Source organism: Hetaerina americana, unplaced genomic scaffold (genome assembly GCF_022747635.1).
Source record: "Hetaerina americana unplaced genomic scaffold, ioHetAmer1.1.p SCAF_24, whole genome shotgun sequence".
NCBI lineage: Eukaryota > Metazoa > Arthropoda > Insecta > Odonata > Calopterygidae > Hetaerina > Hetaerina americana.
In genome coordinates, this window is record NW_027286808.1 from 1,496,185 (window position 1) to 1,640,363 (window position 144,179).

General features: G+C 36.2%; 5 protein-coding genes, 1 long non-coding RNA gene and 1 pseudogene across 10 annotated transcripts in view; 4 read left to right on the forward strand and 3 right to left on the reverse strand.

The window, feature by feature from the left end:
• Positions 1-4,638: 4,638 nt before the first annotated feature.
• fws (four way stop) lies at positions 4,639-32,311 on the reverse strand. Its single transcript, XM_071586615.1, has 14 exons — positions 32,181-32,311; positions 31,834-32,063; positions 31,516-31,729; positions 30,660-30,802; positions 28,964-29,144; positions 26,641-26,910; positions 22,540-22,729; positions 17,036-17,293; positions 16,147-16,280; positions 15,543-15,837; positions 14,642-14,773; positions 8,240-8,348; positions 7,752-7,994; positions 4,639-4,898 (listed from the first exon to the last, which is right to left on the reverse strand). The coding sequence occupies exons 1-14, from the start codon at positions 32,218-32,220 to the stop codon at positions 4,701-4,703; spliced, it is 2,637 nt and encodes an 878-aa protein (XP_071442716.1). The 5' UTR covers positions 32,221-32,311; the 3' UTR covers positions 4,639-4,700.
• A 4,224-nt stretch (positions 32,312-36,535) lies between these two features.
• LOC139689531 (uncharacterized) lies at positions 36,536-79,203 on the reverse strand. 3 transcript variants are annotated; one of them, XM_071586704.1, is made up of 14 exons: positions 79,112-79,203; positions 78,831-79,016; positions 78,383-78,538; positions 78,093-78,309; positions 69,125-69,447; positions 66,024-66,228; positions 59,420-59,497; positions 56,440-56,644; positions 55,356-55,558; positions 50,414-50,566; positions 48,509-48,571; positions 45,272-45,385; positions 44,553-44,692; positions 36,882-36,898 (listed from the first exon to the last, which is right to left on the reverse strand). In XM_071586704.1, the coding sequence occupies exons 2-13, from the start codon at positions 78,876-78,878 to the stop codon at positions 44,637-44,639; spliced, it is 1,821 nt and encodes a 606-aa protein (XP_071442805.1). In that variant the 5' UTR covers positions 78,879-79,016; positions 79,112-79,203; the 3' UTR covers positions 36,882-36,898; positions 44,553-44,636. The 3 variants fall into 3 exon arrangements, with proteins under 3 accessions (XP_071442806.1, XP_071442805.1, XP_071442808.1); XM_071586705.1 differs by having other exon boundaries at positions 36,536-39,173; positions 78,831-79,170; XM_071586707.1 differs by lacking the exon at positions 36,882-36,898 and adding an exon at positions 41,617-42,021 and having other exon boundaries at positions 78,831-79,170.
• A 1,072-nt stretch (positions 79,204-80,275) lies between these two features.
• Positions 80,276-90,388, forward strand: LOC139689477 (thialysine N-epsilon-acetyltransferase). Of its 3 annotated transcripts, none has more exons than XM_071586617.1 (4): positions 80,276-80,462; positions 80,876-80,927; positions 85,737-85,960; positions 90,131-90,388. In XM_071586617.1, exons 1-4 carry the CDS (start codon positions 80,355-80,357, stop codon positions 90,308-90,310), a joined length of 564 nt encoding a protein of 187 aa, XP_071442718.1. In that variant the 5' UTR covers positions 80,276-80,354; the 3' UTR covers positions 90,311-90,388. The 3 variants fall into 3 exon arrangements, with proteins under 3 accessions (XP_071442718.1, XP_071442719.1, XP_071442720.1); XM_071586618.1 differs by having other exon boundaries at positions 80,276-80,420; XM_071586619.1 differs by having other exon boundaries at positions 80,289-80,334.
• Positions 90,389-96,322: 5,934 nt separating this feature from the next.
• LOC139689511 (CCHC-type zinc finger nucleic acid binding protein-like) lies at positions 96,323-96,664 on the reverse strand (annotated as a pseudogene).
• Positions 96,665-96,669: 5 nt separating this feature from the next.
• Positions 96,670-124,212, forward strand: LOC139689523 (condensin complex subunit 1-like). Its single transcript, XM_071586696.1, has 9 exons — positions 96,670-96,715; positions 97,670-97,804; positions 104,673-104,914; positions 111,966-112,129; positions 114,664-114,814; positions 117,902-118,153; positions 121,495-121,656; positions 123,008-123,178; positions 124,039-124,212. The coding sequence occupies exons 1-9, from the start codon at positions 96,670-96,672 to the stop codon at positions 124,210-124,212; spliced, it is 1,497 nt and encodes a 498-aa protein (XP_071442797.1).
• A 1,967-nt stretch (positions 124,213-126,179) lies between these two features.
• On the forward strand, positions 126,180-128,988 carry LOC139689456 (uncharacterized). Its single transcript, XR_011701331.1, has 3 exons — positions 126,180-126,309; positions 126,896-127,058; positions 128,937-128,988. It is a non-coding gene; the product is annotated as an uncharacterized lncRNA (long non-coding RNA).
• Positions 128,989-129,043: 55 nt separating this feature from the next.
• LOC139689524 (condensin complex subunit 1-like) overlaps positions 129,044-144,179 on the forward strand; it is a 39,339-nt gene continuing 24,203 nt past the window's right edge. Inside the window, exons 1-7 of the mRNA XM_071586697.1 lie at positions 129,044-129,279; positions 130,251-130,579; positions 131,922-132,054; positions 132,174-132,262; positions 135,836-136,036; positions 138,465-138,585; positions 141,172-141,300. Coding sequence (XP_071442798.1) covers positions 129,070-129,279; positions 130,251-130,579; positions 131,922-132,054; positions 132,174-132,262; positions 135,836-136,036; positions 138,465-138,585; positions 141,172-141,300 — 1,212 coding nt within the window. The 5' untranslated portion in view covers positions 129,044-129,069. The remainder of the gene's footprint in view (positions 129,280-130,250; positions 130,580-131,921; positions 132,055-132,173; positions 132,263-135,835; positions 136,037-138,464; positions 138,586-141,171; positions 141,301-144,179) is intronic.

Genomic DNA, 144,179 nt, shown 5'->3' on the forward strand with positions numbered 1-144,179 from the left:
CTCATATATTATTTGGTATAGTATTTGGCCAATGTGGCTCATCTCTTTCTTCTGGCTATGCGTGCCACGAAACGCACTGTTCTTTTCCTGTATGATGTTGTATGAATTCTAACCACTCTCCTTTCCTCTTGTGTATTGTCTATTTCTCCTTTGGTGGGTGAAACAGCCCCTTGACGCCATCTCTTGGCTAAAGAATCGGGGCGCTTGGCGACATATAAGACCCACGGATCTCAGGGTAAATTACATATCCTCGATAGCTCAAGTGGTTAAGAGCATCCGCCCGGCAAGTGGAAAGATCCGGTGTTCGAGTCCCGGTTGAGGAAATATTTTTACTCTTGTGATCCGTTCGATTCCGCCTTCCCCACCTCTATTGTGTTCGTCCTTTATACGTGTTCCTATCCCTTTTCCTTATATATGTTTCTGTATATATGAGTATTTATTCGCCGTTTGGCGGGATTTCGTGTTTGAATGTATATATATATATATATATCTCTGTATGAATAGTGGCTATGGTAATTGCAGTTGGACCTCTACTGAGAAATATTACCCTTCACATGCAGGATGACGTTAAAACAGGAACATGCATCTTGTAACAAACTAAGTCTTAAGAAAAGATTTAAATGGTGCACCACAAGGAGCATTGTTAATGATACGATAATCCTCTTTTGAATTTTGAAGATTATGCCCACATGGGAAGACAAACCCCAGAAGAGGATACTATAAGTAACACGAGAATAAAATTCATCATAATAAATTTGTAAAATACCTCTAAATTTACAGAATGTCTATATTTCCTATGAGAAAGGAGAGGGAACTTAACTTTCGGCATAATTTGAACATGTATTCCTACTGAGACATGTTTTTATATAGGATAAAACTTTTAATCTTGTTATTCAACAAGGGGATTTTCATTTCCCTTAAGTGATATTAAATTTATTAAAATAATTTGAGAATTCATTTTTAAAACTATATTATTCGACATTGGTGCATGGTAACTTGCACTCATTGAAATGGGAAAATCAAGCTGTAAATAAGGTAATGCAATGTAATTCCAAATGTCTACCCTCATGTCAATATTTATAAAATATTATAACTTTCTTACAAAATCATGCAACAAAAATCAAGGGAATGTAAGGTTATGTTGAACCAAGTACATATAATGTGGTAGGCTGTGAATACATCCATTAGAGGTGGTTTATTGAAATCCAAAGAGCTATATTAAATACAATGTTCACACATTTCAGATTCTGGCATTGATTGGTTCAGTGGCCCATTATGTACTCTGTGACTATCAGTATTAGCACCTATACTGCATAACTATGAGAGTTGTGGGGGTGCTAGGAAATACTAATAAAGCACATATAAAGCGTTTGAATGTACAGCAGATTTATTCTGAGTGCTGTGGATAAAAGACCAAGGTCAACACGGTAAGATATATGCCACGGGCGCAACGTGCACAAGATGGATGAACGCTCGGCTGGGGTTCAGAAGTGACTGCTCCCGCGTGGGTCAAAATGCCTCCTCGTGGGTCGTGCATAGGGTGACACCTCGCGGCACACCCCTGAATCGCACAAACAAATGAACTGCTACAACAACAAATGAACCGCCACATCACCCCCCTTGGCAGATGCGGAGCATACTCTTGCAAAGAGAGAGAAATTGTAACTGGCACTTCACAAAGTGATTGTAAAACACACAAAAATTACTTAACAAATGCCAGGTACATAATACCACACAAAAAAAACAAATACTGTTATACAATAACACAGCGGCAAGTACAAAGTAAAATCAGATAACATACAGGAGATGGAAAAAAAAAATTGAAACGCCCCTAAGTCACAAAGTCAGCTAAATGCTTGGGAAAATGTACTCTTCTCTGTGATCGTCTAGGTTGCGATAATATGGGAGGCTGCTGAGGAACGGTAGGATTGGTCGCCCTAGGTATGGTAGCAGCAGGGCAATGTGACACTAACCATGGAGTTTCATCAAACTGGGCACAAGAAATGTCATCATTAACAACATACGCTGGTTTGATGGGGTCAATTGCCACAGATACCTCTCTACCCTGGATTTTCAGTTTGAATGTCTTGGGACCACGCTGGATCACTAGAAATGGCCCATCATAAGGAGGATCCAACGATGGATGAAGCCTATCATTTCTCAAAAATACATGAGAAACAGTTTCCAGATCTTTAAACATGAAAATGTTGCGGGCTCCGTGTCGAGAGACTGGCTGTGGCTGGAGTCGGCAAAGGCTCTGCCGCAGGGTGGTGACATAATCTGCAGTAGCAGCAATGGCACTAGCGGAAGGGGAAAAGAATTCTCCAGGAAGCCGAAGTGTTTGGCCATAAATGACCTCTGCCGGCATTGCCTGAATATCTTCTTTAAATGTGGACCTCAGACCCATGAGAACCACGGGCAGGACATCAGTCCATTGGTTACCACCATGGCAACGGATAGCTGCCTTCAAGAGTCAAGTTAAAAATATATGGCATTAAAGAGTGGGTAGGAGCATTTCTAACTCTGTGGTGTAATAATGTTGAATGCATAAAATAGGATGATATTTACACATGCAAATGAGTCCATGCCCAGCACTGTAAATGAAGAATTAAATTAATGAACAAATCAAACACAACTTAAATTATATCTTTATTTATTAATGCATGATATGAGAAAGCTAAAACACGCAGCATTTGAAAGAATTAAGAAAAATTTTCCAATTCTTTCATTGGCCAACATACCCACACCATTCTGCAACAGGAATGTCAAATTGCAAGATTCACCAGTAACACCACTTGCCTTCAACAACTACATGGGTACCCCCAGCCATGTACAACCCCAGGGGCACCCCCTTGTGGTTTCTCATATGTCCACTCAGGATTTCTTTTCCATGCAAGTCAAACCCTGTAATCCTAGAAGTGCAGGCAGTTGGTTTCCTCCATAAGTGATGATAAATAAGGGTTAAAGATACAAGCAGTGGATACAAATATTAGATACCTAAAAAATATATGAGAGGGATTCCTATCGTCAAACTACCTTTCCCTTCATTCAAGGTTTTTTTCATGGAATGATGTCTTAATGTATCATGTATATCATCATTCTAAGATATCATAAGGGTACATTGGGTATATTAAAAAAGATATCAATTGAAAAAAGTTTTATTTTTTGAAAATCTTGCTTGGGCCATTCTCCCGGGAGATCACCCTCAAATTATGGATGCAGAAAAATGAAGGGAATGGAGTAAGCGCTAAATATTCATGTTTTTGAGTAAAGATTAGTGCATGAAGGCTGTCACAGTTTTATACATTTAGCATTAATCCAAAAACAGACCCTTTGGGCCTTTACATTGGACTATTAACAATGGACATAATTACAACCACCCAAGCCTAGTTTAAGGAAAAAACCTACCTTTGGGTTGGCAGACGAGGATGTTACCCCGCCGCCACTGAGGTCGGCAAAAAAAAGTTCGAGGTCTAATGATACTGTTCAGAAAACAGAGTTATTTTAATGTTTGGGTTTAATTCAATGAAAAAGTAAAATTGATAATTTAACAAGCTCTTTTATTTCTCTTGTGATTAAATTAAAAGCCAAATTACCAACCTGGGCCTGATCGATAGTCACCAGGCATCTAAACAATGACCATATTTAAGCCAGGGATCCAATACATATGAGGATTATGGTTGACCAACAGTCAATTAGCATTTTAAATATATACATTCAATTCCTTTGGATTTCAGTGAAGTGTAGTATAAAAGTATTTGCATATTTTTTACATCTTGGGGCATGGTAGCCATGTGGTTAGAGTGCTGGGTCACTAACTGGAGGATTCACAGTTTCTATTTTGGGTGATGCCTCTTGGTCTATTAAATGTATTTGTACCAGATCTTCCTGGGAAACCACAGGTGGTACAGGAAAAGGAACCCCTCCCTACTATGATGTGTGTATTTCACACACTGTTGACTAACAAGGTGAGCTCTACCCTCAACCTTCTGATTGATTACATTGATTTACATCTTGGAGAATAGATTTAGTTGCTGCTACAATCCTCCAAGTCTGATTCAGTATATGTATATAATACTGCATCCTTCAATGCTGTAAACATTGTATTTAACTGAGAAGAAATCCCAACATAATAAAGGAAATGTATCTTACAACTTATAAAGTCACTTAGCATACTGGAAAATTACTGAATTGAAATAATCCTGCTCTCTATTTTCCAAATGAAAAAATATATATATTGATAAAATGCATGTACATACATGTGCTCTTTGTGATGGCTGATCCTACTGCATGGTGCTTCTTATGAATGGTATTCCCTACATTTGTCAAATAAAGAAGATCCTCAACACGATCCAAATTTTTAGATTATTCAAACCAGGTTATCTAGAATCAACTCATCAGAGCATAAAGCAATTGTGCGTAGTGCCTAACATATTGCGACTAATTTAAAACCTTTAACTATGCCAATTTATTACCTAGTAGCAAGTAAAGTAAAAAAACACATTATGTATTTTCAAAATGTATTTAACACCAATGTAATTTGAATTAAGGGATTTTAATGGGGAAAGAGTTGGATAAAAAGTAAAATAATAAGAATAAATTTTATATGAAATTATTTTTATTTATATACACGTTAAACATTCACATATGCATGAAAACTGATTTGTATAAAGACTTGTAATATTTTACATGTTCATTCACTATATATTACTTTTTGCCACCCCTTCTTGCAAAACAGCCACCATTATGGGATAGACAGGATGAAACTGTTTCTCCCCACGCTGACGCACTTCACTCTCATACCGCTCTAGGGAGCCACGAGCAATTTCCAGCTGCTCCCTCTCTGACACATGTGTATCCAGCCATCTAGACAGCCGCTCAACTGACCAGTTCATGCTCTGTGCAAATAAAAAAACAAAATTATTTTCAATTGACTCCCGAGTAATTATTTATTTGAGGCCCAAGAGATCAGCACAGTAGAGGAAGTGGGAACATCTTAAAATGACATCGTGAAAGACATCAATGAAACAAGAGAGGTATATAGAAGAATTAGCAATTAGAGAGAAAAGTCATGGTTTACAGAAAGCATAATGGGAAGATAGATGAGAGAAGGAAATGGAAGAATGTAAATACAGAATTAGGAGGAAGACAGTACAAAGAGATGATAAACAATGACAAGAAACTAATATGGTGAAAGATATGTGGTCAGAAAGCAGAAGTATATGAACAGTTAACAGAGACAGGTTGAAATGTGTGCCCATTTCATGAAATAGAAAGAATTATCAGGAAGTAATAAAGGAAAATCAAACCACATGAGACAGAGATATAATTAGTTGAAGCAGAAGGGACAAAGGACATTTGGAAAAAATACTTAGAATAACTAAATGGTAAAGATATTAGGTCAGTGAGTATAAATAAAGTAAAAGAAAATGAAGTTGATGTGTATAGCTTAGTTCCAAGTGCACTTCCATTTTTGTAGACCCTGCATACATAATGGACTACAACAAAACAAACTTATCTCACAAATAAAGGAAGCATTGTTCTCATCAAGAGTTCTCAATTCCCATATAATATTCTTTATCCACATATCACACTTTCAAATTTTACACAAATAATGATTATGGCTCTTTTCCCATTGTTTATGAATTTTTGAAGAAGTTTACATTTACATTTACACAATTACGTTGCAATTAGGCAAATTTCCTGGTGGCAACGGTCAGGTTCAGTCAAAGATAACTACTAACAACGAAAATTACATACCAACACATAAAAACCGATAAGAGACAAAATATTTTTACATAATGACACTTCCACATCACATACAAACAAACTTCCACACCACATACAAAATGCCGTCCACATCACACACAAACAATATTTTCAAAACTACAGTGAAGTTTATTACCCAGTGGCTACTTTACATTTCAACTTAAAACTTCTAAAATTGCATGGAAAGGGCTCAAACAAACCTCCAGGCAGCTGGTTCCAATCAATAATGGTTCTATTTAAAAAAGAGTATTTTTTCTTATTGGTTTTTTGAGTCCTTATTTTTATTTTGTGGCTATGGTCGTTTTTTCCCTTAAAGTTAGGCTTTTCTATCCCTTGCCATAAATCTTCCCACGCTTCGTCCTTTTTAACAATTCTATACATCGCGCCTAACCTACTCCTTTTTCTTCTATTTTTCAAACTCTCCCATTTCAGTACATCTAACATATCCATGACACTATCTGTTCTTTTGAACCTTCCGAGTACATATCTTGCTGCCTTTCTTTGAACTTTTTCTATCTTTTTAATATGTCCCACCTCATATGGATCCCATACTATGGAGGAGTATTCTAGGATAGGGATAACCAGTGCCTTATATGCTTTTTCTTTTGTGGCTAAGCTACTTCCTTTTAAATTTCTCATCACCCAATGCAATACTTTAAATGCCTTCCGTGTCAAATTATCTACTTGGACTCCCCACCCAAGATCCCTAGTTAAATAAATGCCTAAATATTTGCATTGACTAGTACATGGGATTCTTTCTCCAAAGAGGGTGTAAATTTCCTTTTCTGCATTCTTTTTATTTGAAAATTTTATATGCTTACTTTTACTTATATTGATGCCCATATTATTATTTGTAACCCAGTCACCAAGGCGATCGATGTCATTTTGTAATATTACGTGGTCATTTACATGTTCTATCCGTCTGTATATAATGCAGTCATCAGCAAAGAGTCTTATTTGGGAATGTAAATTGTTTGGTAGATCGTTTACGTAAATTAGGAAGAGTAATGGCCCAAGAACACTACCTTGTGGAACTCCTGCTAATACGCTCACCTCATTTGAAAATGTATCCCCTAATTTTACTTTTTGAGTTCTGCCTCTGAGAAAATTTTTTATCCATTGTTTTACCCTCAAGTCCAATGGTAACGAATCCAACTTTAACAATAATTTATCGTGAGGCACTCGGTCAAAAGCTGCCGAAAAATCGACAATGACTGCATCCACTTCCTTTCCTTCGTCTATTGCGTCGCCGATGTATTGACTTAATCCCAAAAGCTGCGTTTCACACGAGTATCCCGTTCTAAACCCATGTTGGTGTTTGAATAGCCACTACTACTAAGTTACTACTACTACTGTAATAATACTAATAATAATACTTAATACTAAGTTGAGGAATTAAAACTTTCCAACATAAAAGAGAATTAGATAGCCACTAATTTACAAAGCTTTACGGGTTAGAATGGACTATGTCTGCATTTTGTGTTAACAGGTATTTCATGCTATGTGTTTTCATGTAAGTGGTCATCACTTTACATTATCATTGTTTATCATGTACATATTTAATGGTAAACTCATGTAACTTAACCTAAATAATTGCATACTCATTTTAAATTTATTTTAGTTTCTTTTGAAAATTGTAGTGTCACTACAATATCCTAAACAAATTCAGGTGCAATATACTTCAGTCATCCAGGTTTACCAATAAAATGACATCATATGGAAAAATTTCAGTAACCATTATCAAAGACTCGACCGAAATTTACTTCTGCACACTTTCTTTTCCCCCATTGCAAAATTAATAGATACTCCCGAGTAATGGGTCAAAATTGCTTTCTTTATTGTGCACCATATATTCACTACAAATTAAAAAGTTGAAATATTACCTGGGTTTTCTATGAAATAGCATTTGAGTCAAGTATAAACATGATTTGTAAAAGGAATTGCACTGAAAAGAAGTCACAGGGCATAAATTATTGACTAACCTCATATGGTGAAAGCAATTCAGTAGGGCCTCGAGCAAAAAGTGAGAACATCACCAGACTTGGTGGAACTGGAGAGTCAGGATTTGTAAGTTCCTCAATTTTTGGTATTTCTGCTGACAGTATAATTGGACGCAAAGAACGGAGTGTATGGAATATATGTGGATAGTTTGCCTCAATCGTGGAGAGATCTCTTCTTTGAGGTTCAAAGCCAGAGGTCAGAAGTGGCTCCACAGCAACCTCCACCTTTGAAAATAAATGTAATTACAGGGATTCCAGCATACTTGGTGACACATTTATTAGATAAGTATTGGCAAGTAAGTTGAATGGTCAAGATTATATACATACATGCAAAGGAATACATTCAGGCATTATTCATGAATGTTAGGTTCTATTGGCTCAATGCAAAACAGCTCGTCAACAGTTGTTACAATCAAAGATATCTTCATCAGAACTAGAGCATATAGTTTATATTTTTAACCTGTTTTTACCTGAGTGAAATCAGAAGCCAGCTTTATTCTACCTCCTGCACCCACTGGACGAACAAGACAGGCATGCCTCATGAATAAGTCCAAACATCTTTCAACTACAGGCTGGATACTGAAACAGAAAGTGTCAAGGCATGGTAAAATTTCAGTTTGATTCTTTAAAGAATTAATGCACCTACCAGCAATCATTTTACATAGTACCAAGAACTTTCCAGTACATTTATGGTTATGACAGCATGATTGGATTTAGTAGTACATCAACTTCATTAAGTTGTATCAATATGTTAATTGTTATAGGCACGTTAAATTCTCAAATAGGCAAAATCTTTTTGGTGCACAAATAGTATGGCACCATTCAGTACCTTTTTTAGTTATAGAGAGAGGGAATGTTGAAAAGAAAAATGAGAGAAATTGGCACTGCATTGGCCTTTAATGTATCTGTCATCTCAGAAGTGCCTTTGCAAAATCAATTCATGGTGATATGAAATATAAACACTTGGCTATTCCACAAACAATATTTATTAATTCACAGCGAATGTTTAAAAGTAAATCATGATAATACGATAGGTTAATTTTTGCTGACACCTAGGCTATGAATAAATAAATTTTACAAGAAATAACTAAGTGTCTGTGTTGAAAATCACTATGAATAAGCACTTTACTGAAAGAAATTTCCAAGGACTAGTACTGCACAACCCATTCAACAGACAGAAAACTCAAGCTTGAGAATTATTTACATGTCTCAAAAATGAAACTATACACTCAAGAATTGAAATACATATATGTGGCTAGAGCATATTTAAAAAACATGCCCTCAGCAACAATATTAGGAGGTTGGTTGGAGGACAGCATTACTATTCCTTTAACTTTTGTTAACGAGGTATGTTGAGCCTTTGAGATAGTTCAGAAAATAATAACTTTTGCCTCTCTGACTACCTTTTTAATTACTATTTGCATTAGCAACAGTTAATAATATTGCAGGTCAAGGCACCTTTTTAACAAGCTTTTCTTACAGGAAGCTATCCTAAATTGTAATAATGAACCCTGATATTTACCAGTTAGCTTTGCACTGTGGTTACCCAAATTTTAGGGATCTTTGTGTGAGGTAAATTTTCAATATATCTTTAATGAGATGATTAGCAGTTACCTTGGGCCTTCAGAATAGAAGATTAAAAAAATATCTTTTACTAGGGTAATTAGTCTTGAACTGAGACAACTGACCCTGATATTTGAGAGCTGATACTATTTTTTGTGACCTGGCACTTATTTTTGGCTTGCAGCTTGATCTTGATTGTGATTTTTGGTGACTGATCGATTATAGCAACACCTATAGGTTTGCAAAGTAGGCAAAAGGATGCAGATTTGTTTTGGCAAAATTTTAATGAACCCTATGCCATTCCTGAGGGTCTTTGTTTATTAACATTGAAGAAGAAACAAATTTTTCAGTACATTCAACGCAACATCACTAACCTACCTGGTAGCTTCGTAAACCATCAATTTGACCACACAGAACAATTTATATGGTCAATTAACTGCAATTGAAATATGGCATCATTATTCAAAGTTAACTTAAATAAGTTCATTTGATTTATATTAGGAACAAGACGAAATATAAATTGAGGTTATTACACATAGTTGACATTAAATAACAAATGAAATATGCTTACAATATATGCAAACACATAGAAAATTTGGGTAAAAATTAGGTTATACCACTTTTTATCTTTTCTAGAAATAAAATTTTATTTCCTGCATAGGTTGAATATTCAATAATGTTCAATCTTCATATTAGGTAACTTAAAGTCATATAGTGCTCAAAAAAGTAGGTTTTATGAGCTTAAAGATATCACTAATCGAGAAAATCACACTCTCAACCCTAGAGACATATTTAGTCCCCTCTCAGCTGGGCTCATAGCAGTGTTACCTTCAACATTTCATTTTCAATGCAATCAACCTACAACTGAATCAGGTAGTACTTTCGGACAACAAAGGAGTGATGCAGGTGAAACTAACGGGATTCCACAGCTGTTTCATGGAGAAGAACCCTCAAAGACTTATGGCCACATCCAAGTAAAGAGGAGAGCTATTGAAGAGGAAGCATACCATATTTCTCAGCCCATAAGATGCACCGTGATTTTTTCATGTTAGATTTTACAAAAAAATCCTTGGATCAGACCAAAGGGGATCAAAGTATTGTGATGTTAACACATTAAACAAAGAAATGGATTTTTTGTATTTTAAATATTAGCGACTATATAAAAGTTTATTCATCATAGAATCCAAAAAAAATCATCATCACTGCTGCTTAAATTGTAAACACAATTATTTTCACCGGAGTTGTCACTTTCTTTATACACAATGTTATATTCATATACATCTAGCCCATTGCTAATTCTATATCAGTTAAAAGACTTTATAATAGTCTCACTTTTGACTTTCACCCACTCATAAACACTAGAAAGCAACAGCTGTTTCATTCTTCCAGTTTTTGGGACATCAGGAGTTGATGTCTCAATCTCCTTGATCCACTCTTGCATATATCCCTAGAATGGTTTATTGGATGAAACGTCCAGAGGTTGCACTTGAGAAGTCAATCCACCAGGAATCACAGCTAGATGCATCTTCTGATAAGTGGCACAGCTTTTTTATGACTTTGTATTCTGGACCTTAAATTGATTGCACACTAACAAAGACAATTTCTTCAGAAGACCACCTATATTCGTGGAATTCTATTCCATTTCTTTCGTATTCAAGGGGCAGTTTTTGTTCTTTTGATGTTACGTTTCTTTTTTTTACAGATTATCCCATTATTTCTATAATTTAGTCCCCAGTTCTCAACATGGTCCTCAAGCTTTGGCCATTTAGGAGCACATTAACATCATTTTTAATCTCCTGTCTGCATTCACTAAATTTTACACTTCCTCCATTTTCATATTATCTCCTCAGTCAGTGTCCCAAAATGCCTTTCAGCTGCCCTGTGTCAATGTCCTGAAGCATAATTCATGGCTTCAAGTTTATATGTAATACCGCATGACAATCTTCTCTCTTTAAATCTCATGAGATTATTCTAATTTTAACTCTTTATGCAACACTTAGTTTCTGTGTATAAAAGCAGATTTGCACACTGAATAGAAAGGAACGTATTACACATTGAATGGCACAACCATAGTACGAGTCCTTACAGTCAAGTACCAATATATTCCAAGTTTACCACAAGAGATAGATGCTTGCGCAGTGGGCTACAACCCCATTAGCCCAATGTCTCTAAGTTTTGCAGTAGCACCACATGCAAGATGAAAATAAATGCTCTACGCTGTATGTAATCACAGTTTATATAGGAATTGTTTAGGAAGTATTCAAGCTTCACTGATTATTACTGGCTCAAAACACTAATCAACACAATTTGCAACCAAAACAACTATTTCCTATGCCTGAGGAGGGAAAAAATACTTAACAGTAAATATTTTTCACAGCGAATCTCCTCTAGTGACTGAGAAGGAAGAAGTCATACCTGCATGCCCTGGCCCATAAGATGCAGGCCGGGTTTACTGAATATTTTGGAGTAAAGAATGTACCTTATGGACCAGGAAATACGATATATGAAGGTCGGTATAAAAAAACCATAAACACAGTAATTAACCTGAAGGTCAGTTTGGTAGTGATGGTTCACCCAATACTAAGCCCAATGGCAGGTGAAATTGACACATCAGGGTAGCAGGGCTAGTTCCTTTCCCTGTGCCAGGTATGGTTTCCCAGGAAGATCTGGTAACTGAAAAATTGTCCAGCTTAGGTGGAACTGAGGTGCCAAGAGAGGCATGTCCCGAAATCAAACTTGGACCCTCTGGTGAGTAGTCCAACTCTCTATCTCTGGACTACAGGTCCCCCATTAAAATAAGGCAATATATATTAGAATCTTAAACTTCATAGCACAATGAACCAAAAATAATTGGTGTAGATGAAACTACAGTGGAACCTCATTATACAAGCATAATACGGTCCGCATATTTCTTCTAAAGCATGAGGCTTGTTTAGTGAAACAGCATTTTGGATATAAATTAATTTAAAATAGGATAATGTAATCCATGCTGAAAAAAATAAATTATACACAACATTTATTTAAAAAAATTATACATACAATATTTATGATCGTGGATCATATTAACCTTTTCTTCTATCGCGGAAAGAAGTAATTAGGAATGTGAATTAAATTTGTAACAGCAAAAAAGAATTAAAATGGATAGTTAATTATTTATGAAACATACATCATTCCTTTTTCCTAGATAGCTGTCTAGATACTTTTGCTTTTGCCGACACTTCAAAATTGTGTAAAAATGCCACTCAGAATTATCATTAAATAAATTTCTAGCAAACATGACCACTTCCTTATTAAGACATTGACTCTGTAGCATGGTACGATGTAATAGTTTCCCGTGGTCCACCCCTTACATTTATCCTGTTGTTTTGAACTTAGCAGTTCTTGAAGGCTCGTGGACTTTCTGGATGGTAAGCAAGCAGGGATTAAATCTCCAATTCGCCCCTTGCATTTGCACAGTAAGAGATGGCCTTTCATTGGCTTGTAGCTGGGCAATGCATTCTCTTCTCTTGCTACGTGTAGAAATATAGGTTTGCTTTGGAATCTTCTTCCAGAAGAGACCCATGTTGTCAGAATTAAAAACCTTTTGGGGATGGTAACCTTCAGAATCACTGAGTTTCTTGAAATCACTGAAGAAGTTCTCTGCTGCCTTCAACTCACAGTTTGCTGCTTCACCATGCCTCACAACACTGTGGATACTGGTACTTCTCGTAAACTTCTCACACCAAAAACGGCTCCCTTTGAACACTACTTCAGCTGTTACCGTAAACTTCTCAAACCACGCATGGCTCCCATTTAAATACTTCTTCAGCTGTTAATGATCCAGACATCTTCCAACAAGGCCAGTGAAAATCACTTTCCACTTCTCACAAATGATTTTATAATTAATATTGTAAATTTGCAATTACTTTTCCTTTATCCATATGGGAAGTAACCTTTCATCATCTTTAAGAATACGTGCCCATTACATAGATATTCTAATCACTCCCTGTGAAGCATCTATCTCCTTAATTTTGTCCTTGTGCTTGAAGAAAATGGAAATTGTTGATGTGTGACTAGATCAGCCATGTTCATACTTTGTTCCCAAATTTCAATTACTTCACTTTTCACTTCTACTTTTATTTTTATTCTTTAGAGGCTTTCCTCCACCAAATTTTTCTTCTGGGTCATTTTTAAAACTATACACAAAATATTAATTAACTTCGCACAAGAGAATGACTGATAATTAGTCTGAACACACATTTGGAAAATTGTGTGATCACTAGCAACACTAAGATGCTAGCCCAACGAGTGCTAAACACAAACTGAAGTAGCAGGCACGCAATCATTCCAAAAATTCCCTCTCCTCATCACTCGTTATGAGATAAGTCACTGGTTAATGGAGTATTTTTGGTATCACCAATTTTGCTTGTAATGCAAATTACTTGCTATGTGAAGTGCTCATTAGGCAACATTCCATTGTATACCATAAAGAGTCAATGGATGAATACTCAGAGAAAATTACAAAGACTGAAGGCTTGATGCCATGTCTTTGTCTTCAAAATACAACTTTATACCACTAGACTTAGCTTAAGGGAAGGATAAGCATATTTTCCTAATAATCTTTCCATTGATTACTAATATTATTAATACCCAGCACTTATCTCATTATCCTAGTTGTTTATCAGCGGAAAATTAATAACTTTTTTTTTACTGAGTGCAACATCACAGCTATAGTTGCTCTCTCAAGTGAACTGCCATTAGTTGTGAACTGTTTATGGCTGTATTATTATCAGTTGTTGCATTCAAAAAGAGCAAACAATTACTAGAAATAAACTACACTAACAAAATAATGTTTTTGCACTTTTTAATACCTTTAAGCAAATGGAACCTAATCTTTAAAATTACTTGATGGCTTAAGGCTAATATGCAGATTAATCATAGTGGTGATTCCCACACATCATGGAATACACAATCTATGGGAGGGTAAAAATTTGATTTCTAGAAAGGGTAAAAGAGCCACGACATTTTTTGCAAGACATTTGCAAGTGAATACATTCTTCACATAATGTGCTATCATACCATAAGGTGAATATGACTTTAAAATGGGTTGAAAAGACAAAAAATAAACCATACTGTATTCAAATATTTATGACATGCATGAATTTGGCAAAAGAAAGCAGCAGAAAAAAGGAACTACAAATAATTATTTTTTCTCCCTATCAATCCTTAATGAAAATGAATACGAAGAATAGATAAATAATTTTGACATTAATATTAATGACAATATACAAATAAGAATTATAGTTATAATGATGGAACAAAGACCCTACCATTCCAAAATCAGCTCCTGACAGCTATATTTAGATAGATAATCCGAAGCCACACGAGACAAAAATCTCTGAAGTTCTTTCATATAAGGAGATGCTCCATGACTATTTCTTTTTTTGTCTGGTACAGTTTCTCTGTGTAAAGGAAACAAATGTTTAACATTTAAAAATATCTAGAAATAACTCGGAATTTAGGATAATTTAGGTTCATCTCAATGCATCCAGAAAAACAAACTGTTTGGTGTCTAAAAAATGCAATCATGTACACTGGATATACTCTACACTATTGATATTATCTTTAAAAAGTTCCATTTTCATGTAAAAATCACATTCACAGCATTTTTAGAATATTAAACAAAATGAAATGCACTCATCAAATGATATTAAAGTCAATAGAAAAATAACTAAGGTCTCATCTATAGTCTGGATGAAGATTAAATCAACATCCTTATCAATAACTGTTTTAAAAATTACCGATGATCAGAAAAGATAAAAAATAATATCAATACTTTTTTATTCTTAGAATAACATGGTTTTGCTGTTATAAAACCATAAACACAGTAATCAACACAAGGGTCGGTTTGGAAGGTGATGGTAGATTTCACCCAATATTAAGCCCCAAGGCATGTGAAATTCACATGCCTTGCGGCTTCACACATCAGGGTTAGGGGGACAGTTCCTTTCCCTGTGACAGTTATAGTTTCCCAAAAAGATCTGGCACCCGAAAAATCACACAGCTTGGGTGGAGCTGAGGGTGCTCAGAGAGGCATGCCAGGTAATCAAAACCTGGCCCTCCGGTCGGTAGTCCTATGCTCTACCCCTCGACTACCATGACCCACTTCACTGATATAAATGTTTGGAAATAAAGACAAGCCAATTTCTGACTGCTACGGACATAACTTACCCAGAAAAGTCTTCATTATGCATGGTGCATAATATGGCCTTGATTGCTTCTGAGACTGAGTCAAGAAGGGGTTGAATAATATTGGCAGCCAGAGATTTGGAATCTGAGAGGGCACCAAGAACCAATGAAGATGCCTCCTCTAAAAGTCCCGATGAGGAGGAAGGAACAGTCATAGCAGCACTTGTAGCTATTGGCGGTCCTCCAATGTTGGCAATTGCTCTGTACACTTCACCATTGAGGTAACATAACAGGTTTACCAGTGTAGCATTTAAGTTCTGAGCAGGTGTAAAAGCCTCTGCAAATTAACATGAAATGCATTCATCAACAATGAATAAATAAACTGTATTAGTTAAAATTTAATGCAGCATTTTCCTGTTACTTTATTTTTTGGACAAAGATGTGATGAATCCATTCACAAGAGCATGCTAACTTACAAAAAAAAGAGGGAAAAATTAATAAATAGACTCAAGGAGGGAATATCCAGATAATGGCAAAAATGCCAATGTCTTGTAGGACAGTTTCCAGAGAACAGGGAAAGCAGCAGAACACAATAAATTGCCCCTATTAATGGCGTATGACAAGACTTAAGAATAATTTTTCCTACCTATGACTTGAGTGGCTGAAGCTCCATGAGCAGCAGTTTGTTCACATTTCACACAAAACAACTTCAATGCATTTTTCACATTTTTTGATACCTTTCGGCTCAGAACAACATCCACTAAGGAAACACTGAGTTCTCTAGAAAAATAAGAAAAATCATTTAATTGCATCAAAGGAAATTCAATTGATATTAGCCATGCACCACTTGAATTCACAACTTATAAAACATTTAGGTATATGGTTTAATTCTAAGATTTGAGATCATGAAAATGCAATTAAAATATGAACTTAAATTGCAGAAGGAGAAATATGGAATACAGAGAAACACTCATAGTCTTGGCTTTAACTGAATATTAAAGTACAATGAATAAAATTCACATAAAAGTATTTTTTCAATGAATTTGTAGCCTTATATCATTATTGAGATCACCATTATTTCTGAATGGCATTATATATAATCCAAAACTTTGACAATAAACAATTTACAGAGGGAGAACCAGGTTGAGGAATGATAGATTTAGTTGAAACTGGGCTAACTTGAATTATAAAATTCCTGATGATTTAATTACCACCCCTTGGAGCATAAACAACTTATAGTTAATGAAAAAAACTCTGATCCTTGTGGTCTTGATATTTGAATTATATACATCATAATTAAATAAATCGATGATTCACTGTAGAAGTGTGTATTAAAGTTTAAAAAGGTGATTTGTAGTGGCTATGGAAGGCTCATCTTTTTTTATTTTATTGCTACAATGTGAGACCACTCAAACATTTCTTTGAGCTGTTAAAATTTAACTGTGAAACATTAATGGTTTTTACTATACTTAAATACCAATGGAATTCATGTGATGCAAGGGTAACGTTTAAAAGGAAATTATTTTTATATTCACCTGGTGATGGTGCGAACAAACAAATCCAACTTATCTTGGGCAGGTACATTTGCTGCCTCTCCAGTTAGAGACTCAGATGCTGGTCCACTTCCTCCAACTCCATTGCCACCAGGGGGAACACTTCCACTTCGAAGGACAACTCCACTTCCCTTGCTACTCCCAGCACCATCACCAACAAACATACCCTCTACTGGGTCATAGAGACGGGACATTGATGATGTGAGGTAAGCTGTTTCAAAAGGTTCAACTACCTCTCTCCTGAAGACAAAGGAAGTTTTTGGAAGGTGAGGCACAAGTGTCCAAAATATATGACATGCATTTCACCATAGACACATATACAAAAGCATCAACCTCCCAGAAGATGTGTTATCAAATTGTCTAAATTTATCAAATTAAAATCTTACACAGTATAACATCATTTTCAGAGTGAAAGTTCACCAAAAAATGAGACTGTACCATGATTTAGATTCACAATAAAAGAAATGTAAGAAAATAAAAATTTTCTTGACACCATATGCATTAAAAATTTACTTTAATAAATCTAAAACTTAACAACCAATGATGATTTATTGTGTTAAAAGAAGACCATTTTTCACCCATAATAAATGAATGAAGCTATCAGGTACAGCTGTATATGTAAAACCATAAACACAGTAATTAACTTGAAGGTCAGTTTGGTAGGTGATGGTGGAGTTCACCCAGTATTAAGCCTGACGGCGAGTGAAATTCACACATCAGGGTAGGGGGGCCAGTTCCTTTCCCTGTACCGGTTATGATTTCCCAGGAAAATCAGGTACCCAAAAAATCACAAAGCTTGGGTGGAGCTGAGGGTGCCCATAGTATGCATAAATATTTTCATCCATAAAGAATATCTTATCCAGACACAGATATTAATTTCATACACATATGCACTAATTTCAAATGAAATTATATTTATGACCTTATCTGGCCCTTTTCTTCACCAAGTTACACAAATTACAAGTTGTCACAGATTTCCACCTCTCCCTCCCTAAAATTAGCATCACACCATTGACATTACTTTTTTTTAATAAACTAATGTACACTGACCCAATTACAATTGACGAAATGTGACTCAATACCACTGCTAATAAGGTGTACTTACACGTTTTTTTGCTAAACCATTCTTGTGCCTCAAGAGATTTTTTCCTTAAGTGACATCTCAAAAACCCCAACATCATATTTAGTGCCATCTTAAATTTTAGTAAATATTGTTCACTATATTGGTGCCAAATTCAAAATTTCAAGTTAATAGGACCCTTGATTTTCATTGGAAATGCATGCCAAAACAAGTGATATAAATAAAAAATGATTTCTTTTACTACTATAATTCATAAATCTAGCAAAGCCTAGGTTGGCATCTTAACTTAGACTAACATAAATTAGGGAATTCTTGTCCTGAAGATCAAAGTTTTCTGGAAAATACTCTATGTTGATCTATATTGCTGGGTCAACAGTTTCTCTGGCATTGCAGTCAGTGTCTTCAGGTCAGAAGTGATGCTTACTGCAATGCCAGCAAAACTGTCGCCCTAGCAATATTGCCTGAAGTGGAGTAAATCTCAGAAGACTTGATAAACATATGAGTTTCAGGCTTAACTTTGTGACATTCCTTCATGATGAGGGTGAAAAAATAAACTTTGCACTTCCACATAAAGATTTACTACTTCACACGACCATGGTTTCGATGCTGCGCAACAACTAATGACAATGCGCAGCATTGAAACCATGGTTGTGAGGAGTACTAAATCTCTATGTGGAAGTTCAAAGTTTCTTTTTTTACCCTCATCAGAAGACTTGGATCTTCCATAGCTGCTCACCACAGGAGTTACCACACAGAATCCTTGTGAGGCAAGAATTCCAAAGTTTGGTTTTTTGCTTGAATAAAAAAAAACCGGAAATACTCTCTTTAAGTAGCTTGCACACTCAAAATTCATAGTATTTAAAATTATGATAACATTTCTAATATTTGTATTGGTGGAGGGGATAGTAATTTAAATTCTAGCAACAAAGAAAGAGGATAGCAGGAAAAGGTTATCATGCAGTTGTCAGTGAAAGACCTGACAGACCTAATTTTCATGTCAACTCTCCCATTCAATCTTCCACTCCATTACCATTCTCCCCCATGCTCTGGGTTACTACTATAATTGCTGGTTAAAAAGAAATCAACTTTAAATATCTTCGAACAAAGTTAACAAGGTCTATGAACTCCATTTTGAAATATAGAGGAAAAGGAAATTGACTTGATTATTGCCTCAGCAATATTTTCTATAATGGCTCCGGAGCAACGACCCCTGAAATGCTACCACATGGGAACTACATAGGATATTTTCTTATTCGAATATCACTCCCTTCCTCTCTGACCTGGCTTAACTTTGCCTCTTCCACTTAACACCATATAACTTGAATAAAAAAGCACTTTATACACATGGAAACAGTTCCAAATGGCAGGTCACAAATCTCTTGTAGATTCAACTTGGGAAATTTTTCCTAAGGGGAGTATTGTATAATAGTGCTAGACTGCATTTACACAGCCCAGCCCTATTTTGCTTAATTTCTATAATACGAGGGTCATCCGGAAAGTAGTACCCGTTCGTGCCGCATGAAGTGCTGACGACGCGAGTAGCCGCTGGACGAGGTCAGATAGCTTCAGTGGCTTGTCTGCCTTCTCTGAGCCAAGTTGCGTGACGCTAGCATTGCCTGTGTTGTTTCTGTGATTGTTTACAATGTTTAAAAAAATTGAGAACGCCGCCAGTTGTGAAGTGAGGGCAGTGATTAAATTCCTCAATGCAAGAAACGTTCGCCCATGTGATATTCATCGCCAATTAAAGGAGGTGTATGGAGACAATGTAATGGACGAGTCGTCTGTTCGGCGGTGGTGTCGCAACTTCAACATGGGGAGGGGGAACACACACGACGATGAGCGTTCGGGGAGACCGTCTGTCATTACAGACCAACTGGTGAGCTCAGTTGACGAATTCGTGAGGAACGATCGGCGCGTCACAATTGATGACATCTGTGAGCATTTTCCCAATGTTTCTCGAACAATTGTTCATGAAATTGTTAAACACCATCTGCATTATGCAAAAATTTGTGCAAGATGGGTCCCTCGCGTATCTCAATGAGCTGGCGGCGAAGGACTATGCAGCAGGAATACAGAAACTTGTCACACGTTATGACAAATGCCTTAATATGCTTGGAGATTATGTTGAGAAGTAGTTTAAAGTATCCTCTTTCAAATAAAATTTTTTATGTTTGTTAATATTTACTTTTGTGTCTTTATTTCACGAACGGGTAGTACTTTCCGGATGACCCTCGTATATAGTTACTACAGTAAAAAACAGTACAAATGAATTGTAGTGAGACTAACTAACATCATACATATATAAAAATAAATGGCCACAATATTTTAATAATAATTTTTATGCACACTTTTTTATAAAATAAATCAGTAAATCAATGATAGAAATGTTTACACATAATTTCTGGTAGCATAGTGAAAATTGTATTCCACAACCTGATCTTTTAAATGAGTCTTTTTTTTAAGATTTCATTTCTTCAATTTTTATTATGCTACGAGGTCCGTTGAAAAAGTTTCCGAACTTTATTTATTACAAACAATACTTCACTGAGAAATTATTGGTCACGGTCCCCTTCAAAGTAGACTCCTCCCCCGCATATGCACTTATCTCAATGGTGTTTCCACTTTTTGAAACAGTCCTGGAATGCTTCTTCCGGAATGCTCATAAGCTCCTCCATCAGATTTTTCTCAATCTCTGTAATGGGGTCAAATCTTTTTCCTCAGGGTGGGGTACTGGTAAAAGTGACATGGGGCCAGGTCTGGTGAATAGGATGCATGGGGAAGCACAGAAGTCTTGTTTGGCGAAAAATTCATGAGTTCTGAGAGATGAATGAGACGACACGTTGCCGTGGTGAAAAAACAACTTGCCACTTCTCCAAAGTTTGGACCGTTTTTGCCTCACTCTATCTCTTAGGCCTCTTCCTAAGCTCATCCATTGAATTTTTTTCTATCTCTGGAATGGTGGCAAATCTTTTTCATTTCAGCAGGGTATTTAGTTTGGGGAACAGGGAAAGCTCTCATGGGATGATTCTGATGTGTAGGGTGGGTGGGGAAGTGCAGCAGTCTTGTTTTTGGTTAAAAACTCATAAGTTCTGAGAGACAAATTGGCCAGTGCATTGTCATGGTGAAAAAACATTTTGCGGCTCATCTGAAGTTTGCGCTGTTTTTACCTGATTCTCTCTCCTAGGCCTTTCATAACCCCTGGGAGTACTCTGCGTTGATTGTCTGGTCTTAAGGTAGGTAATCATGATGCATAACCACCTTGCATAAAAAAAATAGTCAACATCACCTTCACATTCAAGCAAACTTGTTGAGCTTTTTTGGAGTGGGGGAATGTTTCATCCATTCATTGTGAAGATTGCACTTTTATTTTGATGTCATATCAAGAAACCCATGATTTATAGCTGGCTTTCATCCTTGTAAGAAGGTTTTGTCCTCTTTAGCTCGATCAAACAGTTCCTGACAGACTTGAACTTGATGTTGTTTCTGGTCAGCTGCCATCAGGTGAGGAACAAATTTGGCGGTGTTCTATAAATCCTCAATTTTTCAGTCAGGATTTCATAGCACAAATCAATCAATATGCCACACTTTTCTGCAAGTTCCCTGAGAGTCAAATGTCGATTTTCGCAAACAAGATCATTCACTTTCCTAATGTGGGGGTCATCAGTCAATGCTGTGATCTTCCGGCATACTCGTGGTCTCCCAATGATTGCCACCTCTTTTTGAACAGGGTAAACTACTCATAATATGCAGCATAACATCAATAACATTAGCCTTGGTAATCAACTCAAAAATTTCCATTAAGGATTTGTAGTGTTTCATATAGAATTTCACAGAACAATGCTGCTCCTTCAAAGAGCTTATTTTTCAGATCTAATTTTTTTGTTGCACTCCACAAACATCCCTCCACATAAACGATCATATCTTAACAACAAAATAAGACATCAACAAAGTGGTTGAAGGTGGTTGTTTGGGAAGGTTCCATGGATACCATGGCTCCAAGCAGATTAAAAAAAACCAACTGGCGGCGCACTATTCAAAAAGTTCAGCAACCTTTTGAATATACCTCATACTTGTTCACAAAAATGCGCGAGTATGAACTGAAGGGAAAGAGCACATTATTCCAAGTCAAAATGAAAAAAACATTCTTTTTAACATGGAAAATTGGAAAATTAAATTTTCAGATGAATATTAAAAATGTATATAGTAAATCAAAAAACTTTAAATTTCATGTAAAAAATCCCAACACTTGGAAATGCTGTCTTTTCATATTGAAACAGCATTTGCAAATTCTACACACTTCTAAAGTTTATACACAGAATGCATGCATCACAGGCAGATGAAATCAATAAAAAATATTTGCATGCTTGAAATATATATTTTATCCAATGATTTGCAATTCACTCACTTTAACTCAATTCCATTTGCTGTTAACTCTGATGCTCCTGAAGGATGACCAGAAGTGAATATAGTTGGGTGGAAATCCTGAGCAGGATCATTTGTTTGTTGTAAAAGGCAGAGCCGTCTCCATAAATCCAAATACAGGCGTAGAAATTTTGGGTATTCATTTTCCAGGGCTTGCTTAACAAAGGCTGAACCTAAACAGATTTTATTTATTTTTATTAACCATGCATACAACTTAATTTATGCTATTTTAAATAAATATGGAAGCATCATGAAATGAATATGTTCAAAATGAGTGGCACATGGAATTTCACCCAGATCCAAGTGTCACCAATAGATGCTAGGGAACTAATATCCACTACATCATCCTTGAAAACAGCCTACCTTTTTTACATGCATATATACAAACTTGTAGGATTGTTTTAGTCATCTCATTTGCACACATTTTCTCACATAGTGCGGTCAGGTTTAACTTGTGCATTATTATGGTTGTGAGACTTATTTATATTCTGATTACATTATCAGTTGTTTTATTTTTCCAAGTTATAACACTTTTGTAATGTGTTCTAATATAAAAAATATATTGTTAATTTTAACGGATTTCTCTTCAGAATACAGTAAATTTTTTCCCCTTTCTTGACTTGGAATTAATTACCCATTTTGTTCAAAGGAACTAGCTTCTGGTTAAATTTTTCTGTTTCCACTATAATCACACATTTGGTGGTATCCTAAATATATAATTACATTATGTATTTCACTTTTTTATTTGCTTCGAGAAAATGTGGGTGTTAATTTCTACTGCTAGAGTAGCTTCACGCTGTAGTCTTAGTTTGTTCTCTATTAATTAGGACAATTTTCAATAATATCTTTTTACTTCCTTGCTTACATTTTTGCATGAAGTGTTCAGATTCTCCTCATCCTTTGAACTCCATGCAGAGAAGCATGACTCAATAATATTCAGATATTTTAAACATCGTCATAAACATACACGCATATAATGACCATATTTTTGATTTTTCATTGGAATTATTTCATGAAGACATTTTTGAGAAACCAGCCTAGACAAAGAATGAAGGCAAAAATATATCACCTTGTTTTCATTAACTGAGGGACTTTTCTGATGAATTCATCCAATTAGTAACAGAAAATATGAACAAATAATATGTGGTGGATCAATTTCTTAATCCAGTGAGTCAGGTTTAACCATAAACGGTCATGTGGGTGGTTCAATAATTCTTTAGAAAATCAAAGGATGGCACTCATAGTATCGGAAGAGGTTTGCTTTTAATTAGCCCCCTATCTCAACAGACTGCGGTTAAAGCTTCAGCCAATTCCACCCCATGTTTACATATTTATAGTCGACTGAAACAGCAAACTTTAGTTTACTAAAAGAATTGAGAAAAGGTGCATTTCATGCTGTGATTACAACACTTCTATATAAAGGCTTAACATCAAAATAGATCAAAGCTGAGTCAGATGAAGTTCATGACACATCTGCTCCTGTTCGCAACTACTTTCCAATAGGTACATAAGTTTCAACATGGCCCTAAATCCACAAATGATATTGTTTGGGACATTCAGCGAAGTGACTTCCTCTGAAATGATTGAAAAATCCATCATGTGGTTTTGAGTAATTGATGAGTGAAAGTTTGCTAAATATTTGAGACCAAAGGCATATCACAAAGCACAGTGCTCTCAATTTTTTTGGTTCCAAAGAAGGGGAAATCAGCTGACAAGATGATGGCCACGGTTTTTTAGGATTCATATAAAATCATCTATTACAAAAAGGACAAACAATAACTGGAGAGTATTGTATGTTGATATTGACCTGGTTGAGCAAAGAAATCGAGAAAAAAATGTCCTCATTTGGAAAAGAAAAACTTTTTCTCCCATTGAGACCTGTGCACTTTTGATGGTGAAAAATATGGAATGAACATTCGAATTATTACAACATTCACTGCATTCACTAGATTTGACCTAAAGTGACTTTATCAAATCTCAATCTTGAAAACATGGCTCGGCAGAAATCTATTCATGTCAAACAAGAAGGTCATGGCCAACACAGATGCCTATTTTGAGGACCTCCTGAAATGCTGCCTTTGGACATATTAAAAAAGTCGGGGGAACCCAGAGGAAAGGGTATTGAGCTAAAAGTGATTATGTAGAAAAATAACAAAAATATATCCAAAATAATGTTTTTCTATTGTTTCAAAGGAATTATTGAACAACCAACACGCCAATAAAAATGAAATTACTAGAGAGGAATTGGAAGTGTTTTAGAATTGTTTTTCCAGAACAGGCATGATAAGAATGACCATAATAAGGGGTTGTTAAAAAAGGGATTTTGAATTTGATAAGAATTTTTCCACTAGGTAAAAATAACTTCAAGTAATTCTTTTCCACAATAAATACTTTATTCTCGAGACTCAGATTTGAATATAGAATTGTTGCCTTCATGTGAACAATTGTAGGCTGAAGTAAAAGTTGTGAGCATATAAAAATGCAATGGAAATGAATACTACAAAGTTATTTTCACCCACTAACTTCCACAAAGTTATGGTCAAATCTTTTGGTTTTCAAATGATATTTTTACACTGATCAGTGGCTTGAAATAAATTACTCGCTACATATTTTGAAAACTCCCCATTTTATATAGAATAAAAATTCGTGCACCTATAACCCAATAGATTCTTTGTATTAAATTAGACCTCTTCAATAGCTTTTTCCACAGTGTTTTGGAAAAAAATACTCTGAATACTGAAATTATGCACTCATAAATCTATGATGTTATTGAGGGATGTAGTTCAGGATACACACCAAAGTGAAATAGCAAAAGTTTGTTCTAAAACCTTACATGCTGACTGACCCAATATTCATGTCCTGAGGCTAACTATAAACATGGGCAAAAACAATCTCAAGTTGTAGGGAAAGTGAATTCAAGTACAGCTGTTCATAAATTGATGCAAGTAAAATCCAGTCAGGGGGACTCCCTACTAATGGAGTTTTTGAATGATGTCACTTTGGTTCAGGAGCTACTTAACTATGAGTGCCGTTACACAGGGATGTCACCATGAATAAGGGTTGAACACAGTTGAAAAAAATCAAATGCTGCAGCAGAATAAAGCAGGACGATGCCATTACATTGATTGGGTTGATCATATCGCAGTAAATTATCCCTAATCCAAATGAATTATTATCTCCTGTATCATAAATACAGAGCCAATTAAATGAGCTTGAACACATACAGATTGTCCATTATAGAGGCACTTATAAAAGCAACAATAGAAAATTTGCTTGTATCATGAAACCTTGCTAGAGTACTCCTTGATTCTAATTTTCTGAGATAATGCGAAGAAAGGAATGATAGGAGGGTCCAAAATAATGCATGCAAGGGCACCATGGTAACCAAGAAGTCAATGGTGATAACTTTTATCCCCACCAACCTATCCTATATTTGAAAAATTATTTCCCAAATCACCATCAGTAATTTATACTTTCCAATCCATCCAACGGCATTAATTAAGTAAACAGTGAACTTTTTAAAACTTTTAAGTAATGTCATAATTTGTGTACTTTTAATATATCAACAATTAAAATAATATAAACCAGGTTCAAATTGAAATGGTAAGTCATTGAAAGGCCCCAGCAGATAAATGAAAATAGTGAAAAAATAAAAAGGTTTTATAGTATTTTTTCAGTTGAAAATCTTTCATTCATCTTTTGATGAATTATTTGCTTATTCTTCATAATATCTTTACAGTAAAAGTTCATTCACCCTTCCAAAAAAATTACAACGTTAAAATTACTGCCAGCTGATTAAATATTAGTTGCTTCCCAACCTAATAATAATGCTGTAAAAAATCAACATTCATGATCTATGCATGCATAATATTGTCTGTCTCAAGATCCATGCCAGTTAAGCCGGTCAGTAATTATTTTCAATTTATCATATATTGCAGAGCTTATTACATAAAGTTGATAGATATGTCAATCTGAAAACAACTTTACTGATTAGGATTTAGGGCAAGTTTAAATTAAAATACTAAAAATAAAATAAACACCAGGTACCAATATTAAACTCATAAACTTTTTAAAAAATGCTTACTATTGGCTGCACTGGTAAGCTCTCGGGACAAAAGGGATGCAGTGTAGTTCCAAAACTCCTCCAAAGTGCAAGGATTAGGAGGTTTTTCTTTAAGTCGCCCAGAACGACATAAGGAAGTTGATGCAGCAGTTCCACATCGATGAAGAAGAGTGATTTGGCAGCACTGACTATGAATCGATTCCAGAAGCATCTTCTCCAAAGAGGACCAAAGGGATGCTCTAAAAATAGTAACATTCCCTGCAGCTGGAATTACAGCTCTTCCAGGACCACCTTTGTAAAAGAATGATGAATTTTATAAGATCAGGAGATTACAAAATAGTAGTAGTAGAATATAGGGGAGGCGACCGACAGCTGAGGTCATTTGTGCCATTAGGAATGGACAGGAAAGGATGAGGGGAGGGGAGAAACCCGGCATCGGCATTTGCCTACTCTTTACAAAAGGTGCCAAGGGGTCCGCAGTTTAACGTCCCATCCGACGGATGACATACTCACTCAAAGTGCCCTCCACAAAGCACCTCAAGTAGGGATCGAGATACCACTGAAAAATATTCAACACCGCCGGGAATTGAACCCGGACACTCTGGGTGGGAAGCCAGTTTGATAGCCACTGCACCATCTCGACCCCTACAAAATTCATGAACACTAGTAAACAATTATGCTTCATCACTATGATAAGTAGATAACATCTGAAATGAGCAAATTCAACATTAATGACTACATAAAAAAATGAAACAGCATCCACAGCTCATTACATTTCAAATGCGAGTTAAAACTCCTTCCTGCTCTAAGAAGCACTTGTCATTACAAACCAAGACACCCTCGAATTCGACACTTGCCCTAAGGGTAGGCACACTGAAATGTACATCATTTCATTAAAGTCCATCATTTTCACTTCTTCATTCCCTGAGGTGAATTGCAAATAAAAATTACAAAAATTCAAAGCTATCTAAAATTGCATTTTGTATTTTGAACTGTATTTCCTTTTTGTCCATTTTCAATGCATGAACATTACCATTATAATATATCAGTACCAATATTTTTGGTGATGGGAAGAGGGGAGAAATTATTGAAAACATATCACTAGGATTCCTGGAAGAAAAGACTATTGCCATCAACAATATTCCCAAATTTTCCTGAAAACCCTTTCTTTTTGAAGTTTTAATGATTGTATCAAACTAATTTTGAATGCACAGCTAAAAATTTACAACAAAACAGAAATTTTCTTTTTATATGTTTCACTCTATCACAAGTTACATAAAATTTTAGACTGCATTGTTTTTCATTTCTGCCCTGCTACTTCAAATACTTTTGAGAATTTACTTCATGAGAATTTATAATATAAAAATGACCATTTTCAATCAAAAATGGAAGAAAACAACACAAATGATGGATCTATTTTTGCCTTTAACAACCTCATCCACATCATTGCAAATTTTTCAATTGTGGTGATTTTGAAAAACGCGATACAATTTCAGCCTTATTTTTTCAATTATTCTACTGTTTCACTCCTGAAAACATTTTTATTTTATTACCTTATTGCCCCTATATTTCATCTATTCGCCTATTTTATTATTAAACTTTATAATAAACTACACTTTCTATGGATTTCTCATGCCATTTTATTGATCCTCATTAACATTTACTTTAACCTCTCTTTATTTTTAAGTCTCCAGCAAGTAAAAAAATTCCATTATAATCATTTTCTTCTGGGATTGTAATAAAAAATTAACATTTCCATCACATTAATTATGACTTTTTTTCAAGGAATTATCAGGCATATAACCTCTGCTTACATTCAGACATTGCAACACAAATTCTTAGATAATGAAACTCAGGAGAAAGGTACCATGGTTTGCCTTCCATGTCATTTTACAAAGCCGGGCTAAAAACATTTAAATTAAGTCTGTATGAGGTAATTATTTACTAGATCTTGGAACTTGGTGAATTGACTAGTAGCTTTGAAAAATAGGCCCATGAGGCTCAAAAAGAAATTAATCCAGAGTTGATGGGAAAAATTATCATATTTACAAAAAAAATCTGGTAATTATGTACTGTCATTCTAGAAATTTAATATCTGAATGGATCATAGAGGCATTAACTGTGCGTAGAAAAACTAGAAGAAAAAAATAACTTTTCTATTTGTCCCAAGTTATTTCCAAAAGAAAAACTGAAATATCTTACAGCATAGAAGACATTTTAGAAATGCAGAAAATAATATACAAGGATAAGAAGTGTCCTTTTTCAATGAAATATTCCGCTCCAAAAAATTCCAAATTGACACCTTTCTCAATGTTCACTTCCCTAGCACAAAAAATAGGTATACCTTTAGATACCCGTGATGCAGAATCACTTTGTGATGAGGAAATGGAAGGTTGCGTAAAATTTCGTACATCCAGACTGTCTCTTACTACTGCTGCTATCTTTTGCTTCGCACCCTCGGCTGCTTGCTGCAGTGCAGGCCCAAGTTGCCCAAGATGAGCATACACTTCCAATGCTGTGCAAACCTAATTTTTAAAAAAAAAGGTATTAAAGGAAGCAAACCTCTCTTAAGAGGATTTTTTACCATGAAAGTGATGGATAAGGTTAACTAGTGTTCAGCCAGTGTGCATCATTCTTTGGATACAATTTTGTATCGATTTTATTTTTTACCTATCTTCAGGTACTACCATTATTATACAGATCTCCCCTCCTGCGGTAGTTATGGAAATGTATGGTTTAGATAATGGTTGAAATGAGAAGGTGTTCGGAGGAAGGAGAGAAAGATAAGGCAAGGAATACAGGTAGGGTGTGTCTTAAAATCTGATAACAAAAGGATAGAGTGAGTAAACAAAAACAAATATATAGAAGATCACTTTCCAAATCCCAATGATGAGGTTGGAGGTAGGAATTTAGGAGAGCTTGGGGGGAGAATACACGGTCACTAAAAAGTAAATTCTGCCTATTTAAATTTATCTAATTGTAGAACATGTACTGTGATAGAGAGAATACTTACAAGAAAATATGTATTTCCCTTTTGCCTTACCCTAAGGTATAAACAAGAATGCACAAGAAATAATACTTCATAAATTTAAACACCTACATAATAAGGAAATATGGTAAAACAGTGGGTTGAGTGCTGGGCTGTGTACCAAATGGTCCTGGTTCGATTTCAGATAATGTCACTGGCCACCCTTATTAAATGTGCTCGCTCCAGAAGGCAAGAAGAAGGGTAAGTCATCAAGTTTGTGCAAAAATGATGTTAAAACACACCATGCCAACCAATGAAAAACCATTTTCATCACAGCTCATAACAGGAGAGAGTAATTCATATTATTGCACAATATGTTGGTCTAAGTTGAGGTATTCCAGCAAGTAACATAAAAATTGAAAAGTGCCTACTCAGCTGTCCGATGAATGTGAATGAATGATTGAAATTGCTCAATTGGGCCATTATGTAAACAAAATCATAGCAGTATAACAAATTGAAATAAATGAACAATCATTCCTTTCACCAATCTGCAATGATTAAACATTAGCCGCATGAAAGGCGACTTTAAAATTTTTTCCACACACCTTCAACATACAATTAAAAAGATTCCTTTGGATGGTATAAATTCACCAAGTATTAATTACATTGAATATATGATAAGGGAAGGTGGTAGTTCATTGGGTAGAGCGCTGACGAGAAGACCTACATATAATTTCAAATAGTGCATCTGGACACCTTCACCTTTACCCAAGCTGAGATTTTTTGGACCCTAGAACTTCTTGGGAAAATGGTCACGAGAGTCATTGCAAAGTACACTTAAGTACAAGAGGAGTTTATTCATTAATTCTTAACATCCAGAGCAAATGCAAATGAATTAAAATCCCTTTTAAGCAGACAATGACATTACCCACATTTCTCTGCACACAGGTATGCGGGAGCACATGTTGCCGAGCAGCACCATTCCAAATGAGGCACTTCAGCATTAATTTTCATAATGTCAGTTTACAAAAATAGTTAATGCATAATTTGGAAAATACGAATAAATGTTTACCTGTGATTCATTCTGAGACTTAAGTCCTTGCCCAAGCATAAATTTTGCTTGCCGCTCAACATCTGATTTCTGTATTCGTGCGGCCCTTTGCTGTTTATCCACAATATCTATTCCAGAAAGATCTGACTCTCCCCAAACTTGTTCTGCAATTAATTACGGACACTTATAAGATATCATAATTTTATACGCCGAAACCAATGTCGGACATTACCTACTGAATATATACTAAGCCTATTATAGAACTATTAATATTGTCACAACTTTTAATTCTTAAAGCTCATGAGCTCCATTAATTTAATGGAATACAGGCACAAACATGTAGTTGTAGAAATATAATGGAATTCTAGAAAAGCAGAGGTATCAATGAGTAGTATTTGCGTTGAATTTCACATTCAAGTGGTCTTCTTAATGGACTCAAGTTCAAAGGTTTCATAATGATAAAAGAAATGATAAGCAAGGTACCTGAAATTTATTGTTGAATGAATTACACCAAGGCAGGGAAAGACATATAAGTATTATATCATTTTAAAAGGGGTAATCTTCAGGGGGTGAAAAACATTTGTTAAAGATAAACCAAGGACAAGGTACTGGCTTCTAACAAAATAATCAAGTAGTTGTAAACACAGATTTTGTGTTCATAATTCAGGGATGGTATATTTATCCATTAAAATTATTATCCTTACTTTGTAACTAAAGATTTCATATTAATTTTGCTTAAGAATTCAAATGCGTAACACATAGTAGGTTCTATTGAAGCATTGCTAACAGTACCGCTTAACGCTACCGAAATCTTTGCAAGGATCTTCATGACTTTTAAAATGTATAATATTGATAAAATATATGATTAACTACTAACCAATTTCTCCAATGCATTGGGCAGCCCGTATCAATTCGGGAGTACCGCCAGCAATATGGGATTGCAATCGTTTAGATAGTAACAGAGCCCTAAAAATACGGCGTAATGTGTCGCAGGTTTCCTGTAATCTACCAAGAACTAAAGTCTGAATCTCCACACGACGATAGGGCTCCACCACTTGGGCACGAAGGCGCTCTATTGAAGACATTAGGTTCTGCAAATAGAAACGTTCCAGTCAATAAATGGAAACGCTAGCATACAGAATCGAGGCTCATATATCAATTTTCTTGTGGCAGTCAATTAGGGGACATTTTTCACCTGCATGTGGGATTGCATAATATTTAATACGCTTTCCAATTTTTCCACCCAAGTTGCATGGGAAAGCAGGTCCTCATAATGGTTCATTATCTGGAACCTCAATTCTTGATCTAGGAGAGCTATTCCCTCAGATAATTTCGATATTTGGTCAGGGACAGCAATACCTTTAGTTAAATGTTGCGCATTGTTTTTTACATCAAATTCACCATCTATAAATACTCGAAGAAAGTCTACAGAAAGAGAGGAATTGAGAAAATCTCACGATTAAAAGTGAACTACTTCATGAAAACTGGTAATATCGCTATTTAAACGAATACGAGACAAGATTATATTTCAGTTTTACTAACCATCCTCTTCTAATCTCTGCCAAACATTGATTTCACCCATTTTTTAAAAAAATTAAGCCACACAGCAGACGAACGGGATATTCATACCATCCAACAACAACACTTAACTGCCACTTGTACAAATTTACCGCCAGTCTGGCCAACACTTCAAACTGATTTCTGCATTGTCTGACAATTGACTGCCCGAATAAAAAACAGTGATTCTTCCAATATTCCTATCGTTGATATAATGAAAGGAAAATGGAAGATTTTAGCTTGCTCTTTTCAAATGATTAAATCAATATCTTTATCTTACAGAATATTAAATGCGTCACTTGAGTGTGCACATTCTGATATACCTCAATGTGGCAGGTATTTCATTTGAGGAATAAATGCGGCTAATTCGAAAATTAATACGGAACCATAGTTAAATAACTTACAAAAGGGCATTGGTTAACATATAAATGTAAAAATTGTTGAGATTATTTTACACAAGAAAAAAACCCGCGGCCTCTATTTAATGTAGTTGAACAAAGGATGTTTTTCAATTTTCCTTCTCAATTGTAAGATGATTACCACCACCTTAATGTCTTTTAATTGATGTTTTCTCTTGAAATCCGTTTTAATCAAATATTTCCGTGCAGCATTCATATTTAATTTAGCAATTATTTGAAATTTGTCTTTTTTCTCAACAAACTTAAGTCAATAAAATCATTGGGTATTAAAGATGGTAAGATACTTAAAAAAACAATTTGTACACTCCACCATGTCATCCTCAACTTTTACTCGAATGAAATGTTAAAAATTTGCCCAAAAATTTCAAGATATTACTAATATTTCTTCAACAAGACATTATGAAAACACAGTGCTTCTCTAAGAATCCTTATAAAATATTGTATTTGATGAATTTATCATGTCGTCAGTAAAAGCAGCTTAAGCACAAATAATGGAATTCAACAGGTGAGAAATGAGTTTTCTTACATTGGAACAGTTTCATTTATTTATGAAGCTTAAGAACAAACGGTGTGGGCTCACACCGACAAAACCGATTTAGCCTATGATTTTGTTTGGTTTGGTACTATTCGTTTCAAGTATCATTTATTTTTCTGTGTATTAAAAGGTAGTAAGCAGCACTACCTATGTCCAAGTAAAGTTATTTGAAAGAGGAGGGTCCAGGAAAAATATGGCTTATTTATTATACTAAAGAAAATAAATAAGTGCAAAAGAGATGGCAAGGGGCAATTCTTAAAATATATATCAAGGCCATTTTTGGTTTTTATTTCCCCCCCCCCCTCATTATGGGTCCTTAATGTATGAAAATCCGCTCTAACATACTTCTTTCATAGTTACCGGTGTCATAATTAATATAGGTATTAAAAGTCACCTTTTTATGACAAAAGTTAAGAAAAACTTTTGTACATTTAACTTTACCCAAGGCAGTTTTTTTATTGTTATTAACTCCTTATCACTTGAGATAAGTGCTTACCCTGAAACAAAATGACCTTTGTATTCCTATGATATTAAGTGAAATGAAATAAAAACATTTTCAAACTCATCTAATAAGTTGATGAATGCTTTTATAATTTTTAAGAAAGTTTCAATTGTGATTGTTTCAAAAAAAATCCTTGGTGATAAGGGATAATAAAAATTCTTTTTTCACAACCTATGGATGTAAAAATATGGTAATAACTTTTACTTCAGATTTTTCCTGGACCCTCCTCATTCAAATAAAGAAGTTTAATCAGATGAGAAAGGAATTAGCAGGATTATATACTAAACCACTTGACTCTAAAGCTGTGGAAAACATACGTGTATGTGAGCATAAGCAAATGCAAGAGAAAAATTCTCATGTTTGTCCACATCCTGGTCTAAAGAGCCGAGAGCCTCTTCTCTCCTTTAAAACCCAAACCCTGTCTTAACAAGTCCCCCATACTTGTTCCTCCCTTTCTCATTAAGGTTTGCATTGCAGTCAAGGGATATGCCGTTTGCCACTTTCATTGCCTAAACATTACATGGTTGAAAGATGGTTTGGAGTCAAAATAATCATATTAACACAAGGAAAATAAATATTTTTATAAAAATGATGAAAATTTGAGAAGTTAATTTGTACATTTTAAAGCTTTACTGATGAGTCAACTAAGTGCTACTACAGTGGCCACCTGAGGCCATCTGGGTACCACAGCTGAGGGCTAAATTGCATAGTAAATACAATTCCATTTCTTTGTTTCACTTATGGAATTAGAACTGTAACTACATTAATAAAACTTTTACTTGTAATGTAATTGCCCCCACTTACCTTCACGGCAATGCCAATAAATGTAGACTTCCCAATATACAAGATGGCATGATTCAGGAATGCCATTTTCTATGGTGGGCCTATTTTCATAGGTCCACTAGTATCAAGTAATAAAAAATATACTTTATTTTCAGGTGATCCATTCCTTTCTCCTTTACTGACCCATTGGGGAGACTTCCTTCCATAGGATTGTATATTTTTATCTGCCATAATGATGACACAAGGTCATGACAATAAAAAACACCCTCAGGCAATACTAAAAAAATATAATTGGCCCACAGATGATTTTTTTTAATTCTCTGAAAAATCATCCACAAAATAATGCTGGAAATAATATATTTTTTGGCAAAAACTGATGACAGAAAAATTAAATATTTTGGGTATCTCAAATAAGTTTATGTAAAACTACATATTAGCATTGGCAATCATAAATAGCATAGTGAAAAGCATATTACAAGGGTGGTTTGAAAAGTTTTAAGAAATATATAAAATAGAAATAAATGAATTACGTCAGGGAAACTTTTATTTTTCAATGTAGTCTCCCTGTACACTAATACAGTCGGTCCAGTGATGTTCCAATGTCTTGGTCCCATCTTGAAAATTAGATTCCTACAGGCCTGTAAAATACCACTCTATTTTGGCTGTTAGTTCTTTGTTCGAAGACAATTTCCATCTACTGAGGAAGCTTTTGAGCATGGGGTAGGGTTGAAAATCTGATGGAGTCAAATCAGGCAGGTTTGGTATCAATTTATACCCTAGGCGATGTATTTTTGCCATGGTAACAACACATATGCAGGTGTCCATTGTCTTGATGAAAGATGACCATTTTCCTAGCCAAACCTGGCCTTCTTTCATGTATGTTTTGTGGTGTTTGATCCAGGTTAGCATAGCATTGCCCAGTGGGAAGATAATGTATTAGCAGAATCACTTTCACATCCCAGTAAACTAAAGCCATCACGTTTCCGGCTGACTGTATTGTCTTAGCTTTATTCAGTGGTGTTGAATCAACATGTTTCCACTGTTTTGACAAAATTTATGTCTCTGGGGTAAAATGGTGGACCCAAGTTTCATCTGTGATCACAAACTGGTGCAGAAAATCTTGTTGTTTGCTCTTTAAACAGGTGAAATATTTTATGGAAATTTCCAATCTGATGCATTTGTGATCCTGCATGCAGCACCCATCTAGCAGATAATTTTCTCATATCCAATTCCACTGTTAAATTATGATATGCCCATTCAGATAACATTCCTTACAGCTTGAATGAGATCTTGCACTTTCAGTCAGCAATCCTCCATGACCATTTAATGCACTTTTTCAATAATTTCTGGGGTAGTGGCACATTTTTTCCGACCACTGCGTGGATCATCATCTAAGCTGTCCTGACCAAACTTACACTTGTTTGTCCACTATGCAAAAGTTGAATTCAAGGATCAGAGTCCTCTGGAGTGTTCTGAAAGTTGGCATGAATTTCCTTTGCTTTCATACCATTCTTTGTGAAGTACTTGATAACTGCTTGAACCTCTATTTTTTCCATCTTTGCTGTTCAATACATGCAAACAACAGAGAGGCATTCACACTACAGATCTCTTTCCAGAGTAATGACGCATTACATGTTAACTCATTAAGGATTACCTTTTACTATGCAGGAAGCTCATTGTGCTAGCACTGATATCTGGTGACGATTCTGAGAACCTTTCAAACCACCCACGCATAATATATGGATTTTCCAAATCGTTTATGGATGACAATTGTTAATAGGAAAATGAGAACATAAAGTAACCCTATTTTTGTGCCTATTTCTGCACTCCTACCTTAAAACATCATAATTTTAAGTGAGTTCTCACATTTATTATTTTATTAATCCATTACAAGACACCTTTGATCTTATTAGGGTAAATTTTAAACTGCATCTTCTTATTACTAAATACCTACTGGCTCAAATATTTGTGCCATATTCAGAGAACAAAGATAACTTTGGATATTGTTTCAGGGTTTAAATGATGGAAAGAAAAATCATAATGTAAAGTTTATATTTTCTTCAATCATGAATAAAATATATTATAAAATGCTTTTGGTGGTAAAAGACTTGACAATTATTAGTCATCATCAACAAATATTATCACAGAAATGTGTACAGTCACCCGTAGTGTTACAACAGCACTTCACACTTTCACTTTAAAATATTGCAACATTCACACAGAACAAAGAGATTAATCAATGTCACAAGTTATTCCAAATAAAATTTGCACAAAAGTTGTAATTTGATAGCCTCCAATTCTTTTGCAAGTTTCTTGTAATATTTCAGTGAATCATTAGTTCATCAGATAATTCACAATGAAGGAATTATGATTATGGCCACTATTTTTCATCATAGATGAAAAAAGGTTAATACTGATATGGCCATAAAATACATTCTTTTGTGCTTGAAAAACGGACACTGCCCTGTAATGAAAACAGAATCCACACTCATTTATCAACATATCTAAAAATTAGAATCAATATACCAAGTAATATTAAAATTCATGGTTCCTGCCAACATTGCGTAATATTTAAGGGAAAATATTAAGGTCAGTTTTTGTGATTTTTTTTCTTTGCTACAATGGTGTTGGTAACCCAATCCATGAAGTAAGAGTAAAAAATACATGAGTTAGGTTCATTTACTTTACAACACACAAACACTTTGAAGTAAAAGCTAATGGATGACATAAAAACTTATGCATTTGAGAGGATAGGGAGATTTAAACAATGGGAAGAACTAGCATTTGCTTTTTATATGTCATAATTAGGTAATTTCAGAAGAAAAATTAGTGTAAAATGGTTAAACAGCTCTAAAACTGAACCCATTTCCAACTTGTTAAAGCTTTTCCAAGGCTGAATATCTCACATTAACATCACATCAGGCAGACACCCAATTGATCACCACATTTGATCAGATATAAGCCAAGACATTTCTTACTTTGTCATCCCATTGAAAATCGACGTGGCTTTTAGCTGGTTAGGCTAAATTTTTAGACAAACAGTCAACTTCCATATTCATTAGCTGTGAGTAGAACAAAACAGTAAATGCATGTCTTTACTTCATCAATTCAACTTTTTTGATATTCTTCACAGATCACATTGATTTTCATTCTTTTCTAATCATCATTGTTCATATTACTGTATATTAATTTTTTCATCCCTCTTTAGGATTTCATTTTCACAGTAAATTAAAAATGTAACATGAGGTTGTTTTCTTGTCTCCAGTTCATTTACACTTGAGTGAAGCAGTTAATTGATGTATTATGATGAAAAGTACATTTTAATTTCTTCTAACTACATAATCCTAAAAACATGTGGTGCATTCCACTAAAGAGTGTTACTTAAAAAATGAAACACATTAAATGCTATTAATTCACTGTAACACAAATGGGTGTACTGTTGTTGCTGGTTTGTGGGATTTGACTTGGTTTCTTTTTAGCAAAGTAAGAATACTTGGATGAGTCAAATTGATGGAGAGATCTTCCACAAAAGAACTTAGTGTATAAATAGCAATAAGGTGAGCTATCAGTGGTCAGTAGCATTTGACTCAATAACCATCAAATTGGACTTACTACTGTATAAACAAAATTATAATATATTAGAACAGAAATTCTTCTATTCTTAAATTTGAATAAATCCTATTCCCAAGTAACCTACTGGTTTTTGTTTGGCAAATTATCCACATTTAATATTAATTTGGTTCCAAAAAAAGCAGCTGTCACTCCACAGATTCACTTGTTCGTTCATGTTTTTCAGATAAATTATCAGGGTTAATTTGAATACTTAATGGTCAGGACAATACAGGAATCGATGGCATTAACTATCCCTTATTTTAATAAATAAATTTTCTTATTCCAAAAATTGTAAAAATAGCATTTTTTACCATAGTAATAAAAAACCAAACTTGTTGGCTTTTTATGTTTACAATATGATTGGTCACCTTTTAAAACCCTGGTAAAACGGTTTTCCTAATAATGTAAAGAAGAAAATTATTAGCCAATTCTGAGAGGCAATGGAATCTGTCACTCTGCTTTTATAGGACTGAGTACAGAAGAACATGTATTTGACATATCAAATGGAAAGGACAAACAAATTTCAATGCTTAAACCGATAAAAAGCTTATCTAAACTTACAAATCATTAACTCAATGAACTAGATATTAGTTGCTGTGCAGAGAAATACATATTACAGAAAAAATAACAATTCCAATACATACAATGTATCCATACTATGTTAAACAATCAATTTTGCAGCCAATTCCTGCACATTTTCAACATTGTTGAACATGCAAGAACATTTTCAATCTTGTACTTTCAGTCACAGAAGAACACAATTGGGCAAGAACTTACAGCAATGTAAGTATACAAACGTACACATTAGGCCAATGGTGTTCAATATTATTGTTCTGCAGGACATACGAATGCTTAAGAATTGCTGGATATGTTCCAAATTTCAGCCTTATAATAATATCTACCAAGGCATTCCTAGACTCATACCGTATAAAATATCATCCCCTTTCTAATTGAGCATTTTATTCGTTGGCTATGTATACAGAAGACACTCCCAAGAATAAAATGCTATCAAAGCATTTATAGCCACCTATTCATGGGCTAGATTCATGTACCTGCCAAGATGGGTCGCATTCATAGGCATCACTGCTGTTGGTCTTAGGTCTGAATAGCTCTTGTCCACTGAATATCTGTTCCAAATGGAATCATTGTTAACTAATAACAATCTGTAACTCAAAACACAGGCCACATACAACAAAATAGACACGGAAGAACAGTGTATTTTCCTTTCCGATTTGAATCGCTTCCACAAAGTGACAATTCAGACTTTTCTCATTAGTGAACAATGTTGAGACCCGGATGTTAATAGGCCATGCACAGCCATATACAGGCATAGCACAGCCAGTATATGCTAGTTCTAGAGTTTTCAATTCTACAGGGTTATCAGATGGGGGAAGGGACACTAGAATGGAAACATTGTAGCACTGGTTGAAGTGGGTGTTATGATGCAAGGCATGTTTAGGGATGGGGAGACCCACAGACGGGGAGGAGGGATTGCACGAGGCATGATGATTATTAATCCTGAGGTTCAGGGGTGTGGAACATTGGCCTATGTAAAAGGCCGGGCAGAGTTTACAGGCCAGAAGATAGACAACATTCTTGGAAGTGCAGGAGAAGTGGGAGAAGGGCGAGAGAGAGTTAAAAGGTGGGATGAATAGGGTTGGAGTGGTGAAAATAGGGCAAGTTTTGCATCTCCCTCGATGACATGGAGTGGGTTTGGCTCTGGGGGTGGGAGGGGATTTTGAGAGCAGCTTGGTGGATTTGAGGATATCTGCTAGGTTGGCGGGCGGTTTGAAGGTGACAGAAGGGCATTTGGGAAGAAGGTCGGAGGAAGTGTTTTGATTTTTAAGGATAGGGTAGAGGTCTTTGAGGATGCATTTGAGGGACTGAATGCCAGGGAAGTAGGTAGTACAGATTGAGAGAGAAGGGATTCTGTGGTTGAGGGGGGCTTGGGGGTGTATGAATGTTTGAGTATTTTTTAGTGAGGAGAGAATCTGGGTTTCCTCGTTTGAGGAGGGAGTGGTGAAGGTTGTTAAGGTATTTTAGGGATTCGAGATGGTTGCAAATATGGTGCCCGTGGATAGAGAGGGAGTAAGGGAGGAAGCGCTTGGTATGGAAGGGGTGGCAACTATTATGATGGAGATATCGTTATTAGTTGGTTAAGTGTGGACAGAGTTCAGGAATTTGTCATCGATAAGGGAAATATTGACATCGAGGAAGGCAACCAGCGAGGATGAAATGGTGGAGGTGAAGGAAAGAGATGAAGAAGCATTGAGTTGTGAGATGAAGGAATTGAGGGAATCCATACTATGTGGCCAAAGTAGAAATATATCATCAATGTATCAGAGCCACAGGAGGGGTTTCAGATGATAAATATATATATATATATATATATATATATATATATATATATATATATATATATATATAGTATATATATATATATATATATATATATTATATATATATATATATATATATATATATATATATATATATATATATATATATATAATTGGCTGACACAACATAACACAAATAGAAAAGAATAGACACATATAAAAGAACACTTACACGGTAAATTGTTCGAGCTTTCGGCCCTCTCAGGGGCCTTCTTCAAGAGAGACCAGAGATGAGTCTCTCTTGAAGAAGGCCCCTGAGAGGGCCGAAAGCTCGAACAATTTACCGTGTAAGTGTTCTTTTATATGTGTCTATTCTTTTCTATTTGTGTTATGTTGTGTCAGCCAATTATTGTGCCGCTCGTATGAGTTTTTCCGTACAATCGTGGTATATATATATATATATATATATATATATGTGTGTGTGTGGGTCGCAGTAAGCCAGGGGGTAGAGCGTTGGACTACTGACCAGAAGGTCCCGGATTCGATTCCCGGTCAAGTCTCTGGGCACCTGCAGCTCCACCCAAGCTATATGGTTTTTTGGGTATCAGATCTTCCTGGGAAACCATAATGGCACAGGGAAAGGAACTGGCCCCCCTACCCTGATTTGTGAATGTTGGCTTAGTACTGGGTGAATTCAGCCAACATCTACCAAACCGACCTTCGGATTGATTACTGCGTTTATGGTTCATATGTATATATATATATATATATATATATATATATATATATATATATATATATATATATATATATATATATATATATATATAATCGTCAATGTTTTTTGTATACATACATACATACATACATATATATATATATATATATATATATGTATACAAAAAACATTGACTATCATTTATTTTATTTTGGAATGGAGTGTAATAGCGTATTTGACATTACTTTATATTTTCAATTAATCTCGTTTTATGAGAAAGATTCCAGAAATAATTATGCTCGTTAAGAGAAGTTTTTAGAAAGAGTCATAGTATATTTTATGTTCAATCAATTCTTACTCTTTACTCTCAGTTCCAAGAAAAAATTGGGTGACCTTAGATTTTTGAATGCACCTCGTATGATCTATAAAACTGAGGAAAATACTTAACTTCTCTGAATATCCACAACTATCACATAAATTTGTCAATAACTACCAAAGTAATGGTTGTCTCTCCTTAAATATTGTTAGCATTGAAATAAAATGTGGCACCTAATAAAATACTGAAGTTCAGTATAAAATACAAATAGGCTTTGGCAATGAGGTATGTTTTCAACCTACAAAGATTACGACCTTTGATTGGCGATAAATTTCTGATGATTTCATTAAATGCAAAGTAAGATGTCTCATCATGGTAGATGGAGCAGATTTGAGTCATTTTCATGTTGTTTTCAGATCCATCAGGGGAGGAAGAAACTTTGCTCATCCTAAGTCTATGATGAGGCATACCATGAAACTTCTTATGCACAGTTAAGTCAGATGTAGTGCAATGTAGTGCTTCACAATATGAGTACCCAAGTTCAAGATATCTACCCTTCTGTAGGCAGAGATGTGGATATAGTGCAGATTCTTTCATTGCTCCTGGAAACAGATAAGAGGCTTCAATTGAGAATTATGGAATCTACTAGGATTAAATTTCATTTCATGAAGTTACTGACAACAATTAACCATATGGAAATGAATACATTGATTTTTACCAAAATAGCATCCACTCCAAGACAGGAATTTGGCTTTGGCCAGAGCCATCATTTAGTTGCTCCAACAAAACAATTTTCTAGACAGAACTCCAATTATTTCAATTAGCATTTATACATTTTTGGGAAAATCACTCTTTTACATAAGAGAGGTTATATTTTGAGATTTTTCACTTAATATGCAAAAATAGAAATATAATAATTTAAAAAAATTTGATGATGCTAACCAAAACTTCCTTTTTTTGGGCTTGCAGCTCAACTTGCGCCATCAGTATGGTCTTTCCTCTAGTCCATCATTTTGACTAACCATGAAAAATGTCTCCCTTAATGGATTCTACAATGTAGAAAATGCTTTTCAATTCTTGATCGAACCATTTGTTTTTCAGGTTTTCTAATTCATGGACTGTAAGATTGAGGATACCTTAAAATGCAACCCCTGCTTCCAGGTGCCTCTACCTTAAGCCTCACTATTTCAGACTTAAAAGTATCTTAAGATCAATGCTTCAGTAATTATGAGAGTAAATGAAACCAAAACATGGCTCAACTATTTTATATAATTTAGACATTTAAAAAATTGAATTATTGTATTTAAGAATATGCAACAGCTAAGTTATTAAAGCATTGATTGATAACTTACCAATAATAAAGGTGTTGAGGAAGTACTTACTCAAAATGCATTATTAATGCTCTATAATATTGGCAAAAATTTTTTTGGCATTTTTTATCATTATGAACTACAGAATGAACAATAATAAGCTACTACCTAAAGTTGATGGTTTCCGGGATAACTTTATGGAACTAGCTACTATTCATTTTGAATAATACTGCGTACCTTGTATATTTCCACGATAATTTTTTGCATTTTTACATGACCATGGTTTCGACAATTAATGTCATCTTCGAGTACAAATACAATTTTGTGAGGCACTTATATACAAAAATAAGCTACGGGAGGGGGGAATGGGCTGTACTGGATCGGTGGGAAGGATGGGAGGGAGGAGTAGAATTGTCGTGGTTACCTGAAGGGGGTGAGCCATGGGACTGGGTTGTGGGTGGCAGAAGCGGGAGGTCAGTAGGGTCTTCAGAGCTGACGGCTTGTGGTGGTGGAGGGTGGGAGAGGGAGTGTCAGTGAAAAAGAGAGGGTATGAAGGCAGGGGGGTTAAAGGAAGAGAAAGAGGCTGAGGAGGGGAAAGCAAAAAGCATACAAAAGGTTGTCAACAATTTCAAAATCTGCGTGCACACAATTTAAAATCTCAAGGGAAAAATTATTCAAGAAAAGAAATTTCCTCCATTCATCTTGACAATCATATTGGGTGGAGTTTCCATACATGGAATTGATAACCATTTTTTCCCTCTTTTTCCGATAGAGTCCATCAATCATTTGGGCTTGGTAGCCATTACTAATAGCAATTTGCTTTATAACAGTTAGGTCTTTTAGAAAATTAGCATTGGACATGGAAATTGTTATTAAACAATGGAGCAAGAATCAAAGGCAGACAGTTTTTCAGAGAAAAAATGTCTGGATGTTGCATGAATGACTCAGTCAGTGAAGGCATCTTTTCTAAAATGGAGAAGTTGAACTTTTCATATTCCCTGGATATTGTAAAATCCAGAAAGTTGAGGGATCACTTGATTTCTTTTTCTATTGTGAATATTATAAAATTGTCCAATGAATTCAAAAGGTGCAAGAAAGTATCAAGTTGTTCACAGAACCTGACTACACACACAAAATATCATCAACACAGCAGTACCAAGCACAGCCTTTTTTAACAAAGGGCTCCAAGATGCAAAGAGTTCCTTTTCCAAATTGTCCATGAAGAAGTCCGCGGGTAATGGGGAAAAGGGAGAGCCTATAGCCAACCCTTATGGTTGCTCAAAAAAGTGATAATTGAATTTAAAATAGTTTTGAGAGACACATATTTCAGAGCTGAGTTTAGGTTGAGCACTATTGGGGCAGGGACACATTTCTGCATGAGGATGTCTTCGGCTAACTGGGTGGCTTTTTTGGTGGGAACACTGGCAAACAATTTGGCCACGTCAAAGCGAACAGGTGTCCACTGGGGGAAAACACTTTTTGGGAAAGATGAACTGTCAGATTGACAGAGCATTTCTAGATAACCAAAAGGGTTAGCTATGGGCTCTTCTTTATCCTCATTACTTATGGACAAGTGAATGGAAATACATGAAGTTTTATTCAAAATGATAAGCTACTACCTCATAAATTTCCTACTTTTAAGATGTGCCACTAGCATTTCCAATGACACTTTCCATAGTAGGTCAAACTTAGTTTGCATGCTTCACTGGTTAGTAAATCCAGAATACCAGGTCCCTATAACAACATGCTAACAGGGGTTCACTTCTTATGTCATATAAAAACAGCTGAAACTGCAATGGCAGTAACTGAAATTCCATTCTTACCTCTTTGGAAAATATGAAGTGGTATCACATAACCTTCCAAGGATTAAGATGTCTTCTAATGAAAAAACTACTTGGATTATGGAACTATTTGGAAGCACAGTTTTCTTTGGAAAATCTATTGCTCTTGCTTAGTGGCATATCTGCGAGAGAGAAACATACACAGAATAAGTAAAAACCATATGTAAGAAAAAAATAGAGAAAATTGAAAAAAACTGAGGATCAAGGTCATAAAAACAAAGATTGATTTAAAATTTTACAATATCAAATAAACTTCTAAAAAGAAGCACGACTCGCTTCAATGAATAGCATCATCTGAATGATATTCATCTAAACCAGTAGAGTCCCTTATAAAAGCTTAATAAGTTATTGTGAAAATAAAAAATGTTCATATGCCAATCTATTTTTTTATAATACTGAATTCCATCAAGCCATGGGAACTTTCAGGCGAAGGTCATAGACATTTCCAGAAAAGGGATGGAGATCTCCATTATTGGAAATTAATAAGAACTAAGTCAATGAATTAGATACATTAAATTACCACTTTGTCTTTAGGAAGTTTCAACTATTAGATAAAATTGTACCCTGAATTTCTTCTCACATATTTTTGTACTTCATAATGTAAACTATGATAAAATTCCTAGTTTCCATTCAATTTTGAATTAAAAAAGAGCTCATCTCCAAAGAAACTGTATATTGATATAATTGTTGGAACAACTTGCCATTGTCTTGATTCAGACCTTCCATGCCTTTTTCTTTTCTATTTACTTTTTCTGATTCATCCCCTGGGGGATCATCTGGATCATCATCTGCATGCTCTCCAGTCTTTTCCGATCCTTTAAAAATGACAATTAAATATCCACATAAGAATCACAAGGGATGCAATTCAATGAATGAAATTCAATGGAAAAAAATTGAATCCAATTGCTGCTGAACAAGGCCAAACTTTTTTGGGCTTATATTAATTTTATTTAAAAACTACAATATTTAAAACATATTCTTGGAACAACTATTAGTGAAACACTGAGGTGATTTTTAAATGCAACATTCATGATAAATAATAATAGTCAAAAGAGAGAAGAAATTCTTAGCACATTTAAAAAAAATGTATAAGATTATTAAAAAAAATCAAAATAAGTAGGCAGCAAATAAAAAAAATAATTTTTATTTTCAGTCCATGGGTCATTTATAATAGATACCATACTGCTTGGTAGGTGAAGCAGCTTGCAAAATACACTGATTTATCACATTAACATGGCTGAACTAAGATTACTCATACTTAATAGGATGTGCTAAGTCAAATATTAACTGGGTAAAAAAAATTTCTATGAATAATACTCCTGCAAAAATACAAGCAAATAAATTTTGGATTCAGTCAAATAAAAATCAATTTGATACTATCCAAAGAGCACTATACTGAATTAAAGCAGGAAATACATCTGGTCAGACAATAATTGAAGCAGAAAAGATCCAAGAGAGATGGACGGAATATATAGAAGAATTGTATAGTAAAGAACTTAGGACAAAAAGGTTAGACATAGAAAAGGAACATAACGTAGAGGAAGAGAGCTTAGGTCCAGGCATACTCAACGATGAGATAGAAAGGGCATTTAGGGAGATGAAATCAAATAAGGGCATGGGAGTTAAGAACATTCCTGCAAAACTACTTAAAGGTTTAGAAAAATAAGAGAGGAAGAGCCTATATGAACTGATTCATAGAATCTAAGAGGAAGGAATCAGGCCGGAAGACTTTGTTAGATCAGTGTTAGTTCCTATTCCGAAAAAGGTAAAGCCTATATCATGTGAGGACTAGAGGACAATAAGTTTGATATCACACCCAGCTCAAGTTGTTCTCTGGATCATAGTAGGGCAAATGATTACTTAGGGGATGACCAGTTTGGGTTAAGGAAGGCGAGAGGTACGCGTGATGCCATTGCAGTAATGAGATTATTAATCGACAGGAATATAGAATACAATCAGGACATATTTGTCTGTTGCGTATATTTCAAAAAGGCATTTGATAGAGTGAATTGGGAAAAACTAACAAGTATATTTCAGAATACAGGAATAAATTGGAGGAATAGGAGGCTAATCTGCAACCTGTACATGTCTCAGACTGCTCAGGTGCGAGTAGGGAGCAGGGAGTCCGGATGGGCAGTGTAACGAAGAGGTGCAAGACACAGTTGCCCATTATCACCATTGTTGTTCAATGTATATGTGGAGGAAATGATTAAAGAGGCATGAGAAGAACTGGAGGTAGGAATGAAAGTTGGCGGGGAATTCGTAAAATCAGTTAGGTTTGCTGATGACCAAGCTCTAGTTTGTCAGCCAGTCAAGGGGTTGCAAGCATTGCTGACTGAATTGGAAACTCAGCGCGATAGATATGGGATGAGAATCAATATAAATAAATCAAAAATTATGCAATTTTCCGGAAAGAAAAAGGCTAAGCTGAACATTAAAATAGGATGGCAAAAACTAGAGCAGTGGGTATCTCGGTAGTGTTTTGGACCAACACGGGCAAAGTAGTAGGGACGTAAGGAGAAGAATTGCACTAGGCAAAGAGGCTTTCACAAGGAAGAGGGAGTTGATGACAGGGGCGTTGAGTAACGATATTAAGAAAAGGCTCGTAAAAACTTTGATATGGAGCGTAGCTATGTACGGCGCGGAAACGTAGTCATTGAAGCAGGAGGATAGACGTAGACTGGAGGCTTTTGAAATGTGGGTGTGGAGAAGAATGGAGAAGGTGGATTAGACCGATAAGAAAACAAATGAGGAAGTGCTAGGTATGGTGGGCGAGGAGAGGGGATAGATGGGAGATATCATTAGGAGGCAGGAAAATGGAGGAAGGGCATATTGAACAGCAGTGAGATGTTGAAGACTGTAATGGATGGGAGATTGTTAGGTAAACAAGGAAAGGGCAGGAATAGGATAGGGATGTTGGACGGGATGAAGGGAGGGAGGTAGTATACAGAGATGAAAAGGGGTACACAGAGGGAATAGAATAAGATGTTGGGTTGTATTTTGTAATGAGAGACAAAATATTAATTTGGAAGTTGTGTCTATCCAAAACCAACCTTTACCGCTAGATTACCTAATAATTATTATCCCCCATAAAATCTCCAATATCCTTCCTAATTCACTCAAAGTTGCCTTTTACCCAGCCCTTACTCTAACTCAAAGCTATTAGCAAAGAAAAACAGGAAATACTTTTGTGATCAGGCATCTATAATCTAAAATGCAATAATTGCCACACCTCTAATTTTGGTCAAACTGGGAGGAATTTCAAGACATGAGCTAGAGAACACACAAGAAGTCACAAAAATCAAAGCTCCCATGCCCTTTTCACAAAACACTTCATAGATTTTAAACACAACAGTAATTTTGTCCCCAAAATACAGCATAGCCTCCCTAAAAGATTAAAAATGGATGATCTTGAGCAAGTTGAGATTAGAAGGCACTTGGCAGACCCCAAAACGATTCTTTGTAATGAGCAATTACACTCTCATCCCTCCCCTCTCCTTTTCAAGAAACTGATGGGGAGGGATAACAAATCCAACCGTTCAACATACCCATTCTACCGCTCCCATTCTCCTGATCCCACCCCATGCCACATTAAAACCAAGGCACCATCACCTTTTCCTTTCTGTTACCCAAATAACCCCGACTACCATCTTCAACTTCCGACCCTCCCTCATCTTCCTACACAGCCACCTTCTCTCATCTGTCCTAAGCATTTATAATCAACTGTTGCTTGTGAATGAAATTTGTACCTCATGATGCACAAGTCAGCGAAACGTGTTGCATCTTAAAATAAAGTCTGTGGAAAAGTACAAAAACTTTCAATATGGACCTCACATAGTATTATTTCTGTTAGTCAAGAAGCAACTGTGTAATTAACGGGGCTAGGTCAGACTGATTAATGCTGCTACTTCAACAAGGCTGTTAAGATGCACACTAACCTTGAAGACAGGATTGTTCATGGCTTTTGATATGCTTATAGCATGCTGACATCTCTGCAAAGCCTGTAGAAAAAACAATTTGTTGAGATAAGTTTCATACCATTAATATAAGTCAGCTTCATTCCCGACTGTTGATTGTGGCATTACACCGATGTTTTGGCGCATTTATGCAGGTATTTATAAGGCAAAAGAAGAGCTAAGAATACCTTAGCAGTGCAGTTGGTGTAGCTGAGACCACCCATTATAACTGCTAATAATTTATTTCCTCTTCTCAAGAGACTATCTAGATAGCCAGCATACATTTACACATACCGAAACTCCATGACCCTCAGGTACTAAGAGATATGTACCACATTGTGGCTAGGAATCTTCCACATTTTCATGGGGCAAAAAATACTTAAAATCAAATGCCCTACCACACCCTGAAGTTACCCACTATCTTCGTAAATCATCTTGTACATGCAGGTTACTTGTACAACCAAAAGCCATGCCTGGCTTTTTCCTGAAGAACATGCCGTCCTTTTCTCTGATTCTTCTCTTAATATTTGGAATCTGATTTGGTAACTTTTGTGGATTACCTCTGACTACTTTGTATGCCAAGTTATATCAAACTGCAGAGCTCATTTTTGCAAGGACCTGCACATGAGACAACATACCACATACATAAACCGATACCAGATTTAAAAGGAACATTGTTCTCACTACAAATTATGAATTCCCTATTCCCATATAATAAATCCCAATCCACTAATTCCTTACTTTTAAAATATTAAGCTTTTTTTCATTCACATGCTGTTGAAGATGTTGAATATTTCCAGGAATCTCCTGATTTTCCCAAACTGTAACAATGTTCCTGACTTTTTTCTAACTAAGTGGCAACCTTAATCAGAGGTTATTACATGCCCTCATTCTTGAATAGCTGTATGTTCAGCACCAGATATATTCAAAACAATCCTGTTAAATCTATTTCAATGGTGAATTCCAGTCACTGAAAACAAATAAGGGACATAACCTAACATATCATGATGTATAATAGGGCCACTTAAAGAGTTTTTCAATGCACTTCTGTCCTCTGGAAAGTATAAACTCTTATTTACTTTTCTTCATAATGCAATGTCCCAGTACATAGTTATTAAGTCCTGAAATATAGTAGGATTAAAGAAATGCTTCAAAAAACAATTGGCAGGGAATTTAATACAACACAATGGGTCATGACTGAATTTCTTTAGGTGGAAGGAGTGTGTGGTCAACACAATAACATATGTACAGAAAATATCAGACATGGTAGGGTTGTTAATCACTGTGTATAAACATCAATAGCATCAGAGAAAAGTTAAGTTTAGCTCTGTATTTTCTCTCTCTGCATCCATCAAACATTAAATATTTGAATTCAGTAATTTCCCAAAACTTAAATGACCAACACAGGAATGTGACTAGATACGATGACACTTTTCTATGAAATTGATGCGGAATTCTTTTCTCCAAAATTGCCTTGGAATATGAAGCTGCAATGCAAATTATAACAGGAAAATTAAGAGGTAATCGGTAGGATAAAACCACACAACATATTTTCATTACATATCATCAGAAGTATCAATTGAGTAGCTTCAGGCGTGATGTGGTGGAAGTCGAACATAATGAATAACTGATCGTAGCACTTTTCCACTTGATAAAAATATTTTTATTTACAACCGGGTTTCGATGTATTACATCATCATCAGGTCCGGTCGTAAATAAAAATATTTTCATCAAGTGGAAAAGTGCTACGATCTGTTATTCATCAGAAGTATACATTTGTTTTCAGGTAAGAAAGATAAAACTTCTTATTGAGAGACACTCCAAAAGCTTGTCTTAACTAACCATACAAAGGATTGAATATTTCAGCAGCAAAATGATGGTACCCACCTTTACTGCAGTATTTACACTTGTATGGCTTGTAGCCATAGTGACGATTCTTGTGTTCATTGAGTGACTGCTGCCGTGTGAATGTTTTTCCACAGAGGGAACACTCAAAAGGTCTCTCGCCAGTATGGGTGCGCTTGTGCCTCATCATATCACCTGTTTCAAAAGGAGATATGAGTAAGATACGTATCAATTCCATGAATTTGAACAAATACCAAAGTATGCTTATCAGGAAAACTTTTTTACTGGTACACCAATAGCACTTTCATGCAAAAACATATTTTTTTAAAATTCTAAATCATTCTTTAGAAAAGTTGATATCATCATTACTAAAGTAAATGGATTGCGCTATGTAATTGATGCATAAAAAGGACAACTTAAGCTGCCAGCCAGCAAAATATACCTCCAGAAGGAAAGAAAAGGATGACAAATGATCAAATTTATGAATAAAAAAATTTGGCTTGCTTAAGCTTGGTATTCATGATTACAAATGAGGCCAAGAAAAAAATGAGAATTTAAATCTGTCAGTCAGATTCTACTTTCCAATAAATTCTTCTTGGGTTTCCCACCAAGTCAAGTTATCCATCTCTACCATTGTTTCAATGACTGACTCACTCATCATCAACATCAGGACTTAGGAATTTATACAGAAAGAGTAACTTGGTTATTGAAGAGGTGGCAGCAATGGAGGACAGGGAAGACCTGGTGGAAGACTGTAGAGGAATTCTCTCAGCAGATATACCCCAGAGGGAACACCCAAAAGGTCTCTTAGATAGTTCAGATTCTACTTCATTTATTTTGTTTGTTTGGATGAATGTTACACTTGCCCTCACTATTTCTGAAAGTCTTGATCTGGCAACAATCTAGCCAAAACTTTGTTTTCCATAAAGTTCAGCACTTATGAGCTGTATTTTAAAAAACCTTCAAATGAGGTTACACCATCAACTGCATAAAAACTGTAGTGCTGGAGAGGATGGACTCACAAGTTCTGTAATTCTGCTATCCTTTCACGACCCCTACTTTATTAAATTAATGATTCTCTCTCCCAAGGTATTTTCCTAAAACCTCTCAAAGTCTTACCATAATAAAAATACCTCAAGTTCTTCCTGTTATTAAAATAAAGGAAGCAAGAACAGCTCTAATAACTACCGACCAATTGCTACACTGTCAATTTTTGCTAAAATATTTGAGAAAATATTTCTAAGTAGACTTAAATACCATTTCATTAAAAATTATTTATTATCAAGTCACAAAAATGGGATTACAAAAAATGGGTCCACTATTTCAGCCACAAGTCAGACCATAAACTTCATTTTGACCTTTCTTGTCAATAAGAATGAGGTAACCCACCTTTCTTAGATCCAACCAAAGCCTTGGGCCCAATAGATCATCGTATTCTAGCTAAATAAATTGCAGTGCTATGGAATAAGAAGGATACCAAGTCATGGGATCCAGTAATATTTTAAATACCGTAAGGATACAGTCACTATAACAGTCAGTGGTTTGGAATACATTACCAAAGGTGAATCCAAATCCATAGGAGTGCCTCAGGGCTCTATTCTTGGTCCAGTACTTTTCTTAATTAACATTAATGATTTGCCCACAGTTTTAACAAGAATAAGTGGGATTAAACCAATTTTTACGCAGAAGTTACCAATGCATTAGTTTCTGCTACCTCCATTAATGGATGAACTTCAAAGACTACATCAGGATGCAGCTGACAATACACTGGTGCAAAGAAAATAGTCTGAAACTGAACAATGAAAAATCCCAGGCAATATATTTCTCTCTAAATCCATCAAAACCTAGTCCTCCAACAATAGTGAATAGCCAAATATAGAATTAATGACATTCATATTATTTCTTGGCATCCATTACAACTGTACCTTGACATGGGAAATCCCTATTAATGGCCTTTCAGGAAAAACAAGTTTGGCATGTTTCCTCCTAAGAACTTGGAAGAAAACAATGAGCAAAGATGTACTCATTGTTAATTAATGCTTTACTAGGGCCGTATCTACTCCAAAATTACATATGGTATCATTCTTTAGTGCTTATCTCCTTTCTCCCAAGTCATATTTAAACTGCAAAAGGAGGCTATTCACATCATTGCATCTAAACCTCCGATTCCATTGGGCCGTCCAAACTTTCAAGATCTTGGGTTCCTCCCTTTCCCATCCATGTACAATTTATTCATAGCAGCATACATGAAACAACATCTTCTAAGAGTTAACTGGAAATTCTCACTATCACAATCACAATACCATAACACAGCCATACCTGCATATAGAATATAATGGCACCAAAGCTGTAAGAGTAGGACCAAATTCAATAAGAATAAACCTATACAATAAATTTACACAGAAATAGAAAGATATAAGAGACGTAACACAGTTAAAAAGACAAATAAAAAAATTCTTCCCAGACAAAATTATCACAGTGAGCCTAAATTTATCAATGATCAAATTTCAGATTGAAGGCTTTTGAAATACGAGTGTGGAGAAGGATGTAGTAGGTGAAGTGGACAGAAAGGAAAGCAAATGAGGAAGTGCTAGGCATGGTGGACAAGGAGAGAGGATGGATGGGAGATATCATAAGGAGGCAGGAAAAATGGATGAAGGGCATATTAGATAGCAGTGGGATGTTGAAGACTGTAATAGAGGGGAGAATGTTAGGAAAACAAGGAAAGGGCAGCAACAGGATAGGGATGTTGGACAGGATGAAGGGAGGAAGGAAATAATCACAGATGAATTGGTACCTGATGTAAAGCAGGTTGCTGTATCGTGTTTTGTTTTGTGTCACAAAATATTTATTTGGTAGTTATGTCCATCCAAAAACCTACCTTATCCGGTAGATTACCTTATAATAATATATATATGTAATTCATATATATATAATAAATTGGACAGCAACAAACAATATAGAAACACATAAAAAGATCACTCACGCATTATTTCTTGATCATTTCGACGGAATTCTGCTTCGTCTTCATCGGAAGATATAGAAGTAATGTGTTTACTTCTATATCTTCCGATGAAGACAGAGCAGAATTCCATTGAAATGATCAAGAAATAACGCGTGAGTGATCTTTTTATGTGTTTCTATATTGTTTGTTGCTGTCCATTTATTATTAAACACTTCTGTGTTACGTCGACGAAATCATCTATATATGTATGTGTGTATATATATATGTATGTGTATATATATTTATATATATATATATATGTATGTGTGTATATATATATATATATATATATATATATATGTATATATATATATATATGTATATATATATATATGTATATATATATATATATATATATATATATATATATATATATATATATATATATATATATATATATATATATATATATAAAATATCTTCGAAATGGAACGCTCTTCTCCTCTTACTTCTCCTAGTAAAGAAGTTACATTAGGTGTACCCCAAGGCTCAGTCTTGGGCCCTATCCTATTTTTACTTTACATTAATGACTTACCAAAAGTTCTGCAGTCAGTTCCAGGAGCCGAGCCAATTTTATATGCTGATGACACTAACGTAATTGTATCAGCACCATCGTTAAACAACTTGACCTTGACAGCAGCTAGAGTTTCCGAACTTCTTTGTGAATGGTGTTCACAAAATTCTCTGAAACTCAACCCTGACAAGTCTGGACTCATATACTTCTCTAATAAAAATAAAGCCCCTGCTTCATTGGCCATTGACCTAGGGGGAACGTGTGTACCTCAAATTTCTAGATCCAAGTTTTTGGGAGTTGTTATGAATAAAAATTTATCATGGGATGAACACATATGCAATCTTCGTAGCAGGTTAAATTCCATTTGCTTTCTTATTAGAAGTATTAGGAAATCTGTAAGCCTTGATATCTTACTTTCAATTTATTACGGAGAATTTTATTCTTTAATTATCTATAGTATTCTGTTCTGGGGTTCTTCCCCTCATTCTGATTCAATTTTTAAAGCTCAAAAATGTTTAATACGATTAATATGCAATGCTCCCTACAATGCACCTTGTCTTTCCTTCTTCAAAAGGTTAAATATTCTGACTGTTCCATGTATTTACATTTATGTCGTATGCATTTTCGCTAAAAGTAATATATCCAATTATATGACAAATGACAACGTTCATTGCCACCAAACCAGAGCCTGCAGAGACCTGCATCAAACTTATTGCAGGACTTTAAATACATCCCTGGGGCCTAAATCAATGGGCCTCCTTGCACTGAACAGGCTCCCTTACGATTTTAAGTACGGAAAGGATCCAGTCCTGTTCAAAAAGAAATTAATATCATTTTTAAGGAAAGAACAGTTTTATTCTGTAATGGAATTCATGGAGAAAAAATAACCATACTGAATATGGAATATATTTTATGCAAAAAATTTATTATTGTGTCATGCTTTTCTGAATTTCATCATTGTTTAACATCTATATGTACATATGACGTGTCCTATACACTTATCTGATGTATCTATTACACTGTGTCAGTGTCTTCTGGGAAAATAAAGATTATTATTATTATTATCTTCGGCGACGCACAAATATATAAAAACACAGATGTAGATTTTTAGAATATAGAGACACAAAGAAAGGACACTCACAATTTGTTATTTGACGTTTCGACAGCACGGCTGTCGCCTTCAGAAACGATGTGATTCTAAAGTCTGTGAGTCTTCAGTGATTCTGAAGACGACAGCCGTGCTGTCGAAACGTCAAATAACAAATTGTGAGTGTCCTTTCTTTGTGTCTCTATATTCTAAAAATCTACATCTGTGTTTATATATATATATATATATGAATATGTGTGTCTGTGTGTATATATTTATCTTCTCTGCACATAAATGCTTTGAATTTTTTACGATTTGTCCTATGCTGTAATTGTATACCTATCCTTGGGAAAATAAAATAATTATTATTATCATTTACCTTTGGTTAGGAACTTTGCAGGGCAGTGGGGGCAATCAAACTTGCGCACACCTTGGTGACGCTGAGTATGCAAACGTAGTTGAGATTTCTGGCGGAACGATTTGCCACACAGCTCACACAAATGTGCTTTTTGGTTAAGATGCATAGCCATGTGTGACTGCAGAATGCCACTCTGAGAAAACTTCTTTGAGCATACTTTACACCTTTAAAACAAATAATGTTATTGATAATACTAAGACATTAACACCCATTAAAAATCTGCATATTAAGGAATTTATAATGACATTAGAGCAATTTACTTTTTATTTTTTACAAAATATAATTGGAAGAGTAGTACGTGCAAATAAATCTGATGCAGTTGGCACATTACTTTCATCACACAATTTTCTTTTTTATCATGAGAGTGAGTGACAGCATTCAATAATAACTAATTGTAACATACTGCATTAGTAGGTTAAATTAAGTTTTATTTGTTCCTTTTCCAGAAGAGATGAAGATACGGTTTAGAAATTATTTCCTTTTACAATTTACTCTAAAAATGTAGTTTCTTAAAAATCTTTTTCATTCTGGGGTGGAATGAAGTTGGTAATAAAGGGGCACATGGGGTCACCAAAAGAAAAAATATTTACTAATGAACAGCTTTTCAAGAATATTTTGTGAGAGACATGAGGAATGGTGAATGGAATTAGAATATTTTATTCTTTATCAGAGTTCACAAAAGCAGCTGCAACCAGAATAAGTGCAGGTCTCAGATACATGTACGATGAGAGAGAGCTGGTTATACATATGATTATACCTCTTCTCTAAGGCAATATTTTAGTCATATCATGCTTCTTTCATATTTTTAGCAGACAACATGTATTGGTTTGTTATAAAATTATATATATATATATATATATATATATATATATATATATATATATATATATATATATTCCCCCCCCCCCCTAGGTGTCCTATACTTGTGCGTACTAAAAAATTGCTGGACAAATAAATGATTATTATGTTTATTATTATTCCCTGATTTCAACCCCTTTTGACGAAGGGCATGTCACAAGGAATGAAAGCAATTACTAATGCTTACTGGTATGGCTTCTCCCCAGTATGCCTTCGCATGTGCACTTTTAGAGACTTCTTCTCAGTAAACCGCCCACCACAAGTTGTACATTCCCATGGCTTGATTCCCATATGTGCTTTCACATGCCGCTTCAGGTTCCCCTTAGTACTGAAGCGGGACTCACAATTAACACAAACATATGGTTTCTCTCCTGTATGCCGACGGATGTGAACTGTGGGAAAGAAATAATTTTTCATAATGTTAGAATACACAATTCCTCTCCGGTCTTCCGCCGGGTCAATGTCTCCATAGCTGCCGACGTTTCGATTCCTGGCTCAGTCATCGTCATCAGGGCTTCTCGATGACCGAGTTGGGAATCGAAATGTCGGCAGCTATGGAGACATTGACCCGGTGGAAGACCCGAGAAGAATTCACCCAACTCATACACCGGGAAAGCACCAGATCTTTCATTAGAATACACAAGTTAAGAAGGAAGAAAAGATATAAATTTAATGGGGTATTAAAAGCATATGCATAATGGAGTAAAAATCTAAACCTTAAGAGTGAAATAAATCTGGTAAGTGTTGTAGCATATTAGTATTTATTAATGAGAGGCAGTGGGACATGGTATTCTAGGGGTAAAGGGTTGGACTGCTGACCGGAGTGCCTGGGTCGGTTCCCAGGCAAGCCTCTCGGGGCACTTGCAGCTCCACCCAAGCTGTATGATTTTTCGGGTACCAGATCTTCCTGGGAAACCATAACCAGCACAGGGAAAGGAACTGGCCCCCCTAACCTATTGTGTGAATTTCACATGCCATCGAGCTTACTACTGGGTGAACTCCACCATCGCCTACCAAACCGACCTTGAGGGTGATTACTGTGATTATGGTAATCAGTTTATTATTTATAATTTCCAATTCTTTATCACACAAAATCTGTCTATAGACATTTGTTTTTACCGATGCTTCAACATTTTCTTCACAAATCACTTTTTAGAAAACGGTCTCATAACAATTAAACACCTGTTGTGTCAGGTAACCCTCATAATCTATGAGCTTCTTGAAGTTGTCGATGAAGTTCTCTTGGGCCTCTGAGAGCCACAGCTTCCCTTAAAACTTCTTTATCATTGATGATCTTGGTATCCTAAATGAGGTCAGCAAAAATAACACATGGCTTCTCACAAATGAAGTTTTTGTTAATAGTGTCCCCCTTCAATTACTTTTCGTTTTTCCATATAAGAAGCTACCTTTCAACACCATTTGAGAATACGTAATTGTAGCATTGATATTCTTATCACTCCCTTTGAAGCATTTATCTCCTTAATCTTTTCCTAGAGGATAGTGCAAATGAATGATGCTGACTATTTTTACATCTCTCTATTAACATATATAATACTCACTCCGACACTGAGAGATCTGGGTTTGAATCCCAGTAAAGACTAATGATTTTTACACTTTGAAATTGTTGCATCCAAAAAATTACTTCTTGCTAAAATATTTTAGTGACTTTTGTGGGATCAGCTTAAATCCAGCTTTTCTTTGGGCATATACAGTAAGCACTAGTCAGGACTTGGTAGCTTTTCAGTAATCATACATAATATGAAATCCATAACAGCCAAATCCTATTTAACATGTAGTCCCTAATTTAACTTTACTAAGACAGAAGAGTAAAAATTATGTTTAAGAGCAAGTTCAATGAACTAGATGCATATTTCAAACAACGATTTCTGAACTCATTCAATTCGGGCTAAAAATATACCTTTACCATAAAAATGTGTGTAACTGTTTCTGTCTCAAATCAGGCGGATACCACCAATATGTCTAATTATACCTTCTTGCATTCCAGAAAGTTTATATTACTCTTCTCTTGGCTCTTCTATTCTAATTTTCCCCTCAAATGCCCTGTGGAGAAAGGATATCAGCTATGTTACACATTCCATGGAATCCCCTACAATGGAGACAACTAGCCAGAGATTCCTGATGAAATGGGGAAAGTCAACCTCGGCCACCCTTGGGAGCATTCCATTCAATCGGGGACAGGAGGAGGGAGAGGCTTATGGTTCATGGAGCAAGTAAAGGGATTTAACATTTGCCCTGTTCACAAGAAAAATCTTGGGGATAGCTGCTAGTCTCCCATGATGGGAGGATAAGTCAGGGCACACGCTACTAATGAAGTCAACAAAATGGACAATGACCCTAGGAACAAGCCAATGTGACTCAGGACTCAAACTGGACCAAAACCTCAAGAAGGCCCACTTATATGGATACTATCCTAAGGTTCTTATGTCACAAGAATGGCAGGCCATACATAAATATTTAAAATATACTGGATTAAGGGTAATTTTCACTAATTTTTTCAACTAAAAGAGAAATTTTCAGGTTTACAATGTCAACAGCAAGGTATGACTTTAGGACGATATCACAAGGATAGTTCAACAGCTGACAAAATATTTTTTACAAAGTAAGTCACTTCAGACCATTTCAGATGAAAAACTTGCTACTGATGAAAACTTGCTTCAGATGAAAAACTGTGCTACAAGAAGAGTAAGACTACTCTTATAAAAGTCATATTCTCAAGATTGGCATTTCTGTGCAGGAAGTTGGTTATGATGAAATTATTTGCACTGAGTACACTATCATGAACTTCCCCAGAAAGATATTTTCTTATATGTATTCAACTCAGAAATATTAGCTGAACACAAATGATCATTATTTTACCGGTGATTGCCTTCAATGAAAATCATTAATACTTTAAGATTAAAATTTGATACCACAACCATACCTTAATGAAGCATACCATAAACTTGATTGAAATGCAAGTTAGAATGTAAGTACTCTAAGCTGCACATAGCCCTCAAAAAAGTTTGCGCACAAACTTCAAATAAATCAGAACAAATGAATGCCTAAACAATACATTAAATACAGATAATAATATAGCTTAAAGGTAAAAAAGTGTCATAATAATTATACAAAAAAGTACTGAACTAAAGTAACTTATGCATTCCCACCTATTAAATTTCCTTTTGAAGAGAAACTGGATTTACAATCATGACAATTGTACTGCTTGTTGTCATTTTTCCCCAGAGCTGTAAAATAAAAGTTCATAAAAGTCATTCATTTTCATTAATGTAAGACGTCTAGTCTCATATCATACATTAATATCATCCCTTCCTTTTGTAGAACAAGTCCCTTCATCTATTTTTTGTTTATATTCTTCAAAGTTTCTTTATATTCTCAGGCAATTACTCATTTCATATTCTTCTATGAAATTTCATTATCTCATAAGTGCCCCATTATGATTATCATGTCACCATATATGAAATGCAAACTTCAAAACAAGGTAACCTTAATTATAATTGAATTTACGAATCAAAATTAATCTAAATTACACAATTCATTGAATTGGTGGGTATGTACATTAGAGCCCAGGAATCCATGAAGAATACTGATTGATAAATAAAAAGTATAACATTTAATAAGTAAGAAATTTTGGTAATTTAGGGTAAAAATGTTTGTTATTAATATTATTGGTGTTTACTATGTCATAGAACGATATAGATGAAAAATAAATAAAATAATTCAGTGACAAACCTAAAGTATGCTTGATAGGGAGGGGTACACTTTACAGGGTACCTACCAAGATCTAAAGCAAAGGCATACGTAATTCAGATTGGCAAGGTATGGGAAGGGAAGCAGTGATTTTCCATGCCAGACATAATGAACATTATTCAAAACAACAATGCATTTGATGCATAAAGCAAAAAAATCTAACATGCCATGTGCATGATTCTAAAGATATAAATTCCAAATGGAAAACTGACATACTTCACTCCACAATGGGGTCTGGGCCCTTGGGTATTATCAAATGAAATTATATCAAAGAGTGATCATGTTGTACTTATTCTAATGACAAAATGATTGCTACATTACAACATCTAAATACAACAATTTTTATACATGTATTTCAAGATCTCTCCAGAACATAATAACAGTTTGCAACTGATTCCAATTCTATAAATGAATTTATTCTTGGTGGTGCTGACTAAAGAAATCTCATTTCACACACACATTCCAAAGCATATCTTCATGCCATCTTTCTCAGATGCATAGCTGTACACCTTAAGACAAACATCATGACATAAGGGCATGTAAGGTGAGAAAAAATGAGACAAAAGCATGAAATATGTAAAAGTGTTAAAAGTTTCTAATATTGCTTTGTTAATGCAACTACAAGGTGGTACCCAAAAACAACCGGAATTATTTTTTTTAAGCTAGGCATATAATTTTTTTACAAAACAACCTTATCAACTTCAAAGTACTCTCCATCACACTGAATGAATTTGTCCAATCTGTGATTCCACTCCTGTAAACAGTTTTAAAACTCATCTGTTTTTATGCACGACAGCTCCGGCCTTGTTTCTTTTTCTTTACCACTTAAACACCATCAGAACCTTGTCCTTTCATGTCCCTCTTCATTTGAGGAAACAAGAAGAGATTGCACAGAATGAGGTCAGGTGAGTAAGGGGCATGGGGCATGGGAGTCATGCTGTTTTTGGCTAAAAACTGACACATTGAAATGGCTGCATGAGCCGGTACATTATAATGGTGGAAACACCAGTCCTTTGACTCCCAAAAGTTGGGCCTTTTTTGTCACGGACTGTTATGTACTCTTTTTAAAACCTCCCAAATAGAAAACCTGATTAACAGTCTGCCCTGGTGGGATGAATTCAGAATGCACTATCCTTTCCACATCAAAAAAATATAAGGGCATCATCTAGAGGTTTGATTTTGCTTGTTGAGCTCTTTTTGGGCAAGGCGACAATGAAGTTTTCCACTGGCTTGATTGTTATTGATGGACGTCCTGATCAAGGTTTGTCATCAAGTGACTTTTCACCTTCTTTGAAATGAGAAAACAATTGGTACACTTGAGTTTTTCCCATAGCACAATCCTTATAAGCTGTTTTCATCTCAACAGTTTCTGCAGCATTTTTCTCAATCAGGAGGCAAAATTTCACAGCGGTGTGCTGATCACATAAATATGTGCCAAGATGAAAAACGACGAGCAAGCAGAACAGCTTTTACAAAACGAATTATTGTCACTCAATACAACCTTCCCAGACGACAATGCCTACGCAGAACAAGGAACAATTTGCACAATTCTCACCAAGCGGAAGGAATGCATACTATATAAACTCCATCAACCGCAGCACTATTCCCGTTATTTTTGGGTACTCCCTCATATTTACCATTGACTTTGATGGGTTTACCAAAATAATGAATGAGAGGACTGATGACTTACTACTTTGCTTTGCATGGATGGGATCATACTGCCACAATGCACATTATGCTGTTAAAAGGAATGATTTAATGAAAGCCTACAACTCCCATCCCCTTTCTACTGTGATATTATCATTATGATTTTGACTTATTCATTTTTGTAGTTTTTTTGCATTTGTATGATTGATGCAGCAATTAAAAAGTATGACTCATTTGTTAAATAAATGAAAGTTGAGGTTAGTGATGGTGAAAGTAATAGGTTTTTGATATCAAGAAACCAGTGATCTATGCAGTGAATGGCCAATGCTGTGATTTGTCCAAAACATTACTGAGGTGTGCCAAATTCAGAATTATTACAAATCACTAGAGATGTACATTTTTTTAAAGTAATCTACCGGTTAAGGTAGGTTTTTGGACTGACACAACTACCAAACAAATATTTTATTACTCCTAACAAAACACAAAATCAATCATCCTACTCTATATCAGGTCCCTCTTCATCTCTGAGTACTTCCTTCCTCCCTTCATCCCGTCCAACAACCCTATCCTGTTCCTTCCCTTTCCTCTTTTGCCCAACATTCTACCCTCTATCACAGTCTTCAACATCCCACTGCCGGTCAACACCCCCTTCATCCACTTTTCCTGCCTCCATAGGATTGCTCCCAACAAACCCCTCTCTTCGCCCACCATACCAAGTACTTCCTCATTTGTTTTCTTCTCTGTCCATTTCACCTTCTCCATTCTTCTCCACACCCACATTTCAAAAGCCTCCAATCTACGTCTATCCTCCTGCTTCAATGACCACGTTTCCGCTCCGTACATAGCTACGCTCCATATCAAAGTTTTTACGAGTCTTTTCTTAACATCCTTACTCAAATTCCCTGTCATCAACTCCCTCCTCCTTGTGAAAGCCTCTTTGCCTAGCGCAATTCTTCTCCTTACGTCCCTACTACTTTGACCGTGTTGGTCCAAAACACTACCGAGATACGTAAACTGTTCTACCTGCTCTAGCTTTTGCCCTCCTATTTTAATGTTAAGCTTGGCCTTTTTCTTTCTAGAAAATCGCATAACCTTTGTTTTATTAATATTGATTCTCATCCCATACCTGTCGCACTGAATTTCCAATTCACTAAGCAATGCTTGCAGCCCCTTGGCTGACTGACAAACTAAAGCTTGGTCATCAGCAAACCTAACTGATTTTACGAATTCCCCGCCCACTTTCATTCCTACCTCGAGTTCTTCCCATGCCTCTTTGATCATTTCTTCTGCGTACAGGTTGAACAGCAACGGTGATAATGGGCAACCCTGCCTTACACCCCTTCCTAACACTGCACATCCTGACTCCCCGTTTCCCACCCTCACCTGAGCAGTCTGAGACATGTACAGGTTGCGGATTAGCCTCCTTTCCCTCCAATCTATTCCTATTTTCTGCAATATACTCATTAGTTTTTCCCAATTTACTCTATCAAACGCTTTTTCGAAATCTACGAAACAGGCAAATACCTCCTGGTTGTGTTCTATATTCCTCTCGATTAATAATCTCATTACTGCAATGGCATTACGCGTACCTCTCCCCTTCCTAAACCCAAACTGATCATCCCCTAAGTAATCATTTGCCCTACTCTCTATCCTTTTGTTTATGATCCTGAGAACAACCTTAGCTGCGTGGGATATCAAACTAATTGTCCTATAGTCCTCACATGACGTGGCCTTTACCTTTTTCGGAATAGGAACTAAAACTGATCTCACAAAGTCTTCCGGCCAGATTCCCTCCTCATAAATACTACGGATCAGCCCATATAGCCTCTTCCTCCCACATTTTCCCAAGCAATTCAAAAGTTCCACGGGAATGTTTTCTACCCCCACGGCCTTATTTAGTTTCATCTCCCTTAATGCCCTTTCTATCTCATTGTCTAGTATGCCTGGACCTAAGCTATCTTCCTCTACGTCATGTTCCTTTTCAATGTCTAACTTTGTTGGTCTAAGCTCTTTACTATACAGGTCTTCTACATATTCCTTCCATCTCTCTTGGATCTTTCCTGCGTCAACTATTACCTTACCGGCCTTATCTCTAACTGCTATCGTTGATCTCCCTTTCTTACTTCCCGATAAAGATTTAACTATGCTGTAAAGCGCACCGATTTCCCCCTTCCTCTGCAGACTTTCCATATTCTCGCACTGCGTCTTCCACCATGCTTCCTTTGCTTTATTTGTTGCCCGCCTCAATTTATTGTTCAATTCTTTGTACTTCATTTTGCCTAATTCTGTATTTATATTCTTCCATTTTCGCCGCTCATCCATTTTTGTAATCATCTCATCCGTGATCCATGGTTTACGAGTCCTTTTAGCGTTAACGGTTCCAATAGTGTCTTTTGCCGCTTTAGACAACCCTTTTTTGATACATTCCCATTTTTCTTCAATAGTACTTAGCTCTTTACCGTCCTCCATGATTTTCTCTACCGCCTGTTTGTATTCCTTTCTTTTCAACCCATTTAATGCTTCTACATTCCATTTTCTAACTCGCCGCCCCTGCCTTATCTTTTTAAAACGTACGCTACATTTCATAACAACTAAATTGTGGTCTGAGTCCGCATCCGCTCCCGGGAAGCTGTGGGAATTTATCACACTGTTCCTAAACCTGTGTCTAACCAGGATATAATCTAGCTGATATCTTCCCGAGTCACCTGGCATTTTCCATGTATACCTGCGTCTTTTGTGGTGTCTGAACCAAGTGTTGGTGATAACTAACCCCTGTCTCCTGCAGAACTCAACTGCTTTCTCCCCGCGGTCATTCCTCGTGCCTAAACCGTAGTCCCCCACCTCATCACCATCTCTTCCTTCGCCTAGTGTCGCATTCCAATCCCCCATCACTATCAAATGTTTCCCTGCAGGAACACATGCAATCATGTCCTCTAACTGATCGTATATCCTATCGACCTCTTCTTCCTTATGGTTGCTCGGTGGCATGTATACCTGGATAATAACTAAGTTCGTCGGTTCTGCTTTTATCTCCACTAGTAGTATTCTATCCGTTACCTGCTCTATGTTGACTACGCTTCTTCCTACCTCTTCATTTAATACTATGGCGACCCCTCGTTGGCTCTCGTCCCCACCGCTGTATATTATTCTATACTTATCACTCCAGTAATCCCCGCTATCTTTCCATCTCACCTCGCATAGACCTAAAATATCTATATTTCCCCTTTCCATCTCTCGCTTAACATTCTCCAATTTCCCCGTCCTCATCATTGTCCTAACATTCCACGTTCCTATTCTAACTAATTTGGTCTTCTTCTCCTGCGTCTTCTGTCCTGCTGCTGCTGGTTTTCCCTTGCAAGGGTTTCGTGGGATGACGACCGCGGAAGCCTTGCCTCCCCCGCTGCCGGGCACGACACACGGCCGATTGGGCCGAGCCCCGTGGTTGCCAGGACTCAAAATATCTCTATTGTCCATCACATTGTTCTTGGGAATGATAATTGAGGTGGTTTCCCGTTGCCTTCCTCAATAGTGTTTTTAACGTGACACCATCACTTACTGGCCGCCCCACTGGGGTCAGACGCCATTGCAGCCGCCTCACTGAGGAACAGACGCTGCGTGGACTACCTTTCGTCTGGCTCCTAACCTTCGACCTATCTGGCATGGGTGACCCTACCAGGAGCAATTTTTATTACTCCCGCCAGTACAGCTCTAGGGGTCATCGGAACGCACAAGCCCTTCCACCACGTCAAGGTTGTAGTCCGGGGAGGGAGATGTACATTATCCAATGGTTTAACGTGTTCAAATTTTTACAATACCACATAAAAGAACATTCCAAGTGCTTTTAGAATGTCATTAAAACAAATGGCCATTTGGTGAATTGCCATTAATTAAGGTACTATACATGTAATCACAACATTTATGGATTTTAGACTGGTGGGCAGGTACTTTGTCAGTTTTTTTAAACAAAATGAAAAATACTACCACTTTCTAATATAAAAAAATGATGGAATTGCTCTTACAGTTTTTCAAATTTATTTCCTCAGTTTCTCGTATTGCAGTAATCTAAAAAAGCTATTCTATTATACTTTAAACCTACAGGCTTCCAATTTGAAAAGTAGAATTATTGTTTAACCTTCCTCTAAAAAGCAATTTTAAATATATATAAATGAAGTAATGAAGTTACATCATGAAAGTTAGCATGTAGATTGAAATTATGTCCTCTGATAATGCATGCAAATATAAAATTTGAGTGTCAGAAAAATTTCTTAAACAGTACAATGAATAGGCTACATTTTACAAGCTGGTCTTAGCCAAAGCATATGAGTATATTGACAGAAGGATAAAGTGAACACTTACCCTCAGCATTACCATCAGAAGGTTGAATGTTCCTATCAGAATTAATTTTTATTTCTTTCTGAGCTAAACTTCTATCACTTGACGGCTCACTGTCAGTCATCATAAAACTCGTTGAATTTGATATTGACGAATCATTAGATGCAGATTCAATTGGATCAGCAGCAATCATTAAATGAACCATGCTTCCATCAGGACCCCTGGATTGCTAAAAGGAAAAGGTTGTAGTTCTGGATTCAAACTCTAGAGAATTTTGCATTAACTTTCTATTTTTCAAGCTAATAATACCCTAGAAAATTAAATGATCACAGAAAGAAAAAAATGACAGAATGCAAAAAGTTACGGAAAAAGGTGTGTAAACTTAACATATGAAGGGGAAATATCTGGTATTAATCAAGTTCTTCATATTGGTAGAGAGACAAAAATATTGAGTATAGAACCTTGAACATTAACCAAAACAATGTTAGGAAAAGAAAAAAAATCTTAATCTGACTGTGAAAAATGCAAGATTAGGTCCCATTTATAAATTAGGTTAGACTCATTCCACCACAGTTTTAAATGTTATTTTACTGCTTTAGTAAGCAATTAAAAAATCCTGCGTAGGTCCCCAAATCAACAACAAATGGAAGACCTTGGATTATGATGCATCTTGAACCATGGAGACTCTTACTTGCCTGGTCGCAATGAGATCCAAGGTCAATTATTAGCAACATATTCCCAAGCAATAACCTTCTTACACTGCGATGCAATAAAATAACTCAAATCGTTAATGAATCTCTGAATCATGGAATTTTTCCTCCAAAATTAAAAATAAATGCCAAAATAATTTCTATCCACAAGAAAAATTCTTTGCAACTTTACAACTCCTGTTTTCAGTCTCACATGCATATATATGGGCCCCATTATAATTCAATAATCAGGGATGAATGGAAGTGAGAACTTTTGCTATGACTCAGGAATACAATATATGTATACATTACCAAAGCTAATCAATAATATTAAAAGTTCTTTCCCACAGAGTGATTATGGTGAAATGAGAAATAATATAACAATCTATTGACATATCTACATTTGTGCTGATACAATAGAGACCTTGATAATAACTCACTAAAAATTTTGGGTTTTATGGATGTACCTGTTACATATTTTGTAGTACCATAAATTCTACTTTCTTTTCTACTTCTACCACTGGGGGATTTAAAAGATTAGCTCGTTATATTTTGTTGTCATACCACAACCAAATTGATATAGGAATGCTGTCAAATGAAAACTGGAAGCAATTTTTAATTATAGCAATAACAAAATGATGCCATCAAGTAAGTACTATAGTCCAGGACTATATTTTTTCCTGCATAAACTCGGTTGAAGAATTAAATTGTTACCTTATGATTCTCAAGCTAAATATTTAGAGGAGAGAAGGCGCAGTGAAAATACACATGATCTATTGGCTGATGATGATAAAAGAGTATGTAATGACAAGAAAAACTTCTCATTACAATACATCAACGATTCAGAAGAAGAACATAACTCATTGGCATCATGCATCTAAAACAAGAGTGAAATTTTGGAAGTGTTTTGAAAGAAGTGAAAGAAGAGAAAGTTTTGTAATGATGATTCTGATGAATACAATAAAACTATAAATACAGAAATGGTCGGTTTGGTAGGTGATGGTAGAGTTCACCCAGCACTAAGTGCGATGGCACATGAAATTCACACAATCAGGGTAGGGGGGCCAGTTCCTTTCCCTATGCTGTTTATTGTCTCCCAGGAAGATCTGGTACCCGAAAAATCACACAGCTTGGGTGGAGCTGAGGGTGCCCACCAGAGAGGCTTGCCTGGGATTTGAACCTGGGCTCTCCGGTCAGTAGCCCAATGCTCTACCCTTGGACTAATACAATATGTACTCAATTATATATTAGCAAAGATGGGTAAGGCAGTTGAAAAAGTGTACCTCATACTCCCAGTGTGGTGAAACTTGAAGGAAAAGCAAAAAAGAATCTTTTCCCAGTCTGGAGGGGTGGTTGGTAATGGACCACGTGGAAGGAAACATTCAAACAAATTTATGAAAGAAAAATCATCAAATGATGTTTGTTTTCCTTTAAACATTACAATTAACCTTTCAGGCCTGGTTTTATAATGTCTCCTTATATCCAATCATTAGTTCATGTGAACATTGACCTGGAGATTAACAACAAATCCAGTTTTATAAAAAAATAAAGAGTTCTCATAAGCGAATGTGAACATTGTGACCATAGTAACGCCATCTTCAGTAATTAAGCTTTTAACAGTCAGGACTGAACTTAACTAGGGATGTGACACTGAATTTTGGCCTTAACTGGAGGTTAATGTTAATCTTCAGTGTAATGAGATATAAAACCTGGTTTCAAAGACTCTATGTCACAGCGCTGCTGTGAATCCATAAACATCACAAAAATCGGGAACATATAACAGGGTGAAATATATATTTTACTACCATTGGTAACATAAGAGCAAAAAACATTAGCAGCCAATGCGTCAACAACATTATAGAAAATCATGCTACTAAAATTCATGATAAACTTAAATTATTAGTTCCCATCATCATATCTATTGTGTGTACCTATTTACATGCAAGCAAATCTCCATAATGACAAGCATGATTTGATTGTTTGAGCAAAAGAAAAACTTGTAGATACACTCTGTCAGGATTTCCAAATATATGTTCACCTTTGACTTCTTGCCCTCTTTCTCTGCTTATCCCTCCCTCAAGGTATAAATAGACTACGAAGAGAAAGTTGCCCAATAGCAATATTGCTTACGGGATATAGGAATTAATTGCAGGAGTCAGGAACCCATGAAGCATTTAGCCACAATGCACTTGAGGATACAACACAAATATAATAGACAGAAATTGGGCTGCCAAAGATCAAGCAACACACTAGCCCAATGCTAATGGTTCCCATTGAATCACATGGGTGAAAGCTCTCTTATTTGATCTCTCTCTAAAACAAAGTGTATTTTGAACAGGATATAACAGCATCAATATTTTCATCAAAAAAAGCTAAGAGAAAAAGCTAACTCAGAAAGAATTTAACAGGTAGAATTTTATAATAATCTTTACGTACCTCTGCCACTTGGTCTGATTGCATGGTACTTGCATCAGAAACATGATTTAACAACTGCTGACCATTCTTTTCTTTTGTACTCACTTCACTGTTGCATTCTTTTCCTTCTCCAATAGCAAATTCAACTACTGAGTTGATCCCAAGCCCATTTCCTCCCCTATTCTCATCCTCACCTACACCCTTGACTATAAGACCCATGCCCACAGAAAAAGGCGAGTCAATGGATAGAGATGGAGAGGTGCAACTTGCAGGAGTAGAGAGCAGTATTGCAGATGAATGGCCAGAGGTTAGAGGCCCTGATGCTGTAAAACTTGTGCGACAACCTAAAAAAGTAAAACAGTACATAATTAAAAATAATTAAAACTCTAGGGACAATTTATACTAATGAAGATGTATATGCAGATTGAAAACACAAAAATGACAATTACCACAACTCAAACCATACACCTTCCTCTTTTTATTACTTTCTCTAGGAGCCTTTCCTATCTCACAAACTAAAAAACCTCTTCACTCATCACCTAATTCATCCATTTCATTCCTTCTATGCCCAGGTTTTGAATGACTCAATAATTTTCTTGCTTGTGTTTTGAATTCCTCAATAATTTTCCTAACATTGCCTGTATTTGTTTCTGTTTCATACAAAAATAAACTCCAAACTCCTCCAAACATAGACTTCCTGACTATCTTCTGCAGGAACTATCCATCTTGTTCATAAAAAATCTTTTCATCATATTGAACGCCAACTTTGGCATTCCTATTCTTTCCCCAATCTCTCTTTCCACCTACTACTCCTTCTATTTCAACCTGACGCTCTTAATACTATTGATTAACATAGTTTTAGTTGTTCTTTTGTTCATTCTCATCCCATATCTCTTGCACCCCCATTAAACTTTGCTATCATCCACTTCAGTTTTTGGTATCTTTTGCAATCACTGCAATATCATCCACACCCTTAATATATATCTTATTTTCCTGCCTCACATTTTCAATCTTGTATTTTCCTCCTCCCACAGGTTCTCCTATCGCTTCCAGATGCATTACAAACAGTTTTGGAATATACAACACCACTCCACTCACCCACTTTGTGAGCCCTCATTCTCTAACTCTAATCCATGGATATCCAATCAGCGTTCTATTCTTCCTGTCCACTTCCTTTTTTTCACAATCTTCTTAAGCTTCATCCAATCCAGTCCATCAAAGGCTCTTCAGTCTACATACAATACACAGACAACTCTTTTTCTCTCTCAGAATACTATCCTCCAAAATATTTCTTAACAACTCTACCTCATTTTATTCCCCTTTTTAAAATCAAATTGTACCTCTCCTACACTCTCTTCCCTATTGTTTATCAACATCCTACTCAACACACTTTAACTCTACTGGCAGAGTGTTTGTGGAGGCTTATCAACTTGTTCTTGTACTTCATTGTATACATTTTCTTCTATTTTATAAATACTACTTACTGCTAATCCCGATTTTTCACATCTTCAACATACCAGCTTTTTAGAGATTTCTCTGGTATGTCATCCACTCCCTTTGTTCCTCTTTTTCATTTCTGCCATTTTATTTCTTTATTCACTTCCTATTATTCAGTAACCAAATTTACTTCTTCCACAAGCCTACCAAGGAAAGTGGATGATTTTTCAGAGGTACTAAGCACTACATTTCAATTTGTTTACTGATTATAATTTTGTCATAATATTCTTAAGTTTCTGAATTAGTGAGAGGAATTTCAGACAATGATCTGAAGGCAGCCATTAACATGGCAGTGGAGCATTTATAAGGAAGCTATATCCTATGAAATCATAACACAATCTTGAGGCTAAAATGAATATTGTATACATTTTATTTTTTTGCGTGTATACAGGGTGCAGCACAAAAATCCAGACAAATTAAATAATTTTTTCAAACATTGTTTTATTACAAACATGACAATGTTTACAACATTTTTTGTACTAAATTGTTTGCATGATCACAAACAACAAATTTATTTAATGTATACCCCACTTGATTGAATGACGGTCGCTATTCTTGGTCTGAAGTGTTTGCAGGTCCATTTTAACACGGCACCTTCAACATACAAGCTTTTTAGAGATTTCTCAGGTCAATATCAGTGAATATCATTTCAATAATGGCTCTCAACGATACAACATTTGGATCTCTAGACTTGCTAGTGACCTTTCTGACCATGCTCCACACATAGCAGTTCAACAGATTTAAATATGGGCTGTTGGAAGGTGAGAATTCTACCAAAACATATCCACGTTGTTGGACAACCGATTTTGAACCAAATGACTCGTATGGGCCAGCAAGCCATCCTGCTGGAAAACATATGGCCTTCCAGAAGACACAGTTTCCATCCATGGCTTCACTACATTTGTCAGAACATGCAAGAAACCTTTTTTTTATACGAGGGTCATCCGGAAAGTAGTACCCGTTCGTGCCGCATGAAGTGCTGACGACGCGAGTAGCCGCTGGACGAGGTCAGATAGCTTCAGTGGCTTGTCTGCCTTCTCTGAGCCAAGTTGCGTGACGCTAGCATTGCCTGTGTTGTTTCTGTGATTGTTTACAATGTTTAAAAAAATTGAGAACGCCGCCAGTTGTGAAGTGAGGGCAGTGATTAAATTCCTCAATGCAAGAAACGTTCGCCCATGTGATATTCATCGCCAATTAAAGGAGGTGTATGGAGACAATGTAATGGACGAGTCGTCTGTTCGGCGGTGGTGTCGCAACTTCAACATGGGGAGGGGGAACACACACGACGATGAGCGTTCGGAGAGACCGGCTGTCATTACAGACCAACTGGTGAGCTCAGTTGACGAATTCGTGAGGAACGATCGGCGCGTCACAATTGATGACATCTGTGAGCATTTTCCCAATGTTTCTCGAACAATTGTTCATGAAATTGTTAAACACCATCTGCATTATGCAAAAATTTGTGCAAGATGGGTCCCTCGCGTATCTCAATGAGCTGGCGGCGAAGGACTATGCAGCAGGAATACAGAAACTTGTCACACGTTATGACAAATGCCTTAATTTGCTTGGAGATTATGTTGAGAAGTAGTTTAAAGTATCCTCTTTCAAATAAAATTTTTTATGTTTGTAAATATTTACTTTTGTGTCTTTATTTCACGAACGGGTACTACTTTCCGGATGACCCTCGTATTTTCCCTTTTTTTCAAAGAAATGCGGTGGCATGATGTCACCCTCACTGGACACAACTCCTAGCACATGAACTTTCACTGGAAATTTCATTCTGGAAACAATGGGAACATTCTTCAGGGTCATTGGTGGGCCAGTGGTTGTTCTTACAATTGGTTTTAGCATCCACAGTAAAAAAATTTTCATCAGAAAAAAATCTGATTCGTCGAAGCATCATTGTTTTTTGAGGAATATCAGAGAGCTCCTGGCCAGCCAGCGTCTCCTATATATAGCGGCCAAAACGCAACGCACATCACTTCGACCTGAAGACGCCTCCAGGACTGGGGGCGAAACAGTTGTCATCCGACTAACCTACGCGACGGTAATTCCCGGAAACCAGCATGGATTCAATACAAAAGCAGGTTGCAGCTTTCAACTTGCTTTGCCCGGGCGGCTTCGGAAAGTATTTGCCCTATTTTAATGGTGCAAGACTTGCAGTAGAGGTTCTCCCCCATTCGATGGAAAGACTTTTCACTCACACTGAAAACCAACAACAATTTTTGGATTGATGGCCCTGGATCTTCAAAAATGCAATGGATGATGTTGGGAGTCCTGACAATGCGCTCCTTTGAGTGAGTTTTCCTCGCCACCTGGGTGAGTTTTCCTCGCCAGTTACAAAACTGTAGTTGGACTTCAACCACTCATTATACTTCGCAACGACATCATACCTGTATACTGTAGATCTCGAATACCGAACCAAATAATTTCGGTCACCGAGTGACCAGCACATACAATTTCAATAATCACAAGTCTTCGGTTATACTTTGTACTCGTTCTCAGGATTGTCACTGTTCAGTACATGCATCAAGCTTATTTGGGCACCAATGGCGACCTCTACATGTAGTATACAACAGTGGGAATAACAAATTTAATTTTGTCTGGCTGCACCCTGTGCAAATATCAGCTGCTATTGTAATCCCATAAATTCATCTCGCCTTTTAATATATGCAGGTGTATTCCAAAGACACCTACTGATGATAAAGGGCCTGCAGGGCAGCAGGAAGGCCTTATCAGTAGATTGGCTGACGAGGCCTTCTAGTAGCCATAAACCACCACTTTGTACATTTTCATTTATTGTGATTGATAGGACACTTCTTTGGGTTCACTTAAGGATCTCAGTGACACTGCTGCCAATTTTTTTTGTATTGGCACCATATTAGTCTTCAGGAAGTCTGCTGACCACTCTCCTATGTTATAATAATTACTGTATAGTTCCAAAAGATTTTTCACACCTTTAAACAAACAATAATAACAAGCTGCAGATCTCTTTGCCATTGCCAGAGGTTAGGATAGAGGAAGGTGTCTCAACTCAAATATAATAAGACATCAGTAGCAGACTGATATCAGCTAAAATTAGTCCACTCGGATTAATACCAAGGGAATTAATACCTTCAAGTTTACTTTTGTTTACTATATGAAGCCAAAGGGTCTGCTTTGAAATTAATCAACTGATGGGAAGCATGGTTTTTTTTATCCTGGGTATTGGTTTTTTCCTGTTCCATAGGTGGAAAAAAGGAATGGATGGCATGTCCTTTGTGGTGGATAATACCATCCATACCACCCACATATGTTATCTTTGTCTCCCTAAGTTTGACCTGTGTTTTTTTTCGATTTAACTACCATTGACCAAATAAATAATTTTACAAGATGCAGAATATTAATTATAAATATTAATTATAAATATTAATCAATATGAAAGAATGTATGTAGATCTCATAAAAAAGGTTCATATAAATTGTCAATCCCCAGTTTAGAAGTAAATTTGGATAAACATAATTACCCAAACAACCTACCATGAGGTAGCCCTTATCATAGATACTCTATGAGTACCATGGTATAAAAAGCAGGCAATGAGAACAAATCACTATGTGTAGTTTACCAGTTTTACTGGGCCTCCATTCACAACATTATTATTGGTATTCTACAGGTGAAGATAGGTTTTGTATGGACACAGGGTACACACCAGTACAACATATTTCCCTTGCCTCTCCCACAAAACCAATCCTGACATCCAACAATAGATTAATCCCATCTTTAATTCAGCATAATTAATCCCTTCATTCCATCGAACATGCCTATCCTATTCCTACCCTTTCCTCACTTGCCTAAATTTCTCCCCTTAATCACAGTTTTCAATATCCTCACTTGCCTAAATTTCTCCCTTTAATCACAGTTTTCAACATCCTATTGCCAATCAAAATTCTTTGAAACCCCAGCTTTCCTGCCTCCTTTGAATTTCTCCCAACAGTTATCTGTCCTTCCCCCCCATGCCTAGCACTTCCTTACTTGTTTTCATTTCTGTCAATTACACCTTTTTCACCCTTCACCACCCCCACATTTCAAAAAACTCCAATTATGCCAGCCACCTTGCTTCAATGGCCATGATTTCACTCAGCAAAAAAATCATGCTCCGTAAAGTTTTGATCAGGTTTTCTTAACACCTTTAATCAATGTCCCAGCCACCAAATTCCTTTTTCTCGTGAAATCTCTTTACCTAATGCAATTCTTCTTCTTATGTCCCTATTAATTTTGCCATTTTGATAAAAAATACTTCCGATATTGACAAATATTTCCACTGGCTCTATTTTATAATTTAACTTCACTATGCTATTTCTCAAAAACCACATAACCTTTGTTTTGTTTGCCAAGATTCACATCCCATATACATCAAACTGACTTTCCATTGCACCCAGCAATGTTTAAGCCCTTTGGCTGACTGGCAAACTAATGCTTGATCATCCACAAACCTGATTTTAATTCCTATCTCATGCTCTTCCCATGCCTCTTTAACCATTTCCTCCACATGTTTGTTGGAAAGCACAGGCAGAAATGGACACCCCTGGCTTACCCCTCTTCCCAACACTGGCCATCTTAACTCTCCATCCGCCACTCACAATTGAGTAGTATGAGATTTGTACACGTTGTGGATAAGTCTCCATTCCCATCGACTTTTACTTCCACCGATACATTCATTAATTATGCCCAATTCACAACATTGAATTCCTTCTCAAAATTACATCCTGATTGTATTCAATATTCCTCACAATTGGTGACCTCATCACTGCTATGGCATCATGTATGCCTTTCCCCTTTCTGAACCCTAAGTATCCATTTGCCCTGTTGCTACTGTTCTGCAGTCCTCAATTATGGATGCCTTTCCCTTTTTTGCTGTGAAACTAACATATATTAGATGAAATCTTCCGGCCAAGTTCCTCTTTCATAAATGCCACAAACTAGATCATAAAAACACTTTCCTTCCACATTTTCCTAAACCCTTAAGATGCTAAAACTACAAATGAAATCAAACGTATTGTTCTGTAGTCCTCACATACTGCTGAATTTCCCTTTTTGGAAATAGGAACTAACACATTTGACAATATCTTCCAGGAGCTTGGAAGTAGTTCCATTGGATTGTTATCCACCCACATTAACTTATTTGATTTCAATTCCCTTAATGTTCTTTCTATCTCAACATCAAGTATGTCTGGACTTAGCTCTATCCTCATATTCTCTGTCTACATCAAACTTTCCTGGCTAAATGCCTGTACCATTTATTTCCTTGATGTATTCCTCCCACCTCTGTTCAATCTTCCCTGGTTCAATGAATATTTTTCCAGACTTATCTTTGACTGGATTTTATCTTTTTCCTCCTGATAGTGGTTTCACTTTCCTACACAGTGCACTAATTTCACCCTTCCTTTGCAAACTTTCCATATCTTCACAGAGCATCTTCCATCGTGCTCATTTTGACTTAAAGTTTCCTGCCTCAGTTCATTAATCAACTCTTTATACCTCTTTCTACATAACTCAGTGTTTAAATTCTTCCATTTCCTTCTCTCATCTACCGTGTTAGTCACCTCATTGATAAACCAAGGTTTCTTAGTGTTTTCCCTTTTAACTGTTCCCACACTTTTTTCGTGGCTTACAATTTACGTTCTTTGATATGCTCCCCTTTTCCTTCTATTATATCTATCTCCTTTCCTCACTAATAAATTTCCCTGTAGCTGCACTACCTATCAACCCCCTGCTGATACCCTTTATCTTATCATACTATCAAATGCTTCTACAGTGCATTTCATACACCATCTTCCCTGTTTTATCTTTTTGAATTGGATGAATTACTAAATTATGATATGAATCCGCATCCGTCACCAACAAACCAAGTGATTCAATCATGCTGTTCCTAAATCTACACCAGCCATATTATAATCATACTGGTAACTTTCTGGAACCTCTGGCATTTTCCATATATACCTTGGCCTACTAAGCTGCTTCAACCAAGTGTTCTTATGATTTAGCCCCGTCTCCATTAGGACTCCATAGCTTTCTCTCTGCCGACATTCCTTGTTCCTAAACCATACTTCTCTACCTTACTACCATTTCTTCCTTTGCCTATACCTCATTCCAATCCCCCATTACATGTTTCCTTCCAGGGACATCAACAATTATGTCCTCTAACTGATTGTACACCAGTTCTTCCTCCCTATGATTGCCTAGTGGCATGCAGACCTGAACAATTCACTAAGTGTATGAGGTAATTACTGGGGCAGATGGCCCATGTTTTTATGGGGAGTGTGAATACACATGATCATTACTGGAAATGCCTGAAGAGCAGGGAAAAGGACATTTTTTCCCAAAGGCTACGTGGGAAGAGTGTCCAACACAAGGTGAGTTAATATACGACATACTCTGAAATGCCGGAGATATTATTTGTGAATGTGAAAGGAGAATTCACAAATTCATTAAAAACTACTTAATTTAGCATATCACTGAGTCTGCACTTTCAACAGACATTACTTCTCACACCTGTTTGCATTTCATCTGATGTCCAGTGCCTTTGCATTCTAGGTTATTTTATCTTTTCTCACCCCTGCAATGTTTATTAATTCTAAACAATACAGCTGTATTTCAGAATAATGGCTTCAGAATTTTATAAATTATTCAATAAAGACAAACATTTTTAATAAACTATTAAGTTTCTGAGAAGTTGACATTTATAATTTTTGGCAAGGAATGCTGCCACATTTCCTTGTCAACATGTGATAACAGCTAATGGAATTAATGGTGCAAATTAACCATTTTGAGGATATACATGTATGTACTAATCACAAGTAGCGGTGGTTAACAATATTGCTTGGCTGCCTGACTCAGTTTTAAAGTTCCTAAAATATGGAGAATCAAAAAAAACATGAGAATTCCTGGATTGTGTTGCTGCATGTAGGTAATTGAATGGTAAACAAATTATTTTTTGATGAGTGACACATTTTTCAAAGGGAAGACCAGAAAAGGCACACCAAAGATCAACTGTAGCGTTCAGTATGTTCCTTGATCTTTATCAACTTTATATTCATTGAGTGGCCAGATGGCCGTTGGGAGCATATTAACAAAGCAAATCCGGAAAAGATCATCAATATAGTTTACAGACCAATGTCGCATGTAATAATGCATGCAATGAATTATGACTTGGAGTGCAGCATTCTTGTAGGTTAGTTACATAAGTCACACCATGCACATAAGGACTTATGCAGGGCATGCCTCCCATACAATAGCTATCCTTATATTCCATGATCATAAAGACCACAGAATTAAGTATTTGTGTCAAGCCTGAATCTATTTCTAACCAAAATCGCAATAATCGCAGGGTATGCAAATTTACATACATGCATATTATGAACCTGGCAGTCATGAACCATCAATTGTTACAGTAAATTATTATTTTATCAATAAGAATCATCAGAATTCACAAAATAAATACAACAACATTAACCTCTCGTCCTAGACCTTTGGAGTCCAAGCATTGGTGTAGGTATGAGGGCAGATCGGGCTTCACCACCAATATATTTCTTCATTAGGGCTGGAGAAACAAAGGTTCCACCTCCACCAGTAATAAGCTGACTAGCCATACCTCCACATGTATTAAACCCAGACACGATACCCGAGGATACTCCCAATCCAGTAAGTGACCCATCAAGGTATTCAGGAAACTGAAAAAAATGGTCACATACAATTGTAAACAGGGAAACTACAAAAAAATCGAATTCATCTTCATTTTATTACCTTATCCTTTTCCAGCTGAAATGCTAACGCCGTAATGTCAGCTGCAGAATTATTTACTATTTCTTGAAGCCTCTCAGACACTACATTCCAGAACTGCACAGCCCTTAGCTTTTCTTCCGCTATCATGTCAGGAACCATCGACACCGCATCTTCGATCTAGAGAAATAAAATGTCGCTGTGTCAATTACGTTAAAAATTACAATAATATACATTTATAATCGCATCTAATCGTTCGCTCCTGTTTTAACAAGTGTCCACGCGAAATAAAGTGTTTACACTTGCTTGAGTGAACGTCAGACATTTTTCTCATTTTGAATTTCGAACACATGGGAATTACCTGGAAGAACTATTTGATAAAGCTTATTGATAAATATGCCTGGTAGCACTGGCACAACTGATTAATGTTTCAGAATTCCTTAAATTAAATTACTTATAAAACAAAACACACCTTTTCTTTAAAAACCCCTAGCATGTTAGAAATCGACATTACTCGCATTCAATCACTCAGTCTTAAATCGGCAGCCGTCTTAAAGAACATTAATATTCAGAATTTTCCTTCGATTTCTGAAGTACGCCAGGAAACGCTTGTGGCCATGTTGCAAGATTCTAATTGTTTTATTCTTGTTCTCGTCTTCTAGAAGTACGTCAAAAAACAGAATACAGCCATCCAATTAAATTGCGGAAAAACGTATAGCACTTTCCTTTAACATTACTAATTGGCATAAATACCTCAACTTTAGTTCATTATCACATACGTTTAGAGATTGAAGTCTTTCCTATTGCAATATATTCTGGCTTTTATATGTATATCAATGATTTAATTTTGAAAACGTAAAACTATTATCAATGATATATTGTTACTTTTTACTGAGTAAGAGTCTTTGTTGGGGAGACATCTTTCTTTATATGTTCGCTGAAGTTCGTGCTGTAGACCTGATATGAAAAGCGGCTACCATTTCTTTCCTTGGCAATTAAATTTACATTTTCTAAGAGCATTTCGTGTTCTTACACTGTACCACTTATGATTGAGTAAGTGTACATAATTCTTATTCTTCGCTGCAAGCAGACGTAATCTATCCCCGCCCGGTCATCCTTGAACTGAAACTGGCCGAAATCTCCCTAGTGAGCGGCAGTTTAAAGAATGTCAGAGATACCAACAATCCACAGAAACAAAAATTGACACTTTTAGTGCAATGTATACATATTATCACAGCGGTAAAAACGAAGTAAACGGATAAAATAAAATAATTTCCGTAAAAAAAGATGAAATCTGTTAAATTTCATGATTCAGGGACATCCACGGAAGATAACAGCCCGCTTTTTTGGTACTTTCCGAAAAGTACTCATTTCCGATTCGAGAGCTTTTATCTTCCTGAAATGTATACACTACTCTTATTGCTAAACATATAATGCTCTATATAAACAAACATTCCTTCTAAGAAATCATAGGACTCAGGCTCCATCGTGATTATGGTCCAATTTTTTATCGATTATCACATTTTGCTCAACAGGGAGATGGATGATCTTGTTTTGGAGATACACGAGAGTACTTTTTGAAGCGCGATAAAGGTATGCGGATATCACAAACGGACGTCCTTGGATTATATACTAACTTATATGGTCTGACTATGCTACGCATTTGAGGGAGAACTTAGTATTTTCCGTGAATTTAAAAATGACGTTTGATATCATTTGGAGAGAGTGACAGGAGTTTTTGAAATACGCGAAATAAGTGGACTGTTGTCTTAAATTGATGAAGATATTTAACGGCATATATCTGTTTTAACCTAGGATATGGTTAATTTTTTATTTGTTTACTTTGTATCATTGTTGTTATCATCTTTTTATCAGTGGAAATTTTTCTCTTTTAAATTTGTTGGTACCACTGAAAAGTTAAATTGTCTGTACGTGAGGGAGTCGTGGGTGAAGTTTAGTTAATTGCAGAACTTTAGGTAATTAGGAACGTGTTGCGATGAGTAAAATTATCGTAAGAGAAGCAACAAAGGATGACTGTGTAGGAATACGCAGTCTTATTCAGGTAGTGTTATCAATGCAAACTCGGAAGCAATTAATAAACCAGGTCTATATATTCCAAAAAATTACCTTATTAACTTCTCATGGTATTCATAACATTAGTGTACATTTTCCTTCAATCATTTTTGTTAATGTCAGCATTTTAGGACGATTAGTGTAATCTCATAATATCTCAGGTGTATACTTCCAGTGCGGATTGATTTATTTTTCGCCTTGTTTAATACATAATTTCACTGACGTGAGATTCCCATGTATTTAATAATTAATAAATCACATCCGAAGATTTACCTTAATTTCTTTACTGTCTGCTAGCCTTAGCGCGTAATTTTTCTGCTATATATTTAGTACTTTGGTTACACTTGCGGGCCATGTTGACGTAGAAGATACTGTTAAAATATATCATTAGCGATTGTACTTAATCTGTACTCGATCTGAAGATTATCATGGCAAATTTTTCAGGAATTGGCTGATTTTGAAAAGATGCCTGATGGACCTCAAATTGATGCCTCAGGTTAGGAATTTCTTTTAAATATTAATGGACCTCTAATTAGTAATGGACATCAGTAACCACCTTGGATTAAAATTATTTGTTTTTGGAGAATTAAATTTAAAAATGAGTACTAAGTATGATGAAAACGAATTAAAGGAAACATGGGTTGCATGTCCCTTAAAGTAGTTGAAAAGTTTTTCATCAATTTTTTATCAATTTATTACGCTTATCAATGGCTAGATTTCACATTTCATTGAAAACCTAGTATTATGTTAATGTTTCAGACAGATGGATAAGTACAAAGTTTGACTTGTTGCGTATTATCCCAATTAAGTTCGCACAGTAGATATATAAAGCAGACTAAACATTTGAAGAAATAAAGACAATTATTTCTTGAAATGCAACAAAAAATCCATTGAAAGTATTGATATGAAAACTTAGGTATCTCTGTTAGATAGCATAGAATGCAGCTTATTTCGTAATTAATTGCTCTTTTATTTTGATTGCCTTGGTGCTTGATATATAGGAGTTAAAATGTAATAAACATTTAATACTTTCTATATTCAGTATGTTATAATGCATAAGCAGATGTGCAGTATTAGTGAAAGTCTACCAAATTATTTTCCTGATACCCTTAAAAAGAGTCACCAAATGATGTGACAATTTTGGATTTTCTTAATTTTAACCTTTACAATAGCAGAGAAATTTATTAGTAGACATTAACATTTTAAATCGAATACATTTTAGTAGACTTTAACCCATGGGATAATATGCCAAAAATATGGGATATATTCTCTTATAGGGTTTAATAATCATTTAAGTATACCCTTTGTTTAGGAATAAATATATCAATATTTCCTTAAGGATAAATTAGCATAGAATGATTAGCATTGGTGTAGCACTCATTGAGGAAGGATTTTTTCAATTCTTATTTAGCACTAATGGAATAGAACTAACCTTTGAGCAATAACCATCAGAGTGGATGTTGATATCTTGAATGAAAGCGTAGATAACATCATGAAAATGGGTCAAATGTACAGTGAACATTAGTAGTCTAGATGAATGCATATGCTGCTAAGGGAGAGGCGCCTTTCAGTGATGAGGCTAAAGACCTCTGATAAAAGTGCTTCCCTGAAGGAACTCATTTTGTTTTATAATATCAACAGTTTCTGTCTTGCATTTAAATACACCTCTACTTTTTGGATACCACTTCTCTCAATGTAATGCCCTCAAGCCTACACTATTTCAAAAGTGTAAGACTTATACCTTTCTCCTGTGAAAAATATTCTAGGCATATCTCATAGGTACACAAAAATAACGTGCTTATTCAGCATGCTAAATTTCACAATTTGTGGAAAAAATGGCTGTCTAGAGACTGTATGTGGCATGTTGACAGGTCATTGTTAATGAACAACAGCCCCGTCAAGAGATGGCTGAGTATGATCCATTGATGACCTCTTGTGTTGTTGGGGGTGAAAAATCTTTGATTGTTCACTTGGAAAAGTGGATTGTTTATATGGAATGCTTGATTTCATCATTTTAATGCATGATTATATTATGTGGAGCAGTCCACTATTTCTTCATTTCAAAGTTATATTTGGTGAGAAAATGGGTATTAAGGAAGATTAAAGTACAAAAGTAGTCTTTAGTGTAAGTTAAAAGGCTGCAAGATACAAATGTCAAAAAACAGTATGTATGAGTGCCCACTTGAGGATCAGATGCCCACAAATGAGGTAGAATGGGAAAATCCATTCATAATAGGAGTCTTGAATAATGCTTGGGAGAGTTTGGCATTAACAATTGTTGAATGTACCTGAAAGTGCATGTGTTAAAAGTGTGGTTGAGATAATGGAAGGATGTGGTGATGGAATTAGGCAGTGGAAAATACTGAAAGTGCAAAGGATGTGGCATACGTATGAGATGATGATCTGAATGTGAAGAATAATGGAAGGTATAATATGGTTTTTACAAAGGTGAAAAGACTTGACGAAAACATGCCATCATAGAAAGTAAGGAAAAGATATGAATTGCTGAATCAGAGCATTTATGAGATCATATCATGCAAGTGGAAAACAAAATACCAAAAAGCTTGTCTGCCCCTGTTGAAGTTTTAACCATGAACCTCGGCATGGAATGTCACTTGTAATCATGCTACTTTGACCCCCAGTCTTATCACTTTTTTCCATGAAACCAGTTTTGAAATATGATATCCTTGTTTGTGATTGGCCCGGACGAACCCTCTTTCTTCTACTTGGACATTAGCTAAAACCAAATGAGTACTTCTTTAATGAAAATCCATGCCATTTTTTCACAATTTGAGATCATTAGATCTTGATAATATTGCGACGCATAACACACGATGTTACATTCTGTTATTGTGAGCAAAATGTGTATTAAATTTTGCGCAAAACTGCCAGATTACCAATAGAATGTGAATGAGTTTGAATAGTTGTAGTCTGACAAACTCTTCTGCTTAATATATTTTCATATTGCTTCGAACTTAAGACACTTTACATGTAATCAGTTGGATGGAGGATGTACTGTGGCAGTATGACTGTAATATTGGACTGGATGGTAGCATATCTGTAAAAATTGATTCTTTAACATAGTTTTTCATTCTAAAATGTGGCTCCTTTGTGGTGTTGTTCCTCAGTGCTAGGGATTTGTGTCCAGTTGAAAATTTGGGGGCATGTCATACTTTAAATTATATGTAGTTTTTTTGTAAGAAATGGTAACCGTGTTTCCACGCAACACATAACTACACTCCATTTCAAAGTTTTGCCAAGCCTTTCTTAACATCTCTACTCAACGTCTCTGTCATCAACCCTCCCCCTTGGGAAAGCTCCTTTGCCTAACACAATTCTCCTCCTCATCTTACGACTACTTTGACCATTCTGGTCCAAAACAATTTCGAGATACATGAGCTGTTCCACCTGCTCTGCTCTTTGCCCTCCTATTTTAATGTTTAACTTAGCCTTTCTCTTTCTGGAAAACCGACTTAGACTGAAATTGATTTTCACCAAAGATGAAACTATGGGAAGCACAAGAGGTTACCTTAAGGATGAAAATAAGAATATTTTCTAAGCACGTACAGATCACTTTGAATTTGGTGGAGAAATACAGAAATAATGTTTTGGTTAAATATAGTAAAAGTATTTAAATTAATATCACTATCACGGGAGTAGTAGAAAATTGTCATCTTCTAAAATTTTCTTGTGTATCTTGTTTCTTCATGTTCATGGGATAGGGTGGTGTTATAATTTGGTCAAAAGATGACCGACATGTATGTATAATCAGCTGCTGGGAAAGAAAATTTTTTTCAGAAGCTCTTCACAGTCCTTTTGTTTAATATATGAAAAATCAACGGCATATGCTACCATCCCGTATGTTGCCGGAATGGCCAAAAAGATAAGTAAGCTACTACGAAAGCATAATATAACTAATAGGTTCTCCACGTCAAGAAGAATCAGCAGCATAATACCTAAGCCGAAGGACCGCATCCCCCATCTCATGCACGAAGGTGTATATGAGATAAAGTGCACGTGTGGGAAGTCCTATATCGGCCAAACAGGACGGTCCATCAGATGCAGGACCAAAGAGCACCCAATGGCCACAGATAAAAAACAGTTCCAACTCTTGGCAATTGCCGAACATGCATGGTCGGAACCCGGGCACACAATCAAGTTCAATCAAGCAAGAGTTCTGGCAAAAGAAGGGCATTATTTCCCGAGACTGATAAGAGAAGTAGTTGAAATAATGAAGAATCCAAACAATTTCAACTGTGAGGATGGCTACACCCTGCCTCCCACATGGAAAAGGTTGATTCCCATTAGCTGCCAAGAAAGAGCCAATCAGAGAGCTCCCAGCCAGCCAGCATCTTCTATATATAGGGGCCAAATTGCAATGCAAACCTATATTCCGCAACCGCTACCCTCTTTGTAGCCTTTCCTATTCTCTTGTTTCCACCCCGAAGAGGAGTTAAATCCTAAAACGGGGTTTCTGTATTGTTGTTGTTATGTTTCAACTATATATTTTATATGCATTTATATCTTGTAAGCTTTACTTTATGGAAATAAAGACCTTTAAAACTAAAAGAAAAAACTACAATGCAAATCACACTAACCTGAAGACGTGTCCAAGACTGGGGGTGAAACAGTTGTCCATCAACTCACCTACGCAACAGTAATTCCTGGAAGCAGCATGAATTCATCAAATAGATGTCGCGGAAGCCTAAGGATTAATTGCTAATGTCAGTATTATAAAGAAAATTTCATCTTTCTAAAAATGTTTTCTCAATAAGTCGCTTCAGAGCACCCACCTAAAGATAAAGACACACAAACACCCAATACACCCGCATACCGATTTTGTGGAAGAGCCGCACTCAAGGGGCCAAAGAGCCACATGTGGCTTGCCAGCCATGGTGTGCCAACCACTGGCATAACACAAACACCCACTCCTTAAAGGCGGGGTTCTTCTTCAGAAGATCAGGACATAGATTGCCAAATTCTTGTGTCTGACATAAATGTCCATCCAATTCTATTCCCCAAAGTCAGTTCTTATTGTTTAACTCATCTTACAGGAACTCATTGCACAAGCCAACCACAATGTACAGGCCAAAACCAAAAGCTACATTAAAGCCAAACTCTTGAAGCCAAAACAACCAAATCAAAGTACAATATACATATACCCACCCTGTACTAAATGTTGAGTATTTTAATATAGGGTGTACATTCTGATGATCAAGAAGTTTAGTTAGAAATAGATGGCTCCATCATATCAAGTGTTTTTGATTTCATTTACTTAAACCCTGACTCTGCTTCCATTTCACAGTTCTTGAAGAGGATGGATTTGGCAATGATAATCCCAGATTTGGATGTTTCGTCTTAGAAGAGGTTGAGGAGAATAAGGAGAAAAGGAAACTGTTTGGTTATGCCTTGTACTTCATCGCGTATTCCACTTGGCTGGGGAAATCAATGTATCTTGAAGATATTTATGTGTCGCCAAAGTACCGTGGACAGGGAATGGGTTCCAAACTTTTTGATACAGTTGCCAAGGTATGTTTTATGTTCAGTTGTTTGTTGTTACTTTTTAGTGGGTGCTTAACTGCCCTCTATGTTTATTTTATGTAGCATACATGTAGTCAGTGTTTGGAAAAGGTATGGTTTTATATTAATCTAAAATAACTTCCTAGGGCTTAGGTTTATTTTTATAATATGTATGATGCTGTGAACCTTCATGTTATTTTGGACTTTTGTTCAAACCAAATCCACTAAGAAAATGTTTTAGGGAAATTTATACTGGAGGATTTAAATCATTGAATTTTTTCAACCATAGCTCGAGTCAACTTGTTGAAAAGTTTTTAATTTAGTTATTCCTAATATTAAATCTTTGACTAAATTTATGTTACAATTTACTTAGGAATCAACTTGAAAATGAGGTTTAACTTTTTAAGATATAGTAAATATGTATTTTAGATTTGTGGCAAGTCTTCACTTTCAGTAATGCAATATACAGAATTAGGCAGGTCTATGGGTTTCCTCCACATTGGCATTGGTGGCATTTTACTTACATTACTGTAGGGATCTTCAAGCTTGGCTGAAGATGAGATTGCTTTGAAGGTGCAGCTATTTTTTACAGTTGCTGAGGTATCTGCTGCTCTCTGACTGGTTAATGTCATTTGCAGCCATTGCCTGCTAATAGAAGCAGAGTATCTTGTGTGGGGTTGAGATACACATTTCCAAGTATTCAGAAGGATGTAGCCATCCTCAGTGTTCATATTGTTTAGTCTTTTTATCATTTCCATGATGTATCTGATGATACTCAGGAAATACATCTTTACTTTGTTCAAGATTTTGGGGCTCCATGAAGTTTACTGTGAGACTTGGCTTTGCCAAGACATGTTCTGCAATGGCTGATTTCTCTTCTTGCCCATTCTATATTGCCTGTATATGTTTGTTCATCATGCTCTCTAAAATTGTCTCGGTTTGTCATACATAGGCTTTCCACAGCTGCACTGGACCTTGTATATACCATGAAACAATTTCAATTGTGAAAATCATTTGCCTTGACGAGGATATGGGTTTGAATCCCAGTCAAGGCGCTTTTCCACACTCTGAAATTGTTTCATAGCAATGCATATTTAGTGGATAACTCATTAAAAGTTACTCTTGTGGCATCTCCTGCAGTTTCTTGGAACTTGTACATACCTCTGTTGATCACAGGTGAGAGAAGGTCCATTGCTCTGATGAGGAGACTGGCTATTCTGTTTTCACATGCCAATCTAGTTTGGACATGATGCTTTGTGAGGTTGTGAGATATCCTGTCTGTAATTCGACCAATTGAAATGATAAAGGCCCATGCAACTGGGCCTGGATCCTTGGGTTTTTTTCCCCGGTTTTCCATTTGAATGGCACATTTAAGGAGCATCGATTTGGTTTATCCATTATTTGCTAAAACAATGAGTTCCTAAGGCAATTCTCCTCTCAGTCAGCAATTATTTGTCGAAGAAGGGTCGAGTCAGGTGTATGTGGCTGGCTATTACAGAACTCCTCTGTTGTTAGTGGTGATGATACCTCACAATGAGGTAAAGGTTTTCTGGGTCACCTTCTGATAATCTGAATTACCTAAGTTCCGTCTTCCCATTTGGTTGCTAGAACTTCCAGGAAAGGGATTTGGTTGTTGATTCCTAATCCATGGTGAACTTTATGGAGGTATGCTGGGAGTTGAGATGCTGTAGAAAGACAATTTGTTTTTCTTCCCTTGTGACTGTATGACAAATTTATTGTCCACTTAGTGGAGCCATCTCTTAGGCTTCTTGTCAGAAGTTTCTCTGACCTACTCCAATTCCTCCATTAAAAGGTTTAAAATCACTGGTGAAAGCTGAGAACCCATGGCATCTCCCCTTTTTGTTCATAGAACTCGCCATTATATTGGAAATAGGAATTTATTGGGCACAATTCCACCAAGTCAGGGCAGTATTTGGGAAGGGTTTCCTTTGTCAATAAGATAATGTTGACTTCCTGTGATGGGAACATTAGTAAAAAAGCACCCAACAATATGAACTGGAAGGATGGCTTCACCCTTTTAAATACTGGGAAGTATGTATTCCAATCCCAGCCACAAAACTTGGCTTCTGTATGGCAGGCAGTGGCTTCAAATGACAACCAATCAGAGAGCATCTGCTGCATGGACTTCTCCATGGCAATATACCAAATTTTGGCATTGTTTAAGCACTCAGCACAGTGAGAATGTTTGAAAAATGTAAGCTTATGACATTCTTAGGGAGATCAAAGGCAGGGGTCAGACTGCCAATCCTTTTTGGATTAGCTGTTATACCTAGGGGAAATGAGCTGAAGTACTTAGCTTAGTGTCACCTTGGACAAGGGCCTCAGATGGGCTCAGCACATCTAAAATACTACCTTGATCAAAAAGTTCCCGGAATAACCACCGTGTGCCGCTCCCATCGTTCCGATTTGAGTTCTGTTTTTTTTTGTTAAATTGGTACATCTGTTGTTGATATTCCCTTTAAATCTTAGTGTCATAACTTGACATTTGCAAAAGTTACGTAGCCAAGAGTACATCTATCTCTTGGCGATTTTTTACAATTTCAGAAATGGATTTAAATTTGCAACAACGAACTTGTATTAAATTTTGCGTAAAAAACGGATTTAGTGGCGCACGGACGTTGGAAATGTTGGAAAAGTGTTTCGGCAACGATTCTTTAAAAAAAACGGTCGTTTACCAGTGGCACGAGCGGTTCAGAAGTGGTCGTGAGTCAATCGAAGATGATGAACGCAGTGGCAGACCATCGACATCGAAATTCGGTGAAAAAATTGATAAAGTAAAAGAAATGTTGGTCAATAACCGCAAATTAACCATCAGAGAAATAGCGGAGGACTTGAACATTGCCTATGGATCCGCCCAAGACATTGTGGTTAATGATTTGGGTTTCCGTCGTGTAGCAGCAAAGTTGGTTCCAAAAGACCTCAATTTCATGCAAAAAAGAGACCGTGTTGACGTCGCAAAAGACATGATTTGCGAGGCTGAATCCGATCCCACATTCATCAAAAGGATCATTACTGGAGACGAGACGTGGGTTTATGAGTACGACACGCAATCCAGACATCAGGCAAGTGAATGGCGTTCACCAAATGAGCCGAGACCAAAAAAACCACGTCGTTTTCAGTCAAAAAAGAAGGCAATGCTGACGGTTTTCATGGATTACCACGGTGTAGTGCATCATGAATTTTTGCCAGAAGGCCAGACAGTAAACAAAGAGTATTATTTGGGCGTTATGAGACGTTTGCGTGAAGCAATTCGCCGAAAGAGACCAGAAATGTAGGCAGAAAACTCGTGGATTTTGCACCATGATAACGCACCGTCGCACAGTGCTATCATTATTCGTAATTTTTTGACGAAAAATGCAACAAATACCATCCAACAGCCACCGAATTCACCTGATTTGGCTCCCTGTGACTTCTTTCTGTTCAATCGAGTTAAAAAACCATTACGGGGAACGCGTTTTAGCAGCCGAGAGGAAGTAATGGAAAAATCGCAGGAAGCACTGATGGACATACCGAAAACCGAATATAAAAAATGTTTCGAGGATTGGATCAAGCGCTGGCATAAGTGTGTTGCAGTCGATGGGGATTACTTTGAAGGGGACAATATAGATTTAGATGAATAAACTTGTATTTTTAATTTTCTGAATAAATTCCGGGAAATTTTTGATCAAGGTAGTATATCGTGCTAAGCCTCAGCAATTTGAGGGTAATTGAATCCTCTCACTTGTGTAGCTGCTTCAGTAGCAAATCACAACAAAAAGCTACTATACACTACAATGATATGTACTTTGTTTACTTTTGCTGCTCCAGTTGGGCTGCAAAATCATGCCTCCAAAACGTTCAGGCTATTGAAGACAATTACAGAAAAATGCTAGGGGTTCCTTGATTCATTCATTAGACATCAAGATGTTAAAAGTGACCTTAAATTAAAAGTTATACTCAGAAGTGTTGAAACTTCAAATTAAAGGACTACTTAAGGTATATATATTCCTTACAATCTTCACCTTCAAAGCAGGTCTCACTTGTCTTTAGCCAATGCTCATTCGTTGAAATTGAAGAGAGCAACTTGGATTGCTTACCAATAAGGTAAACATGACCCACTTTTTCCTGTATTCCTTATGTAAAACTTTGTGTAATGTGACATTTTGTTGGTATTTTTAGAAAGGCCTGGAGCTTGGATGCCAGAGAATGGATTTGCGTGTCCTCAGTTGGAATCCAGCTGTTGAATTTTATGCACGCAAAGGTGCTGTTGACCTTACTGCAAGAGAAGGATGGCATAACTATAGCCTTGATGTAGCTAGTATGGCAAAACTAGTTTCTAAAGCCAACTTTGACAGTTAATGCAATGTTCATTTGTAATATAATACGTAATAAATTATTTCTTCCTTTTCAATAAATGTTGAAACAAAAAGCAGTAAACCTGTGAGTTTTTACTCTTAACTTCCCCTTTCTATATGTCAACGCACAAAAATTGCCTCTATTACGTATTTGAATGCACAAGCAAACTTTTCAATGAACCTAATTGGGAGTGGAGAGTTCAGGAAGCAGTACTTAGCTGGAGAAATTCTTCAAAAAGTCAATCCATGTGAAATCATATAGAGATGGTTGCTGGACAATATATTTAATATTTTATATTTCTACCATTGATATCCTCAAAAAACAAAGGGACAGCTTGCACGACACAAAGTTACATGATAGCACTGCAGAGTTGTGTAGAAAATCCATTCAGAGATTATAGAAATTTAGGAGAAAAATGCCATGAAATTTCGGCCTGTAACACCATGCATGCAATCTTTTGATTATTTCACTAGTTTTTGATGGTTATGCAGCACAATAAGAAGTGTATTACCTTGTCAGTTAATAATTTTTCAAAATTTATTTAGACATGTATACTGTAGCTTTCACTAAAAAGGTATAAAAGCTTATGCAATTAATATTTTATTTATTTATTCAGTATAAGTCCGAAAACAGCGCATTCTGGCCTTTACATCGAACTATTAACAATGATAACAATGGTCACATTTACAAACACCCAAGCCCTAGATGGAGGGAAACTCACCTAGGCAGGAATCGAACCCGCGACCCTTGGAATGGCAGACGAGGACGTTACCCCGCCGCCACCGGGGTCGGCCAATATAAGACAGTACACATGTCCCTATTCGCATATTTCCATTAAAACAACACATGCAGGACTAGGAAACTAAATAATAATTATTACCCTAATTCATTACAACTATATCTTCTTTGTATGTGCCTGTGAATTATCGTCAAGGCACTAAGTGCATTTCCAAAATTCTTAGCACATCTCTAATACAATTTAAATGCAGACCACTTAAATTTCCTAACCGATATAACTGTGAACATATTGGGTAGAATCAATCAGCTCTACTTGTGTTAAATCTACTTGTATACAGTAACTAAAGCTACTTGTATTCAGTAATAATGAAAAAGATAACAAATTAATGGCACAGTCCAAAATTAATAAGTTCAAAAGGATATATCATATAGAACATATGAATAAATGATGGATATAAGAATATATCCAAATTAACTACACCTATGCTATGGAGTTATACTACATGTACGTTCATCAACCTCATGAATCTACAATCATTATACTCGACTACTAGTGGAGAATGTTAAACATATACTAACTGTACTGTACAGCAGTTGTCAACTTTGTTCCCCATGGTTTTCCTAGTATGACCAAAGGAAAAAAATATTTTTGATTTCAATGAACACCTCTGTTATCTTAATCCTAAATAATGATCGTGTTGGTCGACCCTGGCATTAACGAGATGCATAGATTTTGAGCAAAAACTGGAAGAACACTAACCCTTTTTCTCAATTGAATTCCTGTTTGAAACCAAGGAACATATCAGACACTATTTTTTAAAAAGACTTCCGTACATTTGGACAAGACATTTTTTGTTAAAATCGTCGCTGTATTTCGCATAAAATTTTTGGCTGCTCCTTCTAGGGATGCTATTCGTGCAATCGATGAGTTTATTTATAAATTCAGCTTTTAAAGTAGCACTACCATCCAATAGACCCAATTCCACAAAAACAGATGATGGAAAACTCATAGTTTTGCTAAAATCTTGAGTGCCTAACTTCATCCTCAGTTTCTTAAAGGGTCCTATATTTACATGAAGGTCTTTCATGTTGGGAATAATTTTAACTCTTAATGGATGTTAAACATCATTCAGTTCTCTGAAATGGCTTAACTTAACAATTTTCCGATCAAAATTGAAGTCATATTTATGGAGGTTATTCCTTGAGAATTTGAGCTGGTGAGGAGGAATTTAAAAGAATTTTTTCTCATTTACTATTTAAAAAATTTTACTTATAAGATACCCTGCAAAAGCCTTGGTTAAGAGGCCATTGGTCATAAATCTAAGCACAGATTTGAACCCCTTTTCAAACACTCTCTTTATAATAAGCGGCACTAATCTTATCGGTAATTGACTATAGATTTTTCATGGCAGTCCTAAAACTCAAGACATTGCTTCCGTTTTTTGGATATGCCCTTCAACATTACCGCCAGGCAATGTGTTTGTAGCTTTGGCTCAGCGAGACCATCAAACTACAGCCAATTACCTCATCTATACTGTGATCATGGAAGAGATTTTCAAAAATAGACATCCTGTGAATTAACTGCTGGTGGATCTTTTTGAGCAAGATCCTAAGCTCTCTCCTTTGTGGTCGACAGCACATTATTGCCAATTCCTGGTTTGACAGAGGCCCTACTCTGCCATCACCTTAGAGTACATTCAGCAGGAAGGTGAAAAGGATCCCGCAGACAGTGATAGGCTTTCAGCCCATTGTAAAACAGTGCAATTGCAAAATTTTTCAGGGAGGGTGACTATCTCCTACTTTGCTACCTCATATGACCTGATCACATTTGAGCCTTAAGTGACTTCAGCCTCAAAGTATTAAGGTGTTTGGCAGATATTTCATGCTCTCCTTTGTCTTCTTGTCTTGAAACTTGATGCCTAGCAGTTGTCCAGAAAGTTTTGCAATGGAGTGCTGAAGTTTGACCTTAGTAACTAGAAATAATTTTTTTGCTGGGAGTATATCGACTTGCTGCCATGAGGCTTCTTCGTAGACTAGATACAGCAATGGTTCCAAAGCGATGTGCAGGAAACATGGATGCAAAATGGAACAATTATATATTGTGTTATAGCATTTTAATAAACTCTCACAATTTAAAGAAATATATTTCATTCAATTGAATGTGAATGACAAAAGGTCACTCATAAATGGCTCTAATAATGTTAATCTATAAATGACTTGTGTTTAATGAATGTATAGATGCAGTATATACATATTTCAATATAATTGACCTGATATGGAAGTCAATCCATAATGCTGGAACATTCAAAATCACTCAGTTCATCAATATCATGATTTCCTCTGTATTCCAATTGGGACCATCATGAAATAAAATATCATTTTAAAATATTTCAGGGGTTTTCTAACTTTAGCTAAGCAATTATGGTTATCATCACAAGAGGTAGTATGGCTGCTATGCATATGCTGAACAAATTGGGGAAGTATTCCAACTGAAAGTATGTAGTAGTTAATGGACACATGATCATGAACATTTTTTATAGTGATATAGTTTAATACATTTTCCTCACAATGCGGATATTTAACCACTTTTGGAGTGGCCATTTGCTTCAAGTATGGTCTTGGGGATGATATGATTTTGGGGATGAAATCAGACCCTTTAAAATGATCTCCTTATAACCACTCATTCTGAAGGATTATAACACCCGTAACAATTAATTCTTCCTTTAGAGAGAACTTTGCCCACTTCTCTCCCCTAGAAAATTAATACCTTTTGATAAAAAATATCTACTTACTGTTGGATGGATTTCATTCCAACAATTGAATAAGTACTTTTAATAGTAATTTGGGAACTTGATAGCTTCTCAGTTATTCATTAAAAAAGCTTAGACCAAAAAAATGCCTGATTCCACGCAAAAGGGGTTGTGGCGAAAATAATTGAAAGAATGCCTACAGAATAATGTAAATCATTAGCCAGAGTGGCAGAATCATCGTGTCCTTACACTTGTTACCCAGAACACGATTATGATTGGTAGCAATAAGTGAATTATCTAAAAATATAGATACTTAATTCTACCTCAAATGATTTGAAGAATAAAAATAATAATTAATTCTGAAACAAATTTTCTGAATCTTAAATACGCGCGAAACCAAAAATGACCTCTTTGCCGTAAGAGGCGCAGTGAGAAAAGACAAGGCGTGACACCTAACGGCATTCGGTAGCATGTCTAGCGTAGAAACCCTGCTGCGTGAGACGAGCTTAAATGTTGACTATCGATGCGCTGTACGATATATCGACATTTTAGCGCCAAAATAACTGCTTCATTATGCAAAATGTTGGTGTTTTGATTTGATGCAGCTGGTGTGGAAATTGTTTGTTTTTAGTCCCACTTATCAGTTGTGAAAAAGTGATTTATAAGTGCATGTATATACCAAGAGGAAGACATGTATGTTACAAACTTTGTTATACCATTGAACAAAGACGAGTTGCTCGAGATCAGTGGTGATCAGTATGTTGTTAGAAATGTTGTACCAGTCAACGCGCTATCAAGTTGTCTTGCAGGTAAATTTGGCCATGGTGATTACACAAATATATATTTCCGAGGCGATTTCGATCCCAAAATATTTCCTGCTAGTCCTACGAAAGTTATAACTCGTTTATTTTCCCGAAGTTCTTGAATGAAAGTGTCAACAACGAGTGCCCTGGTTTTGCCAACACCTCTTACCAGTTTTTGATTTCTCTTGACATTTTTAGTATTTATTAAAATGCAATAAAATTAGTATTTTAGACACCTCTAATAGGTGGCCTCATGTCTTATCTTTATTCATGTTATGTTCGCTGCAAAAAATAATGTATATTGATAAATGACATGTTGCCCTCATTACTCGACATGATAAGGTGAATTTATTAATCTTGAATTATTTGATTAATTTTTATTACGTTTTAGTGATTTTTTTCATTGTTACTGGATCCAAGTATGTATAGCTTTAAAATGAAGGCCTCAGTAATAGGATTGATTGATTTTACTCAAAATGTACCCGTCCAGATGTAGTCGGTTTAGAAAATTAAATGGGCCGTATTAGAGATTTGCTAAGTGTTTTGGAATTATGCAGTATCATGACAATAATTCACAGGTACATAAAAATAAGATTTAGTCCATTAATTCATTTGATGAATAGTTACTATTTGGTTTCATAGTCCTTTGACTTTGTTGCTTGGAAGTGTTTGAACACGGACATACTCTCTCTAATTAATTACAATAGCTATCATAGGGACGTTAGGAGTTCAAATCTCTATTTCCAATCACAATCTGCTCACTTTAACCCTTTCTTAATAAAAGTTATTGTAGATAACTCTTAATAAATCTCAGGGATTTTCGAAAATTCAACAAAGAAGATAATTGCCTTCTCACTTTCTGGTCAGCACTGATCAGACTATAAGAGCAATAATGAAATTTTTTGTAGTTTTTTATTATCTATGTATGCATTTTTTCAAGCCTCTGCAATGTAGGGAAAGCGTGTCATAATGAAATATTGTCTCACGAGTTGATCCATTTTTGTTTTTAGTTGTAATAATAGTGGCATTTCACCTCAACATTGTGAGCCGAGCCGTAGTAATGATTCTTTTTAACAAATGTCTGTTTTGTCTGCGTACAAAAGTGATGGTGGTTGAACTGTATTAATGTATATGTTAGCTGCAGTGTTTGTTGGCTTTGACTTGCCAACTTGTGCTCTCAGAGGTATAATCTCTCTCAATATAATTTGTTCTTAAAATTAGTTAAATGTGCCATTTTCGATTTGTTTAAACTATTTTCGCAGAATATTTTGCTCTGGGTGGATATTCTCTACATCCCTAGTTTATCTTTAAGTTAGAATTTCCCAGGCGTGCCAAGCGTGACCTTTACTTAAATTGAAATCAGGGCAATTTTTTCATGACTGGGTGGATAAAACCTTAAATTTTGGTGGAAAAAATCTTAGGATGTATTCACATTAGCACTAAATTAGTTTTGTTCCTAGGTTAAAACCACTCTTAGGCAAAAATAATCAGAATACAAAATACTATGTCAGTGGGCTTCCAAAAATTGGTTAAGTTTATGTGAAATGACCCATAGTATTATTATAAGTTTTTTATTCAATATTACACATTTCCATACTGATACTTATCAGTCATTTTTTTACACTTTTGCAAGGACCTTTAGTCAAGGAGTCAGTCAAAAGACAAAGGCTCAGAACTTAAAATTGAACTCTGACCACATTTTGCAGTCATTGAGTACAATGTGGTTACTTGCGGTCATTTCTCTCACAATCACGGCGTATGTAACCACGTTTACTGCACTGATAGCAGGTCTTGGAATTATCTGGACAGTCTCAGGCAATATGACCAGTCTTGTTGCAGTTGTAACAGGATGGCTCGTCCGGACTCTGCTGACAATCACAGGCGATGTGTCCCATGCCATTGCTGCGGTAGCACCTCTCTTGATCTGCCTTGCACTTGTGTGCACAGTACCCAAAGCAGTTGCATTTTTAACACTTTTCACGACCACGTCCATACTCACCGCCCTGAGGGTACTTGCGAGCAAAGTGGCCTGTGCGGTTGCACTTATAGAAAACACTTGAACTCATTGCAAATGAGTATCCCGCAACCACAGACTGTATTCAGCAAGGAAGAATACTGTCTGTGGTTGATTTTCTTTTGCTTAAGCTATCAGTTAAATGTATTGGTGATTAATGTATTATATTGAGACATACTTTAATTTCCCTAGTTTCAGTGAAAATTATCAGCTGTAGGTATTGCATTAGCACCTCTACATTAATTAGCTGCTCTTTCTTCGCACTTTTTGGAACTTATTATTTTGAAGTGGTTTAAAAAATGTTGAACTTTTTAGAAATACATTAATTTTACTATAATAACCAATAATTTCTTTTTTTTTCACCTCTCTTAAAATGCCATATATACTTCATGGAATTCAGTTAACTCCTTTCCAATCCCCAGGCTGTTTGGAGGTATTGGTGATTTTTCTCATTGAATGAGCAATCTCGTTTTTAGTTTATCATTATTCTTTATATATTTCAACTGAATTTCTCTCTATACCAGAGTATTGAGAAATCTTTTGCAGCTGTTGTTATATATTTTCATTTTAAAAATGATGAGCACCATTTCCAAAATACCCAGATTGAATCCTTACTGAGGATTCCTCCCTTGAGGATTCTAATTTGACTTTAGACTATAGTCAATGATTACCTGAGGACTAACAAATGATTTTATTGAAACAATATGAAGATGAAACTGGAGCTTGCCAGCTAATTGCTATTGCCAAAATTTGAGTCTCTAAGCTTAATTTAGTGGTAAAATACATTTTCAGAAAAATTTTCATAAGTGATTATAAAAAATACATATAGTTATCATCACTTAAACTTCATGGAATTGTTAAAATGCAATATTTAAAGAACGTGGGCATTTTTTTGCTTTAAAAAACTCATTTAAAAGTCCATTTTTTTAAATAAAGATAAATCTTTCTCGGATATTATAATTTTATTGACTTTTGTTTAGCCTTCACTTTTTGTTATTCTTCAATTTTTTTATCTTTCTGCTGCAGAACTAAATATTATTTTGTATTTCTCTTTCAGATTGTCGAGACGCCTTAAAAGAGCAAGGGTCAGAATTTATATTGCAAAATTTTGATACCCTATTCAGTTTCCTTGTACATTTTAAAGATTTGGAATGGTCTCTCATTGGGAGAAGTTGGGATTTAGTTGCCAGTGGTAAGTGCTGACTTAAAGATCTTTAATGTACCCTTTGCTATTATAAAACAGGAAAAGTAGTAATGCAATGATTCCCATAGATATCCATATTTATGTACATATATCAAATGGGAGTAGTACTAGTTTTCATTTTGCATTGATATTTTGTTGAACTTCAAGCAATAGCAGTGGGGCATATAATGTGGTAGCTCATCATAATCATTAACTTTGAAAATGATCATCATTTAAGTAGATCTTCAGAAAATTTCTGAGTTGTTTCATTTCATTACTTCTTGATTAAAGGTGGTTAATCCAATTTCATTTTGAAAATTGTAATGATATAGGATTAGAAAATTCTTATGGCTACATAGGGGGGTATGTTAGTCAAGTGGTTAAGCACTGGGCTTCTGACCAGGGGGCCTGGGCTGAATTCCTGGGATACCTCTGAGCATCCTCGGCTTCACACAAGCCGTGTGATTTGTAAGGTACCAGATCTTCCTGGGAAACCACTACCATCATGGGTAAAGGAACTTGCTCCAATTCTCTGATCTGTGACTTTCACATGCTGTTGGGCTTGGCACTGGTTGAGTTGTGAATTTACTTATCAAATCAATCTTTCAGTTGATTATTTGCTGAAATTGCTTTGATTTTTTTGGGTTGCTTTTTTTAAATTTTTATTGTTGTGTTTATCTATTGTGCTTGTGATGGACTCACTTAAAAACACTATTGGAAGGCAATGAGAAACAACCTCAATTATTTATGCCATGCATTTATGATGGTCACAAATATGAATATGAGTAGTTCAATAGTTTCAGCCTCAACTTTGTGGAAGTTCATTTTAATAAATGAAAAAGAAACACTTTGTTCCAATCCACCAATTTATAATAAATGAAAAAGAAACACTTTGTTCCAATCCACCAATTTATTACAGGTACGACTAGTTTCGACGCTACGGCGTCATCCTCAGGTACAAAGTTTAAAGTCACAATCATTGTATATATACTCTCTTCTGGAAAGGGTGGGGGAGTTGTGGGAAGAGGGGGCGGGGAGGGGAGTACGGGGGTAGGTACGAAAGTATGTGGGAGAGGGTAGGAAACACCAGGAAAAGCGTTAGTGAGTGGGGGGGATTGGAAGGTGGGTTAAGAAAGGGGAAATTAGGGGAAAGGGGAGGGGATTAGTAAGCTAGGGATTTCATTGGTCAGTATAATTTGAGTCAATGGCTAATGGGGATAAAGGTACGGGTTAGGAGTCAATGGGAGTTGGGGGGAAGGGGTTATCAATAACCCCTTCCCCCCAACTCCCATTGACTCCTAACCCGTACCTTTATCCCCATTAGCCATTGACTCAAATTATACTGACCAATGAAATCCCTAGCTTACTAATCCCCTCCCCTTTCCCCTAATTTCCCCTTTCTTAACCCACCTTCCAATCCCCCCCACTCACTAACGCTTTTCCTGGTGTTTCCTACCCTCTCCCACATACTTTCGTACCTACCCCCGTACTCCCCTCCCCGCCCCCTCTTCCCACAACTCCCCCACCCTTTCCAGAAGAGAGTATATATACAATGATTGTGACTTTAAACTTTGTACCTGAGGATGACGCCGTAGCGTCGAAACTAGTCGTACCTGTAATAAATTGGTGGATTGGAACAAAGTGTTTCTTTTTCATTTATTATAAATTGGTGGATTGGAACAAAGTGTTTCTTTTTCATTTATTATTATGAATATGAGTTATGGCAGCTACAGAACTTGGCCCGCTGGTCCCTGTGTCCCACCCAGCAGTGAGGTAAGCAAGGCTTCTGTGGTTGCCATCCCACAATACTCTTTCAAAGCAGATCTGGCAGCAGCTGCAGAGGAGGAGACACAGAAGAGGACTCTATGAGTTGGAGTGGGAACTTAAAATGCTTGGACCATGTTCAGGCCTGGAAAATTAGAATGTATAAAGCAGGAGATTTAGAGAGGAAATATGGATATGTTTGGGATGTTTGAAGTGATGTGGAAGGACATCTGGGTTTTTCTAGTGATAAATATGGAGCAATATATAATGGAGAGAAAGAGGTGGCAGTAATATTGAGTGAAGAGGTAGGAAGAAGCATAGCAAACATTAGAGAAGGTGGGTGTATATCATTAGTAAAATTAAAAGCTGAACCATTGAACATGGTAATTCAGGTTTACATACCAGCAAGAAAGCAAATAGAGGAAGAAATAGAAGGTATGCATCCAATTAGAGGAAATAATTTTGGGGGTTCTTGGAAGGCAAAATTTGATAGTGATGGTGTGGATTGGAATGCAAAGGGAGATGTTGGGAGTGAAGTAGGGGCTAGGTTTAAGAACAAGGTATGACTGTGAGGAGAAAGCGATAGAGTTCTGCGGGAGACATGATTTAATCATATTGAACACACAGTTTAAACCTCTCCGAAGACATAGATATATGTGAGAAATGTCCGGAGATTTGAAGGGATACCAGACTAGACTCCATTGGTAGAGGGTTAGACTACGAGTATATTGTGCTTAGGCACAGATTTAGGAATCTGTACTCAGGTCAGCTTCCCAGGAGTGCATGTGGATTCGTGTCATAAATTAGTGCTAGTGAAGAGTAATACCTGATTAGAGAGGATGAAACTGGGAAGAAGAAAGAGGAAATGGAATGTAGAAGCATTAACAAGAATGAAAAGAAGGAAGTACCAGGTACAGTAGAAGAAAATTGGTAGCATATTAAGAAAGGCCTATCAAAAATAGCAAATGAAACTATTAGAAAAGTCAAGAGAAAAAGGACAAGGAAACCAAGGGTTACAGACAAGGCGATTAGGAAGATAGATGATAGAATGAAATGAAAGGATGTAAACACAGAATTACGTAGAAGAAGGTATGAGGAGATAATTAACAGGAGAAAAATTAATGGGGCGAAAGAAGTTTGGTGGAGGACACAAGTGTGCAAACAAGGAGAGATTACAAAGGAAGGACAAAATGGGTTTGTAAAGTAAGGGGAAATGGGTGCACTGTACAGTGAGGTAAACAATCCCTCAAAAGTAAGAAAGAAAGTCCATGCACATTTTAATAGTTACAGCAGGAAAATACTTCCTAGTTCAGGAAAGATTCAAGTGAGAGGGAAAGAGAGAATAGAGTATCTATGTGGTAAAGATATTAGGTAGAAAGAGAGTATGATGTAGATGAGGATAGTTTATCATCAGGTAAGATATAAAGGCCATATCATTGCAAGATACAAAGGCCATTAAGGGAATTGAAATCAAGATAGGCCATGGGGATAGATAACATTTCTGTGGAACAATTTAAGGGCATTAAAGGAATTGAACTTAAATTAGGAGGTAGGGGTGGACAGCTTTCTCCTGAGCTACTTTAAAGGTTTAGGAAAAAATGGGGAAGGAGTTTGATGGGCTAATTCATGGCATGGCATAACAACAAGTTTGATTCCACATACAGCTAAAGTATACTTAGTATCATCAATAAAAGGATAGAGAGAAGAGCTAATGATTGCTTGGATGATCAGTTTGGGTTTAGGAAGGGTAGAAGTACATGTGATGCCATAGCAGTAATGAGATCACTCATAGAAGGGAGCATAGACTACAATTAGGATATATTAGTTTGTTTAGTACATTTCGAGCAGGTAGTTGAAAGAGTAAATTGGGTAGAATAAGTGAGTGTATTACAGAAGATAGGAGTAGATTGGAGGTGTAGGCAACTATCAAAAACCTGTTCATTTTTGAAACTGCTCACTTGTGTGGTGAAAGGGCTGCCAGGATGGGTAGTGTTAAAAATTGGAGTAATGCAGATATTATTACCCATGCTTTTTAGCTTAAACATAGAGGAAATGGTAAAAAATGTCTCAGGAAGAACTGGATTAAGAAATGAAAGTTGGTGGGGAAATCAGGTGTGTGGTTTGATCAAACTTTAGTCAGGCAATCAGCCAAGGTGTTTCAATTATTGCTGTAGCTATTGCATATCAGAAAATCAGTGTTATTGGTATGGAATAAGAATAAATGTAAGCAAAACATAGGTTACATGAATTTTGAGAGAGAGGAAAACTAAATTATTGAACCTTAAAATAGGTGGGCCAAAACTAGAGCAAGTAGAACATTTGCCCATGCCTAGGAAGTATCTTGGGCCAAGATGTTCACCATGGCTGGGATTTAATAAGAGGAATGGTTTGCCTTTTCACGAGGAAGGAAATGATACAATCCTACCATTGATACCTACAGTAGACTATCAAATAATAAATAATAATAGTTATAGGTTTCAAGGGTGAGCATTGTGAATATATTCCATGTATTTTCTGAATTCTTATACCCCTGTGAGGAACCACTGCAAGTTTGTGGGAATGAGAATTTATGCATGATCCATCTGAGGAATTAGTTTTCAGGGAAATCATAACAGGGCATCTCTGGTGAAAGAAGACACTTGGCTTTCTCACCTGAAATAGTTGTATTACATTCGTGGTTTTTTTACTGCATAAAATCTTCAGGGAAATAGTTACAATCGTTGGACAACACATACTATATATCCCATGCTGGGAAAGCAAGGAGGGGAGGAAAGAACAAACCAATGGCTTACTGGGGAATAGGGGAGCTGGAGACGGGAAGCTGGATTAGGGGAGGGAAAGAAAAGGGGAAAAGAAGGAAGGTCGGAGGAGTGAAAAAGGATGATTCTATCTGTAAATGACATGGTGATTTGGTGGAGGACCAGGAGAAAACATGAATGGCCTGGTGGAGGAGGGTGGGTTGGTGAAAACCAAAATATAACAATATCAAATGTTTAGAGATTTATTAATAAGTAAAACAAATTAAGTTTTTAAGTGGGTAAATACATTTGTTTTCAGTGCTTTAACAATATTGAGTATTAAGCTCAACAGGAAGTTTCTTTTTTCGTTTGGAAATCCATGAATTGTGTACCCCTACCTGCATTCTTTGTGTATACATAAGGGATCAACTCTGCATTGTTGAGTGGTGATGGGAATCAAGAAATTATTCTATGATCAGAGAGATATCTTTTAGTGTAGACAAAGGCATTATGTATATAAATATGTAAAAACAAGGCACTGACATCGATTCCAACTTTTTAAACGAAGAATGGCCAGGGGCTTCAGATTTGGCAAAAGTCATGAACAAATGGTCTTACGTGATGAACCACAAAAGAGATTACTGTATGCTAAGTAAGTAGAATAGTGCAATAGGGACATCTTAAGACCTAATAAGAAAACATGCTGAGTTAATTTATTAGCTAGCATGTTAATGTGTAGCCCCAGAGATCTGAGAATCAATATTGAATCCCACAACTTTGCAGTTTTATACCTGCTGGTTAGCCTTCTCATCAACCTCAAAAGAGACTTCTGCTTGTTTTATATTTATTAGGTAAGCCTATCAGGTGAAAATTTTCAATGGTTAGGTCAAAAAAAGTTTTATAACACCAGGTAGTGTCTGACCTTTGCATTTGCAATCTTTGAACAGTCTGTCCATTAGAAGTGGGTGATGTAAGGGATATTAGTATCATTTGCTTAGAGGAAGGGGGTAGCACTGTTTATAAAGTGGAAGCTATTTTAAAGCTCACTTATATAGGAAATTATACCAAGAAAATTAAATATCCATGCTTAAAAGGATGTTGAAAAGGTGAAAGAAGATTGGAAGCCTCCAAGTAAGAATTTTAAGTTTTTTACTTAATTGGTATAGCAAAGAAATTGGTCATTAGGTAATTTCATGGATATCATACTTGTTTTCATAAAGGGGGATTACTTTAGAAACCTTAAGATGAGATGGAAACACAGCTAAGCTAAATGATTTGTTTACCGGTAAATTGTCTCCTTAATGAGATCAAAGAATGCTAAACAATGCAACTGGGAATGGCATTAATGCCATAGCTCTGTTTACTACCTAGTTTAAGAAATACATATTTTAACTCAGCTTCCAATTGGGGATAAAGTGATAAGGACTGTGGGTAGGAATGGAAACTGCTGGATTAGGAGAGCAGTTGTGTTTTGAAGTAGAATTGGGCTGAAAGTGATCAGCAAAATTAGCAAGTAGGGAGAAATCCGATATACTGCTTCTTAATGCAACCTTAATCTGGAATTGAGACTTAAGCCGTGGTTTATTTTTGAAAGAATGAATAATGTTCTAAATTATTCTAGATTTTCTGAAGGCACATTGTTTTGTTGATTCTAATTCTTTTTAACTTTGCAATTTTTCTCTTTATTGAGGTATTAACATTCTATGCCAAGTGGTATGTTTATAAATTATTCATACAATTTTTTTTTTGTATCCCTTCCCTCAACCATCATGCTTCACATATTTTACTTGACGGCATAAGTTAAGTGTTGGCTCGCAACAGCTGTAAGATTTCTAAATGTGTGAATTGAATTTATTGTTACATCCACTATAGTGGTCTGATTATAATAGCCTAGTTTGAAGGCATCTATGGAACATTGTGAGGGACAGGCTTAGCAGCAATATTAACGTCCCTGCTCAAATAGAAAACCTTTTGAATAGCTTACCAAAAGTACTGAAGTTACTCTTTGTCGAGACCTCTTCATTGAAAAGAGTGTAAATTATGTGCAAGGGTGGGGCTAGTGGAAAATAGGAATAAAAATGGTTTGTACTGAGTAATCTGCATTACACAATGGTGAGGTAGAAAAGGGAGGAACATGGATGTCAAAATGTGTTTATGTATTTATTTCGTATTTGGTAATAACTAACACATTTATAATATATGTGGTTGTTGCAGATGCATCAGAAATATGTGAAAGGATTTTTGCTGGCCCCAAAATTTATTTTATTTGGGCCTTTAAAAGCTTATTGCACACAGGGAATACGTACTTTCAGACATTATTAGTGGCCATGCATTATTAGTGGTCATATGTAAAGTATTTTCTAATTTGATTTCAGGCTTCTCCCAGTTGATTAGCACCCTATCCGTTCTCCTGGAAGATGTATCTAATGCAGATGGTGGTGACGGTGGCCAAAAGGATGCAGCTGATAAGGGAGGCTCCTCTGCATTGGATTCTGAGTCTAGAATCCGTACTTTGAATACATTGCGCATGATGACTTATATTTATTCACAAATGCTCATCCATTTTGAGGATCGAGTTGCAAAGAAAAATTTAATGGCCCTACCAGAAGCTAAGAAGGTATATAATTAATTTAGACGTAAAGTAATTTAAATTTTATGTAGTTGCCTGGAAATTTGGATATTATATTGGATTTTCCTTTTTTTTGAAATGGAATCAATAACTAATCTTTGAAAAATCCCTTCTCATTTAGACTATAATGGTCCACATATCACAGGGATGTGTGCAATATACCTTGAATGAATTTGAATTGAAATTTAGCATGGTTATTGCATGTTGCAATATTACTCATAGAAAACCATAATCCAATGCATTGGATTAGTGTTGATGTAACGTTGTCTCGGAGAGGCTTGATCTGCCATCGGCCAATGAGCATTACGCTTCATCCAATGTTAACGATCTGAAATTGGTTTTCACATTTTTTATTTTTATAAATTAAAAGGTGGAATTCATAAAGTTAGTCTTATGTCAACTGGACTCTGATTAAATAATCAAGTGCATCTTTATTCTTTTAGTTTGTTTAATTTCCAAATATATATGTATGTTCTATTATATTAGGTAGTCATTTTTTCACTTGCATGAAATGCATGCAAGTAGGGAGTGATTTGATTGTTTCATTTGACATTCTCATCAAATAACTACTGATTACTTTTTTGTTGTGTATTAGTAAAATTGTTATTAAATGATTCCATATAATTTCTGGACTGTTGTAGGCTGCATATCATTATGCTTTCCCGACACAGGACTGAGCAGTGATCGCAAGTATAGGTCAAGTCAAAGAAAAAAATGTGTCTAAGCAACAAAAAATTCATTTGATGGCTAAACTATTACATTGTATTTTGTTGCAATATGTAGATTAACTGTAGAGCACAGTTTGGGGTATAAAAAGCCTTCTAGAGTTTGCAAAGGAAACACTTGGTTTTTCCACATAAAATATTTATTCACAGTGAATAAATATTTTATGTGGAAAAACCAAGTGTTTCCTTTGCAATATGTATCGTTTCCACAAAGTGACGCCTGAAGCTATCTCCTTTATCAAGTGCGCTTGTAACGCGAAAAAGGCATTTCTCTACAGGAAATTATCGATCAAATGTGAATAAATATTTTATGTGGAAAAACCAAGTGTTTCCTTTGCAATATGTATCGTTTCCACAAAGTGACGCCTGAAGCTATCTCCTTCTAGAGTTTATTATTTTAATTAGGTAATCTACCGGTTAAGGTAGGTTTTTGGATGGACATAATTAATAATTAAATAATTTGTGACCCCTAGCAAAACACAACATCCTACTTTACATCAGGTCCCTCTTCAGCTCTGAGTACTTTCTTCTTCCCTTCATCCCGTCCAACATCCCTATCCTGTTCCTTCCCTTTCCTCGTTTGCCTAACATTCTCCTCTCAATTACAGTCTTCAACATCCCACTGCTGGTCAATACCCCCTTCAGCCACTTTTCCTGCCACCATAGGATTGCTCCCAACAAACCCTTCTCTTCGCCCACCTTACCAAGTACTTCCTCGTATGTTTTCTTCTCTGTCCATTTCACCTTCTTCATTCTTCTCCACTCTCACATTTCAAAAGCCTCCAGTCTACGTCTATCCTCCTGCTTCAATGACCACGTTTCCGCACCGTACATAGCTATGCTCCATATCAAAGTTTTTACGAGTCTTTTCTTAACATCCTTACTCAACAACCCTGTCATCAACTCCCTCCTTGTGAAAGCCTCTTTGTCTAGCGCAATTCTTCTCCTTACATCCCTAATACTTTGACCGTGTTGGTCCAAAACACTACCGAGATACGTAAAATGTTCTACCTGCTCTAGTTTTTGCCCTCCTACTTTAATGTTAAGCTTAGCCTTTTTCTTTCTAGAAAATCGCATAACCTTTGTTTTATTAATATTGATTCTCATCCCATACCTGTCGCACTGAATTTCCAATTCACTAAACAATGCTTGCAGCCCCTTGGCTGACTGACAAACCAAAGCTTGGTCATCAGCAAACCTAACTGATTTTACGAATTCCCCACCCACTTTCATTCCTACCTCGAGTTCTTCCCATGCCTCTTTAATCATTTCCTCTGAATACAGGTTGAACAGCAATGGCGATAATGGGCAACCCTGCCTTACACCTCTTCCTAATACTGCCCAACTGGAACTCCCCGTTCCCCACTTGTACCTGAGCAGTCTGAGACATGTACAGGTTGCGGATTAGCCTCCTTTCCCTCCAATCTATTCCTATTTTCTGCAATTTACTAATTAATTTTTCCCAATTCACTCTATCAAATGCTTTTTCGAAATCTACGAAACAGGCAAATACCTCCTGGTTGTGTTCTATATTCCTCTCGATTAATAATGTCATTACTGCAATGGCATCACGCGTACCTCTCCCCTTCCTAAACCCAAACTGATCATCCCCTAAGTAATCATTTGTCCTACTCTCTATCCTTTTGTTTATGATCCTGAGAACAACTGTAGCTGCGTGGGATATCAAACTTATTGTCCTGTAGTCCTCACATGATGTAGCCTTTACCTTTTTCGGAATAGGAACTAAAACTGATCTCACAAAGTCTTCTGGCCAGATTCCTTCCTCATGAACACTACGGATCAGCCCATATAGCCTTTTCCTCCCACATTTTCCTAAACATTTCAATAATTCCGCGGGAATGTTATCCACCCCCACGGCCTTATTTAGTTTCATCTCCAGTAATGCCCTTTCTATCTCATTGTCTAGTACACCTCGACCTGAGCTGTCTTTCTCTACGTCATATTCTTTTTCAATGTCTAACTTTGTTGGTTGAAGTTCTTTACTATACAGTTCTTCTATATACTCCTTCCATCTCTCTTGGATCTTTCCTGCGTCAACTATTACCTTACCCATCTTATCTCTAACTGTTAGCATAGATCTCCCTTTCTTATTTCCTGATAAAGATTTAACTTTGCTGTACAGCGCACCGATTTCACCCTTCCTCTGCAGACTTTCCATATCCTCGCACTGCGTCTTCCACCATGCTTCTTTTGCTTTATTTGTTGCCCGCCTCAATTTGTTGTTTAATTCTTTGTACTTCATTTTGCCTAATTCTGTATTTACATTCTTCCATTTTCGCCGCTCATCCATCTTTGTAATCATCTCATCCGTGAGCCATGGTTTCCTAGTCCTTTTATTGTTAACGGTTTCAATAGTGTCTTTTGGGGCTTTAGACAACCCTTTCTTGAAACTTTGCCATTTTTCTTTGATAGTAGTTAGCTCTTTACCATCCTCCATGATTTCCTCTACCGCCTGCTTGTATTCCTTCCTTTTCAAACCATTTAATGCTTCTACATTCCATTTTCTAACTGGCCACCCCTGCCTTATCTTTTGAAACGGACGCTACATTTCATAACAACTAAGATGTGGTCAGAGTCCGCATCCGCTCCCGGGAAGCTGTGTGAATTTATCACACTGTTCCTAAACCTGTGCCTAATCAGGATATAATCTAGCTGATACCTTTCTGAGTCACCTGGCATTTTCCATGTATACCTGCGTCTTTTGTGGTGTCTAAACCAAGTGTTGGTGATGATTAACCCCTGTCTCCTGCAGAACTCAACTGCTTTCTCCTCGCGGTCATTCCTTGTGCCTAAACCGTAGTCCCTGACCTCGTCACCATCTCTTCCTTGGCCTACCGTTGCATTCCAATCCCCCATCACTATCAAATGTTTCCCTGCAGGAACACACGCGATTATGTTCTCTAACTGATCGTGTATCACATCGACCTCTTCTTCCTTATGGTTGCTCGGTGGCATGTATACCTGAATAATAACCAAGTTCGTCGGTTCTGCTTTTATCTCTACTAGTAGTATTCTATCCGTTACCTGCTCTATGTTGACTACGCTTCTTCATACCTCTTTATTTAATACTATGGCAACCCCACGTTGGCTCTCGTCCCCACCGCTGTATATTATTCTCTACTTATCACTCCAGTAATCCCCGCTTTCTTTCCATCTCACCTCGCATAGACCTAAAATATCTATATTTCCCCTTTCCATCTCTCGCTTAACATTCTCCAATTTCCCTGTCCTCATCATTGTCCTAACATTCCACTTTCCTATTCTAACTAATGTGGTCTTCTTCTCCTGCATATTCTGTCCTGCTGCTGCTGGTTTTCCCTTGCAAGGGTTTCGTGGGATGACGACCGCGGAAGCCTTGCCTCCCCCACTGCTGGGCACGACACACGGCCGATTGGGATGAGCCCTGTAGTTGCCAGGATTCAAAATCTCTGTATAGTCCATCATGTTAATCTTGGGAATGATAAATGAGGTGGTTTCCCGTTGCCTTCCTCAATAGTGTTTTTAACGTGACACCATCATTTACTGGCCGCTCCACTGGGGTCAGACGCCATTGCAGCCGCCTCACTGAGGAACAGACGCTGCGTGGACTACCTTTCGTCTGGCTCCTTACCTTCGACCTATTTGGCATGGGTGACCCTACCAGGAGCAATTATTATTACTCCCGCCAGTACAGCTCTAGGGGTCATCGGAACGCACAAACCCTTCCACCATGTCAAGGTTGTAGTCCCTAGAGTATATGTATACCTAGAATGCAATAAATGTTTTCAAAAGTTCTTATTGTAATTATACGGCAAATAAAAAGGAGAAGATTCTCTCGAGCTTGTTAATCATGTCAGACAAAATTAGTCTCTCTGATAGAGAATAGGAAGAAATATTTTTACACATTTTATCTTGAATATATACCTATTTTGCATGTGCAGCTGTGTAACTGTTACTTATGGGTGTGTGAATAGCTCTGAGAGCTCACTTTAACTTATTTCTTGTGAGTTAGACTCAAGAGAAGCACCCACTGTGGGATACATGACCATGATAGATACTGACCAGGAAAACTCAATGATGACAATAATTAAAATTGGGCCCCATTGTCTCCTCCCTCTTCCAATGATACTATTGGATTTAATCCATCCCTTATTCCTCCTTCCCCTCCCTTGACCCCCTAATTTCTAAAGGAATTGCTGCACGCCAAGATTTCAATATAAATATTATATGTGAATTTAGCTTCCCATTTTTTAGCAATGGTGTTTTGGTTATGATTGGTTACTTGAGAAGGCTTAAGGCATATCACAATTTTAACTCATTCTACAATAAGCCATATCACTTCGGCAAAACTTCCATCCATATGTGAGATACCAGATGATTACCAATTTGCAGTTAAATACTTGTGCTGAAGTTGTGACTTATAACCAACTTGCTTATTATGACTGTGTGGTTCGACTTTACCCACTTTTAGGGTTTTGAAAGAAATTCGAAGACTGATGCTGTTTCAATTTTTACTCCAAAATAATGAATTATGCTGTGGACATTCATCCAAGAGCCTGAACCATTGTATGAAAGTCCATAGTTTGCCATTTCTTGTCTATGAATTAGCATTCATTATCATTTTTTTATACCAAAATCTCCCAGTAGTGAACATGTTTTCAAAATTAAATTGCAAACTTGTTGGATGCATTTCCTTGTGGTGGACAGATAAAATTGTGTTTTGATTTTTCTGGCAATTTATGGAACTTGGAGATCTTGTTTTAAAGATAATTTATTTTGAACCTGGGTAATTCTATGCACAATTACTGTGATATTTTGATCCCTTGGATTTTGAAAAAACAAGGTTTTATTGTGCACAGCATTTTTGCCAATATATGTGATGATTCCCTCCCATGGACTACAACCTTGACGTGGTGGGTAGGCATGTGCATTCCAATGGCCCCTAGAGCTGTGTTGGCAGGAGCATTGATAATTGCTGCTTGTGGGGTCACCCATGTCAGATAGGTCGAAGATTAGGAACCAGACGAAAGGTAGTCCACGCAGTGTTTGTTCCTCAGTGAGTTGGCTGCAAAGGCATCTGATGGCCATTGAGTGATTGTGTCACAAAATAAACACTATTGAGAACGGCAACAGGAAACCATCTCAATTACCATTCCCAAGACTTTTATGATGCACAGTAGAGTGAATATCAGCCATGACAACTATGGGATTCGGCCCAATCGGCTGTGTGTCGTACCCGTTTGCAGGGGAGGCAAGGCTTCTGTGGTCTTCATCTCAGGAAAACCTTGCAAAGCAAAACCAACAGCAGCAGGACAGAAGATGCAGAAGAAGAACACCGATTTAGTTAGAATAGGATCTTGAAATGTTAGACAATGTTGAGGTGTGGAAAATTGGAGAATATAAAGAGAGAGATAAGAAGAGGATATACAGATATTTTAGGTCTATGTGGGGTGGATGGAAGGGTAGCAGGGATTACTGGAGAGATAGTTATAGAGTAACATAAAGTGGAGGGGGCGAGAGCCAATGAAGGATTGACATGTTGAATAAAAAGGTAGGAAGAAGCATTGTCAATATAGAGCAAGCAATGGTTAGAATATTACTAGTAGAGATAAAAGCAGAACTGACGAACTTGGTCATTGTTCAGGTATAAATGCCTCCGAGCAATCATAAGGGGGAAGAGAAGTCTATAATATACATGATCAGTTAGAGGACATAATTACATGTGTTCCCACAGGAAAACATTTTACAGTGATGTTAGATTGGAATGTGACTCAAGGCAAAAGAAGAGATGGTGATGTGGTGGGGGACTATGGTTTAGGTACAAGGGATGACTGTGGGGAGGAATAAATTGAATTCTGCAGGAGATGGGTTAGTCATCACCAACACTTGGTTTAGGCACCACAAAAGGCATAGGTATGCATGGAAAATGCCAGGTGACTTCGAAAAGGATCAGTTAGATTTTATGATGGTTAAGCATTTATTTAGGAACAGCATGATCAATTTGCACAGTTCCTTGGGAGCAGATGCAGACTCTGATCACAATTTAGTACTCATGAAGTGTAGCATTTGATTCAATCCGATTCATTGTTGTTTTTTGTCTGGAGAAACAAAATATTTATTAGGTAGTTCTTTCCATCCAAAACTTACCTTAACTGGTAGATTACCTAATAAATATTGTGATGAATGAATTCAGTAGGGTAGGTATTTTCTAAATGTGTACTGTTATATTAATGAGCAAAATATTAATATTACTTCTCCAAAGGGATGACAGTACATCCCAGGCCAAATAAACCATTTCAAATCTTTTCTTTCAGGGTCGAAAAAAGGGCAAGAATGCGGGTGGTGGCTTTGATGATGAGGAAGATCAGTTTAATTGTGATGACAAGAGGCAGACAATTTTGGCTCATTTTTATTCTATTCTCCAACTGCCATTGAACCGATTGTGGGACCCTCCTCTAGCAGAGGAAGAATTTATTCAGTAAGGAGCATTTATCACTTATACAAGAAAATGTTTTTTTCATCTGTTTTGACCCAGGTTCTCAATTCGTTCTGTTGGGATATGTATTATGTATAGTTGGACCACATCTAGAATCTCTCCACTACACGCCCTAGAGGTTGCTGACAAGGTATAATAGATGAATGCATTTGCAGAAATTTTTTGGCTTTTGCAATTTGTCTAAATTCTGGAAGCTCAGTTATTACTTATTCTCTTAATGTGCAATTCAAATTGTTTCCTTTTGTTTTTTCATGCACAATAAAATGAAAGGAATAATTCTGTTCATATTTTTAGATCTCCTAGGATAAGCAAGTTTATTAAAACAAACCTTTATTACTGATATTCCAGGTCATTTGCAAGCACTAATATTGATAATTTTGCTTTGTTTTAATGTTGATTCTTCATTTGTCCCTTTTATGTCTTACATTTCAATTATTATTATGGTCTTTGGAAATAACAGATTTGATTTTTTTTGTGCATTATGAGGTCATTGCACAAGGTACAGGATTCAGATTATTCATAGGAAATGCAAAAGAAAACAATAAATGAAATGAAAATGGTTTTCTCAAGAAATGGGAAGGCTAAGTTATAAAGTAAAATAGGAGGTAAGAAGGTAGATTTGTGTGTGGATTTTGGTAGTATGACGTTTGTTCATAAGGTTCCCGAACTATTTTATTTGAAAAATACTTCATTAACAAATTATTGGTCAGGCTCTCCTTCAAAGTGGTGTCTTCTCAACTTGTACACAATTCCCGATGGTGTTTCCACTTTTTGAAACAGTTCTGGAATGCATTTTCCGGAATGCTCATAAGCTCATCCATTGAATTTTTTTCTATCTCTGGAATGGTGGCAAATCTTTTTCATTTCAGCAGGGTATTTAGTTAGGGGGACAGGGAAAGCTCTCATGGGATGATTCTGATGTGTAGGGTAGGTGAGGAAGTGCAGCAGTCTTGTTTTTGGCTAAAAACTCATCGGTTCTGAGAGAGGAATGGGCCAGTGCATTGTTGTGGTGAAAAAACAACTTGCTGCTCATCCAAAGTTTGGGCTGTTTTTACCTAATTCTCTCTCTTAGGCCTTTCATAACCCCTGGTAGTACTCAGTGTTGACGGTCTGGCCTTAAGGTAGGTAATCAAGATGCACAAGCACCTTGCTTCGAAAAAAAGTCAACATCACCTTGACCTGTAAGCGAACTTGTTCTTTTGAACAAAGGTTTTTCGGGTGGGAGGTTGTTTCATCAATCAATTGTGAAGATTCCACTTTTGTTTTGATGTCATATCCAGAAACCCATGAATTAAAGCTAGCTTTCATCCTTGTAAGAAGGTTTCATCCTCTTCAGCTCGATCAAATAGCTCCTTACAGACTTGAACTTGATGTTGTTTCCGGTCAGCTGTCATCAGGTGAGGTAGAAATTTGGCGGCGTTCTATTATCATAAATTTTTCAGTCAGGATTTCATAGCACAAATCAATCAAGATGCCACACTCTTCTGCCAGTTCCCTGACAGTCAAATGTCAATTTGGTCGATCAAGATCATTTGTTTTCACGATGTGGGGGTCATTAGTTGATGCAGGTGGTCTTCTGGCATGCTCGTTGCCTTCCACTGGTTGCCATCCTATTTTGAACGGGGTAAACCGCTCATAACACACAGTATTTTTCATAGCATCCTCACCATAACCCTCGGTAATCAACTCTTAAAGTTTCCGTGAAGATTTGTAGTTTCACACAGAATTTCACGGAAAACGCTGCTCCTTCAAAGAGCTTATTTCCATGAATCCAATTTTTTGCCCCACTCCATGAACATCCCTTTACATAAATGGCTGTAACTAAACAACAAATTAAGATATCAGGAAAGTGGTTGAAGGTGGTTATTTTGTAAGTTTTCACAGATAAAACATCTCCAAGCAGATGAAATAATAACCAACTTGAAATGGGCTCTTCAAAAAGTTTTGGAACCTTTTGAATAAACTTCATACTTGGAGAAATGAGTGAAAGTGAGTCAAAAAAATTGGTATGGAGAAGAATGGAGAGGATGAATTGCAGAAAGGAAGGCTATTAATATAATTTATTATGGACTGTAGGAATAGAGAAAGCTGCTGGGTAAAATTCAAAGAAGGCAGAAAAATATAAGAGGAGATTTTGATAAGTGGGTGCTGAACACCCAGGTTTATGGGAAGGCCAAACTATCAGAATAAAGTATGTAGGGAAAACATGGGAATTAGACTTTATGGATGACATGAAAGTTGTTAGAAAGAAAGAAGAACCGAAGAATGATATAATTTAGGTCCAGCAAGTGTGTAAGGTTTAGAAAAATTTCTCAGAAGTTCATGGTTATGAACTGGTCAAAACATGCCCCTAATTTATGGTCTACAAATAGTGATGATAGGTCACCAAATATATGGTATTTTACTGTATTTTGAGAAGTCATTAATGAAATTGTTAACATTTATTCATATTTTAAATATTTGGATGGTGCATAGAACATATATAATAATTATTCACATCAGTTATTATTTTACAGCCTAATAGCTAATTGCTGCTATAAAATTCTGGAAGATTCTACGACTGCCAATGTACGGTTGCGGCATGTACGTGAAAGTATTTTTCAAGTTCTTGGGACCCTGATCAAACGGTATAACCATGGCCTCAGCTGTAGCCTTAAAATTGTTCAGGTATGTGAGTCAAAATGGTTATGAGATTTAATGGAGAATAAATTGCATAATTCATACCTTATTAGATGCAATTTACTGCAGAAACATTTTCATTTATTGCTACACATTCCTCATTAGGCTCACCCTAATTATCAAGCATGATAAATAGATTGTCATACAATAATGAGACAACTTATTTAATAATGGTATTTCCTACAAATATAATAATGATGAATTCATAGAAACTGTGCTAGATACCGTTACAGTAACTTTTGATGGAGTCATCAACTAATATGCATTACCATTCAACAATTTCAAAGTGTAAAAATCATTCAGTTTTGCCAGGATTTAAAGTTAGATATTCTTTTATTGGGGAAGTGCTTTAGCCAGTTCAGCTACTAAGGCATCCTTTTAAACTCTGAAATTTTGGGGGCTTTAAAGAAAGATGATGCTATGACAAAATACCATGCATACAATGTGACAGGTATACATAGCTGTGCATAAAGCCAACCTTTTAGTAGCAATTGAGTTTTACACTTTAAAATTGTTGTCGCAATAACGATGAATTTTAAAATTTTTAAGCATTCATTTGTTTTTATTTATACATTAGGAGATGATTAAAGATGAGGAATGCTCCTCAAATAGAAACATTTGCGTAGAATATGGTGATTTTTTAAAATGCATCTCTAGATTTGAATGGCCGTGGTTGACTTTTCTGTATGCTGTTGGCACTTTGTGATACAAGGGCTGTCCTGAAAGTAACTTATTAGATCTGTTCAAAAAGTATCACGACTTTTGTGTTTTTTCAAAAATTATTTATTTATTCATGAATATCTATTTTGTCCCCTTCAAAGTAATCCCCAATAGATATTATACACTTGTGCCAAAGTTTTTTTTCAAAAAATCATTTTTTGTGATCTTGTTCAGCTCATCCTTTGATGCAGTCTTTTTCTCGCCAATCGGAGCATAGCGTTGTCCTTTCATGGGCCTCTTCCATTTCGGAAACAAGAAAAAGTCACTGGGGGCCAGATCTGGGAAATACGGTGGCTGCAGCATTATTGGTATGTTGTTTTTGGCCAAAAATTCGCTCACAAATAACTATGTGTGAGCAGGGGCTTTGTCATAGTGCAAAAGCCTTGTTCTTCCACAAATCCGGGTGTTTGTGGCAGATTGCTTCGCACAAATTGCGCATAACTTGCAGGTAATATTCCTTATTTACCGTTCTACCCTGTGACAAGAGCTCATGATGCACCACGCCCCTGCAATCGAAGGAAACTGTAAGAAAAACTTTCACATTCGACTGAACTTGAAGTGCTTTTTTTGGTCTTGGCTTGTGCTGCAGCTTCGATTGGGATGATTGAACTTTAGTTTCCATGTCATAACCATAAACCCATGACTCATCACCAGTTATGACCCTTTGGAGCAAATTTGGGTCTTCACGGACAGAGTCATTAGTTATGTTAATGCATTGCTGTTTTTCGTTGAAATTGGGCAAAATTGGTACGAATTTTGTGGTGACCCATGTCATGCTCAAATCATTTGTAAAAATCAAATAGCACAAGTCAGTCGATATGTTTTGGTCCTCTGCAACTTCTCTAACAGTGATTCGACGATTGGCCAGTACTATTTTCTTCATTTCATCATGTTGTCTTCTGTTGTTGATTTGCTCTGGCATCCGGCACGCTATTCGTTGTTCACATCTTCTCGGCCCTCTGAGAACATTTTTTCCCATTGATAAACGTTGCTACGGTCTAAGGTAGCTTCTCCGTATACCACAGTCACCATATGCAACCTGCAACCCCACCTTCACTCATTATTCCATCTATGTACACTTCACAAAGTTGTCTATGAGTTTCAATTGGCTTGTCGTTTTTTACCTTTAAAAATCTGATTGCAGATTGAACTTCACAACTCAGAGGATTTTTATTGCAGCTCATATTTTAACAGTTTGCAGTGAGCAAAGTGTAATAGCCACAGTCTGCACTTTACCACAGCAGGATGCGTACTGAGTGAAGGGACTTAAATACACCAAGATGGTGGCTCTAGTCCTACCCTCTGCCATGCTAGGCCAAAATATAAGTTACTTTCTTGACAGCCCTTGTATGTATGTGCAAGTAAATGACAAGATAGATATATTTTAGTTTTATTCTCAACTCTCTTGTATTGATTTTTACACCAATATAATTCTTTAATACTTGACATTGTCATAAAAATGGTCTTTATCATCCTTATTGATGAAATTCAACTAATGGCTATGTCTCTATCAGTATGAACAAATATATGCATTTGAGCATTTGTTTTTTGGGGTGGGTTAGATGGAGGAATGCTCGTATTAAACCATGGCTTATATAATGGAGCTAACCAGAAAATTTATCCTAAGATTCACAACTAATGGCTAAAATAATCATCTTATTCTTGTAACTTCATACTAAGGTCTTCCTCCACTGCCTAAAACTGCCTGTTCTATCTCCATTCATTATCTGTGCCTTTTTAGTCAGTGACAAATACAGGTTCCAGATAAGTTGTGGAACTTTCTCAAGTGTATTGGTATTTTCTGCAAAATGTTCATTGATTTTGCCCAGTTCACTCTGCCGAATGCCCTCTCAAAATCCATAAAACAAACAAATATGTCCTGTGTATACTCTGCATTATTTTCTAATATTTTCCCCACTGTTACTATGGAACCACACATACCCGTCCTCTTCCTAAATCCAAACTGATCATCGTCTGAATACTTGTTTGCTCTCTTCTCTATCTCTTCTCTCTGAATTTAGAATCAACTGTCAAGTACTGCCAAAGTTCCTCATCTTCAATTTACCAGTTACAAATGAATACTTAAAAGCAAGAATGATATGGTGAAAATTTTTTAATTCAAACTTAACAGTTATGCACTTGAAATGTCTTTAGTTTTCTTACAAATTGGTTACCCATGTGACTTACTGCAGTTTGTGTAGAAAGATGGTTTGTGAGCAGATGTTGTTTTAATGCAAGCATTTTATTTGTAGAGACAAGGTGATGAAGTAGACATTGAAACATGGATTTTATGTGTAATTCAATGGGGAGCATACAATGACTATCTAATTATTTTACTTTTATAACTTCTGGCAGCTTCTGAAGATATATGAACATACAAGTAGTCCACTAGCACAAGGTGTAATATCATTTGCTGGCCCTGCTCTGAGTTGCCGGAGTATAGTACGTGAGGTACTGAGAGAAATATCAGAGACTGATCCAGGAGAATTTTCCGCAGATGCATCTGGGACACGTGCCATCTGTCATTTCTTAACTGAATTGGCTGTAGGACTCCCTTCCCTCATGCAATCCTCCATCTCACTTATCCTGCCAATTCTTGATTTTGAGGTAAGAACAGGCTATGAAGTTAAATGTTTTTGTGTTTTATACTTGTTTTTTGGTATAAAATGTTGAGCCACATGTTTGGAAAAATTCTTATTTGAAATGACCAACTAGGAAAATGCAGTTCCATATTATTCCAAAACTAGATGAAATTATTTATTGGTTATTCATCATGTACATTTTGTGTAGATCGTGCAATATTTGTGATTTTTTTATTTTCAAAACTAATAGTTTATCAAACAAAATTTGTAGAAGCAAATGGTAATTTGCAGATGCAAATGATAATACTATGATAATTTTTGGTAATATTCTCTACCAAGACAGATAATGGTTAGTTTTCCACTTATTTGTGGCACTGTTGTTGTTATGAAAAAACTGGTTTCCAGATGGAAGGTAGTTTAGTCTATATAGATGCCTGAACTGTTGGGTGGATACTTTTACATACCTTATTTGATAGTAAACGGTGTGGCAGCATAACTTCCTTTTTTTCAAAACACAATAAAACCCATTTTATGAAACAGAATCATTTTATTATTATATTTAGTGTCGGTACATATTCAAAGTTTTTTTACACGGATTTGGAAATCAAATCAGGTAGGTGATGTCCCCCATTTTCCATACTCTGAATTAGTCGATTTCTGGCCTTAATCATGACCCTTACCAGCATAGCAGCAGGCTTATTAGCAATTTCTGCTTGGATGTTGGCCTATCAGGTCTTCTCGGGTGCTTGGACAGTTGCCATAAGCGTGGGATTTCAAAAAAACCCACATAAAAAATTACAAGGGGCCAAATTGGGGGAGTGGGCTGGCCACCCCAAATCGAGATTGAGATGAGGTGCTCCGGGAAGTGTTCCCTCAGTACAGCCATCGATGCCCTTGAAGTGTGAGCCGATGCTCCATCCTGTTGGAACCAAATGTCCATCAAATCCAGTTCATCAAGTCTAGGGAAAAAAATTCATCCAACATGTTTACATACCGGTCTGAATTAACTGTCACTGTGACCTCATTTCCTTCAAAAAACCCTGGGAGCAGCAATACCGATTGGGGTAATTGCAAACCACACTGTAACTAAAGGTGAATGCAAAGCAATTTGATGCAATTCTCTGGGATTGGTGTCAGCTCACATGAAAATGGGCTTCATCACTGAAAAACACAACTGGCCCTCAAGAATGCTTTTGAGAAGAGCCTAATGTTCCTCCAAGAATTGTAGTTACGTTCGTAGAGTTCCTGCACAATCGCCAATTTGTAGCATTGGTAATTAAGGTCATCATGAAGAATTTGCTGCACTAAACGATCAGAAAGTCCAAGGCCTGACACATGTTTGCACGCAGAATGCTGTGGAAATTGCAAGATGGCAGCTCTCACTGCCACCGTGATTTTAGGTGACCTAATGGGCCGAGGGTTTCCAGTTCTTTGCCTTGTCGCACTCTTGATTTCTCTGAACATATTGACCCATGTAACAATTGATTTCTGGTCTGGGACAGGGCCTAACGGGACTACATTGAAGGCCTGCTGGGTTGCAATCACAGAACATCTGTTCAAAAAGTAGACCCTGATGGCAAATGCACGCTCCTCACTAATCCAATGCATGATGGTGACTGACTGGGTTAGGGTAAAAAATTTAGAACCCTGGCTGTTGAATGAGATCACTCTTACCCTAGCTATGACATCTACAGCCTGATTGACGTGCATTTCAAAAAAAGGAAGTTATGGTGCCGCACCTTGTATATAAGATGTGCCTCAATTAAAAAGATATGTTACCACATGTGCTAACTTTTTCGCGAAGGGGTTTATTGAGTTGGAACTAAGGAACTTTTTAATTTAACCAATTTTCTCTCAATGTCTAATGACTGCAAAATCAGCAAATCAAACTATAAATAGATAAAACTATATACAGGCTTTCTTGTATCAATTGTCTCAGACTGGCTTCTCTGATACCAAATTACTTACATGCAAACTATGAATGTTTTTATGTGTAAACCTTGTACTACAGTAATATGCATCTAAATTGTGTAAGATAAATGAGTCTGTATGTACAATTGGCCTTTGTGAATGATTTTGTAGAGGAAAGCTTCTTCAATTCCAAATTATTACATAGTTTTCAAGGTAATCTTTTTTGTGGGCATCCCAGTTTATGGAGATTCTTTCATTTGTGTATAGAGCAGCATGGTGTAATATTTTGATCTTCAATATTTTATGGGATATTTATCGCTCTGAACTAGATATTATTATATAATCTAAGTTTGATTGTGTGAAAATGAACTAAGGATAAATATCATTCTGGAATGGATGCTTTTTTATTCTCGATTCTAGTTCTGGTTTCAGTCTAAAGAACTGGTGGAACTGGGACCTGCAAACCACTCCGGCCTAGTCAAAATATTGTGCTAAATTAGTACTTTCTACTTTGGCACGTTGAAAACAATTAGTTTTTATGATGTATAAATGTCATACTGTATATACTGATATTAATATTTGACATTAATGATACTTAAGTTATTTATATTGATTTTATACACATCTTTAGCCCTTGGTGAATTAAGGGCCACAAGCCTGAACTTCCTTCTAAGATTGAGCATTCATAGGTATCCCATTTTTTCCAATGAACTACGATCATATTATTTCTTACGACTGCATTTCTGAACTCACCATTTTAAGTTGAACATTTATGTGAATATTTATATGTGCATTTTGATTAATGATGTAGTGGAATATCAATGAGAGGTAATTCCTAAAAATTACTTGATATATCAAATTTTTGCTTTTACCAATGAGGGTTATGTGTGTAATTTCCAGCTCTATATTGAGCATATATTCAAAAGAAATTTCATTCTATCACTTGAAATCATCGTCAGATCTTGAGAATATCAAAAGCTGACAATGTTCTCAGGAGGTAGGAAAATATGTCAATACTCTTGAAAATATGTATGGTGAATTTGTAGCAGAGAAGACTCAAATGTTGAAAAATTAGCAAAATTGTTTCCTCATTACATATTTTTGTTCAGTTTTATTCTTAAAAGATTAGTATTTAAGAATTTATCTCACCCTTTATCTTCATTAGATTTAAAGTGCACTGGTGTATAAGAGAAGCATTTGACCAGGGTTTGATTAATTGTTGTAATATATTCATTATAATTTGATGCCTCTACTATCTCAAATTATCTTGCCAATGATTTCTTTTTCAGAAGCCTGTGCCTTATTATATGTAGAGCTGTTGCAGCTGCATTTTCTTACGAAATGATTTCCTAATGTTTTATTTAAAATATTTTTTACTTTGCCTGCACATGTGTATGAATATTTATGCAAATATAAACCAGTAATAGAGTACTGTACATGATGCTTTTATTTCAGTCGTATACCATGCGGATTTGTGTCCTTGGTGTTCTCACGGAAATTATATCACAACTGTTGAGCGGTGATGATTTGGATGAGGCTGCTAAAACATCACGTGATTCATTTTTGGATCACATTGAAAATCACATGCATGATGTAAATGCTTTTGTAAGGAGTAAGGTGAGAAACTGCACACTAACTATTATTATAGATTTAGAATCTCAAATAAAGTATGGTAAAATCTAAAGTTTACCTACTCCAAATTCATGCATACTTAGAATTTGCTTAATATTTTCGTGGTTCAGACATCTCTATATAAATCAGTGCATTGTGAACCTTAAATTTATGTTTTCTCCAGGTTTAATTCATAAATACTAGTTTTTATATCACATACGTCTCTTCATAAACAACCTTCTACAAATATCAGATTGTTAACACATTTTAATTAATTTTATATCATGGGTGAAATTGTCTACCCGGCCAAACCATTCATTTCCCCACTCTTTTCCCCATACTTGTGTTCCAGTCACCCATTAAAATATTGCAGCATCCCTGCCCTTCACTCATCATTTTCTCTATTCTCTTATACACTACTTCTACTTCCTTGTCACTATAGTTGCCTCTTGGCGTGTACATTTGAATGACTAGAAGGCTTTTGTTTGCACTCTTATCTTCATACCTATCGCTCTGTCACTGTTGTAAATAACTTTGCTGGCACAACCCTTCATATTTTCCCTTATAATATGTCTAACTCTGTTCCTTCTTCTCTTTTTCCCACTGTAATAAATGTAGCATCTCCACATTGTTCTACACCACATCCTTCCCACCTCACTTCCCTTATCCCATTAATGTCCATCTTGTTTGTCTCCATCTCTCTTTCATTTTCTCTTTAGAAGCTGAGATTATCTAGTTTTTCAAACCTTAGGAGGGTTCTTACTCCAGGTTCCTATTTGTATTCCTTTTATCCTCCCCTTTTTTTTCTGCTTACATGTTCTGTTCGCGTGCAGCCCCTCCCAGATATCAGAATGAGGGTCTTGTATTTTACTTTGGAAAATTTCATTTACAAAGATTCCTTGTTATTTTGCTTTTAACCTTTTGATGTGAGAATGACTTAAAGGTTGGCAAAACTGCATGAGTCAGACCCCTTACAACCTTTTATAACTCATGATGATGAATTTCCTCACTATCAGGGCTGTCTTCTTATTTATATGAGGTTTGCATATTTTTCTCTTGAACTTGGTGTTTTTATCAAAACTGAAGCTAATGTTCAACATGGTTCACTCTACACACAAACATTTAATCTCTTTGAGGCTTTTTAGTAATATTTATACAATTATTTTCACTTTGTAGAATATTGTTGTGCAAAATTAGATTCCTATAGATTAATTGCTTGTGATATGGAGAAGATAAATAATAATGTTAATGTTTATTTCATATTAAACCTGTTGATGAAACTCTTGAACTGGAGAAAAGTAAGTGAATTAAGAAATAATTGAATTGAAATAATAATGTTGGAAATTTTGTGTTATAGGTGTTGCAGTACTGGCAGCGCTTATGTAGAGAGAAGGCCATTCCATTGTCACGTCAGCATGATGTTTTGGAGAAAGCTGTTGGGCGATTGAGTGACAAAAGCAATTTAGTGAGGAAGTATTCTCTGCAGCTGGTTCGGGCCTTCCTTGAAGGGAATCCCTTTGCTGTCAAGGTATAATTATTTTCCTCCTTCTAAAGCTTGGGTTCCTAATCCATGGGCCACTAATAATTTGGGGTCGTGATGAGTATTCCCTGGAATGTTTCACTTACTGAAGTATTGAACTTAAAAAGTTCTGATTTCAAAACATATTCATTCTCATTGATTTTTAAAAATTTGAATATTGTCACAGTAGTTGAATATAATCAGGTTCACAGGCCATTTTGCTTCTTTAAGATGAATTGAATGAAGATTTTATCTTCTGGTCATAACTCTAAAATGGTGGGGAACTTTTAATTTTAAGGGTTAAAGTTAAAACATTGCAGCCGCGAGCATTGAGCGACCATGAATATTAATTTCTGTTTCATACATTTAAATTTCAATGAGTTTTTTTAAGTTGTTAATATTTTGTCTCACACCGTAACACCTTCTGCAGGACTCTGTACAGCAATTAAAATTTTGTAAGAGGAGGGAATAGCATTCTAAACCTTATACACTAATTTATGTATAAAAATTGCAACATATAACCTATGATAATCAATACAATACCAGTAGTAGTAGAGATAAATATATGAGGGTGCACCTGCTGATTTGGTCATTTATCTCCTCTCGCAACCCAACTCTCTTCTAAGAAAGGTAAGAAATATGAAGCAATTGAGCGTATTATTAATATTTTAATAACACTAAAGCCAAGAGGTGAGTTGTTAAATACATCATTCATATATTATAAGTGTTGTTGGAGATCATAATCCTCTACAAATGCCACTCAGCTTAGGACATTTGGGTTATCATAGAAACATAGCATAGGAACTAGGTCTCCCTCCATATTTTTGCCTACCATATGCTACCCAATATTTATTGCATCCCATCAGTAGATGCATGATGGTCATGGGGTACTTCATGGAGATGTGGAGTCTTCTCTCAGTGGAATGATAAGATTGAGTGCACAGTGCCCTATTCCCAGTTGTGTAATGGTGACGTCCTCCCTCAATGCTGTTATGACAGTACATGGCCATTCTAAAGCCCCAGGTTTCCCAGTTCGAAGCTAGTTTCTAGTAACCTTCTTCCAAGTGTCATTCCGCTGCTTCTGGGATACATTCTTTAATGCCACTTGAAATCATCAGCCAATACCATGTTAATGCAATAAACTCCAAATACAAAATGCTGTGAGCTTTCCTGAAGGAAGATGGAGTTGTGGTGGGCCCAGTAAGGTTGGTTGAAGAAAACTCACAATAATAATGTTTATCAATCATTAAGCCAACATTTTGTGGGATGGATCTTGTCAATATTGGTATGAAATCTTGTATATAATACTTATTTACATAATACTGAAGGTACAGGTAATTGGAGGAAATGTAGTACTGTAGAACATATACAACATAATAGCATTCATTAAATAGTCAGTCCCCAAAAGTACATCAGCTAAAACATTCTTATTTTAGCTTGAACTTGCTGGGGGCTAAAATGGGACTGTGTTGGTTGTTTATTGGAGCTCACAGCGCATAAAAACTGGACATGGGGCTCTGCTTCCATTTTATTTTAGTTACATCTTGGGAGGGTGGATGATACCATAATTCTTTCCAAGTATTTTTTGGATTGACCCTTGGTATCCTTTGACTAATGCTTGGAATAAATCGAGATGGATTTACTGTGAGGAGATGTGGGTGCATTCCTAACAGACTCAGTGATGCACATATGTATACTCTACTTTGGATGCATGTAGTGGCAGAGACTGCCACTCAACTTTGCACTTTGTGACATTCCTTGACAATCTTATGAGGAAGCCGGGCCATGGCTGTAATGAATTTTTACCTGTGGTTGCCAGACTGACAGGTTGCCATGGTTGTGAAACAAAAGGGTTAGACCTTGATTGTCATTTTTTTCATGGTGAGGGTTTGCTGTAGCAATTTGCCAGGCTCTTCATAGATTTTGGGTTGTCCAGTAAAGTTCCTTCAGTGATTACCAAGTGGGCATTTGAAAACAAAAGTTTTAGCTTTTCTATAATATTTAGTGAGTATAAAAAATATTGTGATCATTTCACTTGTGATGATATGGTTGATGAGACACTAAGCAGTGTACAAATCCACACTGTCACAAATCTGTCTTGATAAATTGTTCAAAGATCCTTGATAAGTCAAAGAAAATAACGTCCTCAAGAGGTGAGGATAAAATGAATAATTATTGAGAGTTAAAAATAAGACCAGAAAGAAGAATGATTATAGAAAAACAAGGAAAAGAGAAAGGGAAGGAAAGAATTAGATGAGAAAGTGGAAGATTCATTACATAGTATCTTTGAGAAAGCTGCAAAAGTGATGGCAGATTACAAAAGGGGAGCGGTGGCTATGACGTTTGAATGGCACTCCTTCAGGAGTCAATGAGAGTATGTATCTTCCAAGCAACCTGCTTCACCTGCAGATGGCCATCAATTAATCAATCAGCCTTCGTATGTGAACCTGTTAGAGGTACTAAACACAAAAATATATTCAAATTAGTCCAAGTGGTGCTGTTGCAAGGGCATACTGCATAAGGAATGTGTACAGTCCATGCTAGGGAATCACAGAGGGACTTCTCGTACAAATTCATGATGTTAACAATTTTGGCAATAAACTTAAAAAAATTAATCCTTTAACTGTAAAGTAATGTGCTAAATTTTAGAAAATATGCGACAAATTACTAAGGGACATGTGAAATAAACTTTAGATGGCTCAGCATTAATACATGTTATACAATGAAAAATAAATATGAGGTAAACTATTGTCTGTAATTAAGTATTGTTGAAGTATCTGAAAAGTGATGTATGTATTTATTTATGAATTGCATTTTAAAATGTAGAGTTTTACTCAGCTTTTTTGTAATACTCTGTGAAATGTTAGACAGCAGTGTAAGTCCAGCTCTGGTTTCTATAAATAATATTTTTACTTGACATATGCAATGTTCCATTTTACAGCTTGGACTCAAAGATATGTTATCACAGCTTGAAATAGAGAAGAAAACTCTTTCAAATTTGATGAAAACATATGGCTTGCAAGACAAAGAACCTGCTGATGCTCCTGAAGTTCCTAAGAGAGATGAAGGAAAGCTGAAAGCTGAATGGAAGGAAGTTGAAGCTAAGGTTTTAGAGGCCATTTTTAACTTTTTGGATGAAGGTAAATTTTTAATTTCTGTCAAGTATACATTTATTTAAACTAAATTAAACTTATATTTGATATAAAGACTTAATGAAAACTTAAATTTGATTAAGGAGTTCTTTTGCAACTATGAAAATTGTTCTCTATGCCATGAACATATTTAGACCATCTTAGTTGATAGGCATTCCTAATATCTTGTAACATGTGGTGCATTTTTTTGTTTCCCTGTCTTTTATCTTCAATTTATGTTTGAAGGCACTTATGGCATACCTCTTTCTTTTTTTTAAGTATTTCTTCCAAGTCATTTATCATTTTGGTCATTTCCTCTTAATATTCTCTTATATTGTTCGTATTGACACCCAAGTGTTTTCATTAATAGCATTTCTAAGTGTGTGTCATTCTTCTGTTTTCACCATGGTAGCTCCTGCACATACTCTTTTTGTAATATACATAAAATTTTGTCCCTTAATTACCTGTGCTTTGATTAATTCACCATTTATTAATGGTACTAATACATATTTTATTTATTTGAAAAAACTGTTTATTGCCTTCCAAATTTTTGATCATCTTCTAATTGTTTTGTATTATTTTATCTTTGCAATAGGAAGTGAGTCAGTTGACAAAGAAATGATCGAATCAGCCCTGAAGTTACCCCTGGAGATGCTGTATAAACAGCTGATTAATTTATTGATGGATGAAAAATATGATTGTGTCGCACATTTACTCTATGCTGCCAAGAAGAAACATCCTAAAGCTGGAGATATCAAGTATGTATTGTATATTTTAGAGTGGTAGATATTTGTCATCATTCCATATGGAGTATATTAAAATTACACTAGTTATTTCTGTTATGTGATAGCTGTTAGGTAGAATTGGAGCAGTTATATACATAACACAGTTATACCTAATATACATATGATAACTGATCTGGGTAAAGCATAATTATAGTACATTTTATTTGCCCAAAGATCAAATTATAAAAATACCAGGTTAAAGTGCAATTATATACTTAAATTCATTATGTTTGTGATGTTCATCAGCTATTGTTATCTTCATTATATTAAGTATTTCTATATATTTTGCTTTTACATGATATTATTCCATAGCAACAGCCGTTACTTTTCATTCTTTCAGCATATCCAAAAAAAATGATTTCTGATAACTATATGTGTGGCAAAATTGTATCCTGCAGGAAAAATACAATTTAATTTATTTGCAAGGTGCTGACATGTTATGTAAAATGGGTGGTTTTCATATTATCAATATACATATTAAACATCATAAATATGGGAAAATAAACAATTGTGTACATCACTAAAATAGTAGTTATATATTTGGTTCCTTTGGGTATGTAGTACCCAACTATATTTCTGTGAAAATATACTTCGTTAACTCATTAAGTGGTCATGAATTTTCACCAAGTTGTGTCTGCAACTTTTGAATTTAATTACTTACTTAGTGTTGTTTATGTGTTTATTTGTAATTGTTTGGCATGGCATTCACCTTGTGAATTGAGAAATGTTCATGTCCCACTATTTTTATGAGGGGAATAAAGTAAAAATTCTGGTGGGCATCAGTTGAAAACAAGTTTCATGCCAAACTTGACATAAGCCCTGGTCACACTTACAATTCTTAATTGTGTTGGCAGTAATTTTTTAATATGATTAAACTTATGTAAATTAAGGTGATTTAATATAAATATCAGATTCAGATGTGATGTGGTGGAACTGTTCCATAGTAACAGGAATGAAGACTACTACAATTTTCCCCTGAATAAAGATTTATTCACGACTAGTAGTGAGTAAATCTTCATTTATTGGAAAATTGTAGTAGTCTTAATCTCTGTTATTAAGGAAGTCTACTTCTAAAGGAAGCAATTTTGCTAATTGTTATCTAAAATAAATGAATAATTTTTAGCTATTTCCTAACAGTTAGATACGTAAACATTATCTAAAATTTCATGAGGAGAACTCAAAGTTTTCTTCATTGGCATTGAAGTGTAATGATAATGTGGAACTAACTTTCTGTCAAGAATTCATCATTAAGCCATGCACTAAATATTAGGGAGTAATTGAGTCTTAGGAACATCGTTGTAATCTGCACTTATGGACATATAGTGATTTAGTAGTTGAACATTATAATAAATGACACTCACTCACTTTACTTCGATTGGCTGACAAGTTAATATTTAAAAGTATGTTGGTGCGACCACTGATGTACCCACCTCCTAGCCTAGCTTTGAATTTGGATGGTGACAAAATTTGTCAAAGTCTCTCTATCCCTGCTTGGGTGCAATGTGTATAGTAATTCATGTGGAGTACATTACTTCTCTTACCGTCTGACATGACATTAAAGTGTAGGCTAATACTGATGTCTGGTTTCTGTCCACCCTTCCTTCAGTTCCTGAACATAATATCTCTTATCAAATCAAACCCTAATGACAGAAATTACCTCTTCTTTTGGTTACATTACTCATTATAATATATATTATTCAATTTTAGGCCATCATATATTTCATTGAATTCATGAAAAGCTCTGCCATAGTTGTTTGCAGTTATAGGATTGGGTTCCTTTTCAAATGCTGTGCATGATCTAAAGCCAGTTTATTCCTAAAATATGCCAATGTAATTTTGTTCTTTGTTTAGGCTTTCAGAAGATGGAAGCAATGAGGTTGAACTAAGTGATGGGGAAAACAAGAGTGAGTCTGAAAATATTTTTTCAGATGAAGAGGATTCTCCTGCTAGGGAAAAAAAGAGAACCCAGAAGATCAAGAAGAGAATGAAGTACCTTGGCAAACTCTTGAGAAAGATTTTCATGGAAAATCCTCCTGAAGATAAAAGCAAAGAAAAGGAAACTGATGCTGGCAAAGAGGGAAGTGCTGAACCAAACGAAGTGAAAAAAGAAAACATAATTGAACCTACTCAAGAGCTTGATGGCCAAGCAATGGAAAAAATTCAAACACAGACAGCTTTAGTTCAGTTTTTGGAGGTAAATGCTTTACTGTGTGATATTTTTTTATAATTATGTGGCAGAATTTGATTGTAATGAAGTAGCTCTTGCAAAAAGCATTAATCAAAAGTGATTGATAAATTTAGATTTCTGTTATAGAATTGGTAAATTCTACATATATAAGCTGAGGGCCACGACAAGATGGACTGAAGGATTGTGATTATCATTACTTGTTCTTTCAAAAAATCACTTCTGAAAAGATCTACTAGAGTCACTTTTAATATGCATGTCAATTCAATCAGTCTTAGTTTCTTTAAGCTGCTTTTAATTATATTCCTCTTCCAGCCTCGGGTCAGACTACTCTAGCCCTAAAGTCTTACTTTTGCAGCTGAAATCTTTTGTTTAACTAAATAAATACATAAATACATGATCACTTGATTGCAACATTCAAATAACCCACCTCACCATAGTATTGAATAAAATTGTGCTAGGACTAGCAACTTATTGTTAATGGTTTGTTTTTTGATGTTTCAATGAAATTTTGTATGTTTCTTTCTTGAACCTTTGGATACCAATAAACTTAAAAATTTGACAGTCTTTTTTCATAACCTTGTGAATGTAAACAACCCATTTTTACATTTATGGTATGATGGGAAATTTTTCTTTTGAAAGGTAACTTTTGCTTCCTCTATCTTCTCCTATCTTCCTTTTTGTTTTAATTTAAAATTTGCTCATTTTTCCCTTTAATATTATGTTTTTGCTTAAGTTAAAATTATTATTTATTGCTCTTCTGGTTGTATCTAGCAAATATTTTATTTTTATCACACTGTGTGTGTTCAAGTGCTTGAAAAAAAAATTAATTTGCCGTATATCTTTACGCTTTACATCTGTGTTTCTAATTTGCTGTTTTCAAAGATTACTCCAAAAGCATTACATAACAAAATGCAATGTTAATTTTAAAGCAGGTATAATTAAATTTATGATTTAATGCTTACTGTTTATCTTTCTAGGACAGTGTTGTCTTTGTTCGGCTTGTATCTGAGATGGCTCTTCCTCGTGTATGTAGCTTGCTCAGCTCAACTGCTGCATCTGATGTCCTTGAAGCAATTGATTTTTTCACCTCAGCATTCCTGTTTGGACTCACAGAGGCAAAAATTGGTGTCCGTGAGATGCTACCTCTTGTATTTTCAAAGGATGCAGCAGTGAAAGATGCTGTAGTGGCTGCCTATGCTAAACTCTATCTTTCCCCTGAAGGAGAGACCACAAGAGAACAGGAGGAAGGCGAAGAAAATCCTGAACCAGATGAGGTACCTCGGACTGCAGCCAGGCAAAACCCCAGGTAATAGATTTCAAGTAATCAAAACTGCATGTATGGAAACATTATATCATTAATTAACATTTGTGTATTTTTGATTCTGAATACATGATAATCTAGATGTTGAAAATTATTTTGTCCAGAAAAATGTATGAAGAAAAATGTGGATGTTAGTCAATGTGTTCACAACTATCATATTTATCATGTTTAGTGAGATCAAAATGACTGCTGCTCTTACATATTCTTTGTTTTTCAATGTTGAAGTATCAAAGAAGAAAACATTTTTGTGATTGTGAAGTACATAATATCAAAGTTGGCCTCTATACAACATGTACATAGATCTTCTAATCAGTGATAACGAGTTGTATTTATTATGAAGTAACAATCCTTTCAGTTTGTTATGTATAATATGTAATCTATAATGCAGCTGGATAGTTTTGGTTCAAGTTTTTGAAATTTAATTTTTAAGAGTAACTTAGTTGACTTAACACAGTAGTTTTATTGGTGTAATGGTTTCACATATATGATCCATAACCCAGTTGGCATAAAGCAAGCCCCTCCTGTCATCCCTGTAATAGTAAAGCTTGAGTCTGGTGAGTGGATAACTGTCCAGAAATAAATGATCTGAACAAACATGGTGGTCAAAAATTGGCAAAACCCACATTGTAACTAACCAAAACCTAGCATTAAAATAAAACTGGAAACTTCTATCATAGGAAGTAAGCTTCCAGGCATCCTATGGGAGGACTTCTGATTGTCCTCTTAAGTATGCAAGTGACTTAGTCTTATTGAGATTGTGGATGCTATCAGATGCAGATGGTATGAGGTGTTATAGATGAAATGATTTCTGAAGTTCAATGTGATGGCTCATAATAACTTCTTTGGGGTACTATTTCTGAAACGACAAAAACTCAGAGAATTGACAAAAATGACTCTCTCTGGTCTCCAGTAAGCCTATAAGGCTATGGATTTTGGTATTTTGGTAGATCACACAAAGGAGCTGCTGGGAGCAGAGAAGCCCTCCAAACTCTTATTTCATCTATTTACAAGTATTTTCAGTTTTTACTTAAATCTCAGTTGGTAGCCTTTCATTGCTGCAGGAAAGTTGCAACCAATTATGTAGGTTAATTTAAGATATTCCTGTCATCATCATTAACAAGAAATAATCCAATGGTAAGTGTGCTTTAGATCTCTACTCGCCTATCATTTTGCCTTCTCTCAAGTTGTTCTTAACATTTCTAAATTCCTTTTTCTTCCTGTCTGTATTCAGAGTAATGACAACCAATATTTTAATCATTATAGAAGTAAGTTTAATCAATAGAAATAAGTTGAAATTCACATTTTAATTTTATGCAATCTTTTGAAGGACAAGAGCTGTTCAAATTGTACGGAATCTTTCTGGGCTTGTAATAGGAGCCAATATTTGTGAGAGAGATTCAATTGAAGAACTTGTTCGTGAATGGGTGCTTTCTGAGGATATTGATGGTCACTGTATTAAGGTGAGAAATGGTTAATGTGCATTTTTAAATAATGTAAATAATATACCTATTAAGAGTTGGGACATGGATATGTTATTGCATGAGGATGTCTCTTTAATGTTTTAAATTTGCTACATTAGGTTTTATGGGAACGATTTTCTGGAACTCTACCTGGAACAACACCCAATGAGAGTCGTGCTGCTGCTGTTCTCCTTGGAATGGTTGCTGGGTAAGAAAACTAATCGCAGATAAATATGCCTTGTAGATTAAGGCCTTATTTCAAACTTAGAACTAATGGAATTAGTTGAAAGGTGAAATGTTACATGTTAAGTAAGCACCTCAGTGGATAGAGGGTATTTGCAGAGAACTTGAGATGTTAAGAATCTGAATCTAAATGCTGCAAAACATGAACATCAGGTTGACATGCATATGGAAAAACATGAAAGATGAACAAAACTTTCTCATAAATCATAACTGTCCTTTTTACTATAATGAATTTATGAAAAATTGTCATTACTTTATTTGCAAAATAGTCTATTAAAACCAGTTTGGTGGGACATAGTGCTATCTAACTTGAATTTTTTCAATCAAAGATATACTTGCATAATTTGTGCTACCAATTAGTCTTCATGAATTGTGAGTTTTACATTAAAGACCTAGAAATTTAAAAAAAAACCACAGATTTTATCAATTAATTCCATACAACAAAACCAATGTCAATATACCTCATAATAAGAGACGTTTCAGGCGTGATATGGTGGAATATAATAATTAATTAAAAATTGGCCATTTTTAATTTTAATTAATTATACCTCATGCTTGGATACCCTAATCCAAGCATTCCTCAACCTACTATTATTACTTAAAACATGCACCTTTTCTTCTCTGTAGTTTCTTTTGACCACAAATGATGTAGTAGGGAACATTCACTCAATCCCATAATATAATGTATACATTCAATGGATTCAGGCCTATTTCTATGTAAATTCATATTCACTGAATAAGTAAACCATGTTCATATATTTTTACAGTAAATTTATTGAAATAAATTTCCTGTGAAAATATGCATTGCAAGGGGATCGAGATGGTGCGGGGGCTAACGTACTGGCTTCCCACCCAGAGGGCATGGGTTCAAATCCCGGCGGTGTTGAATATTTTTCAGAGGTATCTCGATCCCTACTTGAGGTGTTTTGTGGAGGGCACTTAGGGTGAGTACACTGTCCGTCGGATGGGACGTTAAGCTGCCCCTTGGCGCCTTTCGTAAAGAGTAGGCTAATGCCGACGCCGGGTTTCTCTCCACCCTTCATCCTTTCCTGTCCATCCCCTATGGCGCAAATGACCTCAGTTGTCAGTCGACTCCCCTAAAAACTACTACTATATGCATTGCAAACAAATTCATTACATATACAAGGTGTTTTCAAAAAGTTCAAAAACTTTATTTATTACAAAAAATATAATTCACTAACAAATTATGGTCATGGTCCCTTTCAAAGAAGTCTCATTTCTAACTTATGCACTTATCTCAACAGTGTCTCCACTTTTTGAAAGTCCTGGAATGCTTCCTCCTGAGTGCTCATAAGCTCCTCCATCAGTTTTTTTCTCATTCTGGAATGGTGGCAAATCATTTTCCTTTGAGTGAGATTTTTAGTCTGAGGAATAGGAAAAAGTCACATGGGGCCAGGTTTGGTGAGTAGGGTGGGTGAAGAAACACAGCAGTCTTGTTTGTGGCTAAAAACTAACGATTTTGAGAGAAGATGAATGAGCAGGTGCCTTGTTGTGATGAAAGTACTATTCGCCACTTCTCCAAAGTTTGGGTCATTTTTGCTTGATTTTTTGGTCATTCTTAGGAATTTCATAACCCCCAGGACTCTAGTACTTTGTATTGCCTTTAGATTGGTATTCCTGTTGTCCAACCCGCTTTGCATAGAAAAAACAGTCAACATCACCTTGACATTTGAGTGCACTTGTTGAGCTTTCTGTGGTGAGGAATGTTTCACCAGTCAATTGTGAAGGTTGCACTTTTAGTAGTTGTAGTTTTAGGGGAGGCGACCAACAGCTAAGGTCATTTGCATCATTAGGAATTGATGGGAAAAGAGGAAGGGTGGAGAGAAACCTGGCCGTAGTTTACTGTCCAATCCAACGGAAGTTGTACTCACTCAAAATTCCCCACAAAGCACTCCAACTAGGGATTGGGATACCACTGAAGAATATCTGCTGTCTCCAGGATTCAAACCCGGGCTCTTTCAGTGGGAAGCTGTCGCACCATGCCAATTCTCAATTGCACTGTTGTTTTGATGTAATATCCTTAAACCCATGATTCATAGAAAAAACAGTCAACATCACCTTGACATTGGAGTGCACTTGTTGAGCTTTCTGTGGTGAGGAATGTTTCACCAGTCAATTGTGAAGGTGCACTTTTAGTAGTGCACCTGTTATGTTCCTAGACAAGAAGGTTTCATCCTCTTCAGCTCGATCAAACAGTTCCTGACAGACTGGAACTCGATGCTGTTTCTCCTCAGCTGTCATCAGGCAAGGCACGAATTAAGTGGTAACTTAAATCAATCAAGATGGCACACTTCTGCAAGTCCCCTGACAGTCAAATCTCGGTTTGCACGATCAAGAATGTTCACTTTCTCGATGTGTGGGTCATTAGTTGATGTCGATGGTCTTCTGGAATGCTAGTCTTCTACTGATTACCACCCCTTTTTGAACTGGGTAAACCACTCAACACACAGTATGTTTCATAGAATCCTCGCCATAACCCTCGGTAATCAGCTTAAAATTTTCTGTGAAGATTTGTAGTTTCACACAGAATTTCGCAGAAAACGCTTCTCCTTCAAAGAGCTTATTTGCGTGGATCCAATTTTTTGCTGCACTCCATGACACCCCTTCAAATTAATGGCCATTACTAAACAAGATATCAAATAAGTGGTTGAAGGTGGTTATTTGGTAAGTTTTCTTGGACCCCAGCCATCTCCAAGCGGATCAAAAAATAACCACTCAAAGTGCACTATTCATAAAGTTTGGACCTGATGATGATGTAGTACATCGAAATCCGGTCGTAAAGTAAAGTATTTTTCAAGTGGAAGCGTGCTATGATCAGTTATTCATTATGTTTGATTTCCACCACATCAAGCCTGAAGCCACTCAATTTGACCTCATAAACCCATTTACCAAGTGCATCATTTTTCCCATATTGCCATTGCCAAAAAAGAGGGTATGCATCTAACACAAGTTCAAGTCCCTTTCAAATATCTTTGGCCTTCTTAATGCTGGGGTGATTAAGGTAGGATCTGAGAGCATCACGAGATTGGAAGTGGGAGTGTTTTAATTGAATTGCACTGATGAAAATTAATGAAATATGCAAATGAAAATCATTAGCAAGACTAAAATCAAACAGAGCTAACTTATATTATTGTGACCCTCCCAAAGTGGCATTCTTGATATAATTGGAATTAGCACTTGATGAAATGTAACTTATTTAAAAAAAATCATTCCGTAATTTTTTTAATGTGTAGAATTACATTACAAAAACATGCAAAAAATACTTATGAGAACTGGCAAGTTAGATATTTTATGTTCTGGGATAAACACTTGACCCAAGACATAATGAATACTGAAATATTAACCAAATCAGAGTGCTTACATTCTTGAAATAGTTCACTGATGTACAAAAGTTCAGATCAAGTGAAAGAAGAAAGCAGTTTTAATGGTACAAAATTTTCAATGAAGCACTCCTAAATATAGCCATCTATATTACAGTTGATATATTTAATATTTTATTTCTGTATTTATTTTCAAGAGCTGAGGTGCAAACAATATGGACAAACTTAGATGTTATGGTGAAGGTGGGGCTCAAAGGTGAAAGAGGTCAACCAGAAACCGAAAATGGGGGCAGTGAAGCTACTTTTGACTCACTTATGGTATCAGAGACATGTGAAGCACTTCTAAAGATGTCATTGACCCACAAAAAGAAACAGGACCCTCTTGATCCCCCTTTGAGGTGAGTTATGTCTTTGAGGTCAGGGCTGCAAACAATAGGTTGGGGGGATCGAGATGGTGCGGGGGCTAACGTACTGGCTTCCCACCATGAGGGCGCGGGTTCAAATCCCGGCGGTGTTGAATATTTTTCAGAGGTATCTCGATCCCTACTTGAGGTGTTTTGTGGAGGGCACTTTGAGTGAGTACGCCGTCCGTCGGATGGGACGTTAAACTGCGGACCCCTTGGCGCCTTTCGTAAAGAGTAGGCTAATGCTGACGCCGGGTTTCTCTCCACCCTTCATCCTTTCCTATCCATCCCCTATGGCGCAAATGACCTTAGCTGTCGGTCGCCTCCCCTCAAAACTACTACTAACAATAGGTTGCCATGTGGCCCAGGCTGGGGTTGTTGTAAAAATGGCTGGATAGCTTTTGTATGCTGATATTTCTTGTTGTGTACTTCAGATAATTCCCCCAACACAACTTCATATTATTAAAATTACTGGCAATTGTAAGGAAAGGTTTAAATGGGCCCATGGATGGAGCATTGATAACCTTCTAAGCCCCACTTGAAATTCTACAAAATCCTAAAACCAATGTTTGACTGAATAAATTTTTCACCAGCGTTCCCCAGGTCATATTCTAACATCTTTGCCATGACCCAGTGGAAGACCTGAGAAGAATTTATTCAGCTGATACAATGGGGAAGCACCAATTCTTGCATTCTTTAACTGTACATACCTTTTGCAGCCCTTCATTTTATTCATTATGCCTATTCTTTTCCACCTTCTACCTTGATATCATAATTGTGAATAAAGGTCTATTTTGCGAAGCAGCAGTTTCTTTTTTCAATAATCTTCCATGTATCAAATATTCTCCCCTTCATAAGTCTCTTCATAAACATTTAATTGTGACACAATATGCCCTGTATTCACCTCCTCCCTCATCTATTTTCCTTCGTACCTGTTTTATTTATTCCATTCTTTTACATACCCATATTTTTTGAGCGTTCTATCTATGCTCATTCTCTTGCCTCACTGATTAAATTTGAGAGCTGTGCATACAGCTCCATAATAGAGTTTTAACTAATCATTTCTCTTCTGCTACCAATATTGAAGGTCCTTGTTATTGACTTTGTCCTTACTGTGAAAACTTCTTTACCTAATGGGGTTTATCTTTCAATGCTTCTATGTACCTCTATGCCCCTTTTTGTTTAAAACTTCCTAAGTAAGTAAACTTCTACATCCTGAAGTGTTTGCCCTCCAGCTGTAATGATTAACTTAGCCTTCTAATTTCTTGATAACCTCAATACCTTCAGTTTCTCATTTTCTATCTTATCCTATATCTATCACACTTCTGCTAAAATACCGTCAGGAATGACCATATCCCCATAGCTTACTGGTTAAATTAGACTTCGTTATTTTTCAAATCTGATTTGATGAGTTCCCAGCCTACTTATATCTGTATTTCTAGCCCTTTTCATTCCTCCAGTACCATTTCCTCTCAGTGTGTATTGAAAAGGATTGGTGATAATGGACAGCCCTGCCTTACCCCTACCTATAAATGTTCATCCTGATTCTCCAATCTGTTCCTCACATTTCTGCAATCAGAGATGTATTGTTTTCAGATTAATGCCAATCCTTCCAGTCTTCTCTTTTCTGTAAACCATGCATTGATTGTGCTCAATTTCCATATTTGCCCTTGATTTGCTCTAAATTATTTCCACATCCACATCTGCTCCCGAGAAACTGTGAATATGTGATGCTTTTCCAAAATATATGCTAAACTATAATATGTTATCTTCCTGATTTAGGATAAACTCTTGGTATTTTCCAGAAGTATTGCATCTAGTGTGGTATTTAATCCATAGAATTGTTTAGAAATATTTTAACTGTTACATGATGGAATTTTCCCATTTTTAATAATATTTCAATTTAACACCTGATGATGCCACCGGTGGCATCATCAGGTGGTCATGGGAGCCATAGTCAATTGAAATTGAAAAAGAAAAAGTAAATCCTGGAATGGCAGTGTTTCAATTTCCAATAATTTGGCAAAACTATTGTTTTCTCCCTGTGGACATTCCTTGTTTCTAATTAGGTCTAAGTTTTTTAATAATTAGCATTTTTTTCACTCCCTCCGGCTATGTGTAAAAGTGCATATCCAAATTCCAAGATTCTCTAGGTGACTTTTCAGTTGACAGCTTCTCATGTTTCTGATGATGACGTTCAACGTCGAAACCTGGGTCTTGCTTTTTAAAATAAAGTGTGTGGAATTACAAAGTCAATTATTTCATTTCAATATTCTCATGTTTCATTCATTCGTGGTATAGTGTGACTGCTGTATTAAGGGTTTATTATTAAAAACTATATGAATATATGAGTGGTTGTACAGATTTAAGTAGTATTTTTTTAGGAAAAAATTATTGTTCCATAAATTATTCTTGATTCCAGATTGCCCTCAAATCATATCATTTTTACTACACTGTGCGACATTGTATTGAAAGGTTTATGGGACTTTCAGGATTACTACTATACTCCAATGGCATCTTTAGCTATTGATGTAATATACCAGGTGAGTTAAATTATTTATTTTATATGTGCAAGATTGAGACTTCATTGTCCCTTCTTCCACCTAACCCCTACTTATTATAATGAGGACAATTACAAACCCCCAGGTGGAAGAAAACCCACCTAGGCAGGAATCAAATCCACGACCTTTGGGTTGGCAAATGAGGACATTACCAAGTCTCCACCAGGGCTGTTAAAATTATGGTATTTTGTTTAAAGTAACCCAATAAAATATGCACAAATACAGTAAAGCAACCTATGCATACTTTGGGAATATTAAGACTTCCAAGTTTCCTTCAAGTTCATAGGTCTGCTAATTTTTTCTCGAGAGTAATTTTTTTCTAGAGATATCTGTCCCCTTTTGGAATATGTATATCCTACTGTTAATTCACTGCAGCAATTCTGCAAGACTGAAAAATGGTGGTCACTGATGGTGTTCTTCAGAGTTGGGAATAGCCAACCATCACTAGGAAATAGATCATTGAGTAGGGAGCATGAGACTCCCGTTCAAAGTTGTTGTCATGGAAAAACTACTGAAGAAATGGCATTCTGACAGGAGGACCATTATCATGATAGCTGACCACTAAGAATTGTTTTGAGCCCTGTTGGACCTTTAGTAGCCATTTTTTAGGCAGTCTAAGAAGGAATATCTTCTTCAAAATATATTTGTATTACACACCTGTCACTAGTGGACCTTTGGAGGCACAGCTAGTGAGAATGATGCCCCCACTGGCCATAACCATGGCTTCCCTTACTATTTGGGCTCATAGTCACTCAATATTTGGCCTTCTTGGAATGTTCACTCCCAGATAAATATTCTTTCCATCCATGGCGTCCTATTCACATGTTTTCCTTAACTGCCGATGAATTTCAATTGTTTCTAATCTACAAAAGTAAAGAAAATAAAAAATGATATGCTATTCTTGTAACAAAAATGTGTCCATATTTAATATCAGAATTGCTTCATTTGGCAGGTTTATGACGATTCTAGCAGTCCTGAGGTTATCCATTTGTATTAAACAATTAAAATTACCGAATCATTTAAAACAACTTCAATAATTCCCTCTACACCCAGTCCTTAGAAAAAATTTGGAGATTTTGAAACTTGAAGGCACCTTACGTAAATGTATAGTGTGCACATTAAAGAAAACCATGATCACAATAATCAACCCGAATCAATTTGGCTGGTGATGGTATAGTTCGCCCAATACTAAGCCCAATGATGTGTGAGATTCACGCATCAGGTTATGGAGATCAGATCCTTTCCCTGTGCTGGCTATGGTTTCCTAGGAAGACCTGGTACCCGAAAAATCACTTTAGCTTGGGTGGAACTGAGGGTGCCCAGAGAGACATGCCCAGGAATCGAACCCAGACCCTCTGGCCAATACTTCAACACTACCCCTGGGCTATCACAGCCCCCATAATGCACATTGCTTCACAGATTTCATGAAAATTTTCAGTGCCAAACTAGACAAAATGATTAGTCTCAGTTGCAATCTGACTGAATACATCTGAGACTAGGAATGAAACTGAGCATCTTTTCTGTGTGCAGTCTACAGCACAAGGTGTAGATGTGTAAAACTTTTAATTTGTCTGTTCTTGTTTTCTTTGATATGCTAAAATCTTGTTCATGTAGTTATTTATTGTGGAATCAAAGTAGCTGGCTGAAAAATGATAGATAAAAATTTACTGATCTGTCATGAATGGGTATCTAATTTTTCTTCCTTAATTAAAGGATTGTAATTCCTCATTCAGTGCACTTCATATTGATGAGATATAATACTTCTCTTGTATTTTTTCTTCCACGAACATTGATTTAGAAAGAACAGTTTATAAATTGCATTAAATGCGGTGCCGTAACAAATGAACAAGTCTGCTAGTATTACATATCTAAACTGTACCACATTGTGGACAATGTTGTCATAAAGAATGATTTAATGTGTAAGGTTATAACTACTATTCTATATATACTATCTGTTGCTAGTTGTCCTTATCCATTGCATATTTTCCATGTAGTCCAGCGTCTATTGAAGAAAGAATTTGTTTAAAATTCCCCTGCATAAAATGCAATCATGCATCCCAAGAGTTCCACAGCAATGAAAACACATTAACCCATGGAACATTTTTGATCAAGTGTGAATTAAAATAATAATATATTGACATTGCCATTTGTTCAAGCTGAAACTTGTGTAATTCCACTCAATCCACTCAAAATAGACTACGTGCAGTTTAATTGTATGCTCATTGAATAAATGTTTTTTTGATATGCTTCAATTTATTCAAAACACTTTTAAGGTGTTCATAATACAAATTTAGAAATAACTTTGAAATGTTGTTTAATTAATGTGTGTTATTAAGTGAAGATTGGAGGCAATTTTGAGTTTGCCACAGCGAATTGAGAAAAAATGAGTTGTCACTATGCATATTAAAAAGTATTGACCTTTTACAAATCGCTTCTTGGACTCCAATATAATGCTTCACGATAATTTATTTATGTTAATTTTTATTCTTTGATGTAGAAAATTTTCTTCTTATGCTAATAAATTTCCATCCAGCAGTACCTTGTGCTTATTTGTGTGACTTTTTTTAGATGGCTGAAAAACCTGATACCTTGTGTGGCCACTTAATAAAAGACATTTGCACAGGCATGAAAGACAGATTTATGTTCAGCAAAGCAAGTGAAGGTGTGGAGGGAACCTTGAAAGAATCACAACCTTTGGTAAGATAATTAATTAGATTTTTTACCAAATGATGATAGTTTCATCAATAGCTAAATGGGTTGAATCGCACTCATGAGAAATCCTCTGGTGTGTAAAATATTGTATCCTTAAAATGATGCAGGGAGTTATGAATTTCATTCTCTGGGTGGCCTTTGGTTCTCCAGATAAATCTGAAGTCCACAATATTGGCTAAACTGAACTGGCAGTAAGGTTGCTTTGCAATTTAACTAACTTTGTACCTTGTGCATTCCTTGCTTGTCAGGTTTGCTTAATTGAGAGTGTGGAGTGCTGTGCAGTCATTCCTAATTCAAGGATCTAATAATTAATAATCTGAAGAAAATAAAGTGGCAATGTAATGTGATGTACAACCTTTCTCAGCATTAAATGAGATGTTGTTTTTCTCCAAGTTTTATAGTTAAAGAAATTTAAGTTTCATTAAAATTATTTGTTTTTATAAAAAATGATTAATATCAATGTATTAACTTGACTTGAGCACTTTTAGTGTAGTAAAAATGGACTTAAGTGGAAATATCAGTGATTTTAATGCAAAAAAAACACAGTTATTGACCCAAAAGTTTCTTTGATAGGTGAAGGTAGGGTTCACCTAGTACTGAGTCCAACTATGTGTGACAATCACACATCAGGGTAGAAGGGCCAATTCCTTTTCCTGAACCGCCTATGGTTTCCCAGAAAGTGTGGCACTGGAAAAATCACACTGCTTGGGTAAAGTTGAGGGTGCCCAGAAGCATCCCCAGTAATTGAACCCAAGCCTTCTAGTCAGTAATTCAATGCTCCACCCCCTGGACTACCATGTCCCCCTTTGTATAGGATATAAAGGGGACGATGTTGGTGGCATCCTCATGAATATGGGATATTTTTATAACTGAATATGATTCATGTATGCTAAGTAATTATATTTCGAAGTACATAAACTATTGGTTCATCACCTCTCCTAGTGACGAGCTGTATGAATTTTTTGAGAATGGGATAAACTTACCTCAGTTCCAGTGCATTTCATCTAAAAGTAATCGGAGTAATTATGGGATGGCCAGAAAAACAGTTTGTAGAAGAAAAAAAGGATGTATAATTTTCATTTAAATTCAAAAATGAGTCACTAATCTAGCAATTTTTTGAATTGGTTACTTTCAAATTTTGTTTTCTGCAAAAAGGTGAAGAATTTTGTGTCACATCTGTGAACCATGAAGGGGCATTTGAGTGCTATTCAGGATGTGTTTTGGAAAAAACCTCTTTACCACTGCAGCAGTGCTCACGTGCTTTTCATAATCATTTGCTACAAAAATAGCCGTTTGATTTTTTTCATCATCATCATGAGCCATCAGTCAAAGGATTGAGTTTTAAAAGTTCTTCAAACTCTCCTGTTATCTGCTATTCTCTTCATATCCTCACAGCCTGTTGCTGAGGCATCTGCCATTGCTTGATTCTCATGGCTTGCTCATGTCTTCCTTTGTAATTATATACATCTATGTTTCCTTCATTTATGGTCTACAGTATGGGGGGACCCAAAAATAACAGGAATGTCGTTATAGATTCTTTAGTTCTTAATATATTTACATTCAATTTTGTTTACCTTCAAAGTATTCCCCATTAACCACATTGCACTTCTCCAAATGATGCTTCCATTGTTCGAAACATTTCTGAAATTCATTTATCAGGATGTCCTTCAGACCTCCTAGCGATTTTTGTTTTACCTCCTCCACAGTGTCAAAACGCTTTCCTTTCATCTCCCTTTTGAGTCTGGGGTACAAAAAGAAGTCACAGGGAGCTAAATCTGGTGAGTAGGGGGGGGTGGGCAATTGATGTCATGCCGTTTTCGTCAAAAACTGCATCACAGAGAGGGCGGTGTGAGCCGGCGAGGGACAAATTTGGCTGCAACCCTTTTCATATGCAAATCTTTAGATATAATCCTCTGAATTGCACTCCATGACACTCCAGACATCTCACAGAGTTGATCAATGGTTCTGCGATGGCCTTCATGAATGAGGGCATTGATTTTGTCGACATTTTCATCAGTTCTTGATGTTGAAGGGCAGCCTAAACGGGGTTGGTCTTCAATTGACATTCCACCATTTTTAAAACGTGTAAACCACTCGTAGAGTCTGGTTTTGCTTAGGTCAGCTTCCCCATGAGCAGTCTTACAATAGTTTCTGCAGCTGATTTCTCCAACAGGAAACAAAATTTCACTGCAATGCATTGCTCTCGATTATCTGCCATCACGGTTTTCGCCGAAATGAAAAAAGTTGTTTCATTGAAACAGCTCTCACGGACGGACTGATCCAGTCACAGCGACGTTGCTGCGCATACTGACGCAGGTGGCATGAGCCTGACGTATGACTGGCCGAAAAAAGGCATCCCCCACTCTTGCTCCTCACCGCAGCCCAATTCCCGTTACTTTTGGGTCCCCCCTCGTAAGTTATCATCTCTTGAAAGTTGGTTTCCCTCTTCTTCAGTGTGTCACCCTTAGGCCTCTCTCTTTATTTACTCTTCATTTTTTTTTCTTCTTCATCTGTTAATTGTTCCATTTTATTTTTTATCATTCACATCTCTCATCTTTTGAAAAGGAGACCTTTATATCAGTTTAATGAATCACATGCTTATGTCTTTGCTGGTACTGCTTGCCATTAGTAGTTGTTTTATCTGATTGAAAGTCTTCTTCATCACTCCTTTTCTGCTTTTAATATTGCCATTGCATCTTTCTTTGCTAATGATCTTGCAGCCTAAATAACAAAGCTCTTATACTACTCCCAGCATGTGTCAATCATGCTGTTCATAGTTTTACCTGGAGATTATATTCACTTATTCTACTGCTGATCATTGCCTTATATTTGGTTCATCCTGAGAATGTACTTTTCCATCACTT

What these genes read in the sequence shown, in the direction of transcription:
- LOC139689477 (XM_071586617.1), top strand. Translation starts at nt 80,355, where the DNA reads ATGAGTAAAATTATCGTAAGAGAAGCAACAAAGGATGACTGTGTAGGA. An exon ending in ACCTCAAATTGATGCCTCAG is followed by an intron (nt 80,928 to 85,736) that starts GTTAGGAATTTC and finishes TCCATTTCACAG; the next exon opens with TTCTTGAAGAGGATGGATTT. An exon ending in TTTTTGATACAGTTGCCAAG is followed by an intron (nt 85,961 to 90,130) that starts GTATGTTTTATG and finishes TGGTATTTTTAG; the next exon opens with AAAGGCCTGGAGCTTGGATG.
- LOC139689523 (XM_071586696.1), top strand. Translation starts at nt 96,670, where the DNA reads ATGAGTATCCCGCAACCACAGACTGTATTCAGCAAGGAAGAATACT. An exon ending in CCCTACCAGAAGCTAAGAAG is followed by an intron (nt 104,915 to 111,965) that starts GTATATAATTAA and finishes CTTTTCTTTCAG; the next exon opens with GGTCGAAAAAAGGGCAAGAA. An exon ending in ATGCTTTTGTAAGGAGTAAG is followed by an intron (nt 121,657 to 123,007) that starts GTGAGAAACTGC and finishes TTTGTGTTATAG; the next exon opens with GTGTTGCAGTACTGGCAGCG.
- LOC139689531 (XM_071586705.1), bottom strand. Translation starts at nt 78,878, where the DNA reads ATGCGAGTAATGTCGATTTCTAACATGCTAGGGGTTTTTAAAGAAAAG. An exon ending in GTGTAAATACTGCAGTAAAG is followed by an intron (nt 48,572 to 50,413) that starts GTGGGTACCATC and finishes TTTTTTCTACAG; the next exon opens with GCTTTGCAGAGATGTCAGCA. An exon ending in AGGTCTGAATCAAGACAATG is followed by an intron (nt 44,693 to 45,271) that starts GCAAGTTGTTCC and finishes TCTCTCTCGCAG; the next exon opens with ATATGCCACTAAGCAAGAGC.
- fws (XM_071586615.1), bottom strand. Translation starts at nt 32,220, where the DNA reads ATGGGTGAAATCAATGTTTGGCAGAGATTAGAAGAGGATG. An exon ending in AGTCTCAGAATGAATCACAG is followed by an intron (nt 29,145 to 30,659) that starts GTAAACATTTAT and finishes TTTAAAAATTAG; the next exon opens with GTTTGCACAGCATTGGAAGT. An exon ending in CAGGAGCTGATTTTGGAATG is followed by an intron (nt 8,349 to 14,641) that starts GTAGGGTCTTTG and finishes TTTCTGTTTCAG; the next exon opens with TATCCAGCCTGTAGTTGAAA.